This window comes from Myotis myotis, unplaced genomic scaffold (genome assembly GCF_014108235.1).
Source record: "Myotis myotis isolate mMyoMyo1 unplaced genomic scaffold, mMyoMyo1.p scaffold_m19_p_9, whole genome shotgun sequence".
Taxonomy (NCBI): Eukaryota; Metazoa; Chordata; class Mammalia; order Chiroptera; family Vespertilionidae; genus Myotis; species Myotis myotis.
Genome location: NW_023416401.1, coordinates 61397243 through 61538228, shown reverse-complemented (window position 1 = coordinate 61538228; position 140986 = coordinate 61397243). Strand labels below are relative to the sequence as shown.

Below are 140986 nucleotides of genomic sequence, written 5' to 3'. Positions count from 1 at the left end.
TTTTTTGTCAAACAGAATTTTAAAATTTTGGTTTGGTTGGTCTTTTCTTTTGTCTTATTTTTTTCCTATGTCTTACTTAAGATTTTCCTACCCCCATGTCATCAACATATTCTTTTAAACTGTAAAATTTTTAATTTTTAAATATCCTTAGGGTTTTAATTCCTTTGAAACTTGTTTTTGTAACTGGTACAGAATAAAAATCTATTTTCCCCAAATGAAAAGCAAATGTCCCAGTTCCATTATTTGTTTGTCTCTATCTGATTTCAATTCTATGCAGCACTTACTAAATTCTGATATGCATGGGTCTTTTTCTATACTCTTAAACTCTTCTACTAATTAACAAATTTCTCTATGGCAATTCCCTACTTAAAAAACACACACACGTTTGTATAAAAATAAAACCAAAAAGACTTTTGCAAGCTGGACCTGTGCGGCTCAGTGGTTGAGCGTCAACCTATGAACCAAGAGGTCACAATTTGATTCCTGGTCAGGGCACATGCCCGGGTTGTGGGCTTCATCCTCAGTGGGAGGCATGCAGGAGGCAGCTGATCTATGATTTTTTATCATCATTGATGTTTCTATCTTTCTCTCTTCCTTCCCCTCTGAAATCAATGAAATATAATATATATTTATATATATGACTTTTGTGGAAAATTTCAAACATATATCTGTATATGAGTATGTGTATGCATATATGTCACTCAGGTTCAACAATTATCAATTTGTGGCTAATCTTGTTTCATTTATATTCCCACCTACTTTCCTCCCCTACAAACTTCCAACTATTATTATTAATCCTCACCTGAGGATATTTTTCTATTAATTTTTTAGAGAGAGAGGAAGGGAGGAGGAGTCTGAGAGAGACACATACTTCCATTGGTTGCCTCCCAACATGTGCCCCAACTGGGGTTGGGGACTGAGCCTGCCACCGAGGTATGTGCCCTTGACCAGAATTGAACCTGAGACCCTCAGTTGTCGGGCCAACACTATCCACTAAGCCAGCGGTTCTCAACCTGTGGGTCGCGACCCTTTTGGGGGTCGAACGACCCTTTCACAGGGTTACCTAAGACCATCGGAAAATGTATATAATTACATATTGTTTTTGTGATTAATCACTATGCTTTAATTATGTTCAATTTGTAACAATGAAATTGGGGTCACTACAAGATGAGGAACTATATTAAAGGGTCGAGGCATTAGGAAGGTTGAGAACCACTGCACTAAGCCAATCCGGCTAGGACACTCCCAATTATTTTGAAGTAAATTCAGGAGTCATTGTATCCCTTCCATTTCTATACATATCTCTATAAGTAAGGAGTACTAAAAAATAACCCCAAAAACCAATTGAAGCAAACAAAAAACCTTGCAGTTTATTTTTTTTGAAGAAACTAGATCTTTTGTACTCATCTGGATTTGTTGTTCTTGTTTATTTTTGTTTATCCTCACCTGAGGATATATTTTTTTAAATATACTTTATTGATTTTTTTACAGAGAGGAAGGGAGAGGGATAGAGAGTTAGAAACATCAATGAGAGAGTAACACCAATCAACTGCCTTTGCACACTCCCCACTGGGATGTGCCCGCAATCAAGGTACATGCCCTTGACCAGAATCGAACCTGGGACTCTTGAGTCCGCAGGCCGACGCTCTATCCGCTCTATCCGCTGAGCCAAACCGGTTAGGGCACCGAGGATATTTTTTCCACTGATTTTTTAGAGAGTGGAAGGGAGGGAGGGAGGAAGGGAGAGAGAAACATTGGTGTGAGAGAGACAAATCCATTGGTGGCCTCCAGCATCAGCTGACCTGGATGGGGATCAAACGGACAACCCAGGTACCTGCACTTAAAAAAAAAAAAGAAAAAAAAATCAAAAATCGGGAGAGGAAGAGAGAGAGAGAGAAACATCAATGATGAGAGAGAATCATTGATTGGCTGCCTCCTGCGCCCCACACTGGGGATGGAGCAGGCAACTCCGGCAGGCGCCCTGACCGGAATCGAACCCTGACCTATTGGTTCATAAGTGGACACTCAACAACTGAGACACGCTGGCAGCGCTTGGTTCTCTCTTTATTTTTATTTTTTTAATTTATTATTATTATTATTTGGTTCTCTTTTTAAATAGATTTTTTAGAGCGAGAGGAAGGGAGAGGGAGAAACAGATGCCCAACCAAGTGAGCCACACCAGCCAGGGCCAGACATTTTTAATTCAAATCCTATCTCCTCCACTTATTACGTGATTAGACATGTGTACTCAACTTCTTTGAGTTCTTGTGGTTTTTCCTACAATACAAGGATAACAACACTCGAGACGTAGTTGGAATTAAAACTGAAAAAACAAGGAACCCAATAAACCGCTGTTTAAACCAGTAATATCAGGTCGTGGACTGTATTAAGAATTTGAGGGCCTCCTTCATTGGCAGAGAAGCTGAGGGCGAGTCTATGTTGCAGGCAGGGGATTCTATATTAAAATGGAAGTGAATTCCTACGAATATCAGGCACAATGCACAATTATAAGGAAAAAAAAATAAAATTATAATTTTCTTCCGTAAAGGTTTTGGGGAGGTCCAGGATGGGCGCTGTTTTGTTACCTAACTCGACTCCCCGTCTTTTCAATTGGTACCACCTTCCCCAAAGAATTTGGAGCTGAGCATTCTGGGCTTTGTAGTAAATCCTTATTAGTGCTGTTCCAATGGGCTCCCGATAGCTCCTGAGACTACATTTCCCAGGAGCCTTCCGGAGGGTGGTTGCTCTCCCCTTACCCTGACTTCCGGCATCAAGCGATTTGGAGGGCCAATCGGGAGGCTGGGATTGCCAAGTTCCGGCAGTCTGATTGGTGCATTCGGCTGGAGAGCCTGGGTTCAAATTTTCAACGGCATTGAATAAATCCCGCGGCGGTTCTTGCGGGCGCTTCGCCGTTACCGATGAGAGGAGGTGAGCCGTGGGGAGAAAAGGGAAGCAGCCGGGCGCGGGGGTGCCTTTTCCTGATTGTCGAACGGCTGGAGGTTGCCTCCAAGCCCGCAGTTCGGTCCGCGTTGCTAAGCCCGGGCTTCTGGAGGCTTTTGTTGTGGGGCGCCGTCCAGGCAGGGGCGGAGTGGGAGCCGGCCTTCCGGCCACCCTTCTCCTTACCGGATTTCCCCGAGAAGCCTGCCCGGGCCGAGTCTAGCGGGCTGTATCTGGAAGTGGAGATGGAGACCGACCGTGGGAAATAGGGGAAGAAGGATGTGCGGGAGGCCGTAGGCTGGTAGCAGTGGTGTCAGTGTTATTCCATACGTGAAATAAGCATTTACTGGGCTAAGCACTCTGCGTGCGCTTTCTCATTTAATTTCCACATCAAGCCAAAGAAGTGCTATTCGTTGCTCCGCCTGTAGAAGAGGAAACTGAGGCCCACAACCTAGACAAACGTAGAGAAATGGGTGAAACAAGAAGAGTGGCTTTTGGGGGAGGAAAATAGCGGTGGTCGCAGACAACCACATTTCAGAACTAGATCATCGAGGTGGTGTGAGAACATACTCAAGGGAGAGTTTAATTCCACTTGGAGTTGTGTGTCTACTTGGGATTTTAAATTAATTCTGTACTATCTGTATTTGCCTGGCCATCCCCTTTGGATCTAAAAACTAGGTATTATAGCCTTTCCAATTTCTGCTTCTAACCTAGGACATTTATAGGCAGGAGAGGAAAGAAGTGTGAACCAGGCTATAGTATCGTAGGATTGGTTTGCCCCCTTTTTCTTGATAATGTGGTTTCTTTTTATCACGACCGTTTTCGTAATTAAGTACCAAGGACTTCCCCCCCAAATCAGTCCTGCTGAGGACAAGACGGCATCTGAGTGCTGTACTGCTTTGTATTGTAAGTGCCCTGGCAATTTAGAGGCGGGGGAGATTAATGAAGCTTAGAAATGGACAAGGGTGGCTTTGTGAAGCAGGTGGGACATACATTGGCTCTTGATAAGCACAGTTTGTGAGACAGGAACTAGAACAGTCTTGGTGCATAGAAATCACCCACTTAATATCTACTGAACTGAACAGGCAGATGGGCATTTTCTAAATTGACTATCAAATTGCAGGTATGAAAAAGTGGACATTAAGATTCGGTTGGTAAATTTGTTTAAACTTTCAAGTTATATAAATAGAGTTACTTTGGCCAGCCTTAGGCGCAAGTCTTTATTCTAACCTTAAAATTAATTTACTCTACAGTTGCAATTAAGCTTCTCCAGGAAAGGGGATTACGTGGGAAGGTCCTTCATTTCTTGTGTAGGAACCCAGAGAAGTCCAGACTTCTTCTATATCAGTGATGGCGAACCTATGTCACCTCTGACACGCGAACTCATTTTTTTGGTTGATTTTTCTTTGTTAAATGGCATTTAAATATATAAAGTAAATATCAAAATTATAAGTCTTTGTTTTACTATGGTTGCAAATATCAAAAAATTTCTATATGTGACACGGCACCAGAGTTAAGTTAGGGTTTTTCCAAATGCTGACACGCTGAGCTCAAAAGGTTCGCCATCACTGTTCTATATCCATATTTTTTTTCTCCAGCCTTTTCTGGGTCTCTTCCCTAATTCTTTCTGACTTGCTGGGGAAGAAAGGAGGAGAGGTTCAAGTGCCCCTTGGCAGCCTTCATTTTCTTTGCCGTGGGTAAAGGTAGGAAGCAGAATTGACGACAGGGAGCAATTTTATGAATAGATCTGTGTTTGTGACAGGGACATAGAGATCAGCAGCCCAAGGTATTCTGTGAAAAAGGTGTAGAAAACTGGAAGGGGTTCTGCTTTTGTCTGTTTTGGTAGATAAACTTGATTAGGAGGGCATTAAAGATTAGTGAGAAAGGTGTAAAGTTGTATGTAGAAGCTTACTTTGGAAAATTTTAAAAGAATGCTAGTTCTACTTAAAGAAATCCAACACACCTAGGAAAAGTGTTTTTCATATTTTAAGTGTGCCTGCTGTTTGTCCTATTTGAATAGGATAGAAGTGCACACTACCACCCCTTGATGTCAATGTTCCTAAATTGCAGGTTTTGGGAAGTTGCTCTAAAGTGGGAGTAGGTAATATGAAAGACACCAGGAGACAGCAAATATACCCTCCCAAAATTTAAGAACACTTTTACACTGATGGAACAACAGTCTGTTAAGAAGTTTGGTGTTTGGGGGATCCTTGCTATTTGGACCTTAACTCTCAGAGAACTCTGGTTTTGAGTGTGGGTATCCTTGATCTTAGAGCTCCTTCCTGTTCTCTGTTAACCTTTTTTACTACAGAGAACTTGAACCTGTTTCTTCATCTTTCTGCTTCTCCCAGGTTCTTGTTTCTTTTTCTTTATTATTATTATTTTTCTCTCAGGTTCTTGATAAGAAGTACTTGCTAGACTTCAAGATATCAGAAGAGAGGTGAAAGTATATTGCAACTTTGATTGGACTTAACAGGTAAGTTTGTGTCCACAGTGAATTACATTAAAAATAAAGGAACATTAATATATTAGCTTCAGAAGCATTTAAGTAAGTTTAATATGTCTTTATAAAATAACATGTTTTGGAAGAAAATTTATTTAATATTGGGAAAGCAAAAGAAAACAATATAACCCATTGTCCCATCTCATAAACTGTGGCTAACATTTTGATAGATTTCTTTCCAGTGTTCTTTGTGCCTATGTTTAGTTTTAAAAAATTATTCACTGAAAACCTTTATTCCCCCCAACCCCCAATAGTTAATGAACATTTTTTTCATGCCATTAAAATTCTGTAGAACATATTTTAATGGTTATGTGTTATTCCTTTGGTACATAACACCAAATTGCCTCATTGGAAAATTATGCTGATTCACATACCCACTGACAGTATATATCCATACAGGCACAAATTTATATTTTAAAAATATGTAATACATTTGCATTGTGCAAAAATCAAAATAATGTAAAAAGATTTGTAGTATTTAAAAATCTTTTGACCCTATCACTGTTGACCTCACTCCCTGTCACCTCAGATGACCACTTTTTTAGGTTCTGCTTCCCAAACCTTTTGAAGAATATAATTCTCTACAAGATGGAGTGATTGAGAATTGATGAGGATTACAACCTGCAACCCCACTGTCAATCCTTACAAACGCTTTCAGCTTCTTACTCTTGGAATATCAGAACACTAACATTTTACAAAGATTTGTGTCATTATTTGGCCTAGAGGTAAATGGCATTGAATTCTATCCAGGTTCTATTAGTCATATAAGAGTGGATTATGGTTTATAGAATCAATGTATAAATAAAGCAGAACTGAGTGTACGTCTTCAAAGAGAGTGATCTGAAACACAAGTTTAGGAGAGAAGTGATAGAAAAAAATATATTTGTTTGAGGTGTCTGGACAGTGATGAATTAGAACAATTGTCTATGTATTCTGTGCTGATTTCAGAGTGCTTGGACAGGGAGGGATTGCCATTGGGTTTTAAATTGACCCAATTTTGGAAGCTTCATAGATCTGTTTCTGTAAACAGATCAAATTTCAACACAGAAATTAGTAAACATAAATGTGGAAACACAAAGTCCATTAACTTCCTTCAGACTTAGTTTGTGACTTAGATTAACAGTTACAATTGCACGCTGGATTATGTTCCATTTACTGACTCCTGCTGATCTCTTATGCACAAAAAAAAAAAAAAAATGTAGGTGTTTTCTCTCTGGGTAAGATGAAAATAACTCAACTCTATTTAACTTGTGGTATGTAATAGGATATCTTCTCCCTTGTGAAAGTAGGAGAGGGTGTCCCTGGGGAAATGGCACTGTCTGGGATGGGACCATCTTAACTAACTACGCTTCTAATAAAGTCTTGAGTTGCTCTGTTTACTCTATGATATTTCTATTTGTTTACCTCATGATTTTTCCTGCAATAGAAATAGGCAAGACACAGCTCGAAAGCTGGATATTGAGATTCTCAATTGAGAACATCTATCACACCAAAGTGTTTGTTTTACTTAGGAGCTGCCAGTTCACTATTTCAGCCTTGCGTAGAATGCACCCTTTTGACACTTCCTTCCACTCACTTCGGAACCTGCACCTTTTGATTTATAGAGCTTGTCAAGACGAGTTATTTTTGGTTTAGAGTGAAGAAAGGTAGACAGGAGGTAACAGAGGTTAATATCAGATGACTGTGGAAACAGGTAGCATTGCTTCTTTTGCAGTCTTCCTCAATTGTGTATCCCCCCCCCCCCCCCATTTGTTTCCTCTTTCCATTTATCTCTTCCCCTATAAAAAGTTGCCATTCATCCTTACCCGGTAGAACTGTATTTTTTAGGTATCACTTCCACCAGGAAGCATGCTCTGACCCTTCTTCTTCTTTTTTTTAATATATATTTTTATTGATTTCAGAGAGGGAGAGGGAAGGAGAGAAACATCCTTGATGAGAGAGAATAATTGATCGGTTGCCTTCTGCATGCTCCATACTGGGGATCAAGCCGTGACCTCCTGGTTCATAGGTCGATGCTCAACCACTGAGCCACGCTGGCTGGGCTCTGACTCTTTTTTACTCTGTTATGCTTCTCTGCACTTCTGTAGTTTATCCTTAGTTGTTCTTGGTTTATCCCCTTTTATAGCAAGGATCACACTGTGTTATAATTGTATTCTCCACTCAACTATGAGTTTCGTAAGGGAGGGCATTATGTATATCCTTTTAGTCTTTATTTTTTGGAAACAAAAATAAGGTATATGACATGATGGGTGGCACTTAGTAGGCAGTTTTTAAAAGGAAACTAGTTCATAACATACCGGAGAGGCTTTTTTCTCTATTGTAGGAGTTATTGGTCAGAAAGAGCTATTTTTTTCACTTACAATGTTCCTAGGTTTGCAGGACTCTGAAGCTATGATGGATTTAGATAATTTTGAAATGTGATGCTGATTCTTTTGCTTGGCAGTTTAATTTGTTTGGGGGAATGTGGTTGACGCATGTGCCTCCCCCTGCCCCTCCCCAGTGAGACGTGTTGACAGAAATTCAATCTTGATTAAGGGGTGCAGGAAGGCATCCAGTTCCCACCATGTATGGGCTCTCTCATTTAAACAGTTGGCTTTAGCCCTGGCCTGCTCCATTTCCTCTAGGCTTTGCGCTCTTCAATTTTTGAAGGTTTTACATTCTGTAGTTATTATTATGGGAGAGGCAGTGCGGTGAAAGTGGCAATAACCCTTCGTTACTTTTGACTTTGTTCGTGTACTTGTGCTATCACCCTTTGTTGAGGAAAGTCAGACTTCTCAATGAATGTGCATTTGCTTTTAAAATTTCACCCAAATAAAGATCAGCTGCCTCCTGCACTCCCCCTACTGGGGATCAAGTCCACAACCCTAGCATGTGCCCTGACAGGGAATGGAACTGTGACCTCCTGGTTCATGGGTTGACGCTCAACCACTGAACCACACCAGCTGGGCCCTTTGACCCTTTTTAAATTGGATTGTGGTTAGTTTGTTTCTTGGTGTTGAAGTTTATAAGTTATTTATAAATTTGGTATATTAAGCCCTTATCAGAACAGAATATGTTCTCTCATTCAGTGGATTGTCTTTTCATTTTGTTGATGGTTTCCTTTGCTGTGCAAAACCTTTTTAGTTTGATGTAGTCCCATTTGTTTATTTTTTCTTTTGTTTCACTTGCCCAAGGAGATATATCAGAAAAAATATTGTTACATGAAATGTCTGACATTTGACTGCCTATGTTTTCTTCTAGGATATTTATGGTTTTGAGTCTAACATTTGAGTCTTTAATCTGTTTTGAGTTTATTCTTGTGTATAAGAAGATGGTCTAGTTTCATTTTTTTGCATATATCTATCCAGTTTTCCCATCACCATTTACTAAAACAGACTCTCTTTAGCCCATTGTATGCTTTTGCCTCCTTTATCAAATATTAATTGACTATAAAGATGTGGGTTTATTTCTGGGTGCTCTATTCTGTTCCATTGATCTTTATGTCTGGTTTTTGTTTTTTTAAATATATTTTATTGATTTTTTTTACAGAGAGGGAGAGGGATAGAGAGTTAGAAACAATGATGAGAGAGAAACATTGATCAGCTGCCTCCCGCACAGCCCCTACTGGGGATGTGCCCGCAACCCAGGTACATGCCCTTGACCGGAATCGAACCTGGGACCTCAGTCTGCAGGCCGACACTCTATCCACTGAGCCAAACTGGCCAGGGCTATATGTCTGTTTTTATGCCAGTATCATGCTGTTTTAATTACTAAGTTCTTGTATAGTTTGATATTTGGTAGCATGATACCTTCATCTTTTTTCTTCTTTCTCAAAATTGTTCTTGCTATTTGTGGTTCCATATGAAATTTTGGAATATTCTAGTTCTGTGAAATATTGCATTGGTAACTTCATAGGAATTGTGTTGAACCTGTAGATTGCTTAGTATGGACATTTTAATTATGTTCATTCTTCAGTGTCTTATAATTTTCTGAGTACAGATCTTTTACCTCCTCAGTTAAATTTATTCCTAGGCATTTTATTTTGTTTTGAAGCAATTATGAATGGGATTGTTTTCTTAGTTTTCCTTTCTGATATTTCATTATTGGTGTATAAAACTGCAACTGATTGCCCTGGCCAGCATTTCCCAGTGGTTAGAGTATCAGTTTGTGCACTGAAGGGTGTTGAGTTCCATTCATGGTCAAGAGCAGGGGTGGGCAAACTTTTTGACTCGAGGGCCACAATGGGTTCTTAAACTGGACCGGAGGGCCGGAACAAAAGCATGGATGGAGTGTTTGTGTGAACTAATATAAATTCAAAGTAAACATCATTACATAAAAGGGTACGGTCTTTTTTTTCAATAGTTTCATTCATTTCAAACGGGCCGGATCCGGCCCGCGGGCCGTAGTTTGCCCACGGCTGGTCAAGAGCATGTACCTGGGTTGCACGTTCTATCCCCCGGCCCTGGTTGAGGTGAGTGCAGGAGGCAACCAATCGATATGTCTCTCATCTCTCTCTCTCTCTCTCTCTCTCTCTCTCTCTCTCTCTCTCTCTCTCTCTCTCTCTCTTTCTCTCTTTCTCTTCCTCTCCCCCTGCCCTTCCACTCTCTCTCTCTGAAAATCAATGGAAAAAAAATATCCTGGGGTGAAGATTAAAAAAAAAAAGCAACTGATTCCTGTATATTTATTTTGTATCCTGCTACTTTACTGAATTCATTTATCAGTTCTAGTAGTTTTTGTGTGGAATCTTTAGGGCTCTCTGTACACAGTATCATGTCATCTGCAAATAATGACAGTTTTACTTTTCCAATTTGGATGACTTATTTTTTCTTGTATGATTGCTGTGGCTAGGACTTCGGTACTGTGTTAAATAAGAATAGTGAAAGCAGACATCCCCGTCTTGGTTCCAGTTTTAAGGGAAACACTTGTAGTTTTTGCCCATTGAGTATGATGTTGGTTGGGGTTTATCATATACTAGAGGCCCAGTGCGCGAAATCGTGTGAGACCCCAGACTCGGCTGTGCCACCGCAGGCGGGACCCATCAATACACCCCCTGGTGACCGGTCGTTTGGTCGTTACGGTGTTATGGCCACTGGCTATATATACATATATATGGCCTTTATTACTATGAGGTATGTTTTCTCTATTCCCACTTTGCTGAGAGTTTTTATTATAAATGGATGTTAGATTTTATCAAATGCTTTTTTTGCATCTACTGATAGGATCATGTGGTTTTAATTCTTCATTTTGTTTATGTGGTGTATCACATTAATCGATTTGTGGATATTGTACCAACCTTGCATCCCTGGAATAAATCCCACTTGGTCATGGTATCTGATCTTTTTAATGTACTGCTGGATTCGGTTTGCAATATTTTGTTAAAGACTACCTCGTTTTTGAAGAAATATTTATAGGAAAATCTTGCATGTTATAATAATTCCAGATTTTGGAATCCTATGGACCTGGTCTTAAAACTCAACACTGCTATACTAGTTGGTAATTGGAGTAGCTTAACTTCTCTGAGCCAGTTTCCTTATTTGTAAAATCGTGATGATGATGATGATGATGATGATGATGATGATAGCTACTTTCTATATTGTTAATTCAGTTTAAATGAGATGATTTATATAAAGTGCCTGATAAGGTGCTTGGCCTATAGTAGACAGCAGTATTTGAAATATATTATTACTTACAAATGGTTTTGTCTCTTGCTCCTTGACATTTGATATCTATACAAATATCTATTTTAAAATAAATATGAAAGGTAGTGGGTGGTGCAGTAGATAAAGACATACCCTTTAGAGCCTGTCTGGATTCAGATTATGGTTCTACTACTTCTTAGCTGTGTTGTGACCATGAATAAGTAATAAATATCTTTGCCTCAGTTTCCACTTCTGTAAAATGAAGGTAATAGCAGTACCTACTTCATAGGGTAATTGTGAGGATTTAGTGATTTAATGTAAAACACTGCCAACAGTGCCTGACATGTCATAAATACTCAGTAATTAATAGCTATTATTATTTTTAGCTTTTTTCAAGTTTGCATACCTTTTTATTAAGTCATTGTCCGGGCCAATTTAACTTTTATACAGAAACATTACTAAAGAAAGAGAATATGTAACATTTGTATATGTGAGAGTTAGTAGTTAATTTATAGACCATGTAAATGGGAAGCATTATTTAAAAAAATCAAGAGTTTTAACAGTTATTGCTGGATTTAAGAATGCTTAATAAAATTCCAGAAAGCCCTAGAAACATAGAATTAGGGGGAGATAAATGCTGTTTAACTAGTTCTTTAAACTGAAATGGTATGCATTTATATAATAAAACCTATTCAGAGAGTATAAAAGTTCATATAATAGAAAGTCTTCTGACCCCAAACTCCCAGCTCTCTTCCCAGACCCAAATACTGTTAACATTTTTGAGTCTCCTTCCACAACAGTCTGTGTATATACTAAGGTATAAATGAGTATATATTACTCTTTTCTCTCTTTTTGACATGAATGGGGGCACACATTTCTGCATTTTGCTTTTCTCATTCAGTAGCTCTTGGAGCTTATTCTGCACATATAAAGTTACCTAATATATACGTTTGTGCCATAGTTTATACAACAAATCTCTTATTGGTGGAATTTGAGTTTTCAGTTTTTTTGGCTTTTATGCACAATTCTATAGTGAATGTTCTTATACTTACATATATGCATAAATACATACCTGTAAGATAAATTTTTATGTTTGGCAAGATCTCTCAAAAAGAAAAATGCAAATTGCCCTCCAAAGAGGTTAGCAGTGTAGCTCCATAAGTAAAAAAAGGAAAAGGGGTGTTAGGGGTTAAACTTGAATACTTTCCAGGTGGTTTTCAGCAGCATGCTTTGGTGGAATCATGGTTTTCAGGAGGGTAAGTGGGGTTGCTGCAAAATTACATTCCTGCCTCTTCCCTCCCCCAACTTTAGTTGTCTTCATTACATTCCTGCCTGGGAAGTGTTCCCAGTGACCTGGGTTAGACATTAAGATCATGGGAACCCAACATTTTCCCATGTCTTCAGCATGTTTGTTCACAAGAACAGGAAAACTTTCTCCTGGTAGAAGGGGAATTTTAACCACTGTCAGTCACTGGGGAATCTTTCAGTAAGGGTCCTTTGAATAGAAGTCAAAGAGAAGAAAGGTATCAGTAGGTCAAAGGCAGTGATAATGTTATGGTAATGTATTTCATAGCACTGGAAATATCTTTTCATTTGTTTATGGGAAGTAGGTAGGCAGAAAGGTAGATGAGTTGCCCGTTGGCCATATACATCTGGTAAATGCCAAAGATGGCTAGATTTCTGGACTTGTATGTTACTTGGAATTACTTTCATCTTTTTGTGACAGAAAGTGTAACTCTAATGGCTTATACAAAAATCATACTACTGTCTGAGAGGAAGGGAGTGGGAGAGAGAGAGAAACATCAATGATGAAAGAGAATCATTGACTGGCCACCTTCTGCACCCCCCTCTCCCCCCCCCACTGGAGATCGAGCCCCCAACCCAAGCATGTGCCCTGATCAGGAATCGAACTGTGACCTCTTGGCTCATAAGTCAACCCTCACCCACTGAGCCACACCGGCTGGGCGGTTACTGATATTTAGTCTTCAATGATCAGTAGCTCAGTGATATCAGAGCCAATGTTAGTTATACTCTTAGCCATCCACTCATGTGTACATGATGGGTGTTATAGCTCTAGTCATTTATATCTGCTTTGAAGGCAAGAAGGAGGGTGAACGAAAAGGGCATGACCAGGGGCTGTAGCTGTATTAGGAAAAATAAGAGTTTTCTTATGAATCTGTCAGCAGATTCTGACTTTTTCCTCATTGGCCAGAACTGTCCCATGGCTACTCCAAGCTCAGAAGGTGGCAGTATAGGTCAGCGGTTTCCAACCTTACGGACCTCCGTGGACCACCAGTTGGCAACTGCTGGTCTAGATGACTTTCATTATATTGTGCTTCCTACTGTTTTGATGATGTTCAATTAAAAATACTTAATGGCGTAGGTTATGTTAATCTCTAATTCTCTTTATATTTATAGTTCATACTATATAAATATTGTATACTGTTTTATTTATTGAGAGTATAGGACTTCAGCTACTGTCTAGATTTTTAAATTCCTTTGTGTCTGAGACTAGATCTATTTTTTTGTATGAGACTTGGTGTTTCATCCTTGAATATTTTTGAGAAAGGAGCTCCGATGTCACCAAAACCCACATATTATGAACTACTAAGAAATAGCTTGAGTTAAATTGAATACTGAACGTAGAAATGAGTGAGAGTAAAAAAGTTAGAATGGGGGTAATGAAGACTCTATTTAGGGTAAAAAAACTATAGAGAATGGATCTACTTAGAAATAAATACAGTACTACTTTCTATAAAAATATAAACCTTAACTGCATTAATATGCTTCTCTAGTTCACAGGGTGAGAGGGAAGAATGATAAGGAAAGAACATTTTACAGAAGTCAGGGACCTCAGTTGTAGATCTAAATCTGCTTTACATAACTGCGCTATTGGGCAAGTCATTTAATCTCTTTTACCTTCAGCTTCCTCTTCTGGGACCGGGATAATAATTGCAGCTTTACAGATTGTTGAGAGTATTAGGAATAGTACATATTTAGTACTTCACGGCACCTGGCATGTATAAGCACCTTTGGTAACTGTTTTTAACATGATCATTAGTATTAATTGTGGGGTTATTTTGAAGGACCCCTTTTTGCATCAATTAATTCTTATCTATAAACTGCAAAAGTTTCTATCACAGCTTTTCTATCTACTGTCTACTGATGGGCACTTGGGCTGGTTCCAGATCTTAGCTATTGTTGTCTAAGATTCCTCCCAATTAAAAAATGTCATGTTTCTAAACTAAGTCCTTCAACTGAGGCATTATTATAAAGGTTATCTGTGGAGGTCTGAGTTCATACAAGACCGTGGGAAGGTGAAGTTTTCTACTGTGTGGATTGATGTCAACATATAAACCAAATGTGTCAGAACAAATGTTTCTGAGGCACTGAAATACCTTCTGAATTATCCCAAGCCACTGAGAGAAACTAATGAAATGCTGACCAAACCACTGAGCATCAGTGGAATTGGGTGTAACTAATCTCATGCTTCCTCTCAGAGTACGCCTACAGTGGTATAATATAGAGAAAAGGAGTACCGGGGCTGTTCGCACTCAGAATTGGTGACAGTTTGGGGAACTAGCACACCTCTCTGGCAATGTAAGTGGGTATTACTTCTGAGGAACATTTCACAGTATGTAGCAAAAGGCAGCAATTCCATTTTTAAGAACTTATCTTAAGGGCACAATTATGGATGTGTACAGAAATTTAGTTCCAAGAATATAGTACTGTCTTTAACGTGAAAATACTGGGAAAAGCCTAAAAATAATAAGTAAATTATGGTATAACCATCATCTGATTATATATCGATATTTATTGACATGGAAAATATGTCTTTGAAACATGCAAAATGTCAGTGATCCTATTTTTATTTTTATTTATTTTTTAAAATTTATTTTTATTGATTTCAGAGAGGAAGGGAATGGGAGAGAGAGCTAGAAGCATCAATGATGATTATCATTGACTGGTTGCCTCCTGCATCCCCCACACCTGGGATTGAGCCTGCAACCAGGGCATGTGCCCTGACCGGGGATCAAACTGTGACCTCCTAGTTCAGCCGTGGCAAACTACGGCCCGCGGACGTTTGAAATGAATAAAACTAAAAAAAAAAAAAAAGACCGTACCCTTTTATGTAATGATGTTTACTTTGAATTTATATTAGTTCACACAAACACTCCATCCATGCTTTTGTTCCGGCCCTCCGGTCCAGTTTAAGAACCCATTGTGGCCCTCGAGTCAAAACATTTGCCCATCCCTGATCCTAGTTCATAGGTCGATGCTCAACCACTGAGTCATGCCAGCCGGCCAAGCTGATCTCATTTTTAAAAGTTAATATATATATGTGATAGTAGAGACAGGCTGGAATAGCACTGCATTTTAGATTTTTTTTTAAAATAAAAGCTTTTTTTGTGCTCTAATTTTTATTTTTAAAAACTCTTTATTGTTGAGCCCTAGCCAGTTAGGTTCAGTGGATAGAGCATCGGCCTGCAGACCAAAGGGTCCCGGGTTCGTACCTTGGTTGCAGGCTCCTCCCCTGCCCAGACCCTGGTCAGGGCAGGTGCAGGAGGCAGCCAATCGATGTGTTTCTCTTACATTGATGTTTCTCTCTGTCTTTCCCTCTCTCTTCCACTCTCCCTAAAAATCAATGGAAAAATATCCTTGGATGAGGATTAACAAACCCTCCCCCCAAAAAATAAATCTTTACATACATATATTACATATGTCCCATTCCCCCCCCCCCTCCCCCCCCTTAATTCCCTCTAGCCCTTCGTGACCTCCACCCCAGGCCTTCACCACCCTATTGTCTGTATCCATGGCTTATGCATATATTCATACAAGTTCTATGGTTGATCTCTTCCCACCCACCCGCTCTCCCCCACCTTTCCCCTGAGATTCTGCACTCTGTTTTATGTTTCTGGATCCACTCTGTTAATCAGTTTATTTGGTTAGATTCCATGAGTGAGATCATGTGATACTTGTCTTTCTCTGACTGGCTTATTTTGCTTAGCATAATACTCCCTAGGTCCTTCCATGCTGTCTCAAAGGATAAGAGATTCTTCTTTTTTTACTGTTGCATAGTATTCCATGGCAAAAATGTACCACAGCTTTTTTATCTACTGGTTTACTGATAGGCACTTGGGCTGTTTCCACATCTTAGCTATTGAAAATTGTGCAGCTATGAACATAGGGGTACATATATTCTTTCTGATTGGTTGATTTCTAATTTCATTCCATTGTGATCTGAGAAGATGATATGATTTCAATCTTCTTGAACTTGTAGAGACTTGTTTTATGTCTTAACATGTGGTCTATTTTTGTGAATGACCCATTGCAGTTGAGAAGAATGTATATTCTGCAGCTTTGGGGTGAAATGTTCTATAAATATCAATTAAATCCCTCTGATCCAGTGTGTCATTTGGAGTCCCTATTTTCTTGTTAATTTTTTTGTCTGGAAGATCTATCCAGTGAAGTCAGTGGGGTATTAAAGTTCCCTACTATGACTATATTGTTGTTGATCTTTTCCTTAAAGTCTTCTAGATGATTTTTGTATATATTTAGGTGCTCCTATATGGGGTGCACATATGTTTACCAGGGTTATATCCTCTTGTTGGATCGATCCCTTTAGTATTATGTAGTGATCTTGTTGTCTCTTATGATGGCCTTCATTTTTAAAAATAATTCTTTATTGTAGAAAGTATTACATATGTCCCCCCCTTTTCTCCCATTGATTCCCTCCAGCCCGCCCTCCCTTCAGCATGATGGCCTTCATTTTGAAGTCTACTTTGTCAGATACGAGTATTGCTACCCCAGCTTTTGTTTTTTCCATTTTCTTTCTTTTTTTAAAAAATATATTTTATTGATTTTTTACAGAGAGAAAGGGAGAGAGATAGAGAGTCAGAAACATCGATGAGAGAGAAACATCGATCAGCCGCCTCCTGCGCATCCCCCACTGGGGATGTGCCCACAACCCAGGTACGTGCCCTTGACCGGAATCGAACCTGGGACCCTTCAGTCCGTAGGCGGACGCTCTATCCACTGAGCCAAACCAGTTTCGGCCCATTTTCATTTGCATGGAAAATCTTTTTCCATCCCTTCACTCTCATCCTATGTGAGTCTTTTGTTCTAAGGTGGGTCTCTTTTAGACAACATATAATTGGGTCATGTTTTTGTTTCCATTCAACTACTCTGTCTTTTGATTGGAGCATTTAATCCATTTACACTTAAGATTATTGATAGGTATTTATTTATTGCCATTTTCATTCTGTGTGCCTATGTTTCTTTCTCTATTCTTCTCATTACAGTAGTCCCTTTAGCATTTCTTGCAGTGCTGGTTTGGTGGTGAAAAACTCCTTTAGCCTTTTTTTTTTTTCATCTGGGAAACTCTTTATTTTACCACCTATCCTTGCTTTTCATTACCTTGAATACTTCATGCCATTCCCTTCTGGCCTGTAGAGTTTCTGTTGAGAAATCAGTTGACAGCCTTATGGGAGCTCCTTTGTAGGTAACAAATTGTTTTTCTCTTGCTGCCTTTAAGATTCTCTTTGTCATTAATTTTTGGCATTTTAATTATGATGTGTCTGGGCATGGGCCTTTTGGGGTACTTTCTGCTTGTAACTCTCTGTGCCTCCTGTACTTTGTGCCGAGCCAGCTCAGCTAAGGGTTTGCAAGCCTGAGGGAGGGCGGTGAAGGATGAAGAAAAGACAAAGAGAATAAGCTGGGTCTAGGTCAGTGGTTTTCAACCTGTGGGTCATGATGCCTTTGGCGGTCGAACGACCCTTTCACATGGGTCACCTAAGACCATCCTGCATATCAGATATTTACATTAGGATTTATAAGAGTAGCAACATTACAGTTATGAAGTAGCAACGAAAATAATTTTATGGTTGGGTCACAACATGAGGAACTGTATTTAAAGGGCCAGAAGGTTGAGAACCACTGGCTAGGTGGATCTTCCTGTGCCTGGCTGAGGCCACAGAGAGAGATCCAGACAGCAAGCTGAGCCTTTATTTTATAGCCAGAGGTAAACAAGGTAGTGGTCACCATAGCTACAGTGTTCTTGTGAGTTTCACTTGTTTTGGCAGCACTTGCTACATTTTCCTCAACCCATTAGCCACCCAGGTAAGATCTAGGGAGCATCATAAGGTCAAGCCTAAATATGCTAAGAGGGCTGTGCCCTCTAAGCTGGGACTTGTTTGTGGCTTTGCCAACAGGTCTGTCTGAGGCTTAACCCTTTGAGTACCAACCAACATCCTAGGAACTATGCTAAAATTGCCAAGGCATTTTTGCTGATTTTACAGCAGTTTAGGGAAAAAATTATGAAAATTAGGCAGATAAATGCCAGTGGTCAATTTTAGAACTACAAACATTCGGCATCATAAGTAATCTGCACTTAGGTGCCATCTGTCAATAAAGAGTGAACTACTAGCATCTAATAGTGACACTGCAGGAGGAGCGCCATAGAGCTCCCGGCACTTTTGGGGAAAGACAGGAGGAGCGTGATAGTGCTCCTGGCACTCTAGAGGTTAACCCTATAGCGGCTTCCTACATTTCACCCTTTTATTTTTAAGCTACCATAATGAAAGTAAAACTTGAGCATCAAGAACAACTCTGGCTATTAAAACAATAACAAAACAATGCCAATGCAAAACCCAAACTACAGACATGTTAACATTTTAAAACTTAAACATCAAGAATAAGGCTCTGGCTATTAACAAAATAATGCCAGTGCAACACAGCAGTAAGTGAGAAATCAAACTACAGTAACATTTTTCTACTAAATGAAAGTTTCTTTTGCTGATTTACTCAGAGTTCTTGCTAACCAATGCTAGCATAGCCAGAAACATGATTGAGGGAGTAGCTTCCACATCTTGTTTTTCTACCATCTGTTGGGCCTCAGTTGTTAACTTCTTCATCTGACACCATGCTGGCACTTCAGTCCCTTGCATAGCCGTCCTTTTCTTCTTTTCTCTGCTTTGCTGTCATCGGGGCCAACTCTCAGTCTTTGGAACGAAGGGACAAGGAGCTTCTCTGGGTCCATTGTGGTGACACACATAATGCTCTGGTACCCAAATTGGCTGCACTGCTCCTCTGGAAATATACAAAACACAGCCTCTTCCCCACATCATTACTGATTCTGGTAAAACTCTTGTCTGGTTTGTGCATCCTTCCACCAGGCTAACCCAGGAGAGGCTATTGTACAGGAGGCCCGATGCCTTTTGGCCGCTGTACAGCTCTCTGCATTGTAATTCAAAAAGTTTAACGCATAACATTCTTCTCCACCTTTTTTTTTTTTTTTTAATATATTTTATTGATCTTTTAGAGAGAGGAAGGGAGAGAGATAGAGAGTTAGAAACATCGATGAGAGAGAAACATCGATCAGCTGCCTCCTGCACATCTCCTACTGGGGATGTGCCCGCAACCCAGGTACATGCCCTTGACCGGAATCGAACCTGGGACCTCTTACTCCGCAGGCCAACGCTCTATCCATTGAGCCAAACCGGTTTCGGGTTTTTTTTTGTTTTTATAGTTGCATTTTAAGAGTAGGATTGGCGCTTTCCACTATTGCCTGAGTCCTGATCCATCACCCCAGAAAGAACTTGCCAATCCTGTGCTTCCTGGGATGGCATGATGACGGTTTACTGAGCCAGCTGGAAAGGCTGCAGTGGGGTTAAGGATAAGGCCCCTACTGTTTGGTGGGACTGGGGCTGGCCCCACATGAAGTTTTCCTGCCGAGGGGGCATTGGTTGCCACAGTTAAAGCAGCCTCCTTTCTTTTTCTGCTGACCAGCAAGTAACATCTCCTTTAATGAGGCAGCTAATACTGCTCTTTGAACATACGCTGGTCCAGTGTCAGCTCAAACACGAATATAATACTTCCATAATAACTAGTCTCTGGATGAGAGACAAGCCTTTGCGACAATATTAAGCCTCTGGTAACCTTCCACTGTATAACGATCTCTAAGTGGTTTTCCTACCTTCTCCCATGTCTCTACATTTACCTTTCCTACCTCAGAAAATCATGGGCAGGTTTTACTTACAAAATCCAACAAATCGAAAAGCTGTTGATACTTCACAGAACAGCCCTTTGCTTGGAGCATAGCCTTAAGCATGGATACGTATATACGATCCTGAATTTCTCATGTTTTACACCTAGTTATTACTAAACTTCGCTCCTTACCTTCCTTTTTACTTTCTGCACGTGCTTCACTGGAGGTCCTTTCACCTTACAACTGCAGTTCCCCTGAACTCAGGCCCCGCATTGGGCGCCACATGTGCCGATTCAGCTCAGCCAAGGGTTCTGGGAGCCTGAGGGGAGGGGTGGCGAAGGATGTAGAAATGACAGACAAAGAGAATAAGCTGGGTCTAGGTGGATCGTCTTGTGCCTGGCTGAGGCCACAGAGAGAGATCCAGATAGCCGGAGGTAAACAAGGTAGTGGTCACCATAGCCACAATGTTCTTGTGAGTTGCACTTGTTTTGGCAGCACTTGCTACATTTTCCTCAACCCATTAGCCACCCAGATAAGATCTAGGGAGCATCATAAGGTCAAGCCTAAATATGCTAAGAGGGCTGTGCCCTCTAAGCTGGGCCAACAGGTCAGTCCGAGGCTTAACCCTATATCTGCTCCCTACAGTACTTGAGTGACTTTTTCCTTCATGAGGTTAGGGAAGTCTGCCATTATTTTTTCAAACATATCCTCTATCCGTTGCTCACTTTCTTCTCGGGCACACTTACTACATTTTATGTTGTCCCATAGCTCCCTTAAGCTGTCCTCCTGTTTTTAAATTGTTATTTCTTTTTGGCTCTGTGATTGAGTAATTATTTTTCTACCCTGTCTTCTAATTCAGTGATCTGATCCTCAGCTTTCTCAAATACATCTGTGTTCTTTATTAGTCTATGTCATTCTTCAGAGTTATCTTTCTCATGCTGTTGAGCATCTTTGCCATCATTATTCTGAACTCTGTGCCTGGTAAATTTATTACCTCCATTTCATTTAGCTCTTCCTTTGGAGAATTCTGTTGTTCTTTCATTTCAGGCTTTTTTTTTTTTTTTTTTTGGTCTCCCCATTTTGGCTGCCTGTTTGGGTTTGTGACTGTGTATTAGGTAGATCTGCTATACCTCCCAGTCTCTAGTCCAGGACAGTATCAAATGATGTTTCTGATTAATTGGCTCAGGCATAGACTCAAAGTCTCCAGAAACCCGCCTCTGCCTGCAGACGGATTGGATTCAGTCTTGAGTAACCTCAGGAAATCATCCACAGGTGGGGTGAGAGGTTTTCCAACATAGTGGGGCAATTGATTCTGCCTGGAGGCTAATTGCTATTCTCAGTCTCTTAATGGCCTCAGAAACTCCACAGGGTAGGGTAGGGGGTTTTCCAATAGGATGGGGCAACTGCCACCCCTCCAAACCACCTGGATAGCAAAGATCTGCCTGGAAAAGATGTCCTCCACAGTGTGAGGGAATGACTCAGCACAGGAACCTGGGATGTCTGCCTTCTGAGCTCTAATCCCAGAGCCTCCAATCCTGGCTTCTGCTCACACAGTTCCAGTCCACTCTGCCCTCCCTCAGCTGGAGCCCAAGGTGAATTGTGCGTTGGCCTTTTAAGAGGGTGCCTGAATTTCCAGCCATCTGTCCCTGGTAGAGAACAGCCCTGCTGCTTTTCACAGCCAGATGTTATGCCAGCACCTTTCTCAGTTCTGGTGCTCTCTGCTGGGGAGCCCATCGTGCTGTTTAGATCCCAGATGCTATTTTAGTTGTAATTCCAGTTTGGTCCTGGGAGTGTGTCAGTGTTACTTACTCCACCACCATTTTTAATCTCCTATATATTTTTAAATTCCCATTCGAGGATTTGTTTATTGATTTTAGGGAGGAAGAGAGAGAGACAGGGAAACATCATTTAAGTCTTTTTTTTTTCATGCCCAGGAACAATATTTTTATGAAAATAAGGAAAGAAAACCTAAACTTGGCAAAACTGTATTGAGCTCTTACAATGTATAAGATACTGTTCTAAGCACCTTGATGGATGAAGCATACACAAATGAGTAAAATCCATCCTTATCTTCAGGAACTTACAGTCTACTAGGAGAGACATTTGTGTAGGTTATTAATATAAAATTGGAGGGTAAATGAAGCACTGTGGCGTTGGAGAAGCAACAATTATGTATGATGGGTAGAAATTGGGAAATAATTTGTAGAGAATTGAATTGGACTTTGAATGATGAGGAAGATTTTGGTCAGTAGGTATGAAATTTAATGTGTGCATTTCAGAAATTGGGTTTTGTGGAACAGAGAGAGAGAAAATTGGATTGGGTTATTCAGGGCAGAGAGAGTAAATTGGGTGAGAAGACGGTAGATTGAGGGGAAAATAAAATAATGAATGTAAAACAACTAGCACAGTGGATGGCATGTTGTAGGTACTCAAACTTGGCCATTTTCTAATTCCACCATATTTACCTCAAGGAGTATTTTCAAGTTACCAAAAATAACTTGATTTGATTTGAAAAGTAAGACATGTGCAGTCAAGTTTTTGAAACTTTCTTTACTTACAAGTTGACCTGTTGAGAAAAGTGACACTAATATTGGAAAAACCTGCTCTTCTGTGCCAAGGTGGGGACAATGTCTTACTCCTATGATGCTCCCACGGACTTCATCAATTTTACATCTTTGGATGAGGAGGAAGACCCCCAAAACATAGATTCTTGGTTTGGTAAGTGTCTGCTTTCTCTGCCATTTTAAGGGTTAAGTGGCTTGCTTTGTTCTGAAGATCTTAAAAAAAGAAGGGTTGAAAGAAAATAACTAAAATGTAAATTCCTATCTGAATCAAGATACTTTGTCATGCATGATAGGAGAGAAATAATTGAAGTGCCCAGTATTTTGGGAATGAACTATCAGTATAAGACAATGTTATTTTGCAGTTAAGAATGACAAATAATTTAAACTTTAGGGATATATGGGAAAATCCAGAAATCCATATTTTCTTAAAATATGATGAAGCAAAGTTGAGTGAAACTCTAGGACTCAAAACCATGTCTTTAGTGATGGCAGCCACCTAAAAATTTGCTCTACTTGTCACTGGGCATAGAGTATAATATTACAGCTATGATATTGACATTGATAAAATCCACAATCTTGCTCAGATTTCCTATTTCACTTATACTCACTTTTGTTTACGTGTATTAAGTTCTATGCAATTTTATCGCTTGTGTAGGTTTGTGGATCTACCACCAGGCAAGATACTGAACAGTTATAACATCACAAGGAGCCTTGTGATGCCCTTTTATAACTATATTTGTCTCCTTGCTAACCCTCCCCAACTTCCAATTTGTTTTTTTTTTTGTTTTTTTTTTTTAATATATTTTATTGATTTTCCACAGAGAGGAAGGGAGAGAGACAGAGAGTCAGAAACATCGATGAGAGAGAAACATCGATCAGCTGCCTCCTGCACATCTCCTACTGGGGATGTGCCCGCAACCCAGGTACATGCCCTCGACCGGAACCGAACCTGGGACCCCTCAGTCCACAGGCCGACGCTCTATCCACTGAGCCAAACCGGTTTCGGCCCAATTTGTTTTTAAATGGGAAGGATTATGCTACTCAGAACCCAGTCCCTAAACAGAGATAGGATTGCCTGATATTGGGTCGTGTGATGTGGCACAAACCCTGAACCAGGCCAACAATAAATAAGGATGATTGTATTTTTATATTACTTTGGAGTAATATATGAGACCAGTGATAGTTGCTGGAGCCCCTTCATTTTATTCTTTCGCATGTCCTTTTTACTCCTTAAGAGAAATGAATGTGGATAGGAAAATGAGTCCATTGAAGCTGTACTTAGCACTGATAATGCAGAGTCCAAATGTAAGGGCATAAGCCATTCTCCTGGAAAAGGACTTTAATGGTGTCCAATCCGGATCCCAAGAGGAGAGGTTTCTTGCAAGTGGTATGGGAAGAAAGATAGACAAGAGTGCCAACTGCCCAACAGGGGTCTTTCCATGCCTTTGCTCTATGGAAATTCTGAGGAAATGGTTTAGTTGTCTGTTACCTCTTTTTCACAGTTTTTCTTTAAATCAAAAAAAGGAAATACTAGTATAACAATACTTTTACATACTAGAGGCCCGGTGCACAAAATTTATGCATTTGCAGGAGGGCGGGCGGTGGTCCCTCAGCCTGGCCTGCACCCTCTTGCAGTCCGAGAGCCCTCGGGGGATGTCCTAAGCTGTCAGTCGGACATTCTTAGTGCTGCCGCAGAGGCGGGAAAGGCTCCCGCTACCCCCGCTGCGCTCGCCAGTCATGAGCCCGGCTCTGGGCTTCTGGCTGAGTGGTGCTCCCCAAGTGGGAGCGCACTGACCATCAGGGTGCAGCTCCTGTGTTGAGCATCTGCCCCTTGGTGGTCAGTGCACGTCATAGCAATGGTTGTTCCGCTGTTTGGTCGATTTGCATATTAGCCTTTTATTATATAGGATAGTTGGGAAGAAAAAAATTAATCCCACTGTTTTTCAAAACTTTAGTTCTTATATGTTGCTTTCTAATTTGTTCCAAGTAATCACATCTTTTTACACCAGAGGTCCTCAAACTTTTTAAACAGGGGGCCAGTTCACTGTCCCTCAGACATTCCACACATGTGCACTGTGGGCCCGGGACGAGTCTGCTGCTAAGCAGGACAGGCAGCGGTGGCAAAAACACCCGGCAGGCCGGATAAATGTTTTCGGCGGGCCGCATGTGGCCCGCGGGCTGTAGTTTGAGGACCCCTGTTTTACACAGTTGCAATCAGTTTATGTGCACCATGTTTTTTGCTGGGGCTCACCACAATCTTTTTTTAAAATTATTTTTAAAACATATTTTTATTGATTTCAGAGCAGAAGGGAAAGGGAGAGAGAGAGAGAGAAACATCAGTGATGAGAGAGAACCATTGATTGGCTGCTTCCTGCGCACCCCTTCCTGGGGATTGAACCCACAACCTGGGCATGTGCCCTTGACTGGAATCGAACCTGGGACCCTACAGTCTGCAGGCCGGCACTTTCTCCACTCAGCCAAACTGGCTAGGGCATTCTCACCACAATCTTGATACTTCTGTCAGTAGGCTAGGGTACAACAGGTGTTTCACTGCTTTGTGCTGACTGTTAGGCACAGCAGAACCTAAGACAAGATTACTGCATAAAGCCTCTTCCTTTGGGATATGGGGTCTATGAGAAAGTTCTCTTCATTTCTCACATACCCCATACTCCCCTCTCACTATTCTTAGTTAAGGAATAACCTCAACTCAGACTATAAGATGTCTCTTGTGAACCCTGCAGAGATTGGTGGCTACAGTTTTCTTTAAAAGGAACATGATGTATTTAGGTGGTAGATAAGGCCAGTTCATGTTTGTACCGTCCTAACTGAATCAAGCAAAGACAAGGAGCTTTTCACAGTGCAGAGTCTATACTTCTTTTCTAAAATGCATTGTTCACTGTTGCCAGTGTTTTAGTGATAGTTGTTACAGTCTCTATCTCTGACGTATAATGTGTACTCATTTTTTTTTAACCACTAGAACTTTGCTTGTACTTGTCCAGTGAGTTAGAAGTGTACTGGTTGGGGGCTTTAGGCCCCATTTTAAGTGCATGGCACTGACTTATTTTGCTTGTTTAGATAATGACACTCCTATCGTTTCACAGAAGAGAAGGCCAATTTGGAGAATAGGTTTCCTGACATGACACCTATGAGAAAAGCAAATCCTCCGCAAGCTATTGTGACACCTTTGAGACCAGGTAAGAGAAAATATTAGAAAAAAGCTTCTTTGCAGAATGGTGGTACAGTGTATTAGGAGCCTGAGGGGTCTGGAGGAATTACCTAAATGCTGTATATCCCTTGGTTTACTTTTGGTGAAATGGGCTAATTCATCATGGTGAATGTGAAATTAATGATGTGCTACACTTTTAAAAAAATAATCTCTTGGAAATTAAGCTAACATAGAATTATTTTTTCCAACTAGAATTTGATTGCCCAGATATGTAACGATCTTTTTATGACAGTATTTAATGTAACATATGGGTCTGGCTCAGGGGTGGGCAAACTTTTTGACTCGAGGGCCACAATGGGTTCTTAAACTGGACCGGAGGGCCGGAACAAAAGCATGGATGGAGTGTTTGTGTGAACTAATATAAATTCAAAGTAAACATCATTACATAAAAGGGTTCGGTCTTTTTTTTTTTATAGTTTTATTCATTTCAAACGGGCTGGATCCGGCCCGCGGGCCATAGTTTGCCCACGGCTGGTCTGGCTGGTAAATAAACCAGTAGGAGAGAAGAAGGTACTGCTCTATATTATACAGGAATTCTTTGAGTTGTCTGTCTGATTTTAAAAGATGATTGACATTTAAACTGGTGGTTACTAAATCTGTAGACTAGTCTATTTGATCAGAACAAAAGAGGCATCCTTTAAGAGGTCACAAATCTGTGGGCAGTGCTTTAGAGCTTGACCACCCTCTACATCCTGGAGGCTGTATTAATTCCCTTCAATTCACAATAAAGTCTTATGCTCACGTTTATACTTAAAAAAAAAGAGTCAGATCCTTAAAAATGATCTTTTTTTGAAGTCATAGCTATATTTAGACATAATTCACACATAGAATTCACCTACTTATAAAGTGTACATTTCCTGCTTTTTTAAAAAATATTTTATTCATTTCAGAGAGGAAGGGAGAGGGGGAGAGCGATAGAAACATCAATGATGAGAGAGGATCATTGATTGACTGCCTCCTGCACGCCTCACACTGGGGATCAAGCCCGCAATCCAGCCATGTGCCCTGACCGGGAATGGAACCATGACCTCCAGGTTCTTAGGTTGACTCTCAACCACTGAGCCATGTTGGCTGGACCGTGTCCTTGTTTTTTATAGTATGTTCATAGAGTAGTGTGCAACCATCACTACAATCAATTTGTCATTGATTTTCCCCCCTATTTTTCTGTTTTCTATTTTATAGATTTCCATTCTGATCTTTAATATTTAACTTATACTTACTTTGGGCTCAATATGCTCTTTTTGTTTTATTAAAAATTGATTTTGGCCCTGACTGGTTTGGCTCAGCGGAGAGAGCGCCAGCCTGTGGACTGAAGGGTCCTGGGTTCGATCCTGGTCAAGGGCATGTGCGTTGGTTGCGGGCACATCCCCAGTAGGGGGTGTGCAGGAGGCAGCTGATCGATGTTTCTCTCTCATCGATGTTTCCAACTCTCTATCCTTTCCCTTCCGCTCTGTAAGAAAATTCAATAAAATATATATTAAAAAAAAAATTGATTTTGTTTTAAATTGATTTCAGAGAGGAAGGTAAAGGGATAGAAACATCAGTGATGAGAGAGAATCATTGATCGGCTGCCTTCTGCATGCCTCCTACTGGGAATGCAGCCCTGACCCAGAATCAAACCGTGACCTCCTGGTTTATAGGTCAGTGTTCATCCACTGAGCCACATGGGGTGGGTTTTTTTTTTAATGTCTTAAAGTGGCGACTGAAGTCATTATTTGAGATCTTTTTTCTTTTTTACTGTGTTTATTGCTATAAATTTCCCCCAAGTACTGCTTTAGTGCAGCAATTTTCAACTTTTTTTTAATCTCATGACACACATAAACTAAATCACTAAAATTCTGCAACACACTAAAAAATATATTTTTTGCCAATCTGACAGACAAAAAAGGGTAGGATTTTGATTGGTTTACAAAAAAAATAATAAATAGTAATTATCCTTTTTCCTCCAAAGTGACTTTTTAAGAAATCAGGTGCCTATCTTCTATATATATAAAAGTCTAAGCAACTGGTTGACTGGCCGACCAGTTGACTGGCCAACCAGCCGACCTGCTGGTAGCTGTGATGCGCAATGACCACCTGGGGGCAGATGCTCAAGGCACAGGCATGGAAACATGGAACAGACTGAATCTCAGAGGGAAGGGGGCAGTGGGGAGGGCTGGAAGAGATTAACCAAAGACCTTATATGCATACTAGAGGCCTGGTGCACGTATTTGTGCACTGGTAGGGTCCCTTGGCCTGGCCTGCGCACTCTTGCAATCTGGGACCCCCTGGGGGATGTCAGAGAGCCAGTTTCAGCCCGTTTTCTGCAGCCAGGCCAAGGGACCCTATTGGTGCACAAATCCGTGCACTGAGCCTCTAGTATATGTATATAAGGATTTTTGGTACCAAGAATTAACCAATCAGATGCAACCTTATTTTGTGAAGTAACTTAGAAGTTGCAGCTCTATTATGTGACTTATATATTTATGGTTCAAGACAGGGCATTCACACCAGATGGCTATTGTTGTGTTGGCTATTGTCATTTTTTTATTTGACATTTTAAGGGAAAACAGGTCAGGGCCCCTGACAAGATAGTCATGCTAGTCAAATTCTTGCTGCACTCTGAAAATCATTGCTTTAATGGCATCCCACAATTTGATATATTGTGTTTTCATTTTCATTCCATTAAAAAGAGGCTGCCTGCAGCACACCCCCTACTGGGGATTGAGCACCCAGGCATGTGCCCTGACTGGGAATTGAACCATCAACCTTATAGTACGTGACTCCCAACCAACTGAGCCACACCAGCCAGGGCCCATTCAAGATATTTAAAACATATATATATATATTGATTTCAGAGAGGAAGGGAGAGGGAGAGAGAGAGAGAAACATCAATGATGAGAGCGAATCATTGATTGGCTGCCGCCTGCACACCCCATACTAGGAATTGAGCCCTCAACCCAGGCATGTACCCTTACCAGGAATTGAACTTGTGACCTCCTAGTTTATAGATCAACACTCAACCACTGAGCCATGCGCTGGCAAGATACTTTTAATATTCCCTTTGATAGTTTATTTCACTCATTTTTTAAAATTGAGGTATAATTGACATGTAACATAAGTTTAAGGCGGACAACTTGATATGATACATTGATATATTGCAATGTGATGAACAATACACCAGTCTTACTCAGATTTTCCAATTCACTAGTACTTATTTTTGTTTATGTGTAGTAAGTTCTATGCAATTTTATCATCTGTGTAGGTTTCTGGGTCTACCATCAGAGTCAAGATATTGAACAGCTCTAACATCACGAGGAGCCTTGTGCTGCCCTTTTATAACTATACTCACTTCCCTCTTGCTACCCCACCCCAATTCATTTTTATTTATTTATTTATTTTTCTTTTTTTTAATGTATTTCATCGATTCTTTACAGAGAGGAAGGGAGAGGAATAGAGAGTCAGAAACATCGATGAGAGAGAAACATCGATCAGCTGCCTCCTGCACACTCCCCACTGGGGATGTGCCTGCAACCAAGGCACATGCCCTTGACCAGAATCGAACCCGGGACCCTTGAGTCTGCAGGCCGATGCTCTATCCACTAAGCCAAACCGGTTAGGGCTTTATTTATTTATTTTAAATGTTTTTATTGAAACATTTTTTTTGAGGGAGAGGGAAAGAGATAGAAACATTGATCAGCTGCCTCCTACATGCCTTCCTACACACCCCCTACTGGAGAATTAGCCTTCAACCCAGGCATGTGCCCTGGTAATAGAACCGGCAAACTCTTGGTGCATGGGATGGTGCTCATTCAACTGAGCCATACCAGCCTGGCTTCCTAATTAATTTTTAAAAAATATATGTATCTTTTATTGATGTCAAAGTGGAAGGGGGGGGGGAGAGAAAGAGAGAGAGATCAATGATGAGAGAGAATCATTAATTGGCTGCCTCTTGCATGCCACACACTGAGGATCCAGCCCACAACCTGGACCTGTGCCCTGACCAGGAATTGAATCGCGACCTCTGGTTTCATAGGTCGAGGCTCAAAATGGATGGATTATACTACTCAGAATCTAGCTCTAAACAGAGATAGGATTGCCTGATGTTGGGTCTGTGATATGGGACAAACCCTGACATGAGACCAACAATAAATAAGGATGGTTATATCTCTTATGGATCTTATATCCCTTATCTCTGTCACATCACATAATTCTTTTCTGTTTTGAGAGCAATTAAGATCTGGTCTCTTAACAACTTTGAAGTTTATATACAGTATTGTTGACTATAATCTCTATGCTATGCCTAGATCTTCAGGACTGATCTACTAGTTGCAAATTTTACTTATATGTTATTTAGAAGTTTTAATTTCCAAATATTTGCAGGGGTTCCGGAATTGATTTCTTTCTTTCTTTTTTTTTTTTAATATATTTTATTGATTTTTTACAGAGAGGAAGGGAGAGAGATAGAGAGTCAGAAACATCGATGAGAGAGAAACATCGATCAGCCGCCTCCTGCACATCCCCCACTGGGGACGTGCCCGCAACCCAGGCACATGCCCTTGACCGGAATCGAACCTGGGACCTCTCAGTCCACAGGCCGACGCTCTATCCACTGAGCCAAACCAGTTTCGGCCAGAATTGATTTCTTGATGGATTTAATTCCATTGTGGTCAATAATGGAATCCTTGTAAATGTATTGAGATTTGTTTCATGGCCAGAAGGTCTGTCTTGGTAAATGTTGAGTGTGCACTTCAAAAGAATGTGTATTCTGCTGTCATTGGGTGGAGAGTTACGTAAATGTTAATTAAGTCAAGTTGGTTGATAGTATTGCTTAAGTCTTCTATTTCCTTATTGACCTTCTAATTGTTCTATCCATTACTGAAAGTGGGGATATTGAAGTCTTCAGCTATAATTGTTGAATTGCCTATTTTTTCTGTCAATTTTGTTAGTTTTGCCTTTATGTATGTATCTGGGGCGCTGTTGTTAGGTACATATGTGTCTAATTGTTACATCTTCTTGATGAGTTGACTAGAACATATTTATGTAAAAAGTTTTATTGGAATATAACCGTGCATATTCACACATATATTATTTATGGCTATTATATTCTTACTGATTTTCTGTTAGCTTCTTCCATCAATTAGAGAAATATTAAATTTCAGACTATAATTATGGATTTGCCTATTTCTTGTAGTTTCTGCTTTGTGTATTTTGAAGCTCTGTTATTCGGTACATAAATACTTAGGTTGTTAAGTCATCTTGATGAATTGACCATTTTATCATTTTGAAATTATCTTCTTTATCTCTAGTAATATTCTTTGCTCTGAGATCTACTTTGATATTAACTTCAGTTTTCTTTTGATTAGTATTAGCATTTAGCATTGTCTTTATATTTCAAGTACATTTTTTTTGTAGGCAGTGTAAATTGGGTCTTTTTAAAATGTAATATCATAATCTCTTCCTTTTAATTAGGAATAAGTGTCTCTATTATAGCCTTGTCATAATCTATCAGTTTTTGTTTTTTTTGATGTCTTTATTTTCCTTCCAAAAAAATTTCTTTAGTCGGTGAGCCCAGTTATTGTTCTCTGGAATAAATAATGCATGGAATCTGTTTTTATGGCCTTTTCTCCCCTGTCATACAGTTTTTTTCTTTTATCAAGGCTCAGTTCATAAGCTGTACCATCAAATGCTGTTTCTTCCATGAAGCCTTTACTTGATTATTCCTTTCTCAGTATTCTCAGCACTTTTTCTCTGTTTCTGTTTCATGATGGCCATGGTAATATCTTGATGCTTAATAATAAAATACCTTCTTTCGCCATGACCGGTTTGGCTCAGTGGATAAGAGCGTCGGCCTGCGGACTGAGGGGTCCCAGGCTCGATTCCGGTCAAGGGCATGTGCCTTGGTTGCGGGCACATCCCCAGTGGGGAGTGTGCCAGAGGCAGCTGATTGATGTTTCTCTCTCATCAATGTTTCTAACTCTCTATCCCTCTCCCTTCCTCTCTGTAAAAAAATCAATAAAATATATTAAAAATAAAATAAAATAAAATACCTTCTTTTCTTTCACACCCCTATACCTAGTCCCCTTCCTCAAATGCTACATCTTTAAACTTTTACTGTTTTAAATTGTGGTTATACACATAATGCCTGAAAATTTGATTGTATTAGCAATATTTACATTATGTTTATGTAAATATTATTTGATGACAGGTCAGTTAATGTGATGTGCGGCTGCATTTCTTCTTGGCTCTCCTTGGTTCTCCACAGTTCCATTGTCAAAATCTGTGGGCCACATAAAGATGATCCTGACATCAAGGTCAGGAAGATTCTCTTTTCTTTAAACTTCATCAGTTATGTAAATTACTGTCATACTTTAGCTTGCTTCATATTGGACAATATCCTTGAAAGTTATAACTGCTTTTTAAGAGAGGACATTATTTTTCCTAATATCTTTTGAATATCTTTGTTGATATTTTCTGGATCCTATGTTTCTTTCTTATATTCTTTTATTTGTCCTTCATTTTGTTGGAGTACATATTCTGGGAACTTCCCAAGATTAGGTGCAGGAGAAGAGAACTTTGAGTTCTCTCATGTCTCAAAATTTCATCATCCCACATTCATAATACAATTGAAAGTTTGACTTAATATAGAGTTGTAGATTTTAAAAAGTTGTTTTGACTATTATGAATGAAGGCATTGCTTTTTTTTTTTTTTTTTTAATCTTCTATCATCCTGTGTCACTGATGAGGAATTCAGCTTATCTTATTTTCCTTGCATCTCAGGTGTTTTCTTTTTCTCCGTGAAAGCTTTAACATTTTATCCCTTTCAAATATCATGACCTGGCTGGTGTGACACATTGGTTAGAGCGTCAGAGCATGAACCCAGGGGCCTTAGGTTTGATTTCCCGACCCTGGGATTGGGCACTCATGGGAGATTACTGATCTAGGTGTCTCACATTACTGCTTTTCTCCCTCTCTCCTTCCTTCTACTTCAAAAGAATTAATGGGAAAAAATATCTTCGGGTGGAATTAACAAAAAATTAAGATGTCATGAGGATGTGTTTGGGATTTTTTTTCTGAGGTGGTGCCTAAGGTCTTCCGTGGAACATTTCACTAGAACTAAAGGTTCAATTGCTTAGGGCTATATGTATACACACACACATAAAATTTTCAATCTAGAATCCTATTTTAAGCATATATATACATGGTGGGGGGGAAAGCGGGTTTACAGTTGTGAGTACGCAAAACACAGTATATTCTTGTATTATTAATTATTGTATTCTTTTTCCATATGAACAACTGTAAACCTACTTTTGCCCCACTGTGTATATCTTATTTTTAACTTATTTTCTTGAGATTTGAGTACTGACTAGTTTTGTTTGTTTGTTTTACTTTGACTTATTTTTTTAGAAAGAGGAAGGGAGAGAGAGAGAGAGAGAGAGAAACGTCCATGTCAGAGAGAAGTATCACTTGGTTGTTTCTCGCGTGTGCCCCCAACCAGACAACCAGACTGGGGATTGAACCCACGACCTGGGTACGTGCCTTGACTGGGAATTAAACCTGCCACCTTTTGGCGTACAGGAGGACACTCCAACCAACTGAGCCACACTGGCTAGGGCTGAGTGCTGACTGGTTTTTACTCTCCTGCAGTTGACAACACTTACTACAAAGAGTCAGAAAAAGAAAATCTGGTGCAACAGTCCATTCCCTCAAATGTTCGTTCTGCCCTGGAAGTCAAGGGAACCACCTCAAGAAATACTCCATCTCTGCCTCAGAGGTAAGATTGTTTCAGAGTCAAAAGTGGTAGTTATATTAATGATGTTCAAAGAGTAGTTACTGGACAGAGCATCTACTAGGTGTGCCATACTTTATTAGACAATTTATGTTACTTTATTTAATCTTCATAACATTTATGAGATGTAGGTAATATGTTTCATTTATGATAATGGTTCAGAGGTTACTAAGTTACTTGTCTGTGGTAACTTTATTTCAGAGCCAGGATTCAAACTGATCAGTTTGGTTCCAAAGCCCTTGCTGTTTGCACCACCAACACTAGTTGCAATTTTAGATTTATTTTTATGGCTATTTGACAGAATTTTTTTTTTTTTTTTACACCACATTGTAAGGAAACTTTCTAAGGGCAACAAATGTATCTTTAATCCTTACCAGTGTCTGGCTGGAGCAGAAGCTCAATAAATTCTTGATGAATGGATGGGTGGGTAGATTAATCTGCAATCTTTACTAGCAATCTCAGAGCGTTCACCATCTAATAATTAACTACCCACCCAGAGTTTAAATTGCAGGACTATTAATTGCTTTATACCTTGACATCACCTAGAATATCTCAAGGAAGAAGAATGGTAGAGTATTTATAATATTATTGCTCAGAAATAATGAAATTACCGTTTGCAAAGCCTTATGCTGGCATAAGGGTATCACTTTTGAGGATATCATAAGCTTATACTAATCTTTTCTGGTAAAGAAGCCCGTTTTAATCAAAGAATTCTATGAAATCTCAACCTTGTATGTATATATTACAGGCTGAAGAGATTGCTATTGACTGATTCAGTGGTTTCTGTTCCATGTTTAGATTGTGAAGTAGGACTATGGAAAAGAGACCCAGTGTCCTATAGATTCCTTCAGAATTCAAGAAACTGTTAGTGTCTTGGCTTTTCTGTTTTGTATATGTATATGATTACAAAAATTGTTCCTCAACCTGACTGAATTCTAGAATGCTTTTTAGAAATGATGGTATGACAGAAGATAGCTTCTGTCAGAAGATCTGCCTGAATGTTTTTTTTCTTAGGGGCATGTACCCTCAGCTATTCAAAACCTCAGTTTATTGAGAATAAGGGAGCTAATTGTAAAAAAGGTCCAAATAAGATAATATGTACTTAGTAAATGATATTGCGTTATGAAAATGCATAATAAGCCCTGGCTGCTATTGCTCAGTGGTTAGATTGTTGGCCCATACACCTACGGGTCTCAGGTTCAATTCCCCATCAAGGGCACATACCTGGGTTGCAGGCTTGATCCCCGGCCCCAATTGGAGAGTGTGTGGGACATAACCAATCGATGTATCTCTCTCACATTGATGTCTCTCTCTTTCTTCCTCTTCCTCCCTACCCTCCTTCCCTTCCACTCTCTCTAAAAATCATTGGAAAAAATATCCTCAGGTGAGGATAATAAAAAAAGAAAATGCATAATAAGAGGTAAAATGTTAGTGCCATTATCTCAGATCTTAGATTTAACTTAGAGATGCCCAATCTAGAAAGGAACAGCATATGAAATAGAATGGTGTAGACCAGCAGTTCTCAACCTGTGGGTCGCGACCCCTTTGGGGGTCAAACGACCCTTTCATAGGGGTCGCCTAAGACCATCGGAAAACACATATATAATTACATGTTGTTTTTGTGATTAATCATTATGCTTTAATTATGTTCAATTTGTAACAATGAAATTGGGGGTCACCACAACATGAGGAACTGTATTAAAGGGTCGCAGCATTAGGAAGGTTGAGAAGCACTGGTGTAGACAATCATACAAATTCCCTACTATTTTATTTCACACTAGAGGCCTGGTGCATGAAATTTGTGCATGGGTAGGGTCCCTAGGCCTGGCTGGCAATCAGGGCCTTCCTTCCCCTGGCTGCCCGCTGTTGGTGGAGGCCTTCCTTTGTTCCATGCCGCCCCCTGGTGGTCAGTGCATGTCATAGCGAGCAGTTGAACTCCCGGTCGGTCGAACTCCCGAGGGGACAATTTGCATATTAGCCTTTTATTATATATGATGGTTTAGATGGATAGGCTGAAAGATGGCCAAAACTACTTTGACAGAGAAGTTAAGAATCAACAAGTCTGTAATAATATTTTTTCCATGGAGGTGTTACTTTACCAGTGAGACCAGTGAAATAGAATAGAAACTCAGTTTCCCATGTATGGGCATGGTATATGACAAAGAGAGTACTGCAGACCTGTGGGGAAAGTGGAGTTTTTTTCCTTTTTTAAGTTCCCTTAATTAAATACTTGGACAGTGGATATCCAAGTAGAATAAAAATGAAACTTGGTCTCTACCTCACTGTATATAAAACGGTCAGTTCTACGTAGATTACAGATCTAAATCTAAACTAAAGCTAAAACTCATATAAGGCAATATAGGAGAATATAGTTATGAGCTTATATAAGGAAATATAGGAGAATATAGTTATGAGCTTAGAATAGGGAAAGATTTTTTGACTAGGATACACATAGAAAAGCACTGACCATAGTGGGGGAAGGGGTTGATGTATTTTGAGCACTGTTAACTAAATGATACTATAAAGAGTAAAAAAGCCAACCCCCATAGTGGGAAAAGATACTTGTAACATAACATTTACAAACAACTCATTTGTAGAATACAAAGAGTCTCTACTAATCAATTAGAAAAGGATTGATAACCCACAGAAAGCAGGCAAGAGACTTGAACTACTTAGCACTTTATGAAAAAGGTTAACCAAATGGCCAATAAACGTGAAAAGTTGCTCTGTCCACTGGTAATCAGGGAAAAGCAAAATAAAACCACAGTGAAGTTCTACAAATCATTTAATATGGCTATAATTAAATCATCTGATAATACCTAATATTCAGGTGGATGTAGACTCTTATAAACTTGCCAGTGTAAGCATAAATTGATTCAAGCACTTTGGAAAAATGACTTGAGTTGTTTTAACCAATGTCCTATGACCCAGTAATCTTACAACTTAAGATATCCAACAGCAGCATGTGTACTCTGCACCAAGAACTTGAGAATCAACAGTAGACGGGATAAATAGTGGTACATTCGTGCAATGAATGCATCATTGAAAACTGAGTTAAAGCTACATGAATCAATGTGGATGAATCTCACAAACATAATGATGGGTGAAATAAACGAGACAGAAAAAAATACTTGCAGCAGTCTGAATGCATTACATAAAGGTTTATTTTTTTGTTTCTTCCCTTAATGTACCAATCTTTTATGGTAAAATGATAGAGAAAAAGTAATGATTACTATAAGACAAGTCAAGATAGCTGTTTCCAGTGTTCTGTTTCTTAGGTTAGGTCATGATTTCATTTTGTAATCTTTTTTTTTTTTTTAAATATATATTTTATTGATTTTTTTATAGAGAGGAAGGGAGAGGGATAGAGAGTTAGAAACATCGATGAGAGAGAAACATCGATCAGCTGCCTCCTGCACGCTTCCCACTGGAGATGTGCCCGCAACCAAGGTACATGCCCTTGACCAGAATCGAACCTGGGACCCTTCAGTCCGCAGGCCGACGCTCTATTCACTGAGCCAAAACGGTTAGGGCTCATTTTGTAATCTTTTAACTTAATTTTTGTTTTGTGCATTTTTTGGTATGTGTTATATTTTTACTGTGTGGCTATAAGTAAAAGGAGAAAATAAATACTATGGTCAGTTTCCAGGAGCTCTGATCTCTAATTTCAGTTCTGACAGCAGTTAGTGATGTAACAGGATTGGTCAAGTCACCTCATCTTTTTTTACTTTTCTCACTTATGAAAGGAAGAATTCTGCTAGGTGATTGCCAGTGCCTTAAAAAAATCTCAGCTTTATTGAGGTCTAATTTACAAGTACAAATGCATTTAAGTACTAATATTTATGATGAAATTTTTATAACTATCAGTAAAACAAGAGATTAGATGTTTACAGTTGAAATAATACCACTAAACTTTTTATAGCTCTTTGTAGTTTGACATACTTTCACATTTCTGAAGGACATTTTATATATCTGTAGAAGATAAATTCATTTCAGATAAATTTTTGTCAATTCCTTTCCCATAGACGATCTGTTAGACTCTCTGCTCAGAAAGCTTTGGCACAGAAAGAAAAACACCATGTGAAAACGAAAGCCAAGAGATGTCCTACTCCTGTAATCATCAGTGAAACTCCACCCTCCAAAAGAATGAAAGTGTAAGTAGCCACAGCTTTTGACAGTTGGCATAGGTTTTACCTCTGTTTGCTCCTGAGGTTAATAGCAAGCAGAATATATGGTGCTCTTACTTTTATCAGTTAGGAATGCATTTTACCTGTTCAGCTAGAGTGGTTTACAGAGTAGTTATTTATTTGCTTCACAGAAGTTTACTGTTGGCTTTGGTTCAGTGGTTGAACAATGCTAGGGCAGCATCTCTGTGAGTCAGCTTTTATTCCTTGCTTGTTCCTCAAGATGGCTGCTCTGTTTCTTAGCTTCTTCCTTGTGTTTGTTGCCTTGTTCCCACAAGATAGCTGCTATATCACTAGGTATCAAGAGGAGAAGAAGGCAAAGGAAGAGGGGGCAGCACCACCTATATCACAAAAGTAAAATATTTTCCAGAAACTCTTGATTTATCTTAGTTGCCCACCTGTGTCATGGATCCCTCCTAGGTGCAATAGAGACTATTGATGCAAGTACAATACTTTTGCCTTTTTCCATCGTCGCCCCAAACACAATTGGCGTTCTGTTAATAAAAAAGAAAATGGAATCGATATTGGAAGGCAACCAGCTGTCTGGCATTTGTGCATTGGATGATGAACAGTTGGAATCCCTCTTATCCTCTTGAACCTTCACCAGACAACTCTTATATTGATTTCTATTGGTGTTCTTAAAGTTTACCTCTTATAGATGATCTGATAACCACTAGTTACCTACCAGTAGAAGAATCTTGTGGTTGAAGTATGCTTGTTGTCTTAGAGTAGTGGTTCTCAACCTTCCTAATGCCAGTCCCTCATGTTGTGGTCACTCCCAATTTTATTGTTACAAATTGAACATAATTAAAGCATAGTGATTAATCACAAAAACAATATGTAATTATATATGTGTTTTCCGATGGTCTTAGGCGACCCCTGTGAAAGGGTCGTTCGACCCCCGAAGGGGTCTCGACCCACAGGTTGAGAACTGCTGTCTTAGAGAGTGAAAATTAAAGTCATATGTGATAGATTTGGGGAGGAGGCTAGAGCAGGGTATAATTTAGGGAATTAAGAGGATATTTTTTGTTCTTTTGTACTCAAGTTCTAATCAAAAGAAGTCAGAAGAAGAGAAAGATGGCATTGCTCCTTGTCAAGATACTTCTGGAAAGAATGAATCTTCCCCAGAGAAAGCCAAGGAGAGACGTACTATGCCTGGTATGCCACCTGTAAGGTATGCTGCTTTCCTGAAATTTTTTTTTTTTTTTTTACCTTTCCTTTCTTCCTTTTCTTTTTTCTTTTTTTAAAAAAATATATTTTATTGATTTTTTACAGAGAGGAAGGGAGAGAGAGAGAGAGTTAGAAACATCAATAAGCTGCCTCCTGCACATCTCCTACTGGGGATGTGCCCGCAACCCAGGCACATGCCCCTGACCGGAACCGAACCTGGGACCTTTCAGTCCACAGGCCGACCTCTATCCACTGAGCCAAACCGGTTTCGGCTGCTTTCCTGAATTTTAAACAGAGTCAATAGAAGAAAATTGCAAATGGGTACATTTCCAGTCTATTTGTTGTACGTGGAGCTTGGGAAATGCCTGAGGCTATAACCACGGTGAGATGAATTGTTTTATAACCTGGTGGGTACCCAAGTCTTAAACACTGGGAAAAATATATTATTAAAGCAAATTGATAGAAATATAAAAGGAAAAAGTAAAGTTCTTACTATCCAACTTGAATGGTTTTATTTCACCAAGCTCCCTTCTAGTTTTATTCAAGTAAAATACCTATTTTCCCAATCAGTATGTAAACAACCTTTGGGTTTGCTTTATTCACTCACTATGAGACTTTGATTTATTTATTTTTCTGTACTACTATAAAATCTTTGCATTTACCTCTTTTGGTAGATTGTTAATATTCTCATTATATTTAAACATTTTCTGTTGAAAATGTAGTTTCTAATTTTTTATTATTATAAGTAGTTAGTGAACATCTTTGTAGGCAGAGCTTTTTCTTTAGAGTAATCTCAATGACTAGTTTTATGGTTATTCATATAGCCAATTTTATTTTAGAAAAGAATATATAAATTTACAGTGCCATCAATTTTGAATATTATTATTTCCTTGTCTCATCTGCATTGAATGTTTTTACTTTAAAAAATGTTCCTGCCACCATAGCCAGTTTGGCTCAATGGCTAGAGCATTGGCCTACTGAGTGAGGGCTTCCAGGTTTGATTCCGGTCAAGGGCACATGTCTGGGTTGTGGGCTCAATCCTCAGTAGGGGGCGTGCAGGAGGCAGCCGATCAATGATTCTCTCTCATCATTGATGTTTCTGCCTCCCTCTCCCTCTCCCTTCCTCTTTGAAATCAATAAAAATATATTAAAAAAAAAATGTTCCTGCCCTGCCCTGTGCGGCTCAGTTGGTTGAGTGTCATCCTGTGCACCAAAAGGTGTCTGTTCGATTCCCTGTCAAGGCGAACCCCCATCGTCAGGGTGCATGTGGGAGGCAACAGATTGATGCTTCTCTCTCACATTGATATTTCTCTCTTGCTCTCTTTCTCTCCCTTTCTTTCCCCACCCCTAAAATATCAATAAAAAATGTTCCACATTTAATTGCTATATTGTTGATGGCATTTAATTATTTTAATTTGTATTTACCTGATTACATTGTAAACAACATTGTATTACTGTTATTGTAACATCTTTTCCATATTTCCTCTTGGGTGAATTTTCTGTTTCCTTTTTTGTTTGTTACTAAGAATGGCTACTCTAACTGGAATGTTTACTATGTGTCAGGTACTGAGAAACATTATATGATTTAATAGTTACAAACATTCTGTGAAGATGAGTATATTCCTCATTTTACAGTGGAGACACCTTAGGCTCTGAGAGGTTAAATCATTTTCTCAGGATCACATAGGCAGAAAATGAAATGACAGGGCTGAGATTTGAACTCTCTGGCTTTACTCCTAAGTCTGTTCTCTCTATCACAGTATATGTTCTGTATATATCATTAAACTTTGGCCATATTTGTTGCAAAGATTTTTCCCATTCTAGTGGCATTTTAATTTTAGCTTTTCTGGTGGCAAAAAGCTAATCAATGACATAGTCCAATTTGTGGATCTTTTGGAACATCATGTCTATTTTAGCTGTTTTCTGAAAATTTGTTCAGTATTAAGGTATAAATTGTGCACCTGGATTATTTTTTCCATAGGTTATCTAAGTTTTTGTTTGGGTAATTATTGTATCACAGGTTTAAAATCTAATCTATATAATGCCTTTAGATTATTTTGAACCATTGAGCCTCTTTCTCCTCTCCTCTCTTACCTCCTTTATTGATTTGCCCTTTAGACAGAAACTTCTAAAAAGTACTGAGGAGCAAGAGTTGGAGAAGAGCATGAAAATGCAGCAGGAGGTGATGGAGATGCGGAAAAAGAATGAAGAATTCAAGAAATTTGCTCTTGCTGGAGCAGGTCAGCTTGGCTTTGGTTGAGACTGATTTATGAGGGGATGCTTCTCATAATCTTGGTAGGGTTTTTTGAAGTCTCTGTCTTCCTTAGCCTTAGTTGGCATAAAATAACGTTTATTGAGAAGGCTGGACCATCTCTGTGATTATTCCCTATAACATGTTATATACATTGACCCTTTCTTAAAGCATGCTGTTCCTTCTCTAACTGTGGAAGTCACACCCATCTTTTTATTTTTTATATATTTTACTGATTTTTTACAGAGAGGAAGGAAGAGGGATAGAGAGTTAGAAACATCGATGAGAGAAACATCGATCAGCTGCCTCCTGCACACTCCCTACTGGGAATGTGCCCGCAACCAAGGTACATGCCCTTGACCGGAATCGAACCTGGGCCCTTGATTCCGCAGGCTAACGCTCTATCCACTGAGCCAAACCGGTTAGGGCAAACCTATCTTTTGAGACCTTTTCCCATGCCTTCATTTCTTCAAGTAGAATTGATTTCCCCCTCCTTTTTCCTACTAATTCTTTTTGTTTATAGTAGAAAAAGAGGGACTAGGATTAAGACAGGAGATAAAGCAATAGGGCAGGCCAGTTGTCCCATTTTATCCTTGGTAGAGGAAGAGGAAGTGGAATGATTTCAGTTGTGGCTATGGAGGAAAAGCATGACTGAGGGAACTGAAGGATCAGAGCTCTGCTTTGCTCTTGCATGTTTTTTTTTTTTTTTTAAAATATATTTTATTGATTTTTTACAGAGAGGAAGGGAGAGAGATAGAGTTAGAAACATCGATCAGCTGCCTCCTGCACACCCCCCACTGGGGATGCGCCCGCAACCCAGGTACATGCCCTTGACCGGAATTGAACCCGGGACCCTTCAGTCCACAGGCCGATGCTCTATCCACTGAGCCAAACCGGTTTTTGCTTGCATGTTTATTGGTGGAGTTGAAGCTATAAAGCCCTGCTTACTGGGTTGAAGGAAGCACCCCTGGAGGTTATAGTGTTTCCTTCTTAGAGATGTTTAGTTAAGTGTGCCTTTTTAAAAAATATATTTTTTGATTTTTACAGAGAGAGAGAGAGAGAGAGAGAGAGAGAGAGAGAGAGAGAGAGAGAAACATTGATTGGCTGCCTCCTGCATGGCCCCCACCTCAGATCAAGCCTGTAGCCTGAGCATGTACCCTGACCAGGAATCAACCAGTGACTTCGTGGTGCATGGGTAGCCGCTCAACCACTGGACCACACCAGCAGGGCTAGTTAAGTGTGATTTTAAAGTCAGTTGGGATCTTTGTCTATCAAAAATATTCCAGCTACACATTGTCTTCAGACCTATGGTCACACCTGGGAGATGGGGTTTTTCTTCCTGTCCTACCTCTTTAACAGTTGGCATCTGACCAAAGGGCCTCACCTCCACAGTACTCAACTTAATGAATAAGGCACATATATTAGTGTCCTTAGGACTGTTTCAAATGTTGGGTTACATGTAAAGAGTGAACAAAGTTAGATCCATGGTAATAGACCAGAAAGACTGGATAAAGGGAGATTTACTAATGTTCTCTGTGCAACCTGAGTCTTTTGCTTTGCTCCTCACTCAGGACAACCTGTGAAGAAAACAGTGAGCCAGGTAACCAAATCAGTCAACTTCCACTTTCGCACAGATGAGCGAATCAAACAACATCCTAAGAACCAGGAGGAGTATAAGGAAGTGAACTTTACATCAGAACTGCGAAAGCATCCTCCATCTCCTGTAAGTTGATGGACTAAGTGAATATTCCTCTTACTGATTTAGTGAGGACTTTAGCTGTATCATTTGTGGTCACCACTTACAATAATATAATTGAATTAAGATCTGAATTCTCACTTTGCCTCCTGTTAGCTCTGTGATCTTGGATAAATTACTGTCTCTTTGGGAACCATCTTGCCAAGTTGCTGTGCAAACTGAATTGATAATATACACAAAACACATAGAATTATGGGTGGCAAATCATAAGCACAGGCTTGTTACAGTTTTTGCTGTTACAAAATTCTTGAAAAAGTTTTGTTTGCAAAGCTGTGTACAAAATATAATACCATTTATGGGGAAAATGGCTTTGGGGCAGACGACTCCAGTCCTATGCAGTGTTGTTAACGGAGCACTAACAAAAACTAACAGTCCTAAATAAAAATTCTAAGAATCTCTACTTGCAATTTCAGTCATCATCATCATTTGTTGAAGTCAGTCTTTCAGTCTTAAACCCTAGGTGTGTTCTTTCTTTGAGATGTAGGTTCTGGAAAAGTGTTGTTTTCAGTCAGAGACCAATTTAATCAAAATCAGTGTCCCAAGGAGGAGGCTTCTTCCATCAGTTTTTGGGAAGGGTGTATAAGAGTCTGATTCAGACTTTTATACACTTGACCTGATCACTCCCAGAATCCTAATCAGTTTTTAAAAAATGGATTAGGGATAGAGTACCTTTTAAGCATTTTTGGTTCCTTCTAATTCTAAGAAGATTTGCTCTTGATTGCTTTAAAACATTAACATACTTGTAAAAGATCACTTTATGTACTATTGTAGAACAATTTGCTAAGTGCTAGGTTATTTTTTTTTTTTTAATATATTTTATTGAGTTTTTACAGAGAGGAAAGGAGAGAGATAGAGAGTCAGAAACATCGATGAGAGAGAAACATCGACCAGCTGCCTCCCGCACACTCCCCACTGGGGATGTGCCCGCAACCCAGGTACATGCCCTTGACCGGAATCGAACCCAGGACCCTTCAGTCCGCAGGCCGACGCTCTACCCACTGAGCCAAACCGGTTTCGGCAATTTTATTTTTTTTAAAGATGGGAATAGACTGGTAACCTGTGCTCAAAGACTGAAGATTTAAGAGTAATAATTCTTAAGGTTTTACACGAGCTCTTTTCCTTTTGATTCTCTGCTGAATATGTGACTTGTGGTACATCTGAGCTTCTATAACGTTTCATTTGGGGAACAACTTCTTTCTTGATAGGCCCGAGTGACTAAGGGATGCACCATTATAAAGCCTTTCAACCTGTCCCAAGGAAAGAAAAGAAAATTTGATGAAACAGCTTCTACATATGTACCTATTGCACAGCAGGTCGAAGCCTTCTATAAAGGAACTCCTAACAGATATCACTTGAGGAGCAAGAAGGATGATATTAGTAAGTTTCTTACCAATATCATAGCTGGCTGGAGTCTCCCCTAGAATTCCTTTTGCTGCATCTTAGGCACAAATTTGCCTTTAGTTGATATCCTAGTTTTTGAACTAAAGTATGATATGTACCTATATGCAGACAACTAATTTATTGTTGAGCATTTTCTCAAACCACTGAGCTATCTGTCCACTTATGCCTATCAATCACTTGATCCTTCTGGTCAGTAATAAGGGGAATCAAAGATATCTTTGCTATATATTCAAGTGTCATGGTGCATTTATTTACTGATAGAAAATGAAGGCATTCCATTCATTCAAGGTTGTGTGCTTTTTGTTCAGTGATTCAACAGTTTCTTTTACTACTACAAACCAAGTACTTTGTTGGGTGTTGAGGGTATAGAAGTGAACAAAATGTACTTGGTGCTACTCAACGTCAGGTTCTAATTCAGTGAGAGATGAACAAATAGATCACTACAAATTATTCTAAATGCTATGAAAATGAAAGGAGATGTCAGAGTTAAAAGATGTGGAAGATTAGGTAGAGTGTGCCTGCGTACTAAGAAGTTCCTGGCAGAGAAGTTGAAAATAGAGGAGAAAAAGAAGATAACCAATGGATAAATCCCTGCACAGGCAGGTAGAGGAGGAGTACTTATCATAGCTCTCGTTCTTTGAAAGGAGGATGGAAGAGTGAGAAGAATGAGTGCAAATGCTGGTGGGTGTATAGATTTGGTGGTGAACAAATGAGAGAATTCTAATAGTTTCTATTTTTTATGAAAATAATTTCTATAAGAAGGAAGGTAAAAAAAGTTTAAAAATAGTAGTATAAAATAGTCCAGTGTATAAAGCTAGCATTATGGATAAAGCAGAATCTGGTCATTTTGCCTTTGAAGGTCTCAGTTTTTTCTGCCCTTACATAGGCATTGTGTAGTGCTGTGTCAGGTAGCCAGACAAGCTTAATACTGCTCATTTGTCAAATTTTATATTAGTGAAAATAATAATGTTTTTTTATCCTAATGGAAATTTAAATATTAAACATGACTTTTCAAATAATATATGACTTTTAGACTTGGATATGTCCTGCTCTTATAATCTCAGTACTGACAAATTACAAAAAGTAATTTTTATTTAAAACTTTTTACAGTGATAGCTAAATAATGGTAATGTATATACTTGAAGCCTGGCTTCTTTATAAAAGAAATATATTTGGTTTCTACCTTCTTATCTTATGTGATAAGTTCTAAATTAGAGAACTCATTCTACATAATAAAACTGACATGGTTGCCCCTGACCCAGCAAATCAGTATTTTCTATGAGTAGTAACAATGGTCTTTTTTAAATTTTTATTTTTATTGAATTTATTGGGGGAACATTGGGTGATGGTCTTAATATTGATTCTTTGACATAGTTTACTTTGTCCATTTAACTTTCTGTGCGAGGTAGTCTTGATACTTTGATATAGATTCTTTTAGGGAGTTTATAAAATTGGGAATTGTTACTTGGTCTTTAGGAAGGCCTTATTTTTAAAGTGGGAATAAGTAAAAATCTTGTCAATTACAAGCAAAATAGTTGGCATTGCCAATAGAAAGGCAGTATAGGCCTGTGCAGTGATAAGGAATTCATCAGACATGGGTGGTTTTTAAGTTCAGAAGATAATAGAGTTTACCAAAAGTTTACCTTCATCAATCATACTCCTCAGTAAAGAGTGATAGGGAAGAAGGGACTGCATATTTGTCAGGTTGCCTAATGTGAACTGAGCTGAATATGGAGGGCCAACCACTCTGTGGTTGGGCCTCTCTGGGTTGCCAAGATGAGTTAGCACCTACAGGTAAATGGGGTCTTGAGGAGCCAGGTGAATGTCTCTGATCTCGGTTTACAGCTCTGTTACCCACCAAATCTACTGTGGCCAAGATTGTCACAGAACCACAGACTCCTGTGTTGCAAACCAAACAGCGCACAAGGCCTGTGACCTGCAAAAGTGCAGCGGATCTGGAGGCCGAGGAGCTCGAGAAACTGCAACAGTAAGTACCACTGGCAGTATTTGAGGAAGAGTTTAAGAAACTGCCTGCTCTCTTTTCAGTTCTATAAGGGGACAGTTGCTATTTTTCATGCCATGGGAATTTACAGCATTTGAGTTACCAGCTCTGTAGGCTGTGTCCCTGCCTCTATGATTAGTCCTGAAAGTGGGAATATGGAGATGCCCTGGAGTGTAAACTGATAAAAAGCTAATGCAGAGGTTGGAGTGGGAGAACTTGGTTATGATTTCAGTTAGGGAGTGTCTGTCCTCTGAGGTTAGTTTAGGTAGATCCTACTCTTTCATGGCTACCCAAGGGGTTGTTCATGGGAGGAAACTGGAACTTAATATGGTTAGCACTGGATTTGTCTCCTATATCCTCTTTCCATTTCTTTTGTCCTTTTGAGAAGGGGGAGCTTCCCCTGTGAAGAGAAACCCCAATCATTAAAGTGGTGGGAATGTTAGGATTTTCTTATTCCTTGCTCTAGAGGTAGAAATAATGGCTATGGAGAGAAATTTTGCTCTGCATGATGGCTAAGCTTAATGATTATTGTTTTTCTGTTTGGCCTACTTTGTTGTTTATGTATTTTTTTTTAATTATTAAAATTTTGGGGGGGATGGCATTTAAATTCTCACCTTACAGATATAAATTCAAAGCAAGGGAACTGGATCCCAGAATTCTGGAAGGTGGGCCCATCTTGCCCAAGAAACCGCCTGTGAAGCCACCCACTCAGCCTGTTGGCTTTGATTTAGAAATTGAGAAAAGAATCCAGGAGCGAGAGTCAAAGAGGAAATCGGAGGATGAGCACTTCGAATTCCATTCTAGACCTTGCCCGACGAAGATCCTGGAAGATGTTGTGGTAAGAATGGTTGAGGCCCTGCATGCTGACAAAATTGTCCTGCTTATGACCAAATATCTACCCACGTATACATATTTGAATATATACTATGATCAGGGCATCATATTAGGAGTTGTAGGTGATAAAGAGACATATCAGAGGTAGATTTTGTTCTCAGGAAACTTAAAGTCCAATAAGGGAGACAGCATATGTGTAAGTAATATAAAATGAGACAGAAGCGTTCTCAGAGAGATGGCAGTTAGAAGAATTATAGGAATTCAATGGAGATAATCATTTCTCCTAGGTGGAAGGTTCAGGGAATGATTTTGGGAGGAGGAAGCATTTGACTTCATCCTTGACAATACTGAGTAACAGTCATCCTCCATGTTGTCACTGTTGTAGTAGCTGACACTCAGTATGTGCCAGGCACTGCCCTAAGCCTTTTTCGTATATTAAGCCATTCATGTGACCATGGCCCCTCCAGGTGGCTTAGTCTAATTGTCTTTAGTTTGAGATGAGGCAGTTGAGGCCCAGAGAGGTTGAGTAGCATTCCTAGGACACTCAGTAAACAGTGGAGCAAGGATAATAATTCAGGCACTCTGGCTCCAGAGTCTGTGATCCTAAACTGTCATTATATTGCTTCTCCATTACAAGGTAGAATTTCTACTTACAGAAATGCAAATGAACTCACGAGGCATTCCAGGCAGTGGGGGTGACAAAAAAAGCCTGAAGGTAGAAAACAGGACAGTTACTGGAAACTTGGTGTGTCAGTTAAGCTGGAAAAAGGAAGTCTATATATTAAGAGGAGCAACTGGAAACTAGATGTGAAAAGTGGGTTACTTTATTTTGATGGTGGGGAAGAGATGCCACAGTCCAAGAATAAGTAATGGAGGTCAGCACCCGCTTAAGTGCAAAGATGGTTTTTAGATGAATTTCCGTGCAGATGAAGAAGCACCCTCTTCCCTTGGTTTGGACCTACTTATGTTCAGGTGCTAAGAACATTGTTCCCCTGTCCTCTTTCTTCTTTACCCTTTAGCATCACCGTGGTTTCAAGTGAAACTGTTCACCAGTGTTTATTAACTTCAACTTTTGTTTATTCTGTTTCTTAGTACTAAGTCAGAAGCAATTTGAAGTTATATTTTCCAGGCTTTAAAAAGCATAATAATGCTTAGAAATGGTTCTTCCCCTCTTCCTACGCAATGTCTTTCAGTTGAGAACTTTCTGCATGAGACCTCTTTTCTACTCACAATGGTTGTTATTTTTTTCCTTTTCCTTTTTTTGGTATGATGCACATCTATACTATCTATACTAATAAAAGGGTAATATGCTAATTAGACCAGGAGACTTTCTGGACTCCTTTCTGACAAAGCCATGGTGGTGGGGCCAAGGCAGAGGCAGTTAGGGGTGATCAGGCCGGCAGGGGAGGGCAGTTGGGGGTGAGCAGGGGGGCGGGGGGGGGCGCAGCAGTTAGGGGTGATCAGGCCAGCAGGCAGAGTGGTTAAGGGCGATCAGGCAGGCAGGCAGGCAGGTGAGTGGTTAGGAGCCAGTTGTCCCAGATTTCGAGAGGGATGTCCGACTGCTGATTTAGGTCCGATCCCGCAGGGATTGGCAGTCGGACATCCCCCGAGGGGTCCCAGATTGGAGAGGGTGCAGGCTGGGCTGAGGGACACCCTTCCTCGCCGTCCCCCCCCCCCCCCCCCCCGCACAAATTTTGTGCACCACTAGTTTACTACAATGTCAAACTCTGTCACAAACTTTATTTTACTTTTAAATAATTCTTTATTGTTGAAAGTATTATATATGTCCTCTTTTTCCCTCATTGACCCTCTCCAGCCTGCCCCTAGCCTTCACCACCTATTGTCTGTGTTCATGAGTTATACATATATGCATACAAGGTCTTTGGTTGATTACCTCCCACCCTTCCCGCCTTCCCTCTGAGATTCCACTCTGTTCCATGCTTCCATGTCTCTGGATCCACTCCATTCATCAGTTTATTTTGTTACTTAGATTCCACATATGAGTGAGATCATGTGCTACTTCTCTTTCTCTGACTGACTTATTTCCCTTAGCATGACACTCTCCAGGTCCTCCAAAGGGGAAGAGATTTTTCTTTTTTACTGTTGCATAGTATTCCATGGTATAAATCTACCACAGCTTTTTTATCCACCCATCTGCTGATGGGCACTTGGGCTGTTTCCAGATCTTAGCTACTGTAAATTGTGCTGCTATGAACATAGGGGTGCACACATTCTTTCTGATTGGTGTTTTGGGTTTCTTAGGATATATTCCTAGAAGTGGCATCACTGGGTCAAATGGCAGTTTCATATTTAATTTTTTGAGGAAACTCCATACTGTTTTTCATAATGGCTGCACCAGTTTGCATTCCCACCAGCAGTGTTTCACAAACTTTAAAGAAAATTTTCCAACCCAAGGACTAGTCTGTAAGAGCTGTGCCACTGTGGTCATTAACTGCTGAGCAAACAGTGTTCTGAATAGAGCAGGGGAAATGCAGATTTATATGCAGACTTCAGAATCTTAGCGCCAGATGGGCTTGCTCAGTGTTTTCATTCACACATTAGAAAACTGAGGCCTAGAGAAGAAAATGACTTTCTCAAGGCTTCTATAACATTCATTTGTTACCTTGCTTTTAATAACATCATCTCCTAAGCTCCTGGCTTTCCCCCCTGCCACAGGTTTTTTTTTTTAAATATATTTTATTGATTTTTTTACAGAGAGGAAGGGAGAGAGATAGAGAGTCAGAAACATCGATGAGAGAGAAACATGGATCAGCTGCCTCCTGCATATCCCCCACTGGGGATGTGTCCGCAACCCAGGCACATGCCCTTGACCGGAATCGAACCTGGGACCCTTCAGTCCGCAGGCCGACACTCTATCCACTGAGCCAAACCAGTTTCGGCAAGTTTTTGTTTTTTTATTTAATTCATATACTATCCTTTCAATTTTTGCTATATCCTTATATCTCATACACTAGTGTTGACTTTATATATTCTTAAAATCAACTCATTTTTAAAAAAAAATACATTTTATTGATTTTTACAGAGAGAAAGGGAGAGGGATAGAGTTAGAAACATTAATGAGAGAGAAACATCAACCAGCTGCCTCCTGCACACCCCTACTGGGGATGTACCAAGGTATATGCCCTTGACTGGAATCGAACCTGGGACCCTTCAGTCAGCAGGCCAACGCTCTATCCACTAAACCAAGCCAGTTAGGGCAAAATCAACTCATTTTTAAAGTGATATTAAAGGAAACATTTAAATCATCATGTAAATGGAAAACCAGTACTTTTTGCCATGAATAGCAATAGTAGCTACTAATATACAGCTTATTATGAGCCATGTTTTATTCTAAACTCTTTATATAATACTTAATCTCATAATAACTGTATGTGGTAAACATTATTGATAGTATTATCCATCCATTTTATGGTTAGGAAATATAGAGGTTAAATAACTTGCCCTAGATAATAAACTAGTCAATGCCAGAGCTAAGATATGAATCTAGGTAGTATGGTTCCAGGGTCCATACTCTTGGAGCATCTATATACATAAAACCCTAAGGCAGTGGTTCTCAACCTGTGGGTCACGACCCCTTTGGGGGTCAAACGACCCTTTCACAGGGGTCGCCTAAGATTATTGGGAAACACATATATAATTACATATTGTTCTTGTGATTAATCACTATGCTTTAATTATGTTCAATTTGTAACAATGAAATTGGGGGTCACCACAACATGAGGAACTGTATTAAAGGGTCTCGGCATTAGGAAGGTTGAGAACCACTGCCCTAAGGGATCAGATGACCGGCCGGTCGCTATGACGCGCACTGACCACCAGGGGGTAGATGCTCAACGCAGGAGCTGCCCCCTGGTGGTCAGTGCGCTCCCACAATGGGAGCACCACTCAGCTGACTGTTGGGTTCCAGAAGCCGGGCTCATGGATGGTGAGCGCAGCTGTGGCGGCGCGAGCTTCTCGTGCCTTTGTGCAGCACTACCAAGAGGCAGCGGCAGTGGGCGGGGGGGGGGGGGGGATGTCGGACTGCCGGTTTTGGCCCAATCCCCACAGGCCTGGCCTGCGGGGTTCCAACCAAAACTGGCAGTCCGACATCCCCCAAGGGGTCCCGGATTGCAAGAGGGTGCAGGCCAGGCTGAGGGACCCCACCAGTACACGAATCCGTGCACTGAGCCTCTAGTTCTTGAATAAAATAGAAGGTTCTTAAGGAAAATATGTAATTATTAAAAATTAAAAAATGACTATATCCCATCTAACATCCTTTTCCATATCACCAGTCATACCTGAACTCCACTTTTAGAAACATTGATTTAGGAAATTGGTTTGGCAGTTTGTTGTGCTTTGGAGATAACTCGGGAGAAGTGTTAATTGGAGGAGGTTGACTAGAGTTCATTTGGAGTTAGTTGAGATCTTAGAGTAGTGTGGTACCAGGTTATGCCTTGTTGAGAATTCTGGATAAACAAATCAGCAAAGCACTAGGTTAAGCAAGTATGCAACTGAATTGAAGTGCTATGCTGCAGGAAAGTGTTTGCCAAATCCAGCTAGTTCTCAGAATCCTCTGGGGATCTTATTACGTAAACAGATTCCTGGGCCCCACCCCTGGAGCTTTTTATTTGTTAGGTGCAGCAAAGGTTAGAGCCCAGTGAAGAATTTAGTGTCTGACACACTAAAGCAGTCACATTGTTAATAGTAATAACTGTTTTATTGCATGCATACATTGTACTGAGTGTTTTATGTCGATTATCTTATTTCTCATAACTCTTTAAGAGGTAGGTTCCATTTTTTAGGTGGGTGAGGAAAGAGACACTAAGAGGTGTCTAGTATGCAGAACCAGGATTTGAACTGTCATATTTTTAAAATATGTATATATATATTTATTGATTTCAGAGAGGAAGCGAGAGGGAGAGAGAGATAGAAACATCAATGATGAGAGAGAATCGTTAATTGGCTGCCTCCTGCACACCCCCTATTGGGGATCGAGCTCACAACCTGGGCATGTGCCTTTACCAGGAATTGAACTGTGACCTCCTGGTTCATAGGTCAACTGAGCCACACCGGCTGGACTGAACTGTCATCTTCTTAAGCACTGTCATCCTGCCCCACAATGCTGTTATCATTGTTAATTTTGGCAAACACAGTTTTTGAGTTTGATGCTAGCTGTTTTCAGCTCTCTAAATTTCCAGTGATTTCACTTTAACTGATGGTTTCTAGAGAAGCAAAGCATAGGGAGACGTTAGATGTATTCTCTTTCACTCTTCTTTGCTTTTTAGAAAGGGAAGCTCTGGAAGAGGAATGTGGCTTGCCCATTTTTGGAAGTTGTTAGCAGAACTGAGATTAGGTCTCTTAATTCTAGTCTTGGACTTTTATGATAGCACAAAAGAGCCTGCCTTCCAGAGCCCAAATGCATCTTGTCTGTCTGCCACCATTGTTCCCCATTCATGTCCTCTGGGTGCTTAAGCTGCACCTCTGTCTCCTTCTGGTGTTTCTCAGGCGCTCCCGCCTATGGTTGATAGGTGGCAAGGAGACAGCGGGCTTGGGCAGCAGTGGGCCATGAGGCAGAGATGAAATAACGGCTCTTGGGAGAGAGGTGGAGTGATGAAAGCCTTGAGCTCCAGGGTGTGAAATGTGAACTTGGTGCCGACATCTAGTGGGAGAGCTGGGGCACCACAGAGGTGGATATGGTGTCAGTGAGGCCAGTGAGTAATTTTAGCAGTGATATTTTAGGGATGACTTGGGGAGACCAGCATAATTTCACCCCTACCCCCTCTTATCCCTGAAATAACATTGCTTCACAGTAATTTCCTAACTGCTCTGGGACAGGCCTGAGATCTTGTCCTAGGGGACTTGGGGGGCATATCCTGCCTTACAGAGACATGCTTACCCCCATTATACTTTAGCTGCATTCCTGCTAGGTTTCTTTATAGCACATGTGAAAACCTGGAAGTAATTGATTTATTACTTTTTCATTCTTCCACTAGAATGTGAGTTCCCTGAGAGTAGGGGCCGTGAATATCTGTACTGTTCACTTCTGTATCCCTAGAACCTAGCATCACAGCATAGGCACTCCAATGTGGATAACTGAGTGAGTGACAGTACAAGCTGAAGTGCTCCAGCCTGTGTTTCTAGTGTGGTAGACACTGGGAATTCAGAGATGGAATGTGAAACAGCCCTGGTCCTGATAGCTTTCAGTCTGGCTGGTAGAGCAGATTGACATGTAAACAAATTAATCAACCTTGTGTTCATTGAACAATTACTTCTGTAGGTTCCTTGGAGAATGCAATTGGCGACCTCCCTGCCCTTAAGGAATTTATAACTAAAAAAACTTAAAATGGCAAAACAAGAAGCCTTTGTTTCTAAAAACCCAGTTTTCTTTTCTTTATTTCTGATTGAGCCCCCAGTTGGCTTTGATTGCAGTGGAGAATGGGGTGTGGGTAGATGGTTGCTGCGAAGTTGATTTTCATAAATCACCTTTCCCTCTCTCCCAACTAATTATGAGGATTGATCCCATTGGTAAACATCTCTTTCATGGCTGACTTGTTAGAGGTTTCCATTGCTTTTCTTTTACAATGCATGTATCTCTGGTGGGTGGATTCAGAGAGAGGGGGAAAATAGGAAAAGAGACATTATTTTAGAACGAAATGAGTCCTCAGATATTTATTTCCAATACTTTGTTTAATGAAAAGAAAAAAAATAATCTGAGGTCTGAGGCTATGTGATGCACCTAAGGTTACAGCAGTTAGAATCAGAGTTGGGTGAAAACAGATTTCTGGCTCCTTGTTCAGTGTTCTTATTCCCATATGTCATAAGTGTGTTTAGGCAAGAGGCTGGTGTTCACATGTCCAGGATGTTGTACAACAACAGATTTTGTTGCTTATGGTAAGCATTATTTGAAAATCCCATTTCATGGACTTTTGTCACTCAGATACATTGGATTTCACTGTGCTGGAGATCTTGGCTTTATTTAGGAAACATAAGAACCTTCACATCAGAATGAGCATTCCCCTTGTAGTGGTCACCATAGGAGGGTATACATTTTTTCCAATGATTGATACTGTGCAAAACATTTTGGAAAAGCCACTTGTCTTAGATCCTGTGGCACAGTCTTTTGGATCTCTTCAGGGATGGCAAATCTTCATATTTCAAAGATTAATTTGCTTTTAGAAGCTGGTGTAAAGTTATTTGGAACTAGAACTTCAGAGTAGTTCAAGATAATAGGTCTGGAAGCAGTTTTGTTTAATTAAAAGTAAAGATTGAGTTCTACCTTGCTTGGTCCCAAAATTGGCTTTGAAAGCCACTCAAGAAAGATATTCCAAAGATGTGTTGAGCAGTTGCAGCATTGTTGGAATTAAGGAGAAGTCTCTCAAGATGTAAATTTGAGTCCAGGGTATAAATTCTGTTATTCTTACTATATTCATTCAACAAACATTTGCTGAATGTTTGGCTTTATACTTGCCAAGGTTAGGGATTGATGAAATGCAAGTCCCCACTCATGGAGCACTCATAGGCTCACACAAGCAGATGAACGTCTATATAAACAAGTGCAATGAAGTTCTGTATGTACTGTGATAGAGCTCTACACAGGGAGAGTGCGTCAGTTCTGTAGGTTCTGGGAGTTTGAGGATCTCGAAAGGCTTTATGAAGAAGAGATGCTTCTGTGGAGGTTTGAAAAGAAGGGTTAAGTACTTCAAAGCAGCTGAGAGAGAGTGCACAAGGAAAGACACTGAGGTGAGAACCAGTGTTAATTTTGGCAGTTGCCAGTAGTTCATTCATGAGCAGGAGGGTCAAGAGATAAGACTGGAGAGTCAGGCAGGGTATCAGATTATAAAGCACCTTGTACTTCATGCCAGGGCATTTGTTATACTGTTGTAGGTAAACAGTAAGAGGGAGCCATTAAAGAGTTTTAAGTCAGGAAGTAATATATCAGATGTGTTTTGAAAAATAATTCTGACTATATACAGAGGATGGATTGGAGGAATGAGATGAGCTGAAAAGCCTTTTAGAAGGCTGGTGAATGGTATAGGCAATTGATGATGTGGCCTGTGGTAAGGCAGTGAAGAGTTTAGAGAGGAGCAGAGTAGAGAGCTGATGGGCAACATTAGCATGTGAGAGAGGATTTTTTTAAATTGATCTGGTTATACATTTCGTTCAAAATAGCAGCCCAAGAGCTAACATTTTGTAGTTAGTATTAATTGCCAGATTTGTGATAGAGTATAAGTGCTTATAAAAATGAACATTTTTAAATTTTGTTTTTGAGGGATTGGGGTATAGAAAGGAAGAGACACATCAAAACATTGGCATTAGTTTGTTTTCTGTTGTCAGTAGTATTTTTCATAAATTCAAAAGTAAGATTTTGATGAATTCTGTTTTTACTGAATATACAACTCAAACTATGTCCTTATTGCCTCTCTTCTATTGTGATATTCCACCTTTGGAGTGCTACTGCAGATCCTTTGTCTTAGTTGGGTAAATAACGACATACTGAAACACTAGCTTTTTTTTGATTCCTGGTTTTGTGAATTTCCCTTTAAGACAAGGATTTAATCTTAACTAGTGGAGATTGTCCTGGGATGTCTAATGGAGTTGTTTATTCCTTCCAGGGTGTTCCTGAAAAGAAACTACTTCCAATCACTGTCCCCAAATCACCAGCGTTTGCATTAAAGAACAGAATCCGAATGCCCATCAACGATGAGGTGATTCCCTGGGATGGGGATTCCTTCTTCCTTCTGCATCATCAATCTAAGCATTACTCTTTCTTAAAGCTTAATGGAACTCAAAGGCAGTCATTCTTGTCCGGAGTTGTCTTCAACAGTGGGCATAAACATTTGATCATCTCTTTTGCTCCTCCAAGAGCAAAGTAATTGGTGTGAATTTTCTGGCTTGCAGTGGTAATTCTTTGTAACTTATTGGAGGCCTGTCCATTTGTATAACATTGACAGTTAGCCTACCATTGTTACATGGATTAAAAGTTGCTGATCCCTGTCCTCTATTTTGCCTGAGTTGTTGTCACCATTCACTGAGGGACTCTTTAAAAATTTATTTATTTATTTATTTATTTATTTATTTAGAGAGAGAGTGATTGTTCCACTTATTTATGCATTCATTGGTTGCTTTTTGTATGTGCCCTGACCGGAGAGGGAACCTGCAACCTTGGTGTATTGGGACCGACACTCTAACCTACTGAGTTACCCTGTCAGAGCACTGAGGGACTTTAAAATTCACACCAGGCCTAGGGATTGGGGTATAGAAAGGAAGAGAAACACCAGGCTGTTAACATTCACCCTGTCCTATCTCCATTAATCCAAGGGTTGCAAAGGTGACTGTGTGATGATGGATCATGAAACTGGAATACATAAACTGTCATTGATCAGGCTAGTTTCCTGTTACATCTTCATCCTATATAATAAAAGCCTAATATGCAAATCGACCAAATGGCTGAACGACCGGTTGCTATGATATGCCCTGACCACCAGGGGGCAGATTCTCAACGCAGGAACTGCCCCCAGGTGGTTAGTGTGCTCCCACAGGGGGTGTGCCACTCAGCCAGAAGCCAGGCTCACGGCTGATGAGTGCAGTGGCAGTGGTGGGAGCCTCTCCCTCCTCTGTTGCAGGCGGGTGGTAAGGAGCAAGGGGTCCCAGACTTCAAGAGCCCCGGACTGAGAGAGGGATGTCTGACTTCCAGCTTAAGCTGGCATGCGGACATCCCCCGAGGGGTCCTGGACTACAAGAGGGCGCAGGCCAGGCTGAGGGACACTCTCTTCCCCCAACCCCCTTCCAGTGCACGAATCTTGTGCACAGGGCCTCTAGTTTTATTAGAGGCATGGGTAGGGTCCCTAGGTCTGGCCTGGCAATCAGGGCCATTTGGGGCCTTCCGGCTGCTGGCTGGGGCCTTCCTTCATTCCACACAGCCCCCTGGTGGTCAGCGCACGCCATAGTGAGCAATTGAACTCCTGGTCTCCCGGTCGAACTCCCGAGGGGACGCTTTGCATATTAGCCTTTTATATATATAGATATCCAGAGATGGGGTAAGTTCATAGCAGATCTCAAGCATAAGCCATTTTATGTGAGTTCATTAGAAACTAAAATACACAGTAATCTTACATTACCAGTTTGAACCCAAACAACTTACTTGGTCCTATTCCGGGTTTGACGACTCATTAACTCCCAGTCACATGTTTTAGTGGAGTCTAATTGGAGGGTGGGTCAAAGAGGAGGCCAAGGTGTGTGTGTCTTCTGTTCTTCATTTTATTCACACTGATTGATCTCAGTTTTTACAGCCTTCCTGTGAAAGACTTTACATCTTTTTTTTTTTTAATATATTTTATTGATTTTTTACAGAGAGGAAGGGAGAGAGATAGAGAGTTAGAAACATCGATGAGAGAGAAACATCGATCAGCTGCCTCCTGCACATCTCCTACTGGGGATGTGCCCGCAACCCAGGTACATGCCCTTGACCGGAATCGAACCTGGGACCCTTCAGTCCACAGACTGACGCTCTATCCACTGAGCCAAACCGGTTTCAGCGACTTTACATCTTTACGAGTAATTGTGTTAGACCTTTATCAAATACTTTCACATTGGTCTCACCCCAGTGAGTTGGTAGGTAACTTTGCTACATAGGAAACTAAGACACCTAAGAGGTTGAGTGACTTGCCTGAATTAATGACTTCTGTCATATAATGTCTTCCGACTCTCCATTCTGAGGAGGTAAGAGTGAGCAGTCTTGTTTTTAAACTGCGTTTTTTTCTTGTAGGAAGAGGAGCCAGTAGTGATAAGAAGAGCTCAACCTCGGGCACATTTGGGGGTACCTTTTAAGCCCCAAATCCCAGAGGCAAAGACTGTGGAAATATGCCCTTTCTCATTTGATTCTCGAGACAAAGAACGCCAGTTACAGAAGGAGAAGAAAATAAAAGAACTGCAGAAAATGGAGGTAGGTGTTTTCATTTCTGTAAGTAGCTTAACACTATTCTTTGATCCCTCAAAGATAATCTTTTATGTTGCATTTTTATAAAAATCACTGACTTCCTTTGATCTCTTCATGACAACCTTATGAAGTATAAAAAGGGCAAGTAATTTTAATAAGCTTTCTGGCTCAAGGGTGTTAAGTGACTTGCCCATGATTATGTTCCCATTGCAGGCAATACCAGTATTGGGAGGAAAACCTGGGTTCCTTTTAAGCCCATTACTCTTTATTTTTTTTAATATGTTTTTATTGATTTCAGGAAGAAGGAGAGAGAGCGATAGAAACATCAGTGATGAGAGAGAATCATTGATTAGCTGCCTCCTGCACACCCCCTACTGGGGATCAAGCCCGCAACCTGGGCATGTGCCCTTGACCAGAACTGAACCCGGGACTCTTCAGTCCACAGGCTGACGCTCTGTCCGCTGAGCCAAACCAGCTGGGGCCCTTTTCTCTTTTTTAGATTTAGATTCATCCAAATATTCTGGCGTAGCTATTGCTTTCTGGCTAGAAAGGCCTTATCTTAAATCTTGTGTTTTCTTTTATATCAGGTGCCCAAGTTCAAGGCACATCTTTTGCCTGATTTTGACACTGTTAACCTGCCAGAGAAGAAGGTGAAGAGTGTAACCCAGACTGAGCCTTTCTGCTTGGAGACTGACAAAAGAGGTGCTTTAAAGGCACAGACTTGGAAGCACCAGGTGAGGGGTTGGGACAGCAGCTAATATGTAAATGGTTGTTTGTTGGTTTGTTAGAACGGGTAGGCCCACTACATTGAAATTCATCTCAGAACTAACACACTGGATTATTTCAGAGTCTCTGCTCTAAATCGGGTCAGCAAACTTTTTCTATTAAAAAAAAAAAAAAAAAAAGATTGTAAATACATATTTTAGGTTTTGTAAGCTGTATACGATCTGTCATATAGTGTGTGTGTGTGTGTGTGTGTGTGTGTGTATTTTAATTCTTTAAATTGTAGAAACCATTCTTAGCTCAAAGAGGTTGTAAGCTGGCTGAAGTTTGCTGATCCTGGCTCTAAGTCAGGGGTGGGCAAACTTTTTGACTCGAGGGCCACAATGGGTTCTTAAACTGGACCGGAGGGCTGGAACAAAAGCATGGATGGAGTGTTTGTGTGAACTAATATAAATTCAAAGTAAACATCATTACATAAAAGGGTACGGTCTTTTTTTTTTTAGTTTTATTCATTTCAAACGGGCCGGATCCGGCCCGCGGGCCGTAGTTTGCCCACGGCTGCTCTAAGTGCTCATCTGGGGAATGTGAGAACTGATAGGCTTTCTTTGCATCTGGAGTTTCTTTATATATTAGACTTGCTTATTACATGTTCACTCGTTTCTGTTGGTGCTGTGATAAGAAATAGAATAGTGAGAATAGATTCTCAATAGGGTATGCTGTTTTGTCAGCATAGTGTGCTCTTTGCTCTTCATAGACGACAGATAGTTAAAAACAATCAATTGGTTGTTGGCTGGTTTAGTTGGAATCTAATTCTGCCCTATCTGGAAAAAGTTTTTCCCTGAATCCCTGAGTTTGTTGGTATTTTTATTTTGTCACTTATCTTACACTCTGTCCAAAAGGAGCTCTGGACTAATTTTTTATAGGAAGTCACCCTTCTTGAAACCCAAGAAATGTGACTGCTAACCTGACTGAGTGAGCGTAGGCCTCTTGTTGTTGTTATATTCTAGGAAAACTTGAGACTGTTGCTTTGAAAGTACTAGTGAATCTCTCTTTCAAGGTCCGTGACATAGAATGTCTGTGGGGTTATTTTCCATAATAAAAATTTTTTTCAAGTTTTTCAGACATACAAAGTAGAATAGTATAATGAACTTGCATTAACCTGTAACCTGGTGCTATCGTGATCAAAACATAGAAAATCTTACTTTATCTATGCTTCTATCTACTTGTCTCTACACTGGATACTGTTACCTACACAGGATTACTTTGAAGCAAATCCTCATCTCATTTCTTTTTAAAAAAAAATATATCTTATTGATTTTTTACAGAGAGGAAGGAAGAGGGATAGAGAGTTAGAAACATCGATGAGAGAGAAACATCGATCAGCTGCCTCCTGCACACTCCCTACTGGGGATGTGCCTGAAACCAAGGTACATGCCCTTGACCAGAATCGAACCTGGGACCCTTCAGTCTACAGGCCGATGCTCTATCCACTGAGCCAAACTGGTTAGGGCCCATCTCATCTCATTTCGTCCAAAATACTTCAGTGTGTAACTTTAAAATATAAGGATTAAAAAAATATAATCACAATATTATTATTGTAGTAAAACATTAACAGTAATTACTTAATAATGACAGATAGTCAGCATTTATATACCCCCAGATCTCATAATTTTTTTCAAGCAGTTGAATCGCTCAAATCAAGATTCAAATAAGGTCCACATATTACAGTTGTTTAATAAATCCAAATCCCTTTTAATCTATAGGCTTCTCTACTTGCATTTTATTTGTTGAATAAACTGGATTATTTGTCTTTTAATATGTTCCTCTGTCTCCTGTGTTTCCTGTTGATGAGTAGTTATATTAAGAGACTTGATTAAACTCTGCTTAGGTTTTTTTTTTTTTTTTGAGGGGGCTTGGGAGGGAGAATACTTTACAGATGATCACATCTGGGGGTATATAATGTCTGTTTTGGGGGTAGGTGTTAAGATAAGGTCTTAAAATTACAATTGATCCTTGAACAACACTAGTTTGAACTGCACAGGTCCATTTATGCATGGATTTTGTCAATAAGTACTGTGAATGTATTTTCTCTTCTTTATTTTCTTAATAACATTTTCTCTAGCTTAATTTATTGTAAGAATACATTATTTAATATATATAACATACAAAATATGTGTTAATTTACTATTTGTGTTATTGGTAAGGTTTTCAGTCGAGAGTAGGCTATTATTGTAAGTACATTTGGGAGGAGTCAAAAGTTATATGAGGTTTTCAACTGTGTGGAGTGTTGGTGCCCTAATCTCCATATTTTTCAAGGGTCAAATGTATCATAAAGATACTTTCTAATTCTCAGTGGGTTTAGATGTTGTCATTCTGATCTACTCATTGTAAAGGGGGTTTTCATTGGGGTTTAGATGAAATCATTTGCTGTCTTTATTGATGAAACAGTTAGAAACACTAGTACTTGAGTCATGGAGGTGGTAGTCATGGCACGTTATCTGACAGGCTTTCTTTCTAATAGCTGGAAGAAGAACTGAAACAGCAGAAAGAAGCAACTTGCTTCAAGGCTCGTCCAAACACTGTCATCTTCCAGGAGCCCTTTGTTCCCAAGAAAGAGAAAAAATCCATGACTGGTAGTATTATATGTATTCTTGGGGGATTGGGGCAACATTGTCAGACTTCCCAGGGGCATTGCCTGGGACTCAGTTGTGTCCGTATAATGCTGTGGCAACCAGAAGCATTTGTCTGTAGAGGATCTAGTTTTTTCTCTCCTTGACCCAGACTTTTGCCTTTGTTGAACCCAGCAGCTATGTTGAGTTTCAGAAGATGTTGGGGCCAGATTCATAGAGCAAGATCCTGGGCAGAGGCAGCTGGCATTTCAGTAATAGTTATAGGCTTTGCCCACCTAAAGAGTACCAGGAAGTGAGGGAGGGATAGCCAGGACCTCTTTCTGGAGTTCACCCTGAAGCAAGCCTTAATTACAAAACATTTGCTTCCTTAAGCACTGGGTAGGTTGTCAGGTAATTGGGATTCTTCTACATCTATCTGTCTTAAAGTCACAATGTGGTTTTAAGCAAGCTACTTCACCTATGTGGGTCGTGCTTTTCTCCTAATTAGTTGATTTTCAGGGGCCCTTCCATGTTTTAAACTTCTAGGACTCCAACTTTCAGTAAGGCTTCCTTAGTGCTTAGCCGTTCTATTGACATGCATGTCTGTGCCTCTTGCTGGCTCTATGGGGGCCAGGTTTATGCAAGTCCTGCTTGTGTACCAATATTCTCTCTGTTTCTGTACTCAGAGAGCCTTTCACTAGTTCAAGAACCTTTTCAGCTGGCCACTGAGAAGAGAGCCAAAGAGCGGCAAGAGATGGAGAAGAAAATGGCTGAGGCAGAAGCCCAGAGAGTCCAGAAGTTGGAGGAAGTCAGGCAGCAGGAGGAAGAGCAGCAGAAGGAGGAGCTGGCCAGGCTACGGAAAGAACTGGTAACTGGGCAGCAGGAGTGCTGACTAACCCATGATTGTCTCTGCTTTGTTTTCTCTGTACCTTGTCTTGTTTCAGAAAGAACCTAAGGTGGCTACAAGGACACATCAAAGACAGGGGAAGCGGGAAACCACACAAATCAAGGGTGATGACAAAGTGGAGATGTGAATGAGGCTTAAGATCTGGACATTGTGATCCATGTATCTGCTAATTTGAGTCATAATTTTGGCCCTTTTTTAGGAACCAACCTGCCAGTTACATAACACAATGTTCATGTGATAAAAGCAAGCTACTTGTTAAACAATACATTTATCCTTAGTATTGCACTCAGATTCTTCCAGGGGTCTTCATAAGTAGGAAATCATGGCATAACTGTTCACAGTGATCATTAGCTTATTTTTATTATTTAAGGCTTAAGAGAACCAATGTATTTTACAATTAGACATAATTAGGGAAAGACTTGAGAATTGGGCAGTAACTCTATTTTCATTTTCCTCTTAATACTTGACTCAAATTCCTTGGAGTTACAGTGCATATCGGTTCACATGAACCTCTGTGCTAACACTAGCATAATGATTTAAATATTAGTTACCCAAAAAGAAAGCTTAATTCACATTTAGGACCCTTTTACTAGGAGGGCAGCAAGCCACATTAACTGCATCAGTGAGGAAGAAGACAGTTTTAGATGAAGCTTCATACGATTAATAAAAATGACTATGGAAATACATAAATTGTTGAGGTTTTGTCTAAAAGTGCTAAGCCAACAGCTGATACAGCAGTTGGCAGAGGTGACTGTGGCTGCAGGAAGGGACTAAGCACAAACTATTAAAGGGACTAGCTTCTCAGCAAAATTCAAGCTACCATTTTCTGATTGAATGAAAAAACAATATATTCCCCACTCCAGATACACTTACAGAACCAGCCTTTCTTCCATCTTCAGGCTCTTTGATTTTTCTTCAACACTTGGTTCCTGCTGCTTCTGTTTGTCCCCATCATGGAGCTGTTTCTTACTGAGTCTCAGTGTAGGCTGGGCACAGCTCTGTCAGTGTAGTTAGCTCTCTGTTAATCTGGCTTGATGTAGGATTGATTGTAGACCAACCATGTTAAACTCTCCGTCCACAACGAATATTTTTGCGGTCCAGCCAATATAACGGTATATAAAAAACATTTTAATAAAAATTTCGTAACTTAATTTTTACAATATCCTGTTACACATAATTATTAACACATTGTTTGCGGGTAGTTTTTATCACGCGCTAACAGGTGAGGTGGCGTGGGCCATTTTTGCAGTTGAATAGATTGATTACCGTTATACCTGGAAGTACATACATAATTCACCATTGTATGTGTTAGAGACCCAAATTTTGTCCTTTGGAATTCGTATATCTGCATGTTAGCATCCCTTTAGAGCAATAAAAAGTATAAAAATAAACGTATTTATACGTTACCCGCATTCTACCGCTAGTCTATAAAAAACGTATTAATATGTGTCCCACGCTCTACTACCAGTCAATGTAAAACGTATAAATACATTTCCCGCATACAATGTGTTAATAACGAACTACAACATTTGCTAATGACTGATTACTATAATTGTGTTGCATTCATTTCCCTTACGCGAAGGCGCACCATTTCTCTCCACTAATACTAGCAGCAAATATTTGAGCAGCTGATTGCCATTAGTCTTGGACTAACTTGTTTGGTGTGCACAACAGCAAATGTTTCGCTTTCAGAGAAGAAGAAAAATAGGTTTATTTGCGTTGTGCTTATTAATTTGTGCAGTTATTCAGTGTCTGGTAGGTTAATGTTCAAGAAAAAAATATTAATTTTTATTAAAACGTTCTATTATTTTATGTCACCAGTTACTCATTTATTTCAGCCCTTTGCATTCAGCATGTCTCTATCAAAATAAACCTACGTTTCTATGAAAATTGAAGCTTTTTTTTTTGCGGCCCACATAAGCTGAAACCTTGTTTATTTGGCTTCTGTTAGCCTTTGAGTTTGACATGATTGTTGTAGACTGCCCAGAGGATAACAGGACCAGGCATTCTTTCAGCAACCCTTCCTGGTTACTGTTTTTTGTTTTTTTTTGTCTGTGCTTTTGGCAAATATTAAGACTCAGTAAGCTTAAGGCTGTACTTTAGCCAATTCTTAACATGTATCTCTTCTCTGCTACAATTGAGTACTGCCCCATTACATCCTAGCAGTAAACACACAAACTGGAGATAGGCTTGACATTCTTTAGTGTAAGCTGAGGGATGTAGCAAGACATGAACAGAAACCTACTTGGGCTCCAAAGCTCATGTGCTTTTCCATTATACTGTGTTGCCTCCCTGCCCCCCCCCCCCCCCCCCCGCCCGTCATTATCAGTGATGATTTTATTTTCCTTACTTTGCAGGTGCACAAGGCAAACCCAATACGCAAATACCAGGGTGTGGAGATCAAGTCAAGTGACCAGCCTCTGACCGTGCCTGTATCTCCCAAGTTCTCCACTCGATTCCATTGCTGAACTCAGCTGTGGGCTGCAGACACTACCTGGGAACAGGGGCTGCCTTTTCCATCAAAGCTTTCTTTGTCACAGTGGTATGGAGAGGACACATTTCTTCAGACTACCTACCCATGCCCGACAGAGCACACCTAACAAGTGTGGACTCTAATGTTGAGAATTGTTATCTTGCATTATGGAGGCGAATAATGAGGCTCAACTCACATATATCTCGATCAGACTCCATGTAGTTATTTCCTTTGGACCATCAGTTGACCTTTAAAATGGGTTTTAACTTCGACTAGAATTTAAAGTCTTTATATCAGCACTATGTAATTTCTATTGCCCATTCCCCTCCCCCCCTTTTTTCTTTTCTATTTTATGTCAGAAAATAAAGATAGTTAATTACTGAGATAGGGTTTGAGTCATGGCTTCAGTGAGGAACAGTCAGTATATCAGATTCCTCTTCTCTGCACAAAATGAATTTCAAGTTGAGCCCTTTGCTACAAGGGCAAAGCCTCATTAACGGCACAACAAGGAAGAAGACGGTGTGGACTGCTGGTAGCCATCAGCAAGCTTTGGCAGAGCTGCTGCTATGAAGGCACATTCTTCCCTTATCGGTGCTGATAATAATGGCAATGCCGTGCTGCCCACGTTTTAAGTCCTTCAGTAACCTGGACTGGCAGAAATGTTTGTCTTCCCCTCCCTGGTTCCTTATAAGTGTCAGCTCAAGTAACATTTTTAAAATAAATCCTTCCTTGACCTTCCCAGATAAGGATGATTACTTATTTTTTAGTGCCTCCCAAATGTTCCTTGTGTATATCTCTAGTACAGCAATTACACCACTGAGTTACTTATACTTGTTTACAAACTAGCAGAGACACAGGTTTCTAAAATTTCCTTAGTCATCTCTGTATTTCTTGTAGCTGGCACAGTATTTGCTAGGTCCATGTTAAATAGTATGTTTTCTTTTAGACTTGACATTATTTATGAACTCTGCTCTATACCAATCATATTCTGTCCAGGCCAGTCCTAGGTACCATATTAAACCTTATTTCTTTTATTTATTCATTCAGTGAGCATTGTGTACAAACCATTATAGATTCAGTAAGATATGATTTGCAGGCCCACTAACTGATACAAAATATGGTTCCTTTATTCACCTAGACGCATATGGTATACAGTTCCATAACTACTTATGTAGTTCATTTAACAATATTAATTTGGTACCAACTACATATAACTTGGCATTGTGCTAGTCTCTAGAAATATAGCAGAGACCAAAAATAGAAGACCTTGCCTTCATGGAGCTTACCTTTTTTCGAGGGGAGACGGACAATAAGCAAGTAACTGTTCTGTCAGGTGAGAAATGTTTCCCTGAATGACTGACCACTGTGTGGAGAATAGACTAGGGCAGGGAGTGGGGCATGTGAGAAGGAAACAGGAAAGTTGAGGTTCTTGCTATAGTTGAGGTGAGAACTGATAGTGGCCCCCGGGCTTGCATGGTAGCAGTGGAGGTGGTGAGAAATGGTTGGGTTCTGAATGGATTTTGAAGCTGTAACTGATAAGACTTGCTAACAGATTGGACCTGGAGAGTAAGAGAAAGGGGAGTTAAGGAGGACATGCAGGTATCAGCCCCAAACAGAGTTTTCCATCCCTTGTACCCAGAGAAATCCAATTCTACCCCAGTCCTCATATCTCGTGGATTTTCTGGGGGCTTCATTATTATTATTATCATTTTTTCTAGTCACCTCTTGCTTTGGTTTTTAACTTTTGTTCATCTCTTGACCCCCTCTCTGTCCTGTGGAGCTTTTCTCCCTACCTACACCAGCCTTTCCTTTCTAACAGTTCACTACCCTTCATATAGTCCCATCTGGTATCATTTCTGTTGTTGTCCATTTCTTGCTATTGGTTGTTTCACGGAGAATAAATCTGGCCCTTAAGTTGAGGGTTTTGGAAAGAGCATTATTGAGAATTAGGGGCCTGTGGGATCATTTTATCCCATTTACTTCATTCTGGATTACCTACTCCAGAAACACCTTGTCAGAGTGGTAATGTGTTTCAGAAGCAAACAGATAGCTTGAAGTTGAGGCACAGATATCCATTGCCTCTTGTTTCCCAGAATTTCTCAATTTTCCAGTGGCTCTCTCTTCTCCTTAGCACTGCCTGTCTGGTATTGAGTCCTCTCTGAACTACCTCACGTGACATTCATTTTTCTAGTACAGTCTCCCATTTTCCCTGAAACTTGCCACTTTGATTTAACAGAAAAATTCAGGTTCTTCATCCCTTCAGGCCATGTCCTAGAAGGAGCCTCTCAACACTCCAAAGTCACTTCAATTTTTCTAAACAAAGATCATGTCCCCTGATAGGAACTCACTTATTTCTGAGAAATCTGGCTGTCACACTTTGCTCGACAATTTTGCAAAGTTACTAGCACCTGTGCATTGTTGGAATTCCCACAATTTCTGGGACAAACTCTGTTTTCCATATTGTTTTGATTTGGTCATGGTTTCCCATTGCTAATAGTCCTGCACTAAGTTCACACACTTAGGAGGTTATTGTTCACTCTTTAGTTGATCGATTTGCTCTTGTGTGATTGCTTTGTTGCCATCTTGACTGCTATTTTAGTTCTTACTGGTTATTTTCCAGAGTTTGTCCCTGGAATGTGGAGTCTGAGTGGTAGGCAGGCTGCAGTCTCAGTTGCTCCATCATTTAATGGAGATGAGATCTGTACACGAGGCATTGTAATGCAAGATAAGATGTGATTGAGCCATGTGAGACAGACGAAACAAATGCTGAGGGAGATTCTTGTTGAAGGTGAGGTTGCAGGGTTTTTTGTTTTGCTTTTTGTTTTTTTTTATTGATTTGAGAGAGAGAGAGAAACATTGATTTGTTGTTCCACTCTTTCCTTGGTTGATTCTTATATGTGCCCTGACCAGGGATTGAACCCTGACTTGGCGAATTGGGATGATGCTCTAACCAACGGAGTTACCTGGCCAGGGTGAGGTTGCAGTTCTTTTTTTAAAAAACATATTTTTATTGATTTTAGAGAGGAAGGGAGAAGGAGAGAGATTGAAACATCAACGATAAGAGAGGACCATTGATTGGCTGCCTCCTGCACGCCCCCTCCTGGGGATCAAGCCCACATCCCGAGAATGTGTCCCAACTAGGAATTGAACCATGATCTCCTGGTTCCTGGGTCGACGGCGCAATCATTGAGCCAGGCCAGGCGGGCTCTTTTTTCTTTTTAAAGTAAAAATCACAAAAGTAATACTGCCTTTGGAAATAAAACAATAATGATTATATCAAGACACGAACATCTCCTCCCCCTATTCCCATTCCCCGGGGTAGCTCACAGTTAACAATCGTGTGTTCTTCCAGAAAGCTTTTTATGTCCACACAGATTTATAGGGCATTTTTCTTTTTATAACAATATGACATAGCATTCTACATTTTTATTTTTATTGTTCTTTGAAAGGCTATGCATTCACATGGTTCAAAATTCAAAAGCTCCCAAGGTAAAGGTTCCCACTTTCTCCTCCAGCTGCTTCCTCCCCAGATTGGCGCTGCCAGGTGTGTTCCCCTGCGGAGATGGCTTCTGCATGTACGGATTCCTATCTCTAACCTTTTATTTTTAGACAAAGTGTCCTACTCTACACTCTGACCTCACTCTTTTCATATGTTCTACCCTGAATGATGTGGTTCAGCTGCTACTTTGGGCAAGTGCTGGCTTGCTCCCTGACTGAAGTAAGAAGCCTCTAATGAGAATCTAGTGACATGGAAACAGATCTGGAGTGGGGTCTAGTTCCTCTACATGATGTCCTTGGCTAGTGACCTGAGGTCCCAAGGACTGGAGGGCAGGTCAGTAACATCTGGTCTTTTTTAGCTCCTGGCTTAGCTGAGCCTTGGGTGCTTATTGGCTTGCATATTTGGTCAAACCTGTGTATCCCTTTAGATAAATCTTGACTTTGCTTTCCTCTTAGTTCCCTTCCGAATCTTGTCTGCTGGAGAAGGCTCCTCATTGCTGACAGTAGCAGTTAAAAAAGCCATCGGCCACGAGGCTGGCTCCTATTTCTGCACAGGCAGGCTGAGTTTCAGCTTGGTGGTGTGGGTCCAGGTAGGAATTGGTCAACATTCGGAATCCTGAGCTGCCGTCTGCCCTGCAGCCTGCTGGGATGCTCAGTTTAGACAACATATAAAGTTTCCTGGATACGGGACAAGCCCAGGCCTATGGAAAGAGCAGGGAGGTTAAAGTGTGGGGTGCTTTGAGCAGTGACGAAGGCGTAACCAGGGAGCTGACATGTTTGCTCTGTCGCCAAGAATTCCAGGACAATTTGTTATCCAGCTGAAGCCAGTGTAGTTGCTGCAAAAAAGAAGCCTGGGGACAAAACCCTCCTTTTTCCTTGTTGCATTCGCTTTCTTGCATACCGACTCTTCAGTGCTGTAGTGAAGTTAGCCGACATGGAAATGTCTGATGATGTTTACTGTTCTCATGCAGGATAATAAGAGGCTGGGCTCAGGCCAAAGCATGGCTTTTATGTGCGGAAGGTGTCAGCTTCCTGAAAGGGCTTGACAAATGCAGGCATTTCACTCCCAGAAATCATAGTTGGAGGGGCAGGGGTAAAAAGCTGAGGCAAATACTAGGTTTTATTTAGGAACTATTTCACCAGACTAAGTCTAACTTGAAGGTATCAATTGCCCTCTCCCTTTTATTAAAAAGGAAATAAAAACCGGGCCTGTCTGATGTGCTGAGACCCGTGTAGTTGTGGGGTTGGCATCCCAGAACCGCCCAGGCAGGTATGTGAATGTGCTAAGAACTGTAGCCAAGCGCCGCTGCCCAGCTTGTTTTGGCACCGGTGGTATTTTCTCAGGTCAGGGGTGGGAGACATAGTTTGCAGTTGGTCAAGATACTAAATGGTGAGTGGTCGTAAGTTGTAATACGAAAAGCGGTCTGGACAGCACTGACAGACTTTCACTGGTCGGCACTCATGTACACAATCTCTCAGAAAACCCACGACGTCGCTAGAAAGTGACTTTAAATTTGCTGTATGCAAAAATCTCACAGCATTGTTATGTACACTTTTCATTGTTAGTTACATACAGTTTGGAATCTACCTGGTAATAAGAGGAAAGAAAAATAAAATCCATGGTCCCATCACCCACCTTGAACACTGGTATTACTTTGTATAATCTCTTTTTCTCTTGTGTAAAACTTTTGTCTGTTTTTCTACATTATAGGGTTTTTCTGTATATATATTTTGTATTCTACTTTTTAAATTCAGCATAGTAATGATCAGGTATTTTTCCTATATCAACACATACTTTGTAAATACCAATGTTAACCACAGCACACTGCTCCCTTGTTTTGTCTTTGCTTTTCTTTGTTGAAAATGCTTGTTTTGCAAAGGATTTTTCTAGACTTGATTTATAGGACAGATTTGTCTTGATTTGCTCCCCTCTAATGTTAATCATGTCTGTCTCAACTTGAAGTGACTGTTTCAAACCACTTAGTCAATCTTTGTTATTAAAATATTAAAAGGAAATATAAGCCCCTCCCAGAAGCGTAGTTAGTGACGTTATTCTGGCAAAATGGGAAGCTCCTTTTAGCTGGCTTGGTCTGGTTACTGGCACGCAGGCCCAGTGAAAAAGTGTATTGGTCTTTAGCAAAGCCCTTCTGGAGAGGACTCTAGCTAGTTATGTTATTTAAAGTCTTGGAACACTACATCTTCAGACAGTGGATTGTTGTCTCTAAGCCTTCAGGTCAGGTTTGAAAGAACACTCTATTGGAGCTGTGGTGACTTTGGGGAAGAATAGGAGCAAGGATATCATCTCACTGCTGTCCCTGACATGCTAAGTGACGCTTAACAGGTCACTTCCCTTTTCTGGACCAGTTTCCACATCTGTCACATGAGGAGATTGAACTAGAAAGATTAACAGGGCTCTTTTCAGCTTGAATATCTTCAAAATTTTTTTCTAGGCAATTTGTTTTCATTATACCAGTCCTACTTTCGTGTTTTTGTTTTTTTTTAAATATATTTTATTGATTTTTTACAGAGAGGAAGGGAGAGGGATAGAGTCAGAAACATCGAAAAAAGAGGAACATCGATTAGCTGCCTCCTGCACACGCCCCACTGGGGATGTGCCTGCAACCAAGGTACATGCCCTTGACCCGAATCGAACCTGGGACCCTTTAGTCCGCAGGCCAACGCTCTATCCACTGAGCCAAACCGGTTAGGGCCCTACTTTCGTGTTTATATTTTTCTATAACCAGTTGCTCAATCACTGTGAGAGGGCACCTCTAGCAAACTCTCCTGCCCCTGGATTTTCATTTGAACTTCAGTGAAGTATGTTGGAGACCAGTTTGTTACCTTGTTGAGGACTTCCCAAGGGTTGTTCTGGAAACGGAAATCTATCCCAGATCACTCCAAGGGACTAATCCCTGAATACTGTCCCCTGACATACACACATTTTCTCATGTTTCTCTTGACCTTGGAACTGGTTAAAGACTGCACAGAATGGATGTTCAGTGAATTCTTACAGACTACTGCATGAAGTCCCTCCCATGCTTGGTATTTCAAGGTGTGAAGTTGTCTCGAAGTGGTTCTAATGTAGATGGTTTAAGGACATCCCAGTCAAACTGATGCCTTGCCTTGCTGCTCTTCTGTCTCCACCACAGTTTAGTTTTAACTGTGTCCATGATCAGAGGGACTTAGGTTGTTTTGGGACAAATGTCACAGGGTTTAAGAGGAACACAGAATTACTTAGTGGGATGAGCCCTAGATTGGGAATTGGGAGTGGTTTCTGGCTTTGTGACCTTGAGCATATCGTTGGAATCCTCTAGGCCTCAATTTCCTCGCCTGAGAAGTTACAGGGATGTGTCTAGAACAGCTGTGGGCAAACTACTGCCCGCGGGCCAGATCCGGCCCGTTTGAAATGAATAAAACTAAAAAAAAAAAGACCGTGCCCTTTTATGTAATGATGTTTCCTTTGAATTTATATTAGTTCACACAAACACTCCATCCATGCTTTTGTTCTGGTCCTCCGGTCCAGTTTAAGAACCCATTGTGGCCCTCGAGTCAAAAAGTTTGCCCACCCCTGGTCTAGAAAGAACCTTTCCTCCAGCTGTGAATGAGGCTCTTCCAGCGTTAATATGACTCAAATGTGCTCTGGGCAGCAGTGATGACTGTCACCCTGGGCACATATTTATCCCTGTCGGCCAGTGTGACTCAGTCATATATTCAGTACTAATTGTTAGTGGGTATGTGTCACTAGGGGTTGCCAGAAGCCCCTGCTGTTTACTCAAACTAGCAACCTAACAGGACAGGGCCAGCAGCTGCTAGTTAACAGCCAGCGAAAGGGGCTGGGAGATTTCTCGGGGAGGAGGCTACTGGGAATTTGTGCAAGCAAGAAAGGCAAAGGATTTGAACTGAGCTTGTAGAAATCTCGTTCTCAATGGCTGAAGGTTGGTGTCTACACTGTAAGCTAGCTGATCTTATTTGCTCATTAGCCTTTTTCTCATAATTTGTTACTGCAGAATAGAAATTGAATACAGGAAGCTACACAGAGCAAGTAGTTAGAAGTTGGAAGGAGCTGCTACTACCCACCCCCGTTCACCAAACAGTTTGTGTTTTTGTGCATCTCCCTTTCCTTGAACATCAGCTGCACTAACAGTGGGGTCTGAGGGTTTGTGTTTTCCTCACACAAGTGCCCAAACCCTCCTACCTACCCAGCGGCCTCATGAAAATGGGTAGGGATTGCCAGGCTGGAAGCTCAGCAAGTTGGTCTGGGACAGTGGTCCTCAGAGCATGGTCTGGGGACCAGCAGATCAACATAACCAGGACTAGAACGGCAAATTCTCCAGCCCCGCTCCAGACCCCTCAGTCATACACTGTGGCAGCTATGTGTGTTTTAACAAGCCATCAGGGGACTGACACATGCCCGAGTTTGAGGACCACTGTGCCGGGAGAGGGACCTGCAGGTCTCCCAGCTCAAAGGTCTCTACGGGCAGGGAGCCAGCAGCCATTCTCTCCTGTGACCCTCAGTGTCCAGACCAAACGAGCCAATCTGGAGGGCGGGAACACCCCTCCTGCCCAGAGCTCCCTGGGAGTCGGCTTTGTGCAGTCTGTCGTGTTAACAGGAGAGCTGCTGAGTTTGAAAAGGTATTTATTTCCTTAACCAACATTTTATGATCAGAATGAAGATGGAGTGAAAAATGCTTTTTCATATGTCCTCCCAATGAGCTATATGACAAATAAACCGAGGCTCAGAGTTTAAGTTACTTTCTGAAAGTTCTCCGTGCTCGTGAGTGGCAGAGTCAGAAGTCGGATCCAGGTCTCTCTGCTCCCAAGTGTCCTTTCCACCACGTGCATTGCGTCCCTCAAGTAGAGCTACCTGTAGGGAGTGGTCATTCTTTCTCACCAGGGGTTGCCAGGAGGTAACAATCTAACAGAACCGTGCCGGCAGCTGCTCCTTAACAGCCAGCAAAGGGAGCAGGGAGATGGCCATATGGGAGCTGGCATTCTCCTGGCTCTTTTTTATCTTTTTTAAAAATATTTTTATTGGTTTCAGAGAGGAAGGGAGAGTGAGAGATAGAAACATCAATGATGAGAGAGAATCATTGATTGGCTGCCTCCTGCATGCCCCCTACTGGGGGTGGAGCCTGAAACCCAGGCATGTGCCCTTGATCCGTTTCAAACCCCGGACCCTTCAGTCCTCAGACTGCTCTATCCACTGAGCACAACCAGCCAGGGCCTCCTGGCTCTTTTTAGAATTGAGTGACTCTTGATCAAAGACCCCTGGGTGAAGAAGAGGTTGTTTTTGCCACCCTCCAGGACTGGCGACTCTGGCCTTTGGAGCAATTGTCTTGTGAAGGTTGCAGATTGGTCTGGGGCCTGCACTGAACTCTTGACCTCGCTTCGGGAACCTCCAGCTAAGCTTTCCAGGGGCTGGGAGGCAGGTCCTCTCCTCACTTTCACACAGCGGGCATCTCAGACCATTCCTGTTGGGGATGTGGTAGCTGCCAATCAACTAAGTCACAAGCCTCAGGGGGCCTAGGTGATAGCCAAGGTGGTCAAAGTGCCAAGTGTCTACAGGCAGGAGGCGTTTTGCCCAGCCCACTCCTCATCCTCAGCCTTCATTTGGACGCCCCCACCATCCCACACTGGGCCCTTTCTCCCAGCAGTCACTCAGAGCTTGCCTCAAACCCCCTGGTTCTTAGGGCAACTTAGTTTAGCAAACGGACCTGAAGTTTTATAAACAGCACTGTGGTGGGTGGGGAAGCCGGCCTGTGCGGGGCAGAACACGCATTCCCTGCTTTTTGAGCCATTTCCTGGGATCGTGTGACTGGAGGGACTTCGGGTGCAGATAAAGTTGAATTACACTCAACTCCCAGGTCTCTCCTCCGCTCGTGGATCCTGCTTCTGCTCTTGGATGTTTGTGCCCGCCCCCGCCAGGCCGCCTTCCCGAGGTGGTGCTCCAAGTCTGCTCCTGGGACGTTTCCTGTTCTTGGAACAGCTGCGCCAGCCTGGGGTACCCTCCTGCTACTTGATCCTATAGGGAGGTGTCCAGTGGCCACGGGCAGTTTTCAGATGACCTTGTTTTTCTGACGTCATTAGATGGCTATTTTTGGCTTTGCTGTTTATGCTGCAGAGAGTTGGGCTGAGATAGGGGAGAGGGAGAAAGAATGAAGGAGGGGCTGGTCTTGCCGCCCGTGGTCCCAGGGCCCTACCAAAGTAGGAGCATTTATTTGTCAGCATTTTCAGGGCACCTATTGAATGTCAGGCCCCGGGACTTCCAAATGGGTGACAGTCATCTCCTCTCGCTCACAGATGTATTTTTCAGCGTCAAGCTTGAGAAGCACAGCCCAGAGGGCTCGGGAGGGAGATGTGCCCTGGAATCCCCATGGGCTGCACCGTGGGGCTTCTCACACTGGGTGTGCAGGAAACCAACCGAAATGCTGGGGCCCGGGCACGGAGGAAGCCTGCACTAGCCAATCCTGTGGCTGAGAGCATCCCTGACCACAGTCTTAATGATTCCTCCTCTGAAATCCCAGTGTTTTTATTTCATGTGTCGCTCCTACCATTTTCTGCCTTGAATTGTAGAAATCCGAGTCCATATTGGTAGGTTTTAAATTATTTATTAATCTGCTCAATTTCAAATGGTCACTTCAAAAAAATTTTGCAAAATTCAGACAAAGAGTGAAAATTGTCCATACTCCACACCTGTTCATATGTATATTTCTATTCCTCCAGACATTTTCTCTATAAATATTTTTAACAAAAAGGATCCCAAACTTATGAATGATTTTACAAGCTGTTTTCACCTAAAAGGCACTGTGTGGTGATTCTTCTTTTCCCCAAACCCCATCTCTCTGTCCCCAAAGTAGCCGGTTTAGTCCTTGCCAGAGAGGAGAGCGCTCAGTAAGTTATCTGTCTTTGCAGTAAAACTCTACAGTTCTGGGAGGGAACAGCGTGTCACTTGTCCAGGTGGCTATACAGAGTGCGTATAGATCTCTGCGGATACTGCTCTAAGGACAGCAGTCTGGCCCAGGGCTTTCCCAGAGGCCTGAGAGCTCTGCCACAGCCCTGGGCTTGGGGCCCAAGGTGGGAGAGGGCAGGAGAAGACATCCCTCAGCGGCTCCCACTCCAGGACCAGAGGAAAGCTGTGAGGGGACTTGGCTGCTCCCTTTAGAGTCAGAAGGTCATTGCTCAACTCCCTAGATTTTCCATCACAGCCGAGCAGGGAGGGTGAGGCTGAGAAATGTCTCCTCTGAGCAGGTCCTTTTAAAAGCATCTTGGCTGGATTAATTTCATCCCAAGAGCCAGGGAAGCAGTGCCCGGCTGGAGTTAACCCCTCCACTCCCAAGGAAATCTCCCAGAAATGGGTGAGCCTGGGAGCCCAGACTTCTGGAGTGCAGAGCCATCCAGGGCAAGAGGCCTAAGGAGCCGTGAACTCTGGCTGGAGAGAACTTCCCTCTGGCCTTGTTAAATCCACAGGCATAATTGCATCCTGCTGACCTTAATTCCCCTGGCAGGTTTAATTGGTTCTGGCATGGCCCCACTTCCTGCCCTGCCCTGTAGAAGCAAAGAGGGTGGCTGTACAGCTGGTGCCGGGTGGGAGAGCCCCTTCTTCAGGGTGGGCAGGGGCTCTGGCAGCCCCCAGCTGGTGGAGGGGGTTTCCCCATGCCCCACCCCCCTGCCTCCAAGGGAGAGCTGAGAAGAAGCTCAGGGACTCCCAGGAGCAGCTGGTCAAGCTGAGCTCAGCCTGGGCGGCCAGAAGCTGCAATCCTGTGGATCCGGAACCAGTCCAGTTTCATCCTAGCTGGAAGGGAACACGAAGGAGCCTGCAGGGAGCCCTCTACCTGGGATGTCCACATCATTATGGAGACCCCACAAAATAAACTGATGAACGAAGTAGATCCAGAGACACAGAAGCATGGAACAGACTGTGGAACCTCAGAGGGAAGGCGGGGGAGGGTGGGTGGGTGGGAAGAGATCAACCAAAGAACTTGTATGTATATATGCATAACCAATGGACATAGACAATAGGCCTGGGTTGGGGGGCAGGGACATATGTCCCTGCCCCCCAACCCCCATTGACCTTCTCTAGGCCGTACAGTGTCCAGCACTTTGATACCTGTGCTCGCTAAACGGTCCCAGCCACCCCGGGAGAGAGACCACAGGCAGACTGGTAATGAGCTGAGCTTGGATTAGGTGGTTCAGACCCAACTCTGTGAGTTTGCTCTGTGACTCAGTTTTCCTGTCACGCCTTTGAATTGGGGTCGAAATAGCTGACATTTATAATGCACTTACTATGTACCCAGGCCCTGTTCCTATATCCCTCCCCCCGAGAGGAGGATGAGGAGACAAGCAAAGGCATTTGCCCACGCCTGTTATTAGTCTCAGCTTGGCTGACAGAGCTCCTAACCACAGAGACTGTACGAGCTGAATTGAGGGCTCTCATGAAGTTGCTTATCCAGGGTCTGGCCTGTTTACATAAGAGTTCAGTAAGTGCTAGTTATTATTTGGGACTCATAACCGTGACAAAGGTAGCAAGTGAAGCCCCTTATGTTGTCTAAGCCTGGATTTTGGTTTCATCAGGAGGCGGCTCTGGATTTGAATCTGGGAAATTTGAAGCTACTCCATAGAGACAAGCCTCTTACCCTTTCGCAGCATCAGTTTCTGCGCCATTGAAATGGTCTAACATTTGGCCCCTGGAGTCCCTTGTGAGGATCCAAGGAGCTGGGGTGAAGCCTTTGGCAGAGTCAGGCCTGGCCCTCACTGGGCCCTCAATCAGTGAACAGTATTGACAACCACACTAACAACAAGAGGACGTCAGCAAGCGCGATCATGGTAGAGAAGGTCCACAACCCAGTCCAGGCCCTTGCTAGTCTCACCAAGCACTGATTGGCAAGTACACCTTGTGCGGGGACACATGTGAGCATCATACAGCCCCTGCCCTCTAGGGCTCCCAGCCCGTGTTAACAGTGGGATCAGCCTGGAGTGGAAGGAGGCCAGAGGAGGGAGGTCCAGCATTCCAAGCTAAACCAGAATCTGCTACAGGGACAACCAAGTGGAGGGCCAGGGGCTCCCAATAGCAGATGCGGACAGGAAGCGTTTCAACCTCCAGAATGCTGAGACCCCAGCAGGGAAATTTTATGGAGGAAAGAGAACTTTGGGTTGTGAAGAAGGACATTTCTGGCTGGACTCCCTTACTTATGGAGTGACTTTGTGCAAGTTACTCAATTTAACAAATATTTTTTTAAATTGATTTTTAGAGAGGGAGCGGGTGAGAGAGAAACATCTACATGAGAGAGGTGAGAGCATAACGCCAGTCAGCTGCCTCCTGCACACACCCTACTGGAGATCGAGCCTGCAACCCAGGCATGTGCCCTGACCAGGAATCAGACCGGCAGCCCTTTGGGGCACTGGATGACGCCCAACCAACTGAACCACACTGGCCATGGCAAGTCACTCAATCTTTGGGTCTCCCTGTCTTCATCTAGAAAATAAGATGAAAGCTCCCCACAGAGTTATCAGATGATGTTTTAACCCTGGCCAGCATGGCTCAGTGGTTAGAGTGTTGGCCTGCACACTGGAGGGTCGCAGGTTCAATTCCCGGTCAAGAGCACATGACTGGGTTGCAGGTTTGATCCCCGCCTCCGGTTGGGGTGCATTCGGGAGGCAACCAATTGATGTGTCTCCCTCACATTGATGTTCCTCCTCTCTCTCCAAAAATCATTGGGAAAATATCCTCACTCCTCAGGTGAGGAAAAAATAAAAAAGCCCGATTGGTGTGGCTCAGTGGTTGAGCATCGACCCATGAACCAGGAGGTCATGGTGTGATTCCCTGTCAGGGCACATGCCTAGATTGTGGGCTCAATCCCCAGCAGGGGGTGTGCAGGAGACAGCTGATCAATGATTCTCTCTAATCTTTGATGTTTCTATCTCTCTCTCTCCCTCTCCCTTCCTCTCTCTGGAATCAATAAAAACATATATTTTTTTAAAAAGATGATGTTTTAAGACAATATGGATAAAGCTAATCATAAGCACTCAAAAAAAAAAAAAAAAAAGGTGGGGGGGGGGAGCTCCCTTCCCTTCAGAGAGCCTGGGTTCAAGTCCCAGCTCAGTCCCTTACAAACTGAATGAGTTTGAGTAACTTATTTAACTTCTCTGTGCCTCAGTTTACCCATCTGAAGTTGTACCTACCTCATTGGATTGTTCTAAAGATCACATGAGTGAATCAACACCAGAGCACCAAGAACAAGGCCTGACACATATGGCAAGTACTAGACAGGATCAGTATTATTTTTGTTTCTAGAAGAGGCAGGCTGTCAACTGGACATTGAGGAGAGAAATGGAGGAGGGGAGGGGAGGGCCAGGAAGAGCAAAAGTTGTCAAGAGTGAGGGAGGAGCTCCAACTCTGTTTATTTTCTAGCCAGTACCAACCTCCTCAGCATTTTCTCACCTAAAAAAATATTCACTCAGTCCGGCCGGCGTGGCTCAGTGGTTAAGTGTTGACCTATGAAACAGGAGGTCATGGTTCAATTCCCGGTCAGGGCACATGCCCGGGGTTGTGGGCTCAATTCCCAGAGTGGGGCATGCAGGAGGCAGCCGATCAATGATTCTCTCTCATCATCTTTGTTTCTATCTCTCTCTCTCCCTTCATCTCTGAAATCAATAAAAATATATTAAAAAATATTCACTCACTTTGAATAGTAAACTGTTCATGTAGTTCATGGTTCAAATAAAAAAGTTAAAGGGGCCCTAACCGGTTTGGCTCAGTGGATAGAGCGCCGGCCTGCGGACTCAAGGGTTCCAGGTTCGATTCCGGTCAAGGGCTTATACCTTCGTTGCGGGCACATACCCAGTAGGGGGTGTGCAGGAGGCAGCTGATCGATGTTTCTCTCGCATCGATATTTCTGACTCTCTATCCCTCTCCCTTCCTCTCTGTAAAAAAATCAATTTTATATATATATATATAGTTAAAGGGTGTGGCTCAGTGGTTGAGCATCCACCCATAAACCAGGAGGTCATGGTTCGATTCCCAGTCAGGGCACATGCCTGGATTGCAGGCTTGATCCCTAGTGGCGGGCATGCAGGAGGCAGCCGATCAATGATTCAAAAAAGACATTTTCAAAAGAAAAGGTTTTTAGGCCCATGGGCATGTTGAGCAAGAGACTCTGAGACAATTTCTTACCCAAAGATGGTCTAAGTAGGTCCAATTGCCAGGCAGAGCTCATGGGCACAGAGCTGGGCACTGGGGCCAGGGTGATTATTTCTGGGCCTGTGTGGCTCTAACCAGGTTCCGGGGGACCCAGGACATGTGGGGTGCAGGTGGGCAGAGCCAGGGCCCAGTCTGGGAGCCCCTCTTCGTCCAGGCCCCTCCCTGATCCTGTCCAAGCCAAGGCCTGGGGAAAGGCTGCTGCCCCGTGCCCCGGGGCCCCAGGTGCCCCCTCCTTTTTCTCTTCTGCTTGTTCCAACACCACTTTCCCCCACCCCCACCCCCGTCCCCCCCTCCCGTCGGTCCGTGGGAAGAATGCTGTGTCCTCTGAATGGGGGCCAAGAGTGACAGGTGGTGGCAGTCCGAGCTGCATGGCCCCTGGTGTAAGAGATCCTCTCCTCCGTCCCCGCCTCCCCTGCCTGCGCCCCTGCCTCCGCCTCTGCCCACCCGGCCCAATCCCTTACAACTGCCCCAGGACGGCTCCTGGGCAGCCGCTGCAATACAGACGGCACGGGTTGCCCCTCTCTGCTCCAGGTACCTCTCTCCCCTCCGTCAGCTGGCCCTGGCCTCTCGGCCTGACAAGAGGAGGACTCCCACCGCCTGACATGCCCCACGCTTCTCTCTGCAGCTAGAAAGACCTGAGTTAGGCAAGCGGAAGCGGACGCCTTCCTACCTCATGGCGACAGAAAACGGAGCAGCAGAGCTGGGAGTCCAGAGCTCACCAGCAGGTGCCAAGCTGGGGCAGGAGGCGAGGGAGGAGCTTGGGAAGGGGTGTTTGACTCCAGGTTTGGGCCAGTTCCTCAGGGGGAGTTCTCTGTGTGGTGCATGGGGGACTCAGAAATCCGAATTCTCTCTGGGTAGGACTGGGCTGGTCAAGAGCTTACATGAACTCCTCCCCAGAGAAACTAGGAAAATGTGAAGCTCTCATGGATGGCACTAAATCCAGGGCAAGGAGTGACGGGGCGTCCAGGCCCAGCAGAGGACTGGGAGCCCTCTATACAGGACTCTGAGATCCCAGCAGCCCATCTCTACAGCCCGTCAAGGGGCCCTAGAGGCTCAGGGGGACAAGCATTTGCAAATCTTTGCCTTAGTGGGGACCTGGCCCAGAGCTGGTCTCTGGGGAGCCTGGCTGGGGAGAGAGGGGAAGGAGGGTGAATCCTGACTGGTGTCTCACCTCCTCTACAGACAATGCACCTAAAGGTGCAGCAGACGAAGGACCCCCAGCTACAGAGAAAGACCTTGCCCCCCCAGACCCAAAGAAAGAGCCTGCCCCCCCAGACCCAAAGAAGGAACCTGCCCCCCCAGACCCAAAGAAAGAGCCTGGTTCCCAAGAACCAAAGGAAGAAACTGCCCCCTCAGATCCAAAGATGAATCCTGCACCCCCAGACCCAAAGAAAGAACCTGCCACCCCAGACCCAAAGAAAGAGCCTGGTCCCCAAGACCCAAAGAAAGAACCTGCCCCCCCAGACCCAAAGAAGGAACATGCCCCCCCAGACCCAAAGAAAGACTCTGGCCCTATAGACCCAAAGAAAGAGTCTGTCCCCCCAGACCCAAAGAAAGAAACTGCCCCCCCAGAACCAAAGATGAATCCTGCACCCCCAGACCCAAAGAAAGAGCCTGGTCCCCAAGATCCAAAGAAAGAACCTGCCCCCCCAGACCTAAAGAAAGAAACTGCCTCCCCAGACCCAAAGAAAGAAGAACCTGCCCCCCCAGAACCAAAGAAAGAACATGCCCCCCAAGACCCAAAGAAAGAGCCTGATCCCCAAAAACCAAAGAAAGAGCCTGGTCCCCAAGAACCAAAGAAAGAACCTGTCCCCCCCGATCCAAAGAAGGAACCTGCTCCCCCAGACTCAAAGAAAGAAAAACCTGCCCCCCTAGATCCAAAGAAAGAATCTGGCCCCCCAGACCCAAAGATAAAATCTGCCCCCCTAGATCCAAAGAAAGAAGCTGCCCCCCCAGACCCAAAGAAAGAAGCTGCCCCCCCAGACCCAAAGATGAAACCTGACCCCCCAGAACTAAAGAAAGAATCTGTCTCCCCAGACCCAAAGACAGAAACTGCCCCCCCAGACCCAAAGAAAAAGCCTAGTCCCCAAGAACCAAAGAAAGAACCCATCCCCCCAGATCCAAAGAAGAAACCTGCCCCCCCAGACTCAAAAAAAGAAGAAACTGCCCCCCCAGACCCAAAGAAAAAACCTAGTCCCCAAGAACCAAAGAAAGAACCTGTCCCCCCAGATCCAAAGAAAAAACCTCCCCCCCCAGACCAAAAGAAAGAAGAGCCTGCTCCCCCAGACCCAAAGAAAGAGCCTGCCCCCCCAGAACCAAAGAAAGAGCCTGTCCCCCCAGAACCAAAGAAAGACCCTGTCCCCCCAGAACCAAAGAAAGAATCTGGCCCCCCAGACCCAAATAAAGACTCTGGCCCTATAGACCCAAAGAAAGAATCTGGCTCTATAGACCCAAAGAAAGAATCTGGCCCTATAGACCCAAAGAAAGACTCTGGCCCTATAGACCCAAAGAAAGACTCTGGTCCACTCACCATGAAGAAAGGTGCCAAAGCCCCTGCCCCAGAGAAAGGGAAAGGTGGCCTGGCCCAACCCTCAGCTAGCAGCCAGGGGCCCGAGGGAGAAGGTGCCTTGGGCAGTGTTGGGCAGCCAGCAGCCCTGCCCCAGCAGACCCAGACGGCTGAGGCCAGTGTCAAGAAGCCCAGCGACGACAATCATCAGGAGTCCTCGGGCAACCAGGATCCTGGAGAGGCCAAGGAGCGAAAGAAGGCAATAGAGAGCCAAGCAGCGGCCAGGAGGGGCTCCCCGGCCTTTCTACATTGCCCCAGCTGCCCTGCTGCCATCTCCAGGTGAATGCCCCTGCCTGGGATCAGGGAGGGCACTCTGTCCCAGGGGCCGTGCTGAGCGCCTCTGTCCTGGGAATCATTGCCGCCGCATGCAGAGCTGGCCTGGGCAGGCCTGATGTTCAGCCACCTCTTGCATAAAGCGGGAATTTCACAGAGGCCTGGAGTGTCCGTCGCAGAGGCCCTCAGAGACCGTTCAGGTGGAACTCTTCCCTGGGCACCTGAAGTTCAGAGTTCCCCTTACTCTGTGCACTTGGGTTGAGCCAAGGGTGGAGCCGAGATATCAGGAGGAAAGGAAACCCCTCTTCTTAATATAATGATCAGTATAACACGGAAAGTTGACTCATAACAGATGGGTAGGTCCTTCCTAACACTTTCATTAACTTACTAATACTTTTCATAATAAAGCATCAGTCTTATGATGTAATCAATTACACTTACCTGAGTGCTAATCAGATTAACCAGGTCATTAATGATATGTTGTAAACCACAATAAATATAAATAATAACACCATACATATCAACTTAAATTTCATATTAACATCAATTGCATTGCCACTGTTTTTATGAATCAAAAGCTATGCTACCTCCCTAATTATATCCATATAATGATTGTTCATATCACTAATCCTATTAATGGTCAGTTATTATCTATTAGTGTGTTAATAGGCAAGGTAATGACCACAGTCATTTGTGATAATATTAACATCCCTTGATTTTGCATAAAGTGACTTGGGATGCATCACTCCATGCACTTGGGGTTGGGGGAGGGTTATATTGGCTCCAGAGAGCAGATGAGGCTTTGGAAGCCTGCAGACCTGCCGGAGGCCACATGGGGCATCACCTCTGTGTTCTCACCTTGTAGCCCGGAGCAGTCGCTGGCTGAGAAGCCCCCAAATGAGGCATTGGAGCTCATCTTTGAAGGGGTGCCCGTGACCCCCAGCCCCACAGATCCCGTGCCAGCCAAAGCAGCAGCAGGAGGGGAAAATAGCCCGCGCGGCAGCCAGAAGGAAGCAGGAGAGAAGGCTTCCGGCCAGGCTGGCCCGGCTGAGGTGGAAGGGGACACCTCGAGGGGGATCGAGTTCCAGGCTGCGCCCCCGGAGAGGTCGGAGGCGGGGCAGCCCCTCTGTCTCACAGCCAGGGAGGAGGACTGCTTCCAGATTTTGGGTAGGCCAGGGGTAGGGGTGGGCTTGGGGCTGCCTGGGGGCCCAAGGGAAAAGGGGATGGGGATCCCCAAGTCTCCCCACTTTAGAGGAACTGAATTGCTCTGAGCCATGTCTCAGCCAGGCTGATTCATCTGAGTGCCACACAACTCCAGGCAGTATGAGTTTCTAGACCAGCGGTTCTCAACCTGTGGGTCGCCAACCTGTGGGTCGCCAACCTGTGGGTTGCGACCCCTTTGGGGGTCGAACAACCCTTTCACAGGGGTCGCCGAAGACCATCGGAAAACACATATATAATTACATATTGTTTTTGTGATTAATCACTATGCTTTAATTATGTTCAATTTGTAACAATGAAAATACATCCTGCATATCAGATATTTACATTACGATTCATAACAGTAGCAAAATTACAGTTATGAAGTAGCAACGAAAATAATTTTATGGTTGGGGGTCACCACAACATGAGGAACTGTATTAAAGGGTCCGGCCTTAGGAAGGTTGAGAACCACTGGTCTAGACCCTTCTGATGGATGGGGAACTGGAGGCTCAGCAACAGGAAATGGAACGAGTGCCCCCAAATCCACAGTGAGGACAGGGCCTGCACCTCTCGGGGCGTCCTCACGCCAGAGCTCCGTTTGGCTTTCTTTTCCTTTGGCTAATATGGGCTTTGAAAAATGTCAGGCAGGTAATTGGAGCAGCACCAGCTCCCTGGGCCGTGGAATTGGAAGGCAGTCTGTAGGACTAAAACGCCAGACTTTGGTGCTTAAACCACTTCGTGGACGGGGTGGGGCGGGTTCATGCGCCGAGGAGCACAGGTGTCTGTGCGGAAGCTGTGGCCAAGGAAGCCGGCACGTGAGATGGGGCAGGACCGGCGTGGCCTTAACTGTGACCACACCAGGGGCCCCCGGCTTCGTCAGCGGCGGCAGGGAGCCACTGAGCATGCGTGAGCTTGGCCGGTGGCTGGAATAGGCTTGGGCCAGGGTACGGCGGGCTGGGGGTGGGGTGAGATGGGGTCAGGAGAGCCCAGAGTGTCCTGACACCCTCCCCCCGGGCCGAGGCGCCCTGGGAGCCTCGCCAGCCTGCCTAGTGAGCGGCACAGTGCCACCCAGACAGGGTGGGAGGGCCTGGCGGCTGGGCGGCGGCCAGGAGCCCTGCCTCCTCCTGAATAGGGCAGAGACCTCCGCCCCGCCCCGAAATCACATCCTCAGGGTGACGGGACCTGAACCACCTCCAAGGCCTTTGATTTATCACCAGCCCGGCTTCCCTGCCGCCTCTTGCTATTTATAAAGAGCTTTCCATTCCCGATGGTTCAGCCTGCCGCCGCCAGGGCCCCTGCTCACCGTTGTCACTAGGTGGCAGCCTCTCCCTAACAAACTCTGTCCCTGCCTCTACTCCCTCCCCCGCCCCCCCCCTCCCCCCCCACCCATCCACCCCTCACCACCCCCGGGCCAAGCACGGGTTAGACACCCATTCCGCTGGCCTGGCCAGCCTGTGGTGCTATTTGAGGGGATGGTGGGCAGATCCCATCACTGCCCCCATCAGACATAGTAACCCCTATCTGGCCCCTTTTTCTTCAATGGAAATGCAGATGGCTTGGGATGCAGGTCGCTTGGGGGGGTCCCAGGGGTCTCATGGGCCATCCCCATGGTGGTGCCCGGAGTAGGTGAGCCTCCCTCTGTCAGAGGCAGAGGCCTCCCAAGGCCATTTTGTATGGTGGTGGCAGAGCTGAAATTGGAAACCGAGTCCCCTAGCCCCTGTCCTGGAGCCAGCTGTCCCCCAGGTAGCACTCAGTGAACTTCTCTGGATGCGCCCAGGCCAGGCAGGGGTGGGGTGGGGGTGAGGGGTGGGGGGTGAAGTAGGGAGTTTTGGGGAGGGATGTGGAGTGCCCGGTGGATCCTCAGCAGCCCCTGGCACTGACTCTGATGGCTCTGCTCTGCCTCCAGACGATTGCCCGCCACCTCCCGCCCCCTTCCCCCACCGCATCGTGGAGCTGAGGACCGGGAATGTCAACAGTCAATTCAGCATGAACTCCAAGGAGACACTGGGCGGGTAAGAGGGGGCACCTGGGCCCCTGAAGAGCATCGAAGCCCCTGAGGCTTTGCATCTTCCCTGAGCAAGGCCCAGCCACACCCCACTGGACGTGACCCAGCGAACACATCGCTTCTGGTGGTTGCACCTGTCATGTGCAAGCTGTCACTCACACAGACACATCGTCGGCCATTCAGTATTTCCTATAGGAGCGACAGTAGTTTCCTGTCGGTCTCCGGTGACTCCTGCTTTGTAAAAAGCCCTGAAGGTTCCCTCCCCTGGGGCCCAGAGCTCCAGGTTGTCACCTCAGGGACCACTCTGCGGATCAGCCTGTCCTTCCTGTGCCCGCGGTTTGTGTGGTTCAGCCATTTGTCCCTGAAGTAGAGCTTCAAGAGGCAGTGAGGGCTGGCTGGGACGAGGGCCCCATCTCACGGTGGGGATCCAGATGGGCACAGAGCACAGGCCCCCTCGGCCCTTGGCCCTGAAACCCTGTCACTCCCAGCCTTGTCTCTCTCCAGCGGCAAGTTTGGAGCGGTCTGTACCTGCACAGAGAAAGCCACCGGCCTCAAGTTGGCAGCCAAGGTCATCAAGAAGCAGACACCCAAAGACAAGGTAGTGGGGGTGGGGGCTTGGTTATGTGAGAGGCGGGATCTTTGGAGTGTGGGGCCTCTCACCTCCCTCTACCCATGTGTCTGTCCAGATGGACAGATAGACAGCCCTCCCACTGGGGCCTGATGACCCTAAACGGAAACCAGACACCTCAGTTAGTGAACTTCTCCCGGGACTTCCCATTCTAGGCACAGGATATTCATGCCTTCTGTTTTGTTCACTTCAACAAGCACTGATAAGTGCAGGCTCTGGGCCAGGCCTGTGCTGGGCACTGGGCGTCTGGAAGTGAAGTGAATGTGGTCCCTGCCCTCAGGCAGCACCAAAGTGAACAGGCCTGGTCTAGAGTTCTGCCTCCAGCACCCAGCCCAGGCCTGGCTCAGAGGAGGCCGGGAGCAGGGCTTGCTGAGGAAGGAAGGAAGGAAGGGAGGAAGGGAGGAAGGGAGGAAGGGAGGAAGGGAGGAAGGGAGGAAGGGAAGAAGGAGAAAAGGAGGGAGGGAGGGAGGGAGGGAGAAGGAGGGAGGCCGGGAGGGAGGAGAGGAGGGAGGAAGGCAGGGAGGGAGGGAGGGAGGAAAGAAGGGGAAACAAGTGAGGAAGGAACAAGGAAGGAAGGAATGCAGGCAAAGGCTCACGTGGAGCGAGGGAGTCGGTGTGTGAGGAGGTGATGGCAACCTAGCCACCTGGTGTAGTGAGAGCTGTCACCCGGGAAAGCTAGGGCAGGGCGGCAGTGAGAAGAGGGCAGAGGAGGCTCCTGTTTCAGCCTGTGGGTCAGGGAACCTTCCTGGGCTGCTGTCATGAAGACTATGAAGAAGGAGGGACTGTGGGGAGAGAGGGCTGAGAGCTGGAAATAGCAGGGAACTGCTGGGACCCTTGAGTCGAGGCAGAGGGAGCTGAGAAGTGAGCCATGGGCATTGAATCCAGGCAGAGACCACAGCACGTACAGAGGCCTGGAGCCCAGGAGGAGCACGAGGAGCTGATCCGAGAGCCCGGAACTCCTGTCGTAGCTCTAAGCACACGGGGGAGGCATGTATTTTCTACGTGACTCTGTCTTTTTCTGCCTCTTCCACTTGACAGGGCCTGGATCCATGTTATTGACGGCTGGGTCCCCAGGCCTCTATCATGGGCCTGGCTCAGTGTAGATGCTCAATCCATGTGTGCTGCATACATTCACTGGAGGCAGCTATGGATTAATTAAGTCCCAAGCAATTTTTGGTGTGCCATTCAATGTGCAAAGGAAATGGCAGTGAACTCAAAGAGTCCCTGCCCTTATGGGTTGACATGCTAGAGAAGAGAAACAGACAACTAAAAAGCAAAATGCAACAAAAACCCTGGTGCCAGGAACTGAGAAGTGCTAGGAAGAAAAACAAAGGCAGGTAAGAAACAGGGAGTGCGGAGCTGTGAGGGGGTGTGCAGAGAGAGGGGGGCGAGGTTAGGCCTCTCTGAGGAGTGTGTGTAAGGTGAGACACGAATGGAGGAGTGGAATGAGAGAGCTGAAGTGATTCAGGTAGAGATACGATGTCCTGGGGGGGGAAAGTTCAAGGAGAGGCCTGATTTGTGGCATTTGCCAATTTCCATGGTGTAAATATTTCTACCATAACTGATTTCAAACTACCAACGTGACAACTGGCTTGCAAACTTTCTCAAAGTGACAGATAATGGTGGCTTAGGCTAGGAAGGCAGTGGTGGAGGAGGTGAGAAGTCATTGGATTTGTAATCTAGTTTGAAGGTAGAGTCAGAAGATCTACTCACGGATTGGATATGGGGTGTGAGGAAGCAAGATTAAGAGAAGAAGCTGGGATTGCTCCTAACTTGTAGTCCTGCACACCTGGGTGAAGAGCGATGTCCTATTGCTAATGGACAAGCTCAAATGTGGGGAAGGGGTGGTGTCAAGGGTTTCATTTTGGACTGGACAGAGCTGAGATGCCTCTAGACATCCAAGGGAAATGGCAGCTGGGCAGCTGGAGAAAGGGGTATGTTGAGTTCAAGGGAGTGCTCAGAGGTGGAGATATGTATTTGGAGATTGCTCACATTCGGGTGGAGTTATCTAGTCATGGGGCGTGAGGAGAATGCCCAGGGAGAGAGTGTAGGGAGGGGAGTGATGAGCGGGGAGGTCTGGGCCCTTGGGTTCCCAGTATTCTGCCAGGAGGCGAGGAAGAACTGCAAAGGAATGGTGTCCCAGCAGGAAGGACCCGGCTGGTGAGGACACAGGCAAGAAGGCCAGTGAGGAGGAGGCTGGGCAGTGGTCCAGGCCAGGTTCCCGTCAGGGTGCAAGTCTGGAGGGTGGAGGGCAGGGAGTGATGACACTTGGATGGTCCCCGACTTCCCTGGTCCCCAGGAAATGGTGATGCTTGAGATCGAGGTTATGAACCAGCTCAACCACCGCAATCTGATCCAGCTCTACGCAGCCATCGAGACCCCACATGACATCATCCTGTTCTTGGAGTAGTGAGTGCCAGCAGTGGGGGAGGGGCGGGGGGTGCCGCGGGCCCAGAAGCAGCCTGTAGAGGGGTCTGTGCACGCAGCATCGAGGGCGGCGAGCTCTTCGAGAGGATCGTGGACGAGGACTACCAGCTGACCGAGGTGGACACCATGGTGTTTGTCAGGCAGATCTGCGACGGGATCCTCTTCATGCACGAGATGCAGGTTCTGCATCTGGACCTCAAGGTACTGGGGCTGGGCCTCCTGGGAGGGGTCGGTAGCAGCATCTGACCACTTGAAATCAGCGTTGCAACCAGCCACCATCCCTTTTTCTCTCCCTCCCACCTGTAGACTCAAAAAGGGTTTACTGAGCACTTACTAAATACCAGAAATAAAGAATGAGGCAGAAAACAAAGCGAAAGACTTGGTCCTAGCTCTTAGGAGCTTCTAGGACAGGGATGGGCAAACTTTTTGACTCGAGGGCCACAATGGGTTTTTAAACTGGACCGGAGGGCCGGAACAAAAGCATGGATGGAGTGTTTGTGTGAACTAATATAAATTCAAAGTAAACATCATTACATAAAAGGGTACGGTCTTTTTTTTTTTTTAGTTTTATTCATTTCAAACGGGCCAGATCCGGCCCGTAGGCCGTAGTTCGCCCACGGCTGTTCTAGCATCTAATACTAGATACTTTTGCAGCCCTGTGATCCCCAAGCACAGTGCCTCCCACAAAGAACTTACTGATAAGTGTTGCAAAAGCACTTACTTCTGTGCTGGGCCCTGAAAGACACTGCAGGTGTTTGTTTATTTAGTCAACAAATACTTGTTGAGGGCCTAACTCCACGCCAGACAGTGGCCCAGCAGGTGGAGATCCAGGGGTGAACAAAACAGACAAAATTCCAGGAGGGGAGTCAGAAACACAGATCAGTCAGTGTAGCGTCAGTGCAGCAATACACACACAGTAGGTGCTAACAAAAATGTTTAATGGAAGACTATTGATATCCCTCTTCCGACCTTGCTCAGTCCTTGTAGATAGCAGGTTGGGGGAAACGATAGATTTTATGATCAACTGGTAGTGTCCTTGTGTTATATGGAGACCCAGAGTGGGGAGGGACTAGCCTTGCAGTAGCTTCACTCACATAGGATCCTGGGAGCCATGGCTGAGCACCGATGGGTGTCTTTGTTCCATACTGAGGGAGGGGAGCAAAGGGGCCGAGAGAAGACGGAAGGCACGCTGTGTGCCCGGCCCCTGCCCTGTAGCGTGCACTGTGGGTCTTTGCTGGCTGGCGGCAGGCAGATTGATATCAAAAGACCAGCGCACTTGTTGGGTGACTGTAGCCAAGTCACTTCTGTGTCTGAGCCTCAGTTTTCTCAGCTGTGAAATGGGGACGGAAAGTGACAGTCTCTGCCTCAGAGCTGCTGGGAGGATTGAGGAGCTAGGCCGGACGTTTGTAGGTGTTGTCATCATCCCTAACTGGGAGACAAGAGTAGCCCCCCTAGAGCATGCCAGGGGCAGCGCGAAGCCCTCCGTACCAAGAGGCTTCTTCTGAGGGCCCTGAGCTAGTGTTTTCTTTCTCTGGTCCCTGGAGCCCCACGTACCTGGCGGTGGCCCTGCACTAGCCTCTCACCAGGGCACAGAGCCACTCCATCCTCAGAACTGCTAGAACCTGTTCTTTCATGGCCTGAGATGAGGGGAAGTGCCGTCTGAACCCACCCAGAAGCCTGGTGCTGCGAGGCCTCCTCCCAATCCCTCTTGGGCTCAGGTCCCACGTCTGAGCTGGAGCAGGCGGGTCTGGGGTCTTGGATGGGCTGCTAACTCTGGCAGCCTGGGCCTCTGGCTGGACCTGGGACTCGGGTGGACTTGAACGGAGAGGGAGGGTGAGCCGGGTCAGAGGCCAATCCGGGCCACCCCTTCTCCTCAGCCAGAGAACATCCTGTGTGTCAACAACACCGGCCATTTGGTGAAGATCATTGACTTCGGCCTGGCACGGAGGTACCACCTTGGGGGGAGGCCAGGGCCAGCCTCTGAGGAGGGCAGAGGGCGAGGGAGAGGTCCAGGGTGCCTGGCAATGGGCTGTGCTCTGAGCATTTGGTCTCACCCCCAGGTATAACCCCAAGGAGAAGATGAAGGTGAATTTTGGGACCCCAGAGTTCCTGTCTCCTGAGGTGGTGAATTACGACCAAATCTCCGACAAGACAGACATGTGGAGTATGGGGGTCATCACCTACATGCTGTGAGCCCCAAGGGAGCGTGGTGTTCCTGGGGTTGGGGCGCCTGTGTGGGCAGCTGAGGCCAAGACTGGCCTTGGGGTCCTGGTGAGGTGGTCTCACCTCACTCATTCACTCAGTCAGGCTTTTGCTGGGTGTTGGGAGTGTTAGGGAGAATGAGGAATGGGGAACTTTGTACCCATTTTACAAATGGAGAAACCAAGGCCCCTAAAGGTGTAGCATCCCAGCCCAGGGCTCTGGACCGCAGATCTCTGATGACCCCGGGTGGGGGCACAGGGGTGGTGGACATTTTTGTGCACTCCCCATTCCTCTTCTTTACTGTAACCCTGGGAAGCTGGGATGATTATGCCCATTTTACAGATGAGAAGAGTGAGGCTCAGAGAGGGGAAGTGACTTGCCCAAGGTCACCCAGGCCAGATTCAAACTCAGGTCTGTCCCCCGTGAGAGGCTGGGGGTCTTTTCAGCATCTGGTGCTGCCTCCTAGGATCTATCCCCATCCCCCAAACCCTCCAAGGTGACTTAGCATCTCTAGTCTCACCTCGCTGCCCTCCACCATCCCCTCCCTCCAGGCTGAGCGGCCTCTCCCCCTTCCTGGGAGATGATGACACAGAGACCCTAAACAATGTCCTAGCTGCCAACTGGTACTTTGACGAGGAGACCTTCGAGGCTGTGTCAGATGAGGCCAAAGACTTTGTCTCCCACCTCATCGTCAAGGAACAAGGGTGAGGCTCACCACAGGACACGAGCCCGAACCCTACTGTGCGAGCCCAGTGCATGCGTGTGCAGGCTGGGTGGGAACTGGTTGGAAGGCCGGCTGGGCTCCAGCGCCTGTGGGCACACCACCCACCCTCTCCACGCCGCCCCTTCCCCACAGGGCCCGCATGAGCGCTGCCCAGTGCCTCGCCCACCCCTGGCTCAACAACCTGGCAGAGAAAGCCAAGCGCTGTAATCGACGCCTCAAGTCCCAGATCTTGCTTAAGAAATACCTCATGAAGAGACGCTGGAAGGTACCACTGGGCTGGGGGTGGGTGAAGGGAGGGGCTGCAAGGCGGGAAGAGCTCCTGGCACCAGATTCGGGGCCCCAGCAGCCCTGCCTTGGCAGGTTCCGCCCACCGGGCCTGGCCCTGTCTGGAAAACAGGGTTGGCTTTCCTCTTTGTCCTGGGCTGGCTCTTGACCTTCCACCCACCCCCTCCACCCTGAGGAGGGGGTCCATCTGGGGCTCAGGGTCAGGACAAGGTCTCTGACCTCATCACAGGCTTCCTTCCTTCCTTTTTCAAATATTTATTGAGCTTCTACTACCTCTAGGCACTGGGGACACACAGTGGGTAAGACACCGGGATTTCAGTCTTTGTGGACTTTCTGGTGGTGGTGGGGTGTTGGGAGATAGGAGAAGGGTTAAGGACGGGCTCTGGAAAGAACTCAGGAGAGGAGAGGTCGCACTTCTAAATAGGTGCTCGGGGAGGACTCACTGAGAGGGAGAATGTGAACAAAGACCTGAAGGGGGTGAGGGGTGAGCGTGTCCCAGGCAGAGGGAACAGCCAGTGCAAAGGCCCTGAGGCAGAAGCATGGCTGGCGAGTGTGAGGAGCAGGTAGGAAACCAGGACTGATGAAGAGTCAAAGGGGTGGGGGAGTGAGCGCAGAGAGGAGCGGGAGGCGGGGTGTGGAGGGACTCATTGGCCATGGCGAGGGGTTCGTCTTTTACTTGGAGCACCTTGACAGAGCGCTAGTCTGGCTGACAAACCTGTGGAAGGAAGGAATCCTGGAGGATGCAGTCATGGCGCCTCCTGTGGCCATTTTGAGCACTGCACCCTCCCTGGCATCTGGCCCTCCTGCAATAAAGGGGACGTTAGGAGACACTCAGCTGCCCCGGTGCTGACTGGGACCCCTCTCCACCCTCCCCCAGAAAAACTTCATTGCTGTCAGCGCTGCCAATCGCTTCAAGAAGATCAGCAGCTCAGGGGCACTGATGGCTCTGGGGGTCTGAGCCCCAGAAGCGGCGGAGGCCTGGATGCAGCTCCACGGTGGCCGGGGCTGAGGCCTCACAGCCCAGAAGGCCAGGGCAGAGGGCCAGACCCCAGGGTGGGCTGGGCAGGACAAGGCTGCGCCAGGCCGGGAGGCTCGGGGCTCCCCACGCCCCCACACGGCGACCGCTGCCCGATGAGAGCTGCCTCGGATGTGGCCTGGATCCATCCTGCTAACGCCTCCCCAGACGGGCTCCGGCCCATCGGCTGCCGCCCAGATGCCACAGGCCCCTTGTTCCTTCCCTGGCTCCCCCTTTGGAACTGTTGCCTGGTGACCCTGCTTGGCCCCGCCCGGGCATCCCTGGCCTGAGCTTGCTCTCAGCTGAAGTGGGAAGGCTGGGGTCCCAGCATGTGGGGCTCCCGCGGTTGTGGGTGGGAGGCTCTTGGTGGGGCAGGAAGGCAACCAAGTCGAGCCCTGAGGCCAGCTGCCGGGAGACAGAGCCGGCTTTGTGAAAGAGGAGCTTCACGCCACGCCTGCCTCCCTACACCCAACAGATAAGGCCCAGCGCACACCATCTGGCCAGCTCCAGCTCCCACCCACCTTCCTTGCTGACCACCAACACACAGGAACTCTGAGTGAGAGAGAGGATGCCCAGCCCAGGCCTGGCGGAGGGGGCAGGGAGGGGCCTGGGGGACACCGAAGACCACCCCAAAACTTGCCTGAGGGCCTCGCTGGCTCAACCCAGCCACTGTGGGCCCCCATCCCTGCCACGTGGGCCTCAGATGATGGAGTCAGCAGGCCCCGGAGGATGGAGTGCAAAGGCCGTGGGCAGCCCCCAACCTGCTCTCAGCTTGTGCCTTGTAAATAAATGTACAGGTTGGATGTGGCCTCCTTCTCTCTGCATTCATTCAGATGAAGTCACAGGCGACCCCCATTCAATGAGAACTGCTGCATGCCAGCCAGTTAGCGACGTGTTGGTTCCCAGTGTAGTCGTTGCCGGTGCAGCCTCAGGAGCCACACTGCCCAGTGCATAATCTGGGCCAGTGGCTTCCCTACGTTGTGCCTCAGTTTCCTCATCTGTGAGAGGGAGGTCACAGCACCCGCTAACACTTACTGGGTGACTACTGTGTGCCAGGCTCTATCTAAGCACGTGTATGTGTATTAGCTCATTTACTCTTCTCAGAAAGGTTAGGTGGTAGAGATTATTCCTATTCCTATTACCGAGGGGGACACTGAGGCTCATAGAGGGGAGGAAACTTGAAGAATACTCAACAAGTCAGAAGCTGGGCCTTGACATGAACTCTCTGTCTCCCAGCTCAGGGTTCTGCTCTGCGCCCACCCTGCTTCTCACCAGAGCAAGGCGTCAGCAGAGAGCAGAGCCTTCGCTGGGCCTGCAGGGAGGGGGGTCTCCCAGGAGGCCTCGGGAGAGAGCTGTTCTCTGCTGGACCCCAACCTGCCTCACCGCAGGCCTGCAGTGCAGAGGAGGGGCCCAGCTGCTGGGGGTGGGGTGGCAGGAGAGCTTAACCCCAGAAGGGTGCAGCCTTTCTGGTTGTGAGGACATTGGTCAGCAGTGGGACTGACCTAAGGAGGGCAGCTGGTCCACCTGCTGGAGGCATAGCTCTGGGCCCCAGCGGGAATGGCAGTGACAGCAGTTCCCGTACTTGGCACATCTTCTGGACCTGGCCCAGCTCTGTGCTCATGATCGCATCCACTGCTCACGGCGGCGCTGCGTGGCCGGCGTTGTGTTGTGTCTGTTTCTCAGAAGGGAAAGCCAAGCCTCAGGGAGGATAGGCCACTTGCTCAGGGTCCTACAGCTGGTCAGTGGCAGAGCCAGGATTTGTACCCAATCTGGGCCCAGAGCCCATGCCCTTAACTGCTGCGCTGCCGGCCTCCGGAGAAGCTTGGCCTTGCCCACAGACCGAGACCATGACAGTTCATCCCCTCCCGCCCCTGCCTCTGTGATGAACGCTGGTCCCCTGCCTCTGGGCCTTGGCCAAGCCCACAGTGACCACCCCATGGGTGAGGCCAGGGTCCTCACCGCCACCCCTGCCCTCTTCCAGCAGTGGGTGCAGAGTCCTGCTGCAGCAGGTGCCACACGGAGTGGGTGACTCTGGGGTCTGAGCCTGGTGGGTGGTTAGTCAGGGCTCGGAGGGGCTGGGAGCTTAGCTTGGGCTCTTGGTGGGAGATGAGCTTAAGGGCAGGGCCCCCATGGCTGAGGATCCCTGCTGTCTGCCCACCTGCCACCTGCCAGCTGGGCCGGGCCTGTGGCTTCCTCTGAGTTCTCAGCCTCGCTGGCCCCCACCCAGGCCGAGCTCTGGCCACACAGCGTGATGATGAGGGATGAGTCACTGCTGTGGGCTGGCGGGAGGAGGAATGAGGTCCAGTGACCGCAGGGATGTAGGGCCTGGGCCCAGCTGTGGAAACCGAGGCCAAAACGAGGAAGGCTCCTCAGCAGAGACAGCAACAGCTGGACCGAGAGCCCAGGACCCCTGGCTCCCAGCACAAGCCTCACTCTCCTCCTTCCTCATATGAAACCCTCAGCTCTGCTCTCCTCTGCCATTCCTAGGGCCACGGTGACAATCAAATAGGGGGCTGGTGCTCGCTCACTGTATTTCACAGGTTCAGGGAGGGAAAGTGACTGGATCAAGGTCACATAGCAAGTTGGTAGATCCTGGGCCAGAAGCCCACCCAGACGCATGGAACAGGCTGATCGCCGCCTCCGTCCCCATCCCTTCCCGGGAGGACATCTTAGGAAGCTCTTTTTCATTCATTAGGTACCTCCTTTGGGCCTCCCCTGGTGCCTGGAGGTAGCAATATAGATAGGGAAATGGGGATTCAGAGAGATTTTGCTCCTTCCAGGCCACAGAGCACACCCAGGAAAAAGCTGGGGTGGCAGCCCCTAACATAGGACCTAGTCTCTGCCTCTCTGCAGGCCTGGCCCCGGCACCCGGCACTGGAGTCCCCATCCCAGCAGCCTCGGGGGAGGTGGGAGCCCCATCCCAGCAGCCTTGGGGGGGTGGTGGGAGCCCCCATCCCAGCAGCCTCGGGGGAAGTGGGAGCCCCATCCCAGCAGCCTCGGGGAGGTGGGAGCAGCTTTTTCCCCCGAGGAGCCACTTTATGGAGGGAATGAACCCTCAGCTGGTTTGGGCCTGCCAGCTGGGGCCAGGCCAGGGCCAAAGCTTTGGGTCTGCAAGTCCCAAGTGCTAGGCTATGACTGTCCCCTGCCCCTTGCTTGGGGTGCCCTGCCCGCCATGGTGCCTGGTGTGTGGGCGCCTCCTGCATGGTGCCCAGCACAAGGCTGATGCTGTGACCTTCCCTGCAAGGTGCTCTGTGCCTCATGGGGCCTGAACCACCAGCTTCCTCTGCCCCGTGCTCTGGCCCCCTCTGTGGGCTCAGAAGGGTTAACAGCCTCAATGGGACCGCGCCTCCTGGCTGGTCCCAGCCCAGAGAGCTGTTCCTCCAAGACTGTTTCCTGCCTCTGGGCCTTGGCCAAGCCCACAGTGACCACCCCACGGGTCTGAGGCTGCATCTGGTTTGGATTACACCAAGGCTGGTGACGCCGCCTTTTCCTGTCTGTGTCCACTGGCCTCAAATTCCACTGGCCACCTTGGCCCCAACAGGGCAGCGGTGGGAAAAGATTCAGCCAGTGGCAGGGCTGCCTCGAGCGAGTGAAGCAGCCAGGGCTGTCCTGAAGGAGGTGCCCGCCTGGACCACGCTCCCACGCGCACAGCTGCCCACCGCCTGTTTCTTCCTGCACTCTAACGGGCGTCTTTACTGAGCACCAGGCACCGCACCAAGCGATTCCACGTATGAGCTCATTTCAACCCCACACTACGAGTGGGCATTTTCATGACCAGCTTTGCACAGATGAGGAAACTGAGGCACAGGGGGAGTTGATGGACAAGTCCATGGGCTCCCAGTCAGTACATAGTGGAATCAGGATGCAAAGCCAGCAGTCAGCCTTCCGACACATCCAGTCACCTCACGGCTAATTGCTGAGTCCCTGCTCTGGGCCTGGCCTCAGTCTAGAGCCTGGTGAAGAATTAGTCATGGTCCCTGCGCTTGGGGAGTTCACAACCTCTGGGACCCCCGTGGGTAGGAGGCTGGGGATGACAGTGGAGCGGGAAGGATGTGGAAGAAGACACTAACCCCTATTTTCTCTCCAGTGAAAGTGACAGCCAAGCCGAGGGCAAAAAGGAGCAGGGTTTTTCCAGATCCAGGGAAGAGGGCGTTCCAGGCAGAGGGGTCACATGTCCATAGACTTGGAGCTGAGAGCAAGCTTGTCTGGGAGCGTTTCAGTAAGGCTCTTGCATCTGATGAAGCAGGAGATGAGTCTGGAGAAGTTGGCAGCCTCCAATGCCAGCCTGGATCGGGGCAATAGGGAGCCATGGAAGGGTTTTAGGCAAAGAAGGGACATGTCAGATCTGTGGTTCCGAAGGGCCTCTGCAGCCAGGGAGGTCAGTGAGTGGGAGAGGGATTGGAGACAGGGAGACCAGAGAGAGGCTGAGCCATGTCTGCCTGAGGGGCTGTGAGAATGTGGGAACAGGAGGCGGGAGACACGGATCTCATACACTTCTCGGGAGACAGGCTGGCGGCAGAGACTGGGTGCCGTTCAGACAGACGGGGTTCCAATCTATTTATTTGCCTTCTCTGAGCCTCAGAGTCCCGTCTGTGAAACGGGGTGATAATAGCACCTTCCTCCCAGGGCCAGTATAAAAGTCACAAGAGATGTGGAGAGCGGCATAGGCTGCTGACATCCTCGTCCCACAACTGCTTCTCCAGCTCCTGTTACGTTCCAGACGCTGTTCTAGGTTCTGGGGACCAGCAGCCCATTGACAAAAATCTCCGGCCTCGTGAAACTTCGTTCTAGCAGGAGAAGTCTGAAGGGCAGGAATGAATTTAGAAGGTGTTGGTGGGGTGGGTGGGGATATGGCCCTCAGAGAGGGCTTCTCTGAGGACATGAGTCCTGAGGGGTTCCTGCAAGGCTGTTCCAGGAAGAAGGAAGAGCAAGGGTGAAGGTGTGTGGAGTAAGGGGAGGGCAAGAGGAGGAGATCCAGGTCACACGGGCTCCTGAGGACTTGGGCTTTTGCTCTGAGGAGGCCAGGGAGCCCTCTGAGATTTAATCCACGGCAAATGGATGAATGGCTGACCACCACTCCACTTGTCCACTCTGCAAACCTTTATTGAGGGCCTGCTCTGTGCTGGTCACTGGGTTAAGGAAGTGGATACAGTGATTAAGGCAGACCGGACCCCTGCCTCTTGAAGCTTACATTCTAAGGAGAAACACGATAAAAGTGAATACACCAGAAATGCATACTTCCACATGCAGCGGAGGAAACAGATAGGGTGCAGAGGAAGAAAATGGTCTGGGGGCGTCTCCTCAGACCCAGGGGAGGGGGCTTCTCTGAGGAGGGAGATTTAACTTGGGCTCTGGATGTGCAGGAGTCCGCCAGTGGGGAGTGAGCATTCCAGGTGGGGGGACAGCGAGTGCGAAGGCCTGGAGGTGAGAAAGACACCCACCAGGGAACCGCTGTCTTCACCTGGAGCAGGAGGATCAGACTCTCTTTGTATCCGAGAGACAGGTGCACCCCGAGGACTGGAGCAGGGGGCCTGGCCTTTCCAGGGAACACCAGGCAGGGTTCTGGCTGACTCTGGCCTGCTTTTGGCCTGGAACTGCTTCCGTCAGCCCTACCAGCTGCCTCTTTGCATCACCAGCCAATTACCAGTAGGAACAGGGGGCCAGGCACCTCCAGACCTGCTGGGAGGGAAGTTCTGCCATGGCGCTGAGGTTACAAGACCTTCCAGGGGGCTGGTTTATGGTCCAGCTTTATTCTCATGGACTGAATGGTGCACACATTGTGCGGGTTTCCCACATACCAGTCCTGGGAATTGGAATCATTATCCCCATTTAACAGATGAAGAAACTGGAGCTCAGAAAGGTGAATCCACACGCTCGAGGTCACACAGCCAGGAGGACGAGGTGCCAGGAGTTAAATCCAAAGCCTTGTCTGCATCACAGTCTTTCCTCCCCTGCATCTTCCCACCTCCACAGCAGCGTGGCCTTTCCTTGGGGGTAAATCAGTTTAAGGGGACATGCCCCAGGCCCAAATATTTATTTATTGTACTTAACAACTATATTGCAGCTTCCATGTGCTAGACTCTATCCTAAGCACTTTGCAAATATTAGCTCATGTAATGCTCACAACAACCCCATGGGGGTAGGTACTGTTAATGTCCACATCCTATATAATAAAACCCTAATATGCAAATCGACTGAATAGTGGAATGACCGGTTGCTATGATGTGCACTGACCACCAGGGGGCAGACACTCAACACTCCCACAGTGGGAGTGCCATTCAGCCAGAAGCCGGGCTCATGACTGGCGAGCGCAGTGGTGGTGGCGGGAGCCTTTCCCACCTCTGTGGCAGTGCTAAGGAACAGCGAGCTGAGCAGGAAGGAGCAGCGAGCAGGTGGGTGGTAAGGAGTGAGGGGTCCCAGACTGCGAGAGGGATGTCCGACTGCCGGCTTAGGAGATCCTAAGCCGGCAGTCGGACATCCCCTGAGGGGTCTTGGACTGCGAAAGGGTGCAGGCCAGGCTGAGGGACACCCCCTCCCCCAGTGCATGAATTTCATGCACTGGGCCTCTAGTTTTATAGATAAACACAGAAACACACAGAAAGGTAAAGCAACTTGCCCAAGGTCACACAGCTAGGAATTGACAGCTCAGATCTGAACTCAGGCAATTGGGCTCCCAGAGCTCCTGCTCTTAGCTGTTGCACCTACTGCTTCTGGCAGCTTAGCTCTTGGGGAGATGGGAGCCCGTGTGGGGAGGAGATGTTTTGGCTGAGGCTTGGATTCCTGGGTTCTGTACACTCCCAACAGGCAGACATGCCAGGCTGGCTGCCATGGCCTCCCCCTTCCTTCTTCCTCATCACTTGGTGGTGTCTGAGCACCCGCCCTCCAAGGGAGAAGGTCTCCCCACCCCTGGCCCAGGGGCTGCCTGGGGTGTGGGAAGGAGTGTGAACTCTGGGCAATGGAATGCCAGAAACCAGGGAAGGAAACGTGGGCGGGAGAGCAGGAGGGGAGATAAGATGTGGAGGGCGGAGGAGCTGCTGAGGAAGGCCCGGCCCTGTGGGTGGGGGTGGCCGCCTTGGGGGCAGGGAGAGCAGAGCCCAATGGACCAGCAGGTGAAGAACTTCCTGACAGTCCTTTGGAGCTGCCAAAGGGTGCGGGTGCCTCTGAAGTCAGGGGCTCCCTTTTCCTGGAACCCCGCGTGGTATGCACTACTTGGTGCAGAGAGGATTCAGAAATTAAGCGGGAGACGCCCTTTCAACTCTGATATTCCAAGAATCCGAGCTGCTGTGATTAAACACTCTGGAACATCCTGAAATACCACTGGTTTTACCGTTTTCAGTTTGGACTTAGCAAGGTGACTCAGGACCCTTTTGCCCTACCCTTCGAGGAGGAGTGGGGGCTGTGACCTCCTCCTGGTTCAGACAAGTCCGCAGTGGAGAGGGTCCTTGAAGCAGTCAGATGGGATGGCCCTTATCCCAAAACAGCTTACAGCAGCAGAGGGGAGCCATGGGTGGGTACAGAAGGCCCTGCTGCGTGGCCTTGGGAATGTCACTTCCCTTCTCTGTCGGGTCTCGTCATCTATGCTGAGGCGCACTCTCTGGTCCGCCCAGCTTGGGCATTCTGAATCTCTGCTAAGAACTGTCTACCCCCAGGTGGGGGTGGCCAGGCAGGAGCCAGAGGGTGTCTGTTGGTCATGGAAAGAATGTGAGGGCAGAAGGCCCAGTGGGTGGGGTCCCCAGGCTGGGCAGCAAGCAGAGGGCAACGTGAGATCATGATGTCTGGGCTTCTGGGCTTCTGGGCCAGCACCTTGGGGGATGAGAGCCCCTCCAGGCCACCCCCCAGGTCATACCCTCCTCTGGGACACAGACTCAAAAAGTCAGGCTGTTTCCCTGCTTCCCTGCTTCCCCAACCCCCTGGGGCAAAGGGAATGAAATCAGGGCCAGAGAGGTGGGCACTGGTCCAGTCTCACACAGCGAGTCCAAGGCAGGCACTGAGCCCAGGGTCCTGCTGGGGACTGGGACTGAGGGGGGCCTGTCTTCACTTCTTGGCTATGTTGGGAGCCAGAGAGGGACGTGGAGAGGGGGCTCATGCCCAGAGCTGAGTCCGTGCTCCTGGGTGTGGGTGTCCCCAGGGCAAAGGGTGGGGGGGGGAGGGAATTCAGCATTCTTCTCCCAAGCCCCCACCCTCAGTTCAGAAGCCAAACCTCCTCAGGGGAGGGCTGGGAAGGATGCAGAGGCAGGGGCTCCCTGAGGCAGGCCAGCCTCCCCATCCTCCTACGAGCTCAGGACTCAGGCTGGGAAGGAACTGGGGTCACCAGGTCTCCAGAGGAATGCACCACAGGGAACAGTGCCTGGCCGAGGCCTCCTTCCCTGAATCTGCTTGTCCTTGTCTTGTAACTGTCTCTGTGCATCACACACACACACACACACACACACACACACACACACACACACACGCTTTGAGACATACTGGCCTACACAGGCACACACCACCTACGGACCCACACAAGAGCCTCCTGCCCCTCTCCTCATCCATGTCCCCACACACAGGGCCTTTCTCTCCTCCCCTTTCAGCCCTGAGGCTGCCCGAACGGGACAGGCTCGACCCTCTCTCCTTCTCCCCATCGCTTGATGGGTTCCAGGCTGGGGTCCAGCAGACATGGAAGGGAGGGCCCCCACAGCTGGCCAGGCACTCACTCAACCCCTTCCGGCCTCAGTTCGCCCCCACCCTGCAGGACCCCTTTCCACCCTGGCCCTGGAGTCTGTGGGAACCAGACAGTTGGGGCTGTCCAGCCGGGCTCGCTTCCTCCCAAGCCCCAGGGGACCTGCTGAGGGAGGAGGGAGCAGCAGAGACTGAAGGCGGGTGGCTGCCTGCCCAGGAAGCGCCTCTGCAGGGGCCTGGACTGCCCGCCCAAGGAAGGGGTCTCCAGCCCCCTGGGTGTCACCTTGGGGGCTGTAAGACCCTCCAGACCACTACACCGAAGACGGGAAAGGGGGTTCCTCCGTGTCCTGGCCCTTCTCTCCCTACACCCGTGATCCAGATGGGGAAACTGAGGCTCTGGAAGGAAGCCTCAGCCACTCTGACATGAGGGAGTGTGGGAACAGTGAGCTTCCACACCCTCAGTCCTTCCTCTGATGGGGGCACAATACACCCATTTCTCCTGCTTCCCCAAGGGGGCAGCCAGAGAAGGCCAAAGGCCAGGGCTCTGTCACTTCTGGGCCGTACCCGGGACAGCCGCTCCCCTTGCCCCATGAGGGAAGTCACCAGGAGAGCTCAGAGAGCTGGGACCCAGGAGCCCCCCTTCTGGCAGGAAATCCAGAGGGGGGACTGGTGCCTGCCTCTGAGCCTTGAGAGGGATAAGCGGTGCCCTTTTACCACAGGCATTTGAACCCTGCTGCCCTCCAGCCCCGTGAGCTCCGTCCCGGACACCACCAGCTCTGCTTCTCCCCAGCGTGGCACCCTGCGTCCTCTCACGCTGCAGGCCAGGCCTGGGGCGGACACAGACCCAGTTTCCATTTCCTCTCTGCCACTCCGGTGCCATCTGGAGTCGAAGCTAGGACCCCAAACTCTCCAAGCCTGCGACTCCTCCATGTCAAATGAGGATGTCACCCCATACCACACAGGATTGGCGAGAGGATAGCTGCTGGGATGGAGTAGATGTCACGAATGGTCACAGTGATCCTGACCCATCGTGATGGGTGCAGCTGAGTCACAGAGTTTGGGATTGGAGAGCCAGTTCCTCAGGCCAGGCCAGCCTCACTCCCTGCCTGCTGTCTCTCATGGTTGCCTCCCTCCTCTCTCTACCCCATTCCCTGCTCCCCCTTCCTCTGCCTGCCTGGGAAACTCCCCGAGAAAGTCCCCAGCAGAAGTCCTCATGTGGAGTATGTCCACCCGGGTCTCTCACCTGCCACACAACCCCACCCCACAGCCACCCCACACAGACCTTAGCCCCCAACCATCCAGCAAGCTGACCCTCATCATCAACTGGCTTTATTGGCTGAGAGCCACAGAGGACACCTTACGGGGGCTCTGCTTCCCCTCCCCCCAGTCTGTCCGGAGGTCCTGGGGGCGGGTTGAGTGTTCACACTCCCATCTTGGCTTCCTGTCGCAGTTGTCGTTGCCTTGCCAGCCCTGGGTCCTTTGAGAGCTCCCCGATCCGACAGCCAGGCTCAGCCTGGAGGGCGGAGTGGCAGGGACTGCCCAAGGCCAGGCCGGCTTCACTCAAAGAAGAACATTCCTGGTGTCCGGTATAGGCAGGGGGTCAGCCCCAACGGGAAGCCAGAGCCTCCCTGGACAGGGAAGCTGCCTGCAGCCCAGGGCTCCTTGGGATCGGCTGTCAGGGGCAGCGGGGCCCGCAGTGAAGCGGGAGGGGTGGGAGGCGCCGGGGAGGGCGCTGCTGAGGCCAAGAGGTGCTCCAGGCCGGGGTCGGTGCCCATGCAGAAATTCAGGGCCTGCAGCCGGCACTGGTAACTGCTCCCAAGGCCCGCCTCGGGGGTCAGGATGGGCGTAGGGGCCTTGCTAAAACCCTCAGCCTCCGAGAAGCTGGCAGGAAAGCCGAAGGCCGGGCACGAGGAAGATGAGGTGCCCATGGGGAGCTCCCCTGAGCCTGCAGGCTTGGGTGTGGGCATCTCTTTGGGCTCCGCAGATGGCCGGGGCCTGACCTCAGTGGTGGCCGGGCACATGCTGGCTGGCAAGGTCCCCACCAGCCCCCCAAAGGTTAGGCTTTTGGGCTCTGGCAGCTCCGGCAGGAACGGGCACTGCCTGCCCGTCGTGGTATCGGGGACTCCGGGGTCCTCCTGGCTGGTGGCTCTGAGGGGCCCTCGGCGTGCCTTGGCCAGGCCCGTGGCGCCCTGGGCACCTGCTCGCCGGGTGAAGCGTCGGCGTCGGCGCAGGAAGCTGCCGTGCTCGAACATGTCGTGACAGTCGGGGTCCAGTGCCCAGTAGCTGCCCTTGCCTGGCTTGCGGTCGTCACGGGGCACCTTGACAAAGCACTCGTTGAGTGACAGGTTGTGGCGAATGCTGTTCTGCCAGCCGGGCCGGTTGTGGCGGTAGAAGGCGAAGCGGCCCATGATGTAGCGATAGATGCCGCTGAGCGTGGCCTGCTGCCCCGGGGAGCTCTGGATGGCCATGGCGATCAGGGCTATGTAGCTGTAGGGGGGCTTGGTGGGCTCGGCTGCAGGGGCCAGGGGCCCGGGTGGGGGCTGCTGTTGCATGCTGGCTGGGCTGGCCGGGCTGGCGGCTGCCAGGACCACGGGAGCCAGGCACTGCGTCCAGGGCTGGTGTCCGGCACAGCCCGCCCAGGCTGGTTAAAAGGCCCACTGGCCCAGCCTCCCAGCCTGGAAAGGCAAAAGGGGGTGGGCCCGCCAGGCTGCCCTCCCTTCTTCCCTCACCCCCTCCTCCAAGGCCCAAGAGGGCGGGCAGGAGGCCTGGATTGGGAAGTTTTGAGCAGCTGCCAGGGGTAAGAAGTTGGGAAGGAAGGGACTGAGTGAGACCCTCAGCCCACATGTGCTGTGTGGTGGTGGCTGGTTGGGGGGGTGGGGAGGGGCGGGGAGTATGATGTGAAGCAGGGGGAGACAGAGACAGAAATAAAAAGAGATAGAGGCAGAGATGTAAAGAGACAGAGACAGCCGAAGCCGGTTTGGCTCAGTGGATAGAGCGTCGGCCTGCGGACTGGAGGGTCCCGGGTTCGATTCCGGTCAAGGGCATGTACCTGGGTTGCGGGCACATCCCCAGTGGGAGATGTGCAGGAGGCAGCTGGTCGATGTTTCTCTCTCATCGATGTTTCTGACTCTCTGTCTCTCTCCCTTCCTCTCTGTAAAAAAAATCAATAAAAAAAAAAAAAATATATATATATATATATATATATATATATATATATATATATATATATAAAAGAGACAGAGACAGACAGAGAGAGGTAGAGATATAGCAAGAGACAGAAACACACAGAGAGATAGAGGCAGAGACATAAAGACACAAAGATAAGACAAAAATACACACACGTGCCACATACACGCACGTAGTATACAGAAAAAGAATCACTGAAATAGAGAAAGAAACCTACAGGGATAGAGAGAAAAAGGAGGCTACAGAGAGAGACACACACACGACACAAGAGAGGGAGAGGTAGAGAGACAGTCATCCCTGATGAGAGGGGAGAAGTTAGAACCTAAGTGCTGAGCTAGGGAACCGGGAGTCTCCGTGCGAAAAGCCACCAGGGCTTCTCCAGTCCCCGCCTCCAGTTCCCCTTTCCTCCTCTCCTCCTCCCCGGCCGTGGTCTTCTCCCCACAATGCAGAGCCCTTGAGGCCACACGGTTTATTCCCTAATCTCCTCTCAGTGGGGTGGATGTGGATGTGGGGTGGGGCACCTGGGATGGTGATGAGAGCCAGCCAAACCCCGCCGCTGAGCCCTGGCGCCCTCTAGTGGTGTAGGGAGGACAGACATTTGGGCAGAGATAGGCCCTCTCCCTTGAGGTGTCCCAATCAAGTCCCTGACCCTGGCTGAGCCTCAGTTTCCCATCTCTAAAGTGGAGCTGGTGACTCTTCATCTGTTCGGGCTGTGGTGAGGAGGCAACAGGCTCCCGTACATAGTATCCAGCACCCTCTGCGAGCCTAGCACAGGGCAGGACATGGTTGAGGGCTGTCACTCTGAACTGAGCTCCCCACAAGCTGCAGCCTTGGGCCAGGGGCACAAAAAAAGCCCAGCACAGACACTCAGGCCTTCTGGAAGATGGGGCAGCCTCTCCATGTTCTCTGAACCACAAGTAACCAAGTCAAAGGGCACCTACTGTGTGCCACTTTCCGTGCCAGGTCCATTCACCTCCCTTCTCCACATTTACTTCTCAGACCAACCCTGCTCCAGAGGCCTTCAGAGCTGCTTTTGGATAGATGAGGAGTCTGAGGCTTAGAGAAGTGCAGTGACTTGGTTAGGGTCACACAGCTAGGAAATGAAAAGGCTAGGATTTCAACCTAGGTCCTAGGATTCTGTAACTCCTTAACATCACCTCTCCTGTGAGGGGCAGGGATAGAGAAGTCCCTGGGGCCCCACTGGAAAACAGGCTGTGAACCCCAATAGAGTAGGGACCATGCTGTTTTGCTCTATCCCAGTGTCCAGCATGGGCCTGGAACAGGTGTTCAACCAACATTTGTTGAATGAATTTAAAAAACAGTGATCTGATTGACTTCTGTCCTTTGTTGAATCATAGTTCCTCCCCCCATAAAAGTGACTTTTTAAAAATATATGTATATTCTTATTTGTTTCAGAAGGGAAGGGAGAGGGAAAGGGAGAGGGAGGGAGGGAGGGAGAGAGAGAAACATCAATGATGAGAGAGAATCATTGATCGGCTGCTTCCTGCACACCCACACTGGGGATCGAGTCCACAGCCTGAGCATGTGCCTTGACCAGGAATCAAACTGTGACCTCCTGGTTCATAGGTCCACACTCAACCACTGAGCCATGCCATCGGGTAACATGTGACTTTTTAATGTATCACCGAAAGAGATTTATTATGACGCCATCTGTAAAAGCAGCCCTAACAAGTCGGAAATCAGAAAAGGGGCAGAAAACAGTGACTTACTGACAAAGCAGGGTCAGCTGCCCTCATGGTTGAGGGGCTCCCTCCCAATCTCAGGAATTTCCTACAACTTACAGTTTGTAGAGTTTGGGGTTCGGGGAGGGGCTGGACTCCTCCTAGTTCCCACTTTGGCTTCTGCCTCGGGGCTCTGCTTGGGGGCCTGATTCAGTTTCTCCAAAGAAAGTGTCTCCTGGTGCTGGCGGTTTAGCGGTTAGCATCCAAAGTCCCAGGGTCAGGCCAAGTCCTCTGTTTTGGGGACCCCCCTCCCCTCACCCCAAACCCGGGTAGGAGGAAGAGTCTGGAAACTCACAGCCCCTTAGAGGTAAATGCAGCTTTAAGCAAAGCTTATCATGGATCCATCGCAGGTAAGGTCTGCTTTAGATGAACTGTTATAGGCATGTTGGGCTCTCAACAAAGAAACGAAGTCTTATTTCTTGTTCTAATTGCTGTTTCTGGACTCTCAAGGTCCAGTTCGGTCCCGCCTGACACCCCGGGCCCAGCTGTGAGGCCGTCCACCGCACACTGCGCTCCAGGGCTGCATCTCCGCAGCTCAGAGGCTGAAGCCCGTGCTCGGTGGGGGTGGGGGGGAGGCCCAGGTCCACTGGCTCCGTTTGGGCAGAGCTGGGTGGGCTCTGCCTCCCGTGGGGCTGACTTTAGAAGGTGTGAGGAAGAAGTGGCTGCTCAGGGCTGACCCAGCTGCGTCATCACGTGAGCGATGCCATCAGGGGTGTGGGGACGGGGGCCTCGCCACCGGGGCACTGTGGTTGCGCTGCTTCGTGTGCAGGAGGAGCTCTCTGGCAAAGACTGGCTCCACCTGCAGGGGTGGGAGGTGAGGCAATGAGCCGACTTTCTCCGTAACCCACCTTCTATGTTCCCGTGGGAAGTCACAGCCCTAATGATGGCCCCTTCCCCACACACATTTTACATGCAGGGTCATACCGATCAGACGGTCATAGAGCAGGTCAGGGGCAGAGCTGGGACTAGGCGGAGCAGTGAGGGGCTGTTAGGGGGGACTGGAGGGTGTGGGGACTGGAGTGGGGACGTGACTCACGTGGGCCATGATGAGCCGCTCCTGGGGCTGGTCCGGGGGGCCCGGGTACTCCTCGCCAAAGCACAGACGGATCTGGTACTCGGGCTCTGGGTGACCATCCTGCAGGTGGGCCCGCAGTTCTACGGGCACTGAGACTGTAGGGGCTGGGCCAAGATGGGACATCCCGCCTGGTGCCCACCTTGTGCTCATATCCCATGCCCATGTCCTATAAGTCCACATCCCCATTGTGTACACCATGCCCTATGCCCACTTCCACATCTATGCCTACATCGTGCCCACTTCCAGTGCTCATGCCCCATGTCTTGTGCCCCTGCGCTCACTGCTCTGCCTTTATGCCCATCCATGCCCATTGCCACTCCCCTAGCCTATGTTGTGCCCAGTGCCCCTGTTGCCCACCCTATGCCTAGTGCCCTGCCCTATGACAACACACCTGCCCACGCCTCTGCGTATGCCCCACACCCAATGCCCCCAGCCTGTTCCCGCCTATATCTCCCAGATGTTTACATCTATAACTGTGCCCAGCTCTCCTGATGGCCATATTTGTTCCCACTCCCGGTGCTTCTGTGCCATGTCCTTTGTTTCGATGTCCACCCCAGGCCCAGCCTCCTGAAGCCCATGGCCCTGCCCCCACACCTCCTGTGCCCACTCTCCTCTGCCCACATCCCTCTGCCCACCCGTGTGTCCAGCCGCCCCGGCCCCACCGGCTCCACCTACCAGCGAGGAAGCGGCGCGTGTCCAGCAGCTGGCAGGTGCGCTCCCGCTCCAGCTTATTGGGCTGCGCGCGGTGCGGGGCGAGCGGGCCGCGCCAGTACACGCGGCCCTGGCACAGGCGCTTGGCGAACACGCCCTCGGGCGCCACCCACAGCAGCACCCCGCGCTGCAGGTGCGGCAGCAGGCGCCGCAGCACGCGGGCTCCGGGCGGCGGCTCCGGGAAGCGAACCTGCGCCACGCGGGGCGGCCCCAGGAGGCGCTCCGCCGCGGAGTCCACGGCTGCGCGCGGGCCCAGACGGCAGCCCTCGGCCGTGCGCGCGGTGGCTTCCCGCACCAGCTCCGCCCCATAGAACAGCCGCACGTGCAGCCAGCAATCTGCGGGGAGGGGCCAGGAGGCGCGCCAGCTGAGGGTGGCGCCAGCTCCCACCTACCCCCCTGTCACCCCTCAACAGGGCAGGGGCCCTGAGGCGCTCCCACCCCCCACCTCAGGAAGTTTGGGCGGTTCCTCCCGAGAAGTGATAGCAATCATTGTAGCAGTGGCCGTGGTGGCAAATAATCGCAGTTTCCAGTATAAACGAAATGGTGGTTGAGCTTCAGAAGCAGAGTCCGGGACTCTCTGTACAATGGGGGCATCGCACTGAGGCCCTCCAGCCCCCACGCTGGGATTTTAGGAGCTTCTTCCCAGCAAGTACATGAATGCCGGTGGAATTAACCACAAAGCAGCAGCCGCCCCTGTGAGGAGCCAGCAGTGGCTCAGTGGTTAGGGCTGTGGGCGCTGCAGCCAGGCCCTGGGCTTCGACTCTCTCCCTGGCACTTAGGAGCTGTTAGGAACATTCCCAGGCCACTAGCTGTGTGACCCTGGGCGAGGTCCTTAACCTCTGGCTTCTGCCTCTGAGGCTCTCTCTCTCAGGACTGCGGGGAGAGCTTAGAAGCATGCCTGGAAGAGACGAAGCCCTCAGCAAAAGCTGGCTGTCGTTAGTGAGAGTCTGGGCTGGGTACTTTGGGTGGGAGACAGAGGCTAACTGGCCCCAGCCCGGACCTGCACAGCGGTCAGAAAGGAGAACCTTTAGATTCCTTACCGGGGTTGCTGACGTCCTCAGAGGACAAAGGGCTCCAGAAGTGTGAGGGGTCCTGAGCCTGGTACCCTGGGGACGGAGGGAACGCACTCAGGCACCACCTCACCCTTGGATCAAGGTCCTGGAGGAGGCCAGGGAGGATGCAGGGTGGGTGAGGAAGCCCAGTACTTACTGTGGTCAGCCAGAGGGCCCAGGAGCAAGGCAGCCGGTGCCAATGAGCCTTGCTGGGCCAGCCTGGGGGGCTGCTCCCTGTCCTCAGCCTTGGTGGCTAATCCGGAGCCAGCCTGAGCACCAGGAGAGAGGGTAGTGAGGTGGGAGAGGAGCTCCCAGACTGTCTGCCGTGGGGCAGAGGGAGGTGTGGGTAGGCTGAAGGCCACCTGGGGTTGACAGGAATTTGAGGTTTCAGGGCTTAAGACCTTTCCCCCATAGAGGTAAAAAGAGAGTTGATGGGGTTGTTGGAGGTGATGGGGTCAGAGATGAAGCTCACTATGATAGGAGGAAAAGTGCTAGGAGTGAATGGGGAACAGAAGTGATAGAGATAGCGGGACAGAGTGATGGAATGGATGCTGATAGGAGCACTAGAGAAAGTGGAATGGATTAGACTGATGGGGGGGGGGGGCGGGCTGGGGACAGAGCAATGAACCACTGATGATGGGAGAGGTGATGGGGTGGAGATAGTAGGGGTGATACAGACAGTGATGGAGATGGAGATGATGGGGTGAGAGAGCTACAGGTGATGACAGTGAAGGGAATTCAGTGGTAGAACTGGATCTCATGGGGTGACTGGGGTCAGAGGAATGGACCTACTGATGAATAGGGGTCAGGGAGTAAGCTTGGAGAAAATAGCGTTGATGCAGACAGTGATGGAACTGAAGATGACGGAGGTGATGGGCACAGTGAGGGAGCTACAGATGATGGAGGTGATGGGAACAGTGAGGGAGCTACAGATGATGGAGGTGATGGGAACAGTGAGGGAGCTACAGATGACGGAGGTGATGGGAACAGTGAGGGAGCTACAGATGATGGAGGTGATGGGAACAGTGAGGGAGCTACAGATGACGGAGGTGATGGGAACAGTGAGGGAGCTACAGATGATGGAGGTGATGGGAACAGTGAGGGAGCTACAGATGATGGAGGCGAAGTGAATAGAATGATGTAGTGGAAAGTGATAGCAGAGGTGAAGTAGAGCTGATGGGAAGAGTGGGCGTGGAGGGGGTGGGAGCATGTGTTAGAGACCATAGAGAGGGTGGTTTGGGTAAAAGGTGGCAGCTGACAAGGCTGTAAGGCCACAGGGGACACACTGACCTGGTCTGTCCTGCAGGTGGACTCCATCACTTCTCTAAGGGGCTCCTGCTGGCTCTGGAGAACGCCCTCCTCTTCAGAGGAAGCACGAGTCCTGGAAACTAGATGGAGTAAGAGATAGACTATTGTTTCCTGGGCCCCAAGGGGACCCCCCCTCAACTGAGATGATCCCAGACAAGAGTACCCCAGCTCACTGCATAATCTCAGGCAAGACCCACCTCTCTCTGGGCCTAAATTTCCTCCTTTTCACACGGGGAGATTAACTGGTTGGTCTAAGGGTCCTTCTCTGTTTACCTGCCCATGAGTTTAAGCTCAATAAGCCCACCATTTCCCATTTTATGATGTCCAAAGTGAGGTTCTTATTGCCCAGAGAGCCATTCTTGGCCACTACCTCCAGGGGCAAGACGTTACCTGGGCCATGGGCACTGTCCGAGACAATCTGGTAGACCCTGTAGGGGTTGGAGATGTCCAGCTGGCTGCGCTCACGCACCTCACGGAAGTCCACACTCTTGTTGAGAGCACAGCGAAGCCGTGTCTTCCAGGTAGAGGGGTCCTCCTTGTCAGTGCCCTCCAGATGCTTGCCCTTGTGTATGGCCCAGGCCTGGGGATGAGCAAGGGTATTTGGGCAGGAGTATCCTGGGGTGGGGGGACTGGTGTTACAAAAAGGAATGAAGGCCTCTCTTGTCCCTTGCCTCCCACCCTTCTCTCTCTCCCTCTGATCCTTTGTCCCTTCACCTCTCCATCCTTTCCTTTCTCCTTTCCTCCCTCCCTCCATCTAGCCCATATTCCTTAGCTCCTACTATGTGTCAGGCCTGAGCTAGGAACTGAATGGGAAACAAGACAGACATGGTCCCTGCTCTCCAAGAGCTCCAGTCTGATGGGAAAAGACAGCTGCAAACAGCTCAGTGGTAATAGCTATAGTCCAGATTATGGATTGTGATACATAAAAAATAAATAGGATGACAGGATATAAAATAATGTGGTGAGTTGCTATCTGGAGAACCACAAAATTAAATCTTAACCTATTGCCACATACAAAGAGTGGAATCCAGAAGATAAACAAACCAAAAGTAAGAGGTAAACTTATGAAATTAATAGAAGATAACATAGGAGAAAACCTTCTAGGAGCAGAGAATGCTTGTAAACAAAACTTTAAAGGCATGAACCATAAGGCAAAACAAATTGACCGTGGCTGAAATTAGCAAGGGGCTAATTTGGAACATTACAAAAAACTTCTTGTTTTTTGTATGATTGGACTTGTATGATTGGAACATACAAAAAACTTGTATGATTGGAACATACAAAAAACTTCTGCAAATCAACAAGAATGAATGATTTACAGAAAAAGGAAACCATAAGTCCATGAACATATGAGTATTTAAATGCATTAGTGTTAGAGAAATGCAAATAAACATAGAGATATCACTTGTAAGCTGACAAAATTTAGCCAGTTGGTAATGTCAGGAGTTGATTGCGACGTGGGCAGAGTTGATGGGCGTGGAATGGGTGCAGAGCTTCTACATGGTCATCTGGCATGCCTAGTTAAATTAAGTAGAAACATACCCTATGAGTAGAAATTCCAATTGAAAAGGAGTTCTCACAGAGGCTCTTGAAGGGCCCAAGGATATCTACTGCAGGGATACTGTGGTGCTATGTCCATCCCTGGGAAAGTGTGTGTGTGTGTGTGTGTGTGTGTGTGTGTGTGTGTGTAATGGATATCCACTATAGAGTCTAGGCAGCATCTAGAAGCATTTTCATCAAGTGATCAATAATTCTGTTTTGTGTGTATTTCCACAGGATACCTTATCTATATACCGGTATATAAAACCCTAATACGCAAATAGAATGAACAACGGAATAACCGAAAAACATGCACTGACCACCAGGGAGCGCTCACAGAACATGGTGGGCATCGGCCGGCTATGGCAGAATGGTGGAGCAGGTAAGTGGGGGCGACAGACCAAGGCAGGGCGCCACTGTCATGGGGCAAGCCTCTGGTGGTTACTGAAAATTCTTTGTTCCTGTGCCGCAGTCCCGCCCGGCACCAGCCTGATCACCCCAAAGGGCTTCTCCACCTCCCCCTGCTCCTGAGGGGCAATCGGGGAGGCACCCGCAGTCCGGTGATGGAGCAGCTCCTGATCGCCCCTGAGGGATTCTCCACCTCCAAATGCTGGGGTTGCAGGCTCGATCCCCAGTAGGGGGCGTGCAGGAGGCAGCTGATCCATGTATTGTCTCACTTTGATGTTTCTCCTCTTCTCCTCCTCCTCTTCCTCCTTCTCCTCTCTCTCTCTCTCTCTCTCTCTCGTCTCTCTCTCTAAAAATCAATAAAAAAATTTTTTAAAAAGAGTACAAAAATATTTAAAATGTGGCACTAAATAGACTAAAAAAGGATATTTGTTTATCGCATGAGAGCCGAAACAAGAAGGCAGACCTGTTCAATCTCAGCTGGGAATGTGCACGCCCAGTGACTTAGATTGTTCCCTTGCGGAAACCGGTTGGGCTCAGTGGATAGAGCGTCGGCCTGCGGACTGAAAGGCCCCAGGTTCGATTCCGGTCAAGGGCATGTACCTGGGTTGCGGGCACATCCCCGGTGGGGGATGTGCAAGAGGCAGCTGATCGATGTTTCTCTCTCATTGATGTTTCTGACTCTCTATCTCTCTCCCTTCCTCTCTGTAAAAAATCAATAAAAATATATTTTTTTTAAAAAAAGATTGTTCCCTCGTCTGCAGGTGTGTCTGTAAGCGGCCACAACAGTGCCTGGCTGTTGATTTGGGGGTTACAGATTTCAGCGAGTGAGTGAATTTGCGAACATGAAATCCACAAATAATGTATGTGGTGGGAGAAAGGTGGAGAGGAACAAGGAATAGACAGGCTGAAGCTGGATCATGAATGTCCTCAAAGGCCAAGCTGTATCCCCTGGGCTTTGGGCACCAGGAAGGTGTGAAGCCAGGGAGTCACATGTGTGTGTGTCAGTGGTGGGTTGAGGGATGTTCAAAGCAGCCAGAAGGATGGGGCGGGCCAGCCTGCAGAATCTCTCTCCTCTGACAGCAGCAATAAGGCCATGCAAACACTTATTTAATACTTACTAAGCACCCACTGTGTGCCAGGCTCTGTGCTCGGTGTCACCAGGCACTTACAATTCATAGGAAAGTGGTTTCAGTGGGGGAAGCAGAGGGAATCAGGGATGAATTGGGAGAAGCTCTGAGTTAGACGTAATACATGCATTAAATGAACGCACCGGGGAAGACTCTTGAAGAAGCGTTTAAGCTGAGCCCGATGACAGTTGGCAGGTGAACATGAAGATGAAGGTGCTCTAGCAGAGGGAACAACAGGTGCCAAGGGCCAATGGTGACAGAGCCATGAAGCATTTGGAAACTGAAAGAACTCTCAGGCTGGGCCTCCAGTTGGGGAGGGGCGGGAGTGGAGAGAGATGAGGCCAGGGACGAGCAGTTCCTCCAGGGCTTTGAGGCCACGATAAAGAGTTGAGACTTTACCACAAGGGCAACGCAGAGCTATGGGAGGATTCTGAGTAGGGGAGTAGCAAGGCGAGATTTACATTTAGAAAGATCCCTCTGGAGGACTCAGGGGAGAGCTGAGAGACGGGGGGGGGGGGGGGGGGGGGGGGGGGGGCGGGGGGTTCAATGCAGTCACAGTAGATGTCCTGGTGAGAGATTGTAGAATGGGTCCAAGTCGATGGATGGAAGAAGGTTCTGTGGGAAGAGCCAGCAGGCCTTGGTAGTGGAGAAGAATGAGATTGGAAGGGAGGAAGGAAGCCAGGGCTCAGGTCCCTGGCTCTGGGGTCTGGGTGGCAATGTGTGCAATATTCCATGTCGAGAAACGGATGCTGGTAGGGGCAAGCTGATGAGCGTGGTGTTGAGGATATGCTGAGTTTGAGAGGTCTGGGGACTATGAGACCAACAGGCTTGGGCTCCATGCTGAGGCTGTGGAAGGGGAGAATGGGACATGAAGAGGAAGGTCCAGGAGTGGATGCTGAGAGCCCCAAAATAGGAGAGGAGGGGTTGGAGGCTGAGAAGCAGGGGCCATGAAGGTAGAACAATGGAGGGCAGGGTGTGTGTGGGGGGGGGGGGGGGAGGCAGAGATTCTGGAAACCAAGTGAGTGTGTTTCAAGGAGGAAGGAGGGTGCCCCCAATCCAGGACGCCTCCCCTCCCTCCACCAGGAGTCAAAGAAGATGACAGTGATGGCATCCTTAGATTTGGCACCTAAACACATTAGCAGGAGGGACAGAAGCCAGAAGGGGCAGAGGAGGGGGAGAAGGAACTGGGGGCTATGAGTGAGGGAGTTGGTGGCCAGGAGACGGCAGACCAGAGGATCGGGAGCTAGACAGTGCGGTGTTTGGGGTGCTGGTGGCCTGATATGTGTTTGGTTGGTTCCTTGTTGCGTACAGGAAAGAGTCTGGACCTTACACGTTATGGGAAAGTACGAGTTGGGAGGAAGTGAATGATGGCTGAAGAAAGGGAGGCAGCCCTGGAGGGGTAGGCCCCTGAGAAGGGCTGGTGCTGGGAAGCATGGAAAAAGTCCCCAAGCGGAGGGAGTTCCCATCCATGGCACCTCATTTCACGCAGTGGAGAGGGGGGAGAGGCCTCTGTGAGACGTAGGGTCGGTGGGGTCATGCAGCCACGGGGCTTCTGTTTTAAGAGGGAGTCTGAGGGTCTCCATCCGTGGAGAACACTAGAGACGATCGAGGCTAAGGGCCAGGCCAGTGGCCCAGGTCAGTGCTCTAGGCGTTTGGGTTGGGGCCGTGCTCGTCCACAGCCCTCCCGGCCAGCCCCTGCCCCTTACCCTGAAGAGCGCCGCGTCCTGCTGCGCCTGGTACCCCTGCTTGGCCGCGTGCTTCCAGGGGATGCGGAAGAGGGTCTTGCCCTCGTCCTCCCAGCACAACCCAGGGTAGCTCCCGCTCTCGACCTGCAACACCAGCCAGTCACGGAGCCGCAGGGGGCCCCCGGCCCCCGCTGTGTGTCGTCCGTCGTCGTCGGGGACCTTCCCTTCTTCCCTCCGCCAGGGGTCGCCGGCCATCGGGGATGCAGGGCTGGGGGTCAGCTCTGGGCCCGCAGCGACAGGGCCCCCAGCGCGAAGGGCAAGGGCGAAGGGCGACAGCGGGGCCACCTGGGTGGTGTGTGGAGGCAGCGAAAGCGAAAGTCTGGCCGGGCAGGTTTCACTTTCCTTTCTGTCCCTTCTCCCGGGAGGCCCTTTGCTTTGGTCCCTCCCCATGTAGCCTGACCCAGAGGGCGTGGGGCCTCCTGCACAGGTCAGCTGGAGGGGCCAGGGACGCCAAGACCCATTGGGGGCAAGGTGTGGGATAGCCAGGGCTCTGCCCGTGCCCAGGGGTGTGTGTGTGTGCGTGTGCGTGTGTGTGTGTGTGTGGGGGGAGGGGTTAGCATCCCTGGCCCCTCCGCTGCACCTGCTTTCTGCTCTTCCCAGTCAGCCGGCCAGACAGTTGTGGGCCCCTTTGCAGAACTGGCCCGTAGAGGCTGGAAAGGTGTTGTGCTTCTCAAACTAAGTCCACCTGGACTTGTAGAATGTGATTCTGATCCAGGGGGTCCATGGGCCACACGTGGGCAGCGATTTCCTTAAACCTTGGGAGCCCCCTTTATGGATGCTCACCGGTGTGGCCTGCGAGAGCGGTTCCTGCAGTGACCTGGGTTGGTGTTTGAGGCAGCGTGTGAGATCAGTATAATTACCTCGGTCTCACGGTTAATAGGTGGGGGAGTCAGGATCCAAACCTGTGTCTCTGAGAGCCCAGGAGCCGAAACAACAGCTACCCCCAGAGTCTAGGGGTTCCTGGTGGGGTCTGTGATCCCCCCGAGTGTCTCTGCATTTTTCTAGTTTGTATCTGTCATTAAATTGTCACCTGGGGTTTGTGATCTAAAAGAGGTCAAGTAGCTCAGACGGCTCCCCCGCTTGCTGTGTACATGGGGAAACTGAGGCTCCAAGAGAGAAGCCACCCCCTCTGCAGTGAGTGTGCAGAGCTGGGTGCCCAGCCACATCGGCCAGAGGCTGGTAGCACTGTCCTTCATGTGACCCTGTGAGAGGGGCCTTCATGCTCCCCACCCTCTGTCCCCATATTCCAGCAGCCACCCAGTTCGGACACTTCTAGCCATACCAGGATTCAAACTTGGGCCTGAAGCGCTCCTATGGGGCATAAAGCATTTCACATGATTAAATACAAAATTATTTAAATAATACAAAATAATTGCACCAAAGCAGAGGCCATTGGTGTGTCAGACAATCCCTTCATTTGCCTAAGTGGCCGAGTTGTAGGAATTAGGAGGGTGGGGTCCACAGCCAGACTGCCTGGATTCAAATCACGGTCCTACCACTTGCAAGCTGGTGACCTTGGGCACCAAGGGTTCCCTCCTAGGGTTGCTTGAGGATTAAGAGAGATACAGGTAAAATGTTTAACACATTGCCTGGCCCATAGTGAGAGTCAGTATGTGACTGGTACTATTATTGTTGTTGAGTCACAGTGTGGTGAAAGTAATGATGGAAGCAGGGGGAGCATCATGAAGGACCTGCGACATCAGATCAAGGTGTTTGTTTTGTCCTAAGATAAGGGGGGGGGGGACCATAGAGATTTTAAGTAGGGGAAGGTACCGATATAAATAGAATGGTGCTTTTAACCCAGTGGATAGTGACCCCCCGCCCCCCCATTAGCCAGGACTACCACAGGCTCCCTGCACTCTGCTGAGTCCAGCCATCTCGCGTTCACACAGGATCCTTCCTCAGGCCCTTTCACTTACTGTCCTCTCTACCTGGAATGCTTCTCCCCAGAGAGAGCAGTTCACTCCCTCACTCCCTGACTAGGCTCCTTTACTTTATCTATCTGGCGTCTTTCCCACCAGAATATCAGCAACACGAGGGCACAGTGCATGGTCCATAGTGAGCCCCGTGCCAGTGGCTATATTATTGCGGCTATTTCAGAGCCCTCTCAACTCGGGGTTAATTTTAGTTGAGGAAGAGGCAGCTCCAGTGACCCCTGCTCATCCTTGAAGTCAATGTGCTGCTTTATGGGGCTGCCTGGCCTTTAAACTCTAGGTGGGCAGGGTCACTCCCACCAGCCGGGGGAGGGGGGGCGTGGTGGATGCCCCTCCCCAGTAACCACCAAAACCAGAAAGAGCCGCTTCTCAGCAGCCCTCCTGCCGGCCGCCCCTCCTCTGCCCGCCCGCCCCGGGATTAAGCGAGCTCGGGTATGGAAAAGGTCAGGCGTGCGGGAGGCATTTACCAGCTAGTGTCTGTGAACAGGGAAGGGGCGGGAGTCGGAGGGGAAGAGGGGGCTCAGGGAGGAGAGTGGGGAGGGGAAGGGGATTCGAAGAGGAGGGAGGCCGAGGCTCGGGGAGAAATGGGGGGAGAGTGTCAGAGAAGCAGCCAGAATTCAGCCCAGAGGCCTGCAGTCTTACCCAGGGGGCCCGCTCCCCAGCCCCCCCCCCCCCCCCCGTTTCCTGCAGGCTCCTGCCGCCGCACCTTCGCTCAGTAACTGGGAGGCACGCGGAAAGGCCGCTCTGTGTCTCTTTAATACCCTGCGGGCCCGTCCGACCGCACGCCCTCCGCCCCCAACCCCAGGCCTAAGGCACCAGGTGACTGCGGCAGGCGGGCCCCACCCAGAGGAGCCGGGCCGGGGGCGGGCGCACGGCCGCAGACCAGCAGGGCGGGCAGAGCGGGCAGGAGCAGGGGGCCGGCCGCCGCGGGGCGCCCCCCGGCGCTGGGCGCTCCTGGAGGCCGTGGGCGGCCCAGACAGCCCCCGTCGGGGGACCGCCCAGGAGGAGGAGGGGCGGGCTCCTCACTTGCCACCTCGGCGGGACAGGCACCGCGGGAGGCAAGAGAAAGTCTGCTTGACGCGCGCCAGCAGCGGCAGCGGCCCGTGGGCTTCCCGCGGCGCCCGCGGCACCAGGCGCTGCAGGGTCCCCTCGGAGGCCGAGGCGTGCGGCGCGGGGGAGGCGGCCGAGGTCGCGGAGCCCTGCCGGCAGCGCCTGCACAGCGGCAGCAGCGAGCGCATCTCCTCCTCGTCGCGGAACGGGCTCTCTCCGAAGCGCTCCTCCAGCTGCCGGCGAAGCTGGGGTGGGGATGTAGGGGTTCGGTCGGGGCCAGGCAGTTGGCCCGGCCCCTCCCCAACCCTGGGGCGAGCTCTCCACACCTCGCTAGGCCCCTCCCCTTCCCGAATGGCCTCTTAGCCCCCCTTCTGCGCTTCCATGCCCCTTACTGAGCCCCTCCGTGAGTCCCTCCCTCCCCCTGAACCCACTTTCCTTTAGGACACCCCATCTTCCAGACCTGCCAGCGTGACCCTCCCCCTGCACAGCAACTCCACTCACACGGGGCCTCTTCTGTGCCTGCCTCTTCCCTAAAGCCTTGCAGATAAACCTCTGGATGCCAGCCTGCCACCTGCTGGGAGCCTTCCTGCACTTGCTGCTTCTCTCTCTCTCTGTCTCTCTTCCCCGGTTGCCCCCAAGCCTCAGTCCCTGATATCTCCATGTGCCATCTGCCCACTGGGCAGAAGAGAAGGGAGTGCTTTGGCCTCCTCAGGGATGCAGCGGGGAGTAGATGGACATTTCTCTCCGAAGGGGCCCACACGCTCAAATGCCCTTCAGGTTCCAGGCAGGTAGAGCAGGGAGTTCTGGGACCTGATCCAATGGGCGGGTCCAGAGTCTGGCCCAAAGGCGTTCAAATTCTCAATGAAAAAGAAAACATCTAGTGCCCAAACAAAATGCACCCAGGGGCTATATTAGCTACAGGGCCATGCGCTTGAGGCCCTGGAAAGTCTCCTGCCGGGTCTGAAGCAGAGGCTAAATTACTTTTTTGTGTTTTTTTGTTTGTTTGTTTTTGTTAATCCTCACCCGAGGATATTTTTTCCATTGATTCCTAGAGAGAGTGGAAGGGAAGGGGGGAAGAGAGGGGGAGAGAGAGAGAGAAACATCGATGTGAGAGACACACATCGATTGGTTGCCTCCCACATTCTCATCAAACCTACAACCCAGGTACATGCCCTTGACCAGTAACCGGGCCCATGACCCTTCAATCCATGGGCCGGTGTTCTAACCACTTAGCAATGCTGCCAGGGTTCAATTCTTTCCAAGCAATGCTCAGCTCAAGTGGGAAGAGCCTCCCACCCTGCCCCAGCCCCTGCCCCAGTCCCTACCTTCCGGGAAGTGCCCCAGCCAAACTCTTCAAGCTGCTGCCTAAAGCCTGGGTTGGGGTTAGCAATGGGCCGGGTGGACTTGATGGCTTCAAGCACTTCCCGCCAGCCTAGTCCCGTCACAGTCATCACATACGCTGTCACGATGGTGGTGCTTCGAGAGATGCCTGCAAAGCTGATTACCCCACCCCAAGCTTCAGGGAAGGCCCAGTCTTCTCTGTGCCCCCCAGACATCCCATCCCCACTTCCACTCTCCCACCCTTGCCTCCTGAGCTCCAACCACAGGACCTACCAGGACCTATCTTCCCACCTCCAGGCCTTTGCCCATTCTGTTCCCTCTGCCTGGAGCATCCCCAGGCATTCCTCCACATTAAAGTCCTGAGTGAAACATCATTTCATTCGTTCATTCAACAAGCATTTACTGATCATCTGTTATTTTTCAGATACTGGGGATCCCGTGGGAAGTAAAACAGAGATGGTCTCTGTCATCCTGATACTTAGTCTGGTTGGGGGAGACAGACACTAAGCAGGGAAGCAGTTCCAGGTGGTGACAATGAAGAGGAGTCCGGGGCCAGGAGATGGTATAGGAAGAGACATTACTCTAGAGAGGAGATGGGGAGGATGAGGGAAGCTGTTCCCAGGGAAGTGACACCAAGCTGAGTCCTGAACAGTATGTAGGAAAGACCATGAGGTGGGACCTGGTGGGTTTGAAAAACAGGGAGATGGCCAGTGCACTTTGAGCAGGGGAAGGAGGGAGAGAGGGTGAGAGACAAGGCTGGGGGTAGCTGTTCCTGTGGCTGGGGCTCCAGCATAGGGTTCGTGCTCAGTGAGAAGTTACGAAACGAGTGACATATACTGGGCTAGGGGCTCCTGGGAAGGCTTGGGGGTCCCGTCTCCCAGCCTGGGGTTCTCTACTACCCTGCACTACTATGGCCTCAAACGCCTGGAGGGGAGGGAGCCAGAACTATTGGCGGGTATTTGGTTACCTGCATGACCTCACCTGTCCCTCCCAAGAGCCCACCATGTCAGCATTCTTTTCCCCATTTTACAGATGAGGAAATTGAGTCTCAGGGAGAAACAGCTAGTTGGCCTTGGCCTCACAGCTGGTGAAGGACAGAGCCCTGATCTGGGCCCCCTTGCAGCTTCTATCAGCTGAACGGTGGATTGTCAGCCACTGTGACAGCTGGACAAGATCTGCCACACGTTCCTCCTTCCCCACTGGATGAGGAAGAGGAAGAGGACAGTGTCTGGGGAAGAGGACAGCCACCTACTTCCTTTCTCCCCAGCCCCCCTTAACTCACCAGTGCACAAGGCAGTTCCCCCCGTTGAGGCGGCAGCAGTGGATGAAGTTGATACATTCTTTGAAGTGCTTTTTGCTAGAGAAGAAAGCGATAGGGAGGGAGCACTGGGGGGGGTGTCTCCCAGTTGCCCCCTCCCCATTTATGGGATGGCAAGAGACAAAGAGCCTGGGGGTCCCTAGGTCAGCTCGTGCGTGCAGTGAGTAGGGGCCAATGCTGTCATCTGAGGTGGGGATGTGTGTGAAACAATAAAGAAAGGCCAGTCGTGGCAGATGCCACTACAGAGGCCGGAGACCCTCCCCAACGTGTCCTGGGCACCCTATTTCCAAAGGGGAGGGGGCATCTTGATTTTTCAAGGAAATGGGTGGGAGGAGACACAGGGGGCCCCCTGCTCTGGGGGTCTGCAATCAAAGCATCCGGGGACAGTGATGGTCTACAATGGGGCTGACAGCAAGATTCCAGAGGGGCAGGGTGCCTTGTCGGGGCCCCTCCCAGGCTGGAGGCACGGCTGCTAACATGAACAAAAAAACTGGGTTCGGAGCCCCCATTATACTCCAGGCCTCGTCCTGGATCCTCAGCCCCTGCCACCTGATCTTGGAAAGCCTCCTTGATGCTGATCACACCCCCACTGTCCCCCTCAGAGAAGGGAAGTGACTTGTCCAAGGTCACATGGCAAGTAAATGGCAAAGCCTGGCCAGAATCCAGATATCTTAACTCCAAGGCCAGGAACCAGCTGAGCCTGACCTTTGCAAACCCGCTGGTGCAGCTGCTCCTGTGGGACGGGGAACTTTTTCCAACTCACAGCAGCAGGGACTCAGCGCCGGGAGGTTACTGGTCTCGGTCAGGGGCACAGACCAAGGCGCGGCTGAGACAGAGTCTAACTTGGGACTGGTGACCATCGGAGCTGGGGTCCTAGGGCAGCTTTTTGGTCTGAGTCCTCTCTTTTCCCCCTCACACCACTTCCCTTCCTCCCTCCCACCACCAGCGGAGGCAGCTGTCTGTCCATCTGTCGGTCCATCCCAGGGAACTTACATGGGTACCTCAGGGTTGTCGGCTACTGGGATGCGAAGGTAGGTTATGCCCTGAAAGTACAAAACACACACAGGCAGTGGGAGGGGGCTTGCTTGCACCCTCTTACCCCAGCCTGGGCCCTGCAAGCACCTCCTGACCCCAGACCAGTTCCTGCCCCTCTCTGGGCCACAGTTGTCCTCTCTGTTCAAAGAGGACCTCCCAGCTCTGACCATCTGTGATTCTAGAACCTTCTAAGAACTTGATAAAAAGGATCCAGGGACCTTTCTTTTAGCCAGGAAAGGGCCACTTAGAGTGACTCCCCTCCGAATGAGGATTACAAAATTACATAGTAAGAAGGGCATCGCAGATTTTATTTTCTTGAAAAGAAACAAAAATTATGAAAGTGAGTTTACACTTCATGAATTGTGGTTATAAAATTTGTGCTAATTATTAAAATAATCAAGGAGTGGATTGTCACTAGTTTTTCCAACAAACTTGTTCCAACATCCCTCACTTCGTGCTTCACCTTCACACAAGTTCATAAAGATGATTTTTGCCCACATTCCAAGAACCTCATCACCTTTCTCAAGGACTTGTCTTAATCACTTGATATTCAAATGGCTCTTTTCGGGTGCCTGGCCCACCAATGGCCAGTGGCTAAGGGGCCCCAGCCAGATCCTCATTTGTTACAGGCTTCATGTGAGAGCCCAGCCTTTCTCTAACTCACTTTCACCAAGGTCACTCAGCCCTGCATCTTTTGCAAGCCTTGCAATTTCATTTGCAACACATTTGGCCTTGCATTTTCAGGGCATAATCAACCTCTGACTGGCAAATTCACTGATGGATGGAGCAGGAGAGACGCTTGGGAGAAGAGGGGAGGGCTGTTGGAGCAGGGATTCATTTTACAAGCAGTCATTTCATTAGTAAATATATTCATGACTTCACAACCTTCCCCATGCAATCTAGTGACTGCTTACTCTAGTTACTTCAAAACAAGCCTGCACTATAAAGCAAAATCAGACTCCATTGACCTGAAAATTTCTTCTTTGAATGACACTGAGGATCATAGATTATTGGATGTTGCTCTCAGAAATAATCAAATCGGACACACGGGGAAACTAAGGCCCAGAGAGGGGAAGGATCCTGCCTAAGGCCACACAGCAAATCTGTGACAGAACGTGGTCTGAATCTCAGATCTTCAGAGCCCTTCCCCACCCCCAGTTCTTTACCTCCATGGGTGACTGAGACTAACAGATAAGGAGGAAGGGTCTCTGTTCATGCGATGAGGATGATTAACTTTGTATTATATCAGCTGTAAATTGTTAAGCACCTATTGTGTGGCTTGCAACAATTCAGTGAGGTCAGTACTCTCATAAAATCCCCTTTACAGATCAGGCAACTGAGGTTCAGAGAGGCGACGTCCTGTACCCAGTCCTGTACCCACGGTTACAGAGCGTAAGTGAAGGTGTGAACTCAGCCCTCCTGACTTCAGCACATGTGGCCGGGATTGCCTGCTTTCCACCTCTGGGTCAAAACACCCTCACCTCCTTTCCCCCGGAAATAATACTTGATAATACCAGCACCAACTGCTCCTGTGGGAGCCACGCTTTACAGTGTGCAAGGCATCCCCACCATCCCGCAGCCCATTTGCCCCCCTCACAACAGCCCCCTGGGGCAGATAGAGCTGAGGGATCAGAGGCCCAGGGAGGCAAAGCCACAGCACCGGATCCCAAAACGAAACATAGAGCCCAGAACCATCCATTTGGGGTCATCTATTCAGTTGGGCAATGGGAAGCCATGTGGGGGCCTTGTTATGGCTCAGTGGAGGCACTGGAGCCAGATGGCCTGTGTTCAAATTCTAGCTCCTTAACTTCCTGGATGTGTGAATTTAGGCAAATTACTTTACCTCAGTTGGCAACCAGGGATGCTAATGTAAAAGAGGCCAATTTTCAACCAAATGAGATACATGGGTCAGGAAGGCAGTAAAGGACTGGCACATAGTAGGTACATGATAAATGGGCTTGGGGGTGGGGGGGTTCTCAAGCTCCCTCCCCGATCTATGCGCAGCCCTGGGGTGGGGGTAAGGAGTACCTGCATCAGAGGCTGAGGTGACTCATGAATGGAGATGATGTGAGTGATCTTATTTCGGCCCAGCTGATCCGGGTCTTTGGCATCTGAAAGAAACAGGAATCTTGAGCCAGTCTGGCAGGTGTGACCATGTGTTCCTGATGGCCAAGTGAGAGGCGACTCCCTGCCCAACTCTCCTTCTCACCTCACCCTCTCCACCTTGGTGGACCCTCTGCCTGGTCCCGGCTCCTAGGCCACCTCCTACTCCTAGCATAACCGGTCCTGCCACACCCCTAGGCTTCAGTCTTGTCTCTGGGGCACCCCCAAGTAATAGCCCGGCATCTCCCCCGCCTTCCCTGTGCTATTCTTTCCATCTCAAACACTCCTTCCTGGCATACCCTTGACCCAGTAATTGTACTTCTAGGAATCTTGTCTACAGAAGGGTTTGTTCACATGAAGTTTTGTGTGCAGGGGACGATGTTCTCTGCAGTGCTGCTTAAAACAGTAAAAACATCAGAAATAGTTAGAAGTGGGAACAATCTAAATGTCCACCAAAGGGAGCTGGATAAAAAATGGTATATTCACACTTGACTACTATGTAGATCTTTATGTGCTGATGTGTAAGGATGTCCACAATATATTATTAAATGGGAAATACAGGTGACAGAACAACATGCAGAATAGGTTTCCATTTTTGTTTTAAATCTAGTATCTGTATCGACAAAGAGATGAAAAATGACCTGGGGGCAGGCCCCACAAACTGGGCTATCAGAGGTCATTTCTAGGGGCTGGATTGCCAGTATATACAGACCTTTTATAATCAAAGTATATGGCACAGATCGCCTCTGTCTCCATTTGTCCACATCCTCACCCAACACGTTTACTGAGTGCTCACCAAGCTCAGTCTTGGCTTCTGCCCTCACGGGAATTCGGGCCTTATTTAGCCAAATACTCAGAAAGCAACGTGCATGTGCTGCTGAGGTGGCTCCAGGGAGGAAGGGATCAGGGCTTATGAGAGGGGCACCTGAGCCCTTGGGGGACAGGGTGATGGGGAAGGCCCTATCCCAGTTCAGATGCCCCTCCCTCTCGGAAGCTTTCCCTGACTCTGCAGATGGAAGTGACTTTTCTCACCATGGGCCCCCCAAACCCCGGACCAGCCTGTCTCTTAACACAGGCCCGGGGCAGGCAGAGTGCCAAGGCCTTGGGGCAGAGTGGGCAGTGCTGACCAATGGAGTTTCTGAGGTAGAGTCCAGTCTCCAGGACTGCTCCTCCTCTGAGGAGGTTGAGGGGGGGGGGGGTCTCCAGCTTCCCAGCTAGAAGCAAACCTGCAAACAGACCTCACCCCAGCACCTTTAGGGGTGCTGGTCTGGTGCTGGGGGAGAGGCTAGGCTCCCAGCAGCTGCAGACTTGCCCAGCGCCCAGCATTCTGAGCCCTTTGCCCCGGAGACACTTCCCCACCCGTGTACCTACCCCTCCGTCCTCGTGAGCTCTTCCCCCTCCCAGCCTGGCATCACTTCCCGGCCCCCAGCCCCATTCCTGAGCGCCTCCAAGGTGCGTGGGCCAGAGCGTGCATGACAGATGTGGGCCTGGGACAGGCAGAGTGCCATGGCCGGGGCAGTGGGCAGTGCTCACCAATGAAGTTTCCGAGGTAGAGTCCAGGAAGTACCTGCAGGAGGGACAGGCAGGGTGACCCGGCAGGGTCAGCGGGGTAGGGGAGCCTGCCCTTCCCACCCCTGCAGCTGGAGCCCCCAGCCGCTCTCCATCCCAGGAAGGCTGTCTGAACCTCAGGACAGAGGGGCCCTGTCCCTCTGGGGGCCTGGGCCCTGTGAGAGGGGTTGGGGAGGCACCAGGGGGCACAAGGCAGGCTGCCTTGGTGGGGGTGGGAGGAAAGCGGAGGGAGGGCAGGAAGGCCAGGGCAGAGGGGAGGGGGAGGTGGACTTGCCAGGGTGGGTGGTGAGGAATTCTGAGGAGGAGGGAGTGGGAAGGCAGGAACAGGAGGAGGCAGAGAGTCCAGAGTCAGAGACGAGAGAGAGTGTCTAGGAGTGGCTCCCTGACACGGAGAAACAGTCACAGAAACAGGCAGATACAGGGACACACCAGGAGACAGAGACAGGAGAGAGAGACACAGCCCCGGAGAGACACACAGCGAAATCCGATCTGAGAGTCACAGGGAGAAAGAGACAGACACAGAGGGACTCGGCGGGAGCCGGAAGGTCAGAGGCGGGCGGAGCGAGCGGGGCCGGGCCGGCGGGGTGGGGGGCGAGCAGGTGCGGCCGCGGGCCCCCGCCCACCTACCTTGGTCATGCCATTCCCCATGATCCCCGGGCCGGGGGTCCGGCCGCACCCCCAGCTCGCAGCCCCGACAGCGCTCGGGTCACAGCTGCCGCGATGGCCCAGGCCCAGCGCCGGCGGCCTGGCGGGGAGCAGGGGGCCCGGCGTCCGCGGCCGCGCCCAGCCCGGCCCAGCCGCCGTCACCGCCCGCCGACCCCCGGCCACGGAGGGAACTGATGGAGCCGCCGCCGCCGCCACCGCCGCAGGCTCCTCCTACCCCCTCGGTCATGTGGGGGCCCCTCCCGCGGGTCGCGGCGGGGACTGGACAAAGCCCCAGTGTGCCGGGCCCAGGGCCCACGGGACAACGGCAGCTGGTGGGGCCGCGTGGGGCCGCGGCCTCCGGAGGCGGGGGCGAGGCGCCCCCCCCACCCTGGCACCGGCAGGCTCGGCCGGTGGGGGAGAAGGAGCCCGCACCGGGGGCTTGGAGACCCAGCTCCCCGCTCCCCTCTGCCCCGACTTCCCAGCGGGCCCCGGGGCACAGCACGTTGCTCCTTGGGCCTTGGGTTTCTAGCCGAAAAGCCGATGGGGCTGGACTTGGATTGCTAGGGGTCCTGTGTTCTTCGGATCCTGTTTGAGACGAGAGAAGTGGGCGATTCCTTCCAACTGTAGCCCCCTGTCCCGCCACACTCCCCAGGCAGGCATCCTAACAGCCAGCCCTCCTCCTGCCCCACTCACAACCATCTGTTCTCCCATCCTTCGGCTCATTCATTCACTGATTCATCCTCCCATCCATTCATTCATCCTCCCATTGACCCTCCCATCTCTTCATCCCAACTACTTTGACCTCTATGTGGATGGTGCCATTTGGGTCAGTTCTGCTGGGACCGGGCACATCTGTCCCTGCCGCCCCCCCCCCCCCCCCAGAAGTCAGAGGTGAAGGGAGGTGAGGAGAGGGTTGCAGTTACCTGGTCCCCCAGAGTAAAGGACACAGCAGCAGGATGTAGTTGGAGGCAAGAGTCCTGAAAAGTGATTCTGGGGACCAAGGTTCCAGGCCCTATTCCCCTCTGACCTGCTGGGTGACCCTGGGCAAGTCCCCTGGGAGTCCCAGCTGCCCTATCTGTGTGCTCAGTGTGCTGAGGGGAGCCCTTCTGCGACTAGGACCAAAGCTGGAGAATATAAAGTGATGGAGACCAGACACCTCTGTGCGACTGAAATAGAAGCAGCGGAGCCAGCTGTCCTCCCCCATCTATAGTAGTAGGTGACTATGCCAGGAATGTCAGTACAGATAAGGACAGAGGACTGACAGAACCTGTTGGAAATGCGATGACTGGAGAAAAAGAAAACCTTTGCTTTTGTGTTTTTTTATTCTTCAAATTCACAGCATACCTGGGGCTGCCTGTCTCAGTGTTCTCTGAGCCCAGCGTTCTCATAAAAACCAAATTATTCAACAAATACTCACCGAGTACCTATACATGGTGGGTAATGGGAACACATAGGTAGAAAAGGGAAGCAGTTCCTATCTGCATTGGCTAACAGTCTAGAACAGCGCTGCCCAATAGAAATAGAACATGAGTCACATGTGTAACTTAAAATGTTTTAGCAGCCACATTAAAAGTGTAGGAAGAAACAGATTGTTAATGATGTTTTAACCCAGTATAGCCCAAGTATTATTATTTCAACATGTAGTCAGTATTTTAAAATTATTAATGACATTTTACATCTTTTTATGGTAGGACGTCTTTAAAATTCAGTGTGTATTTTACACTTCAAGCACATCCCAATTCAAACCAGGCACATGCCAGTTGCTTCACAGCCATATCTGTCTGCTAACTACAGACTGGACACCTCAGGTCTAGGAGGGCGTCTGAGCAAAATAAGCAAGGAGACAAATAAAGCTTTTACAAATGGTCACAATTTTCTATGAAGGAAACAAAAGCGAAAAAGAACCTCTCTAAATAGGTGACATTAAAGTTGAGACCTGACATAGAAGAAGGACCCAGCTATTTAAAAATTAGAGGTGTGGGGGAGGGGGGGGAGTAGAGAGATTTCCAGCAGGAAAAAACAGCAGGGGGAGGGGCAGCCAGCATTGCTCAGTGGTTGAGCATTGACCTTTGAACCAGGAGGACACAGTGGATTCCCAGTCAGGGCACATGCCAGGTTGTGGCCTCAATCACCAGTGGGGGAGGGGGTGCAGGATGCAGCCCATCAATGATTTTCTCTCATCATTATTGTTTCTCCCTTCCTTTCTGAAATCAATTAAAAAATGTTTTTAAAAAGAACAGCATGGGCAAAGGCTCTGAGGTGGGAAAGGTTGGCCTTTGGAAAGAGCTGGTGGAACTGGAGGGGAGGAAGCCAGAGGGAGGTGGAAAGAATTAGGCTGAGAGGAGAGAAGCAGGGAGCGTGCAGGATCATGTGGGGCCATAATTGAGGGTTTAGGGTTTTCTTTTCGGCATGATGGAAAGCCAATGGGAAGATGTATCTGGGGAAGCCATGTCTCCTGGTTTACATCTTAAGTCCATCACTTTGGCTCCTCTCTGGAGTGTGGATTAGAGAGCAAAGCAGAGAGGCCAGGGAGGAGGTAACTGTGCCCGCTCGGGCAAGAGATGATGGTTTTCCCACCTTGAAAATCACCACCTGTGCCACAGAAGTGAAAGCAGGGTTATTCATTCGCTCAACAAGCACTTACCGGATGCCGGATTATAGGTGAAAAATTGCACCTAAGATGTGCTGATACCTGACTTGAGTTCCCAGAATGCCCTACCCATGGATGACAGGAACTGCTGCTGAGTGGGCCTGAAGACTAGTCCCTCACCATGGCCCTGGCCTTAGCAGCTCTGTGAACCTGGGCAGGCAACCCAATTCCCCTGGGCCTGTTTCCTCATCCATAAAGGCGAAATTATATCAGTCTTTTGAACTCCTACGTGGTTGTTGGGAAAATAATCAAGTCACCGGTACAAAAGAACTCTCTGTTGGGTTAAAAGATCTGGAAAAACAAACACCCAGATATACTTATGAGGTTGAACACATTTAATAACTATTAACTGTTTATCTGTTGAAAGTGTTAAGTTGTTGCAAAGCCCAATTTGCTGTCAATAAGTCATGAAGTGACTGTTTTATAAAGCCAATAACAAAAAGATACTAAAATGCAGGCCTCATCTTATCATTTTCTTGCTAAGAACCCTTCAGTGGCATATGATGGTAGGAAAAATAATGGATCCCCCAAAATGTCCATGCTCTAATTCCTAGAAACTGTGACAATGTGATGTTACATGGGAAGGGAGAATTAAGGCTGCAGACGGAATTGAGGTTGCTAATCAATCAGCCGACCATGAGATGGAAAGATTATCCTGGACTATTTGGGTGGGCCCAATGTAGTTACAAGGGTCCTTATAACTGAAAGGGGGAGGCAGGGGAATAAGAGTCAGAGGGTATGCGATGAAAGGAGCAGAGGAATCGGATGATTGCTGGTTTTGAAGATGGAAGGGGGCCATGAGCCAAGAAATGCAGGTGGAAAAGCAAGGAAACCAATTCTCTCCAAAGCCTTCGGAAGGAACCCAGCCCTGCCGCCACCTTAATTTTAGTTTAGAGAGGCGCATTTCAGACTTCTGGCCTCAACACTGTAAACTAATACATTTATATTGTTTTAAGTCACCTTGTCTGTGGTAATTACAGCAGCAGCAGGAACTTAATACACTCACCAATACCCCTAGGAAAAAGTCCAACCTGCTTAGCATAGCACACACGGCCTTGTGGAATCTGGCTGATGTCACTGTGACCTTGAGCAAAGTTCTTAATTTCTATGGGCCTGTTTCCTCACCTGTAAAATGGGAAGGGAAAAATCCCTCTAGGTCTGTAATGAGATGAAATGAGAGGACTCATTTAAGGTGCCTGCTGGAGTCATGGCACAGCAGTATAATTATCATGGAGCAACTGACAGGGAGTTAGGAGGCCTGGGATCTATGCCCCTTGTTAGGGCTCTGTTTCCACATCTGTAGAAAAGGAGACGAACACACACAGGTTTAGCATCTTCATCTCTCCCCTCTTCTCCACTCTTTCCTGGCCATTGATCTGCTTTTCCTTCCTCAAACAGGCTTCACTTCTGTGACTTCTGATTTTGCACAGGCTAGTCCCTCTGCCTGGAATGCTCTTCCCATCCCCTTCACCAGGCTAACTCCCATTTCCCCCCAGCAGTCCTTGCTGACCCCAGTTAGAGTCGGTTAGACCCCACTGTTGTGTGTTCCCAGAGCATCCTAAACTTCCTCTATGGTAGTACTGATTTTCTGTCATTATTATGGCTTGTGTGTTTTTCGTTTGGAAAAAACAAAAAACAAAAACAAACAAATCCAGATAAGAATACTTTGGCCTATTTTCTCCAAGTGTGTTGTTTCAATAAAACAAAACATTGCAAGTAAACTTGAAGTAGTTGACGTTCCCTTTCCTCTCTCCTCTTTCCCAGAGGCAGCCACTATTATGAATGTGGTGTGTAGTTTATCAGTCCACGTTTTAATTTTTTTAATACCTATATACTCATAAATATATAGAATATGCTTTTATATGTGTTTATAATGAATACAAGTTGCAACCTTTAAAATATTTATTATTCTACAACCTTCTTTTATTCACTCAAAAATAGGTCTGGAGCCCTAAGCGGTTTGGCTCAGTGGATAGAGCATCAGCCTGTGGACTGAAAGGTCCCAGGTTCGATTCTGGTCAAGGGCATGTACCTTGGTTGCGGGCACATCCCCAGCAGGAGTGTGCAGGAGGCAGCTGATCGCTGTTTCTAACTCTCTATCCCTCTCCCTTCCTCTCTGTAAAAAAATCAATAAAATATATTTTAAATAATAGGTCTGGAGGATATTTTTTTATTGATCTAACCTGAATCTTTCATTTTTTTATCACTATGTAATATTTTGTTATTAGAATATACCCCATTTTATTCATCCACCACCCTAGTAATGGACATTTAGCTTCTATTAATTTTCCACTATGATAAAGAATGTTGCAAAGAACATATTTATACATATGACGTTTGGACAAGTGTGAGAATTTCTTTAGAAAATGTCAACCTGCACTTTTGTGGCAAAAAATGATAGGTAGTCCATGGGTTGTATAGCTGTATTTGGAGAGCTAACAGCCAATAGCAGAGTTGGTGCTTACGCACTGAAATCAATGTGTGTGCATTTTCAACTTTACAAAATATTGCCAAATTGCCTTCCAAAGTGTGAGTGTACCAGCAGCATATAAAGGTTCCCATTTCCCAATATGCTCACCAACACTTGGCATTGATATGTGTTTTTATTTTTATTTAGCTGGTCATAAAATCACATCTTATAATTGTTTATATTTACATATCTCAATTTGCTTATTAGCTATTTAAATTTATTCTGCTGAAACTTCTTTATTCATATCTTTTACCCATTTTTTTTTTTTTTTGCAGGTTGGGGGGAATCTTTCTTTTTTTTGACTTTTTATTTTTTTAATTAAATCTTTATTGTTCATATTATTACAGTTGTTCCTCTCCCCCCCCCCCCCCCCATAGCTCCCAACACATACACTTTGTTATTTTGGTTTGACAAGAGCTCTCAAAATTCCTGGTTGGATTTGGGAAAATACACATTTTTATGTTGATATTGAATCTTCCCATCCATGTATATGGTATATCCCATCCATGTACATGGTATATCCCTCCATTTATTCAGACCTTCTTTAATGTCCTTCAATGCTTTGCAATTTTCTCTGTGAGAATACAAACTCCACAAGGGCAGATGCTAGTTGATTTTGTTCACTGCTGTATCCTCAGAGTCAAGAATGGGAGATAACATAGAGTAGATGCTTAATAAGAATTTGTTGTTTAATGAAATGTCTTGCATACATTTTGTTAGACATATTCCTACCTCACATATTTTTGTTGCTATACAAAAATAACAAAAATTTAAAAAATAGTTCCTAATCAGCTATGATTGGTATATAGATCCCCAGGCAGTGGGGGTGGGGGGGTGGGGGGGTGGGAGGACAGGGAGCCAGTACAGAGTGCATTGATCAATAAGTTGCCACTTCAGGTTATATGCAGGGGAGAACGAAGGTCGGATTTGTGTTTGAAAGAGCTCTTTGCCCGCAGTGCAGAGAACGAAACTGGAATGGGCAGGGCAATAGCGGTCACTAGTAGACCGGCCAGGTAGGTGGCTCCTGCAGGCGTTGAGGTGAGCGCTGGCAGAGTCGGTGCTCAGAATTACAGAGTGGCTGGAGAGAGCAGAAGTGACTGGCAGCGTTATCAACTGATCAACTAACTGACCAACTAACTGACCAGGGGACTTAGCGAGGGCCGGAGTAAGGAAACAGAACCATTGCATTTTCCAAAAGCTGACAACTTTTCAGACTCAGCGCTCTCGGGTCAAGCGGAGTTCAGCTGGAAGGGGCTCTGGGCCGTGAATGCCCGCGGCAGACTCTGGCCGGGAGTGTCCTACGGCTTCGGAGGCGTGGGGCTGGGAGAAAGTTTTGCGGGAGTGGAGGGGTCTGGGCCACCGGGGCGTGCAATGGCTTCCTGCCTCTCGGATCCGCCGACCGCTCCAGAAGAAGTGCTCTTGGCTCATCCAATCAGAGCGGCGGGTCCGGGCACCCCCTCCGTCGCCTTGGCAACAGGACGCAAAGGCTCCTGCCCGGTGAGGTGGCGGTTTGAATCGGACCCTGAGGAATCGCGTCATGTCACGACCGAAGGTAGGAGTGCAGCTGGACCCTGGTGCTTTCATCGTCCCTAAAGAGAGGGAGGGAGGGATTAAAAAGGTAGGATCCTCGCGGAAGGATTCCGATGGAGTGAGCAAAAATTATAAATTCAGAGAAAAGACCACCAGTCCCGGCATGCCGCGCGCCATCGGAGCCTCTGCGCAAGTCCACCGAACCAGACTGGCTGGCGGGAAATTTACAAAACTGTAGGACTCGAACTGTGCTCAGCGATTTCTGTGACTCGGAGGAAGCTCAGAATTTCGGATTTCCTGGCTTGGAAAAGCTCTTAGAGATTTGTTCGCCCCATCTCCCGCTTGCCTGCCCATTCATCTATTCATAACCCACTCATCCTTCCATCCATCCATCCATCCATCCTTCCATCCATCCATCCATCCATCCATCCATCCATCCATCCATCCATCCAGTGGAACACAGCGCTGGCCAATGGGGACACAAGGTGAAGTCCTGATCTCTAGGAGTGCATAGGCCATCTCCCCCATTTTAAGTGAGAAAAGAGAGACCCAAAGAAATGAAATGAGTTACTCTAGAATACAGCACTTCCTACCCCAACCTGCTTCTTCTTATCCTGTGTTCCACCTCTCATGAATGGCAGCTCCTTTCCTTAATTCCTTTTCACAACTAAAAATGAGTAATTACATTGGACCTCCCCCAGGTAATCCCAAATAATCCAGTATAATCAATATTTTAAAGTCAGTTGGTTAGTAACCTTCACTCCTTAATCTGCAACCTTAATTTCCTTTGCCATAGAATGTAACATATTTACAATAGCATCACAAAATCAAATACCTATGAAAAATTCAAAATGTTCAAGACATACACTGAAAGCTAGAAAACATTGTGGAAAGAAATTAATGAAGACTTAAATTAATGAAGAGACTGACCATATTCATGGATTGGAAGACTAAATACTTTATGATGTCATTTCTTCCCAAAGCAATCTTTGGATTTAATGCAGTCCCAATCAAATCCCAACTACTAGCCCTGGCTCAGTGGTTAGAACCCGAAGGGTCGAGGGTTTGATTCTCGATCAAGGACACCTACCTGGGTTGCAGGTTCATTCCTCACCTCAGGGCACATTTGGGAGGTAACCAATCGATGTGTCTCTCTCACATTGATGCTTCTCTCTCTCTCTCTCTCTCTCTCTCTCTCTCTCTCTCTCTCTCTCTCTCTCCCTCCCTCCCTCCCTCCCTCCCCCCCTCCCTTCTACTCTAAAAGCAATGAGAAAATATCCTTGGGTGAAGATTTTTTAAAAAATCCCAACATACTATTTTTTTTTTTTTAGAAATTAGCAAGCTGATTTATATGGACCCCCAAATTACAGACAATCTTGAAAAAAAGTTTGGAGGACATGCCACCTGATTTCAGATTTACTAGAAAGCAACAGTAATGAAGACAGTGTGGTAGTGACGTTCAGATAGACAAATCAATAACCAGAACAAAATAGAGACTAGAGATTGACCCACATCTATAGTCGATGGAATTTTGACAGAAGTGCCAATGCAATTCTGTGAGGAAATGAAAAGTTTTTCAATCAAAGACTGGAGCAGCTAGGTAAACATGGAAAATGGAATTGAAAACATGAGAGAGTATAAAAAATGTAATCAAAAAAGACGAGGACACTTGACTAGTTCTGGGTAGTTGGAGGGGCTTGAATGGATGAATGGGATAAGACTTTAATGATTTCTGTGGGTAAGCTTATTACTGCCAATTTTGTAGAGCAGCCTCCTATTACCCTCCTCCAACAGCTCTTTGAAGGGTGGAATGGTGTGGTAGGCAGAATTCTAGATGCCCCCGCCCCCCCCCCCCCCAGATTCGTGCCCTCAGCGTACACACCTTTTGTAATTCCCTCCCCTTAAGTGTGGGTGGAGCCTGTCAATTTGATGGGATAGTTACTATCATAATTACAATAGGTTATATGAGACTCCATTGTGGCTAACTTGAAGGGACAAGGGTTGGAAATCAGAGGACATGCTCCTATTGGCCTGGAAGAAAGCAAGCATTCTTGTTGTGAACTGCGTCTGGGGACCAGCACTCTCTAGGTCCGGAGCTGAGAGCAGTTCCCAGCCAATGGCTAGCAAGTAAACAGGGACCTCAGTCCCACAACCCCAAGTAACTGAATTCTGCCAAACAGTTTGGAAGAGGACCCCAAGTCCTGGATGAGAACCATAACCCAGGCCATCATTTTCATTGTGGCTTTGTGATACCTGAGCAGAGGATCCAGCCAAGCCGTGCCCAGACTCTTGGCCCATATAAACTGTGAGATATAAATTTGCACTGTTCTAAGCCATTAAGTTTGTGGTTATTTGTCATCTACACTAATAAAAGACAAAGATGCTAATTGACTTTGCTATGCCCATGAGCCAATCAGAAGAGTATGCAAATTAACCCAACAAAGATGGCCATTAAATTTGCATACTGCAGGCGGGGCTGGACAGTGCAATCCACCGCCCACCCTGCCGCCATCCCGGCCTGCCATCTGTGACCCGGGGAGGCGGGGCAGGCACCGCGGGATCGGGCCTGCCATCTGCCATCTGGGGAGCGGGCCTAAGCCAGCAGGTGGTTATCTCCCGAGGGGTCCCAGACTGTGAGAGGGCACAGGTTGGGCTGAGGGACACCCCCCCCCCATGCCTCCAGTACACAAATTTTTGTGCACCAGGCCTCGAGTATAGTAATAAAAAACTAATGCAGATGACAAGTCTGTCCAAGCTGCAGAGGTGATCCTGCACAAGACCAGTTCTGATACCTTTTCTCATATCTGCCATCAGTCATACCAGGGCTGCGGGCCAAGCTGTATGGTAGAAGCAGAATAATACCCACCACCCTTTGAGAATTTGAAAGGTCTATTTTAGGGGGAAGAAATTAACTTTTCTCTGAGTCTTTGATCCAGCCCCCTCTTGAATCATGGATCTAATAAAACATTCAAGGTTGGAGTAGTAGGAGGTCTTCTCACAGAGATGGCTGAGTTCAGCCCTCAAAACTTGGGTTCAGGATGGACTTTTGGACCATTGAAAACTAGGTATTCACTCTACTGGTCATTCCTGTGGAGAAAGTCTAGAGTGAGGTGGGCCTTGGGTGCTTGGGGATTCATTCCCAGGACCAAGTTGCTGGCCACATGGTGATCAATGAGAACTTGGCCAGGATGACCTTACTGTCTCAGGGTCTGGACAGTGTTGAATCTGATGGTTTGAGGATGTAAATATTTGCAGTAAGTGGAACTGGGAAGGCAAGGTGGACATGCAAAACTAGTTGTATCACTTTTCCTTTCTCGTTGCAGAATCAAAACTACAAGGGCTATGGATTGTCAAAGGGAAAAGAACGGTGAGTGGCCCAACCCAATTTAATAAACACAGAAATAATTTCCTTCCTTCCTTCCCCCTCCTCCTTCTTAACTTCAATAAGCATAATGATGATGATGATGATAATAATAAACATAAACAATTATTGAGCATTTACCATGTGGTAGGCCCTGGGCTAGTCACTTCACCTGAATTATCTCATTGAATCCTTACCACAATCTTTGAAGTAAATACTACTGTTATGACCACTTTATAGATGGGGAAAATTAAGCTTAGAGAGGTTATGTAACTTCCTCAAGACCACAGGATTAGTTAGTAGCAGAGTTTGTTGGACTCTAGGTCCCATGTTATATGTAACTACGTCTTCCCTCCTCCTTTAACAACCATGAGAAGTTGACTTGATAACTCAAATGTCAACTCCACCCTGATCTTCTGCTTCACTCTGCATCAGTAACCTGGTGCAGAACTCAGCACTTCTTTAGACTTCCTAAATAGAATCCATTTGCACAAAGCAGGAGTGAGCAATGTAGACTTTGCTGAAGATTTGTGTGGGGAATTAGAAGAGGTAGTTTACTTGGTACACACCATGGCAAATATTTTGGATATTTCTATTCTTTATTTCATTATATATTTTTGTTCTCTCTCAAGTCCCTCCTAGCTATACCACCATCGTGTCGTCTTCTCTCATGCAGCAGCCATCTTTGCTTCTTTCTCTCCATACTAACTCTATCTCATCAATTTCAAATCTCTCACTTTCTTATGCAGAGCGATTCAGCTCTGTTCTAGATCCTGGCCCTAAATTTATACACCTACTCCTACCCCCACAAAGCAAAGAGCACTTCAGTTAACAGGATCCACCCACATATTTTATTAGGGCAGATATCAATTAGAAATGTGTTTAGCTACAAGTAACAGGAAACTCAACTAATAGCAGCTTTAAAATATTGTACTTTTTTTCACATAACATAAAATCTGGAGGGCTGGTGCAGTAGTTCAACAATGTCAGAGCTGGTGTCTCTGTGATTGTCTTGATCTTTTCCTTATGGACACCAAGTGGCTGCTATAGCTCCAGCCTTCATGTCATGATCAAGATGGGAAGAAGTGGGGAGGGAAGACACAATACCTCCCCCACCCTCCCTCTTCTCTCTCTCTCTCTCACGCACACACATCAAAACATTAAAAAAACAAAACAAAATCCACAAAGCTTCCTAGGAACCCACCCTCCTTATCAGCCTTATATATTTAATTTATTGACCAGAACTGTGTGACATGGACACCCCTAGCTGCATGAGTGGCTAAGAATACAAGTCACATAGTGGCATTATACTGTGAATATCACACATCCTGCTTTTGTAACCCCAAATCATATTTTCAGTATTTATCATATTTGTGCATGTAGGTCTGATACATTTAACTACTCCATATGTCCCATTGTTTACCACAAGTTATTTATCTACTTCCTGTTAAAAGGCATATAGGCTGTGTCTTAGTATTGGTTTCCTCCAGACGCAACCCTGAGCCAAGGATTCGAGGACAAGTCGTTTACCTGGAAGGTGATTTCAGTAAGCACTGGCAGGGAAGTGAGTCAGCTAAAGGAAGGAAACCAGTAAAAGGTACATTATTGACAGGTTATTGCTGTGGGTAAGTAGGGCTCAATCCCACTGGGACTCCTAGGAGATAGCATAGAACACACTGCAGACGTCACCCAACTAAATGATGAGCGAGCTGGAGGACTTATCCATCAACTCCAGCCATCATTGGTTATATGCTATTGGGGGAGGGCAGTTAACTCCCTGGTACTTCAGTTCTGCTCCAAGAACTAGCAGAGCAGACTCTGGAGAGCCAGGAAAAGCCCTTCAGCAAAGAGCTACAGGTGCTGGAAGTGGAAAGCCCTCTGATTGGCATGCGCAGGAATGCGAATGTCCAAGGGATAAGGGCGGACCACCAACAGTATATGCTGCAGGTTCCATACAAAATACTAACAAGGAACACCCTTGTACATATATTGCTTAGAACATATGTAGGGTGTCTATCTAGAGCAGCCGTGGGCAAACTACGGCCCGCGGGCCGGATCCGGCCCGTTTGAAATGAATAAAACTAAAAAAAAAAAGACCGTACCCTTTTATGTAATGATGTTTACTTTGAATTTATATTAGTTCACACAAACACTCCATCCATGCTTTTGTTCCGGCCCTCCGGTCCAGTTTAAGAACCCATTGTGGCCCTCGAGTCAAAAAGTTCGCCCACCCCTGCTCTAGGGTATAGAGCTAAGATGGAATGGTGGGTGCAGAGTCCGTGCATGGTTAGCTGTACTAAATACTGCCTCGTGGTTCTCCAAAGTGCCTTCGACCAGCAGGGGAGGAATTTCCATTTTAGTGCATTGTTGCCAGAACTTGGACTTGGAGATTTTTGCCAGTCTAATGTGTATGAAATGGTATTTGATGGCTTTCATATGCCAAATTGCTCTCCAAAGGTTCATCCAATTTACACTCCCATCAGCACTGTAGGGTAATTACCATTTCTCCACATTCTTACGAACACTTGGTATTTGTCAGTTTAAACATTTTGTTTTTACCTCTGGGATCTAGGAGGCAAAATAAAAATAAACCACGCAGAAAATTCACCACCCTGCTGTCCTGTGGGTCCTAAAGTCCCTAGCTGGTCTACCTTCTGTTCATCTTACACAGTCTTCTCCTGTGTGTTTGTTTTTATCCAGTGTCCTGGGGTTTTAGCTGAACTTAGAGAAGGAATAGGATGGAGCACATCTGCTCCATCTTTCAGCATGAGCGCCAGAACAGGGGATTTGCAAATACTCATCATTAGTTATAAGGGTTACGCACAGCACATCGTAGGCACTGAATAAAATGGTCGCTATTATTTTTCAATGATTCAAAGATACTATAATGTTCAATTTGATTATTTTAAGTGTTGCATGTTATATGCTAAATTCTGAAATCCAGTCATTCCACTTTTTGGCATTTCCAGGTATGCACCTTGGCCTTTCTTCCTTCCCCATTTTTTCCCTATCCCTGGACCATCCTAGGGAAATAGTTGATCCTCAGCAAGGGTCCTGTTGCCTTGTCTTTCAGAGAGCAGAGAGCATCAGTCCGGTTCAAGACCACTCTTATGAATACTCTTTTGGATGTCCTTCGCCACAGGCCAGGATGGGTGGAAGTAAAGGAGTAAGATTCCCCCACCCCAACCTCACCTCTCCTTCCCTTTGTCTCACTGGTCCTTGTCGCCATTTGTTTTTCTCCCAGTTCCTCTGGGTGGCTATTGGGACTCATCCCAATTCATCGGTGACAGGGGCCAACATTTATTTAGCACCCACATGGGTCAGGCACATTATTGGTTCTATCTTTGTCTTATTTAAGCCTTGTAAGCATCCAGAAACATCTGATTAACCCAGTTGCTTAAGGTCATAGAGTACATAAGTGGGATTCAAACCCAGCTCAGTTATTCCACAGCTCCATGTCATGGGGCTCCAGCCTTACATCCACATTCCAAGAGCTGTAAATTGGCAAGACAAGACATGCCCTGCCCTTAAATATGCCAGGCTCCTCTCTGCCGTGTTCCAGCAGTGTCCTGTGGCTCTCTGTAAAACAAGGAGCACAGCCATCACAGACCTGCTGGCGGAAATCTAGTGATGACAGGTCCCGGTCAAGGGCTACTCTCCCCTGGCCACTTACTACTTCTGTGACCTTGAACAAGTTACTGAACAAGTGACTTAAGCCTACATTTTTTTCTTCTATCCTGAGCCCTGAGGGAACTGAGATGAAAACGCTTACAATGCCTGGCACATCGTAGGTGCTAACATTAGTTTCTGGGGTTAGGGTTTGGATGCATGTAGCAGAGACCCAAAGTAAAAGAGGCTTTGACAGACTGGAAGTTTACTTACCTCTCCCACTGAAGTCCAGAGGTAGGATGTTCAGAGATGGTGTGGAAATGTGGGGTCCATATGCTTCTGGCTTTCCACTCCGCTATCCCTTGAATGAGGCCCTTTTCTCCACGGTCTCAGGTGGAGCTCCAGCCTTACATCCACATTCCAAGAGCTGTAGGTCAGAAGGAGGCAAGAAAAGACATGCCCTGCCCTTAAAGGACACAACCCAGAAGTCCCATTTCACTGGCTGAACCTTAGCCATGTGGCCACACCTAGCTGCAAGGGAATCTGGAAAACGTAGAATGGTAAATGTTGGGATTCTACTACTATAGAAAAAGGGGAGGACAACCAGCTACCCTGTCACGGTGCTCAATAAATATCTGTTGCATAACAATAGTTCAGCACTTTACATGCACAACCTCTTTGAATTATCCAGCAAACCTTCCAGGTAGGTGCTATTATTATCCCCATTTTACTGACGAGAAAACTGGACACAAAAGAGTAAAAAATGTCATGTTTGAGGTCACTCTGCTTGTATGGGCTTGTGCTAGGATTTGTACTCAGTCTGTCTGCAGAGTCCCAGGCTCACCTCTGCCCTATTCTAGCAGTCTCGCAGTGAACGAAGGAACAAATGAGCCAAAGGATGGATCCATGATTCCCACTGCCTGGTGCAACGGAGGATGGGGGAGGGCCT

The 140986-nt window shown here is 46.9% G+C and overlaps 5 protein-coding genes and 1 long non-coding RNA gene across 16 annotated transcripts; 2 read left to right on the top strand and 4 right to left on the bottom strand.

The window, feature by feature from the left end:
* The first annotated feature begins 2839 nt into the window (after window positions 1-2839).
* On the top strand, window positions 2840-65589 carry TPX2 (TPX2 microtubule nucleation factor). Of its 7 annotated transcripts, none has more exons than XM_036322790.1 (19): window positions 2840-2928; window positions 5331-5413; window positions 5986-6165; window positions 22663-22762; window positions 25710-25802; window positions 33461-33587; window positions 37628-37756; window positions 38832-38960; window positions 41075-41196; window positions 42779-42930; window positions 44169-44340; window positions 46210-46351; window positions 46988-47204; window positions 55813-55905; window positions 57966-58142; window positions 58724-58870; window positions 61381-61492; window positions 62155-62336; window positions 64733-65589. In XM_036322790.1, exons 4-19 carry the CDS (start codon window positions 22672-22674, stop codon window positions 64841-64843), a joined length of 2196 nt encoding a protein of 731 aa, XP_036178683.1. In that variant the 5' UTR covers window positions 2840-2928; window positions 5331-5413; window positions 5986-6165; window positions 22663-22671; the 3' UTR covers window positions 64844-65589. The 7 variants fall into 7 exon arrangements, with proteins under 7 accessions (XP_036178683.1, XP_036178681.1, XP_036178682.1 ...); XM_036322788.1 differs by having other exon boundaries at window positions 5970-6165; XM_036322789.1 differs by lacking the exon at window positions 5986-6165.
* Window positions 65590-79926: 14337 nt separating this feature from the next.
* On the top strand, window positions 79927-93679 carry MYLK2 (myosin light chain kinase 2). 2 transcript variants are annotated; one of them, XM_036323085.1, is made up of 13 exons: window positions 79927-80074; window positions 80169-80268; window positions 80726-82388; window positions 83248-83549; window positions 85492-85597; window positions 86095-86188; window positions 88518-88627; window positions 88705-88846; window positions 90523-90593; window positions 90706-90834; window positions 91399-91551; window positions 91704-91836; window positions 92734-93679. In XM_036323085.1, the coding sequence occupies exons 2-13, from the start codon at window positions 80217-80219 to the stop codon at window positions 92812-92814; spliced, it is 3036 nt and encodes a 1011-aa protein (XP_036178978.1). In that variant the 5' UTR covers window positions 79927-80074; window positions 80169-80216; the 3' UTR covers window positions 92815-93679. The 2 variants fall into 2 exon arrangements, with proteins under 2 accessions (XP_036178978.1, XP_036178979.1); XM_036323086.1 differs by having other exon boundaries at window positions 79939-80268.
* A 9163-nt stretch (window positions 93680-102842) lies between these two features.
* On the bottom strand, window positions 102843-104394 carry FOXS1 (forkhead box S1). The gene has a single exon (XM_036323857.1). The coding sequence runs from the start codon at window positions 104079-104081 to the stop codon at window positions 103086-103088; it is 996 nt and encodes a 331-aa protein (XP_036179750.1). The 5' UTR covers window positions 104082-104394; the 3' UTR covers window positions 102843-103085.
* A 1846-nt stretch (window positions 104395-106240) lies between these two features.
* On the bottom strand, window positions 106241-115761 carry LOC118663524 (interferon regulatory factor 4-like). Of its 2 annotated transcripts, none has more exons than XM_036323228.1 (8): window positions 115384-115761; window positions 110994-111183; window positions 110586-110683; window positions 109453-109564; window positions 109284-109349; window positions 108208-108579; window positions 107494-107636; window positions 106241-107256 (listed from the first exon to the last, which is right to left on the bottom strand). In XM_036323228.1, exons 1-8 carry the CDS (start codon window positions 115615-115617, stop codon window positions 107164-107166), a joined length of 1308 nt encoding a protein of 435 aa, XP_036179121.1. In that variant the 5' UTR covers window positions 115618-115761; the 3' UTR covers window positions 106241-107163. The 2 variants fall into 2 exon arrangements, with proteins under 2 accessions (XP_036179121.1, XP_036179122.1); XM_036323229.1 differs by having other exon boundaries at window positions 107494-107612.
* A 2333-nt stretch (window positions 115762-118094) lies between these two features.
* LOC118663525 (dual specificity protein phosphatase 15) lies at window positions 118095-127512 on the bottom strand. 3 transcript variants are annotated; one of them, XM_036323230.1, is made up of 9 exons: window positions 127341-127507; window positions 126400-127002; window positions 125737-125770; window positions 124129-124211; window positions 122059-122108; window positions 121030-121104; window positions 119732-119903; window positions 119430-119454; window positions 118095-118651 (listed from the first exon to the last, which is right to left on the bottom strand). In XM_036323230.1, exons 2-9 carry the CDS (start codon window positions 126418-126420, stop codon window positions 118164-118166), a joined length of 948 nt encoding a protein of 315 aa, XP_036179123.1. In that variant the 5' UTR covers window positions 126421-127002; window positions 127341-127507; the 3' UTR covers window positions 118095-118163. The 3 variants fall into 3 exon arrangements, with proteins under 3 accessions (XP_036179123.1, XP_036179124.1, XP_036179125.1); XM_036323231.1 differs by lacking the exon at window positions 125737-125770 and having other exon boundaries at window positions 127341-127512; XM_036323232.1 differs by lacking the exon at window positions 119430-119454 and having other exon boundaries at window positions 118245-118651; window positions 127341-127495.
* Window positions 127513-132356: 4844 nt separating this feature from the next.
* On the bottom strand, window positions 132357-140461 carry LOC118662885. Its single transcript, XR_004969916.1, has 3 exons — window positions 140311-140461; window positions 137959-138001; window positions 132357-133126 (listed from the first exon to the last, which is right to left on the bottom strand). It is a non-coding gene; the product is annotated as an uncharacterized LOC118662885 (long non-coding RNA).
* Window positions 140462-140986: the final 525 nt, after the last annotated feature.

Coding starts and splice junctions, on each gene's coding strand:
- MYLK2 (XM_036323085.1), top strand. CDS start 80,217: ATGGCGACAGAAAACGGAGCAGCAGAGCTGGGAGTCCAGAGCTCACCA. Junction 86,189..88,517: donor AGCAGACACCCAAAGACAAG/GTAGTGGGGGTG, acceptor CCTGGTCCCCAG/GAAATGGTGATGCTTGAGAT. Junction 88,847..90,522: donor TTCTGCATCTGGACCTCAAG/GTACTGGGGCTG, acceptor CCTTCTCCTCAG/CCAGAGAACATCCTGTGTGT.
- LOC118663525 (XM_036323230.1), bottom strand. CDS start 126,420: ATGGGGAATGGCATGACCAAG. Junction 124,212..125,736: donor CTACCTCGGAAACTTCATTG/GTGAGCACTGCC, acceptor TGTTTCTTTCAG/ATGCCAAAGACCCGGATCAG. Junction 122,109..124,128: donor CACCTCAGCCTCTGATGCAG/GTACTCCTTACC, acceptor TTGTACTTTCAG/GGCATAACCTACCTTCGCAT.
- LOC118663524 (XM_036323228.1), bottom strand. CDS start 115,617: ATGGCCGGCGACCCCTGGCGGAGGGAAGAAGGGAAGGTCCCCGACGAC. Junction 109,565..110,585: donor CCACCTGCAGGACAGACCAG/GTCAGTGTGTCC, acceptor CCTGGTGCTCAG/GCTGGCTCCGGATTAGCCAC. Junction 107,257..107,493: donor AGCGGCTCATCATGGCCCAC/GTGAGTCACGTC, acceptor CCACCCCTGCAG/GTGGAGCCAGTCTTTGCCAG.
- TPX2 (XM_036322787.1), top strand. CDS start 9,849: ATGTACCTGGGTTGCACGTTCTATCCCCCGGCCCTGGTTGAG. Junction 9,891..22,662: donor ATCCCCCGGCCCTGGTTGAG/GTGAGTGCAGGA, acceptor TTCTGTGCCAAG/GTGGGGACAATGTCTTACTC. Junction 58,871..61,380: donor CACAGACTTGGAAGCACCAG/GTGAGGGGTTGG, acceptor TCTTTCTAATAG/CTGGAAGAAGAACTGAAACA.
- FOXS1 (XM_036323857.1), bottom strand. CDS start 104,081: ATGCAACAGCAGCCCCCACCCGGGCCCCTGGCCCCTGCAGCCGAGCCC.